General features: G+C 33.5%; 17 protein-coding genes and 1 pseudogene across 36 annotated transcripts in view; 10 read left to right on the forward strand and 8 right to left on the reverse strand.

Annotated features, from left to right (window-relative positions):
* Nucleotides 1–3,415: 3,415 nt before the first annotated feature.
* On the forward strand, nt 3,416–4,269 carry LOC118031591 (blue copper protein). The gene is made up of 2 exons (XM_035036051.2): nt 3,416–3,648; nt 3,735–4,269. Exons 1-2 carry the CDS (start codon nt 3,477–3,479, stop codon nt 4,130–4,132), a joined length of 570 nt encoding a protein of 189 aa, XP_034891942.1. The 5' UTR covers nt 3,416–3,476; the 3' UTR covers nt 4,133–4,269.
* An 8,835-nt stretch (nt 4,270–13,104) lies between these two features.
* LOC118031592 (blue copper protein) lies at nt 13,105–14,074 on the forward strand. Its single transcript, XM_035036053.2, has 2 exons — nt 13,105–13,400; nt 13,487–14,074. The coding sequence occupies exons 1-2, from the start codon at nt 13,229–13,231 to the stop codon at nt 13,882–13,884; spliced, it is 570 nt and encodes a 189-aa protein (XP_034891944.2). The 5' UTR covers nt 13,105–13,228; the 3' UTR covers nt 13,885–14,074.
* Nucleotides 14,075–16,644: 2,570 nt separating this feature from the next.
* LOC118031494 (28 kDa ribonucleoprotein, chloroplastic-like) lies at nt 16,645–17,557 on the forward strand (annotated as a pseudogene).
* Nucleotides 17,558–20,525: 2,968 nt separating this feature from the next.
* On the reverse strand, nt 20,526–21,239 carry LOC118031593 (uncharacterized). The gene has a single exon (XM_035036054.2). It carries the CDS (start codon nt 21,135–21,137, stop codon nt 20,778–20,780), a length of 360 nt encoding a protein of 119 aa, XP_034891945.1. The 5' UTR covers nt 21,138–21,239; the 3' UTR covers nt 20,526–20,777.
* A 3,429-nt stretch (nt 21,240–24,668) lies between these two features.
* On the reverse strand, nt 24,669–34,885 carry LOC118031594 (isoamylase 3, chloroplastic). Of its 2 annotated transcripts, XM_035036055.2 has the most exons (23): nt 34,596–34,864; nt 34,390–34,519; nt 34,153–34,298; nt 33,924–34,017; nt 33,548–33,784; nt 33,120–33,224; nt 32,492–32,596; nt 31,725–31,859; nt 31,465–31,551; nt 30,954–31,011; nt 29,899–29,962; nt 29,519–29,618; nt 28,782–28,882; nt 28,547–28,598; nt 27,859–27,921; nt 27,622–27,711; nt 27,476–27,548; nt 26,987–27,066; nt 26,520–26,624; nt 26,341–26,439; nt 26,159–26,220; nt 25,949–26,057; nt 24,669–25,245 (listed from the first exon to the last, which is right to left on the reverse strand). In XM_035036055.2, the coding sequence occupies exons 1-23, from the start codon at nt 34,721–34,723 to the stop codon at nt 25,132–25,134; spliced, it is 2,337 nt and encodes a 778-aa protein (XP_034891946.1). In that variant the 5' UTR covers nt 34,724–34,864; the 3' UTR covers nt 24,669–25,131. The 2 variants fall into 2 exon arrangements, 1 of the variants encoding a protein (XP_034891946.1); XR_012171245.1 differs by lacking the exons at nt 24,669–25,245; nt 25,949–26,057 and having other exon boundaries at nt 26,341–26,443; nt 34,596–34,885.
* Nucleotides 34,886–36,722: 1,837 nt separating this feature from the next.
* LOC118031595 (uncharacterized) lies at nt 36,723–46,285 on the reverse strand. Of its 6 annotated transcripts, none has more exons than XR_004684554.2 (12): nt 46,104–46,285; nt 45,570–45,722; nt 45,216–45,333; nt 44,895–44,991; nt 44,684–44,790; nt 44,422–44,544; nt 43,859–44,012; nt 42,683–42,743; nt 42,218–42,600; nt 39,399–41,016; nt 38,679–39,053; nt 36,723–37,208 (listed from the first exon to the last, which is right to left on the reverse strand). XR_004684554.2 is itself a non-coding variant. In XM_035036056.2 (11 exons), exons 2-11 carry the CDS (start codon nt 45,695–45,697, stop codon nt 38,807–38,809), a joined length of 3,036 nt encoding a protein of 1,011 aa, XP_034891947.1. In that variant the 5' UTR covers nt 45,698–45,722; nt 46,104–46,285; the 3' UTR covers nt 38,372–38,806. The 6 variants fall into 6 exon arrangements, 1 of the variants encoding a protein (XP_034891947.1); XR_004684553.2 differs by lacking the exon at nt 36,723–37,208 and adding an exon at nt 37,302–37,723; XR_004684555.2 differs by lacking the exon at nt 36,723–37,208 and adding an exon at nt 37,302–37,723 and having other exon boundaries at nt 46,065–46,285.
* A 1,460-nt stretch (nt 46,286–47,745) lies between these two features.
* Nucleotides 47,746–53,700, forward strand: LOC118031596 (uncharacterized). Of its 5 annotated transcripts, none has more exons than XR_004684559.2 (16): nt 47,746–47,978; nt 48,370–48,463; nt 48,553–48,731; nt 48,973–49,023; nt 49,546–49,602; nt 49,727–49,847; nt 50,327–50,393; nt 50,507–50,548; nt 51,119–51,224; nt 51,344–51,454; nt 52,100–52,171; nt 52,267–52,368; nt 52,449–52,495; nt 52,643–52,670; nt 52,898–53,037; nt 53,160–53,300. XR_004684559.2 is itself a non-coding variant. In XM_035036061.2 (15 exons), exons 1-15 carry the CDS (start codon nt 47,961–47,963, stop codon nt 52,970–52,972), a joined length of 1,170 nt encoding a protein of 389 aa, XP_034891952.1. In that variant the 5' UTR covers nt 47,746–47,960; the 3' UTR covers nt 52,973–53,303. The 5 variants fall into 5 exon arrangements, 3 of the variants coding, with proteins under 3 accessions (XP_034891952.1, XP_073268830.1, XP_034891948.1); XR_004684558.2 differs by having other exon boundaries at nt 52,898–53,055; nt 53,160–53,299; XM_035036061.2 differs by having other exon boundaries at nt 52,898–53,303.
* A 3,477-nt stretch (nt 53,701–57,177) lies between these two features.
* Nucleotides 57,178–58,998, forward strand: LOC118031597 (homeobox-leucine zipper protein ATHB-16). Its single transcript, XM_035036062.2, has 3 exons — nt 57,178–57,514; nt 57,713–58,086; nt 58,184–58,998. Exons 1-3 carry the CDS (start codon nt 57,454–57,456, stop codon nt 58,547–58,549), a joined length of 801 nt encoding a protein of 266 aa, XP_034891953.1. The 5' UTR covers nt 57,178–57,453; the 3' UTR covers nt 58,550–58,998.
* A 23,402-nt stretch (nt 58,999–82,400) lies between these two features.
* Nucleotides 82,401–86,640, forward strand: LOC118031598 (O-fucosyltransferase 7). Of its 5 annotated transcripts, none has more exons than XM_035036064.2 (12): nt 82,402–82,830; nt 83,085–83,189; nt 83,405–83,498; nt 83,590–83,657; nt 83,890–83,978; nt 84,072–84,252; nt 84,378–84,506; nt 84,574–84,707; nt 84,791–85,004; nt 85,556–85,740; nt 85,821–85,916; nt 86,198–86,640. In XM_035036064.2, exons 1-12 carry the CDS (start codon nt 82,678–82,680, stop codon nt 86,340–86,342), a joined length of 1,593 nt encoding a protein of 530 aa, XP_034891955.1. In that variant the 5' UTR covers nt 82,402–82,677; the 3' UTR covers nt 86,343–86,640. The 5 variants fall into 5 exon arrangements, with proteins under 5 accessions (XP_034891956.1, XP_034891955.1, XP_034891958.1 ...); XM_035036067.2 differs by having other exon boundaries at nt 82,690–82,830; nt 83,099–83,189; XM_035036068.2 differs by having other exon boundaries at nt 82,690–82,830; nt 83,099–83,189; nt 83,434–83,498.
* Nucleotides 86,641–86,994: 354 nt separating this feature from the next.
* Nucleotides 86,995–90,936, reverse strand: LOC118031600 (serine--tRNA ligase, chloroplastic/mitochondrial). Of its 2 annotated transcripts, XM_035036070.2 has the most exons (10): nt 90,576–90,936; nt 90,329–90,477; nt 90,044–90,137; nt 89,804–89,952; nt 89,435–89,527; nt 88,800–88,979; nt 88,288–88,454; nt 87,790–87,924; nt 87,603–87,696; nt 86,995–87,467 (listed from the first exon to the last, which is right to left on the reverse strand). In XM_035036070.2, the coding sequence occupies exons 1-10, from the start codon at nt 90,808–90,810 to the stop codon at nt 87,192–87,194; spliced, it is 1,572 nt and encodes a 523-aa protein (XP_034891961.1). In that variant the 5' UTR covers nt 90,811–90,936; the 3' UTR covers nt 86,995–87,191. The 2 variants fall into 2 exon arrangements, with proteins under 2 accessions (XP_034891961.1, XP_034891962.1); XM_035036071.2 differs by lacking the exon at nt 90,576–90,936 and having other exon boundaries at nt 90,044–90,144; nt 90,329–90,469.
* A 257-nt stretch (nt 90,937–91,193) lies between these two features.
* Nucleotides 91,194–92,032, forward strand: LOC118031602 (histone H3.3). Its single transcript, XM_035036074.2, has 2 exons — nt 91,194–91,350; nt 91,494–92,032. The coding sequence occupies exon 2, from the start codon at nt 91,494–91,496 to the stop codon at nt 91,902–91,904; it is 411 nt and encodes a 136-aa protein (XP_034891965.1). The 5' UTR covers nt 91,194–91,350; the 3' UTR covers nt 91,905–92,032.
* Nucleotides 92,033–93,268: 1,236 nt separating this feature from the next.
* Nucleotides 93,269–99,823, reverse strand: LOC118031601 (uncharacterized). Of its 5 annotated transcripts, none has more exons than XR_012171300.1 (7): nt 99,526–99,823; nt 98,310–98,612; nt 98,106–98,188; nt 97,895–97,976; nt 94,804–94,925; nt 94,188–94,303; nt 93,269–93,797 (listed from the first exon to the last, which is right to left on the reverse strand). XR_012171300.1 is itself a non-coding variant. In XM_035036073.2 (5 exons), the coding sequence occupies exons 1-5, from the start codon at nt 99,553–99,555 to the stop codon at nt 94,872–94,874; spliced, it is 552 nt and encodes a 183-aa protein (XP_034891964.1). In that variant the 5' UTR covers nt 99,556–99,823; the 3' UTR covers nt 94,523–94,871. The 5 variants fall into 5 exon arrangements, 1 of the variants encoding a protein (XP_034891964.1); XR_012171299.1 differs by having other exon boundaries at nt 94,188–94,315; XR_012171298.1 differs by having other exon boundaries at nt 93,269–94,303.
* Nucleotides 99,824–104,679: 4,856 nt separating this feature from the next.
* On the forward strand, nt 104,680–106,710 carry LOC118031603 (VQ motif-containing protein 9). Its single transcript, XM_035036075.2, has 2 exons — nt 104,680–105,850; nt 106,394–106,710. The coding sequence occupies exon 1, from the start codon at nt 104,842–104,844 to the stop codon at nt 105,820–105,822; it is 981 nt and encodes a 326-aa protein (XP_034891966.1). The 5' UTR covers nt 104,680–104,841; the 3' UTR covers nt 105,823–105,850; nt 106,394–106,710.
* Nucleotides 106,711–112,206: 5,496 nt separating this feature from the next.
* Nucleotides 112,207–113,517, reverse strand: LOC118031604 (14-3-3-like protein A). The gene is made up of 3 exons (XM_073412291.1): nt 112,846–113,517; nt 112,580–112,686; nt 112,207–112,497 (listed from the first exon to the last, which is right to left on the reverse strand). The coding sequence occupies exons 1-3, from the start codon at nt 113,369–113,371 to the stop codon at nt 112,438–112,440; spliced, it is 693 nt and encodes a 230-aa protein (XP_073268392.1). The 5' UTR covers nt 113,372–113,517; the 3' UTR covers nt 112,207–112,437.
* Nucleotides 113,518–119,625: 6,108 nt separating this feature from the next.
* Nucleotides 119,626–122,702, forward strand: LOC118031605 (serine/threonine-protein kinase SAPK2). The gene is made up of 9 exons (XM_073412606.1): nt 119,626–120,072; nt 120,235–120,309; nt 120,655–120,756; nt 120,920–120,973; nt 121,085–121,181; nt 121,271–121,359; nt 121,461–121,565; nt 121,700–121,798; nt 122,168–122,702. The coding sequence occupies exons 1-9, from the start codon at nt 119,953–119,955 to the stop codon at nt 122,441–122,443; spliced, it is 1,017 nt and encodes a 338-aa protein (XP_073268707.1). The 5' UTR covers nt 119,626–119,952; the 3' UTR covers nt 122,444–122,702.
* Nucleotides 122,703–127,817: 5,115 nt separating this feature from the next.
* LOC118031606 (purine permease 1) lies at nt 127,818–129,583 on the reverse strand. The gene is made up of 2 exons (XM_035036080.2): nt 128,527–129,583; nt 127,818–128,026 (listed from the first exon to the last, which is right to left on the reverse strand). The coding sequence occupies exons 1-2, from the start codon at nt 129,259–129,261 to the stop codon at nt 127,964–127,966; spliced, it is 798 nt and encodes a 265-aa protein (XP_034891971.1). The 5' UTR covers nt 129,262–129,583; the 3' UTR covers nt 127,818–127,963.
* Nucleotides 129,584–132,892: 3,309 nt separating this feature from the next.
* Nucleotides 132,893–135,304, forward strand: LOC118031609 (small ribosomal subunit protein eS6). Its single transcript, XM_035036082.2, has 6 exons — nt 132,893–133,035; nt 133,158–133,222; nt 134,080–134,137; nt 134,216–134,324; nt 134,468–134,740; nt 134,873–135,304. The coding sequence occupies exons 1-6, from the start codon at nt 133,030–133,032 to the stop codon at nt 135,109–135,111; spliced, it is 750 nt and encodes a 249-aa protein (XP_034891973.1). The 5' UTR covers nt 132,893–133,029; the 3' UTR covers nt 135,112–135,304.
* Nucleotides 135,305–135,510: 206 nt separating this feature from the next.
* LOC118031608 (lysine-specific demethylase JMJ21) overlaps nt 135,511–140,102 on the reverse strand; it is an 8,036-nt gene continuing 3,444 nt past the window's right edge. The window contains exons 8-16 of the mRNA XM_035036081.2: nt 140,043–140,102; nt 139,334–139,456; nt 138,561–138,641; nt 138,155–138,486; nt 137,779–138,033; nt 137,590–137,674; nt 137,227–137,452; nt 136,674–136,839; nt 135,511–135,981 (exon numbers count right to left, since the gene is read on the reverse strand). The exon at nt 140,043–140,102 is cut by the window's right edge and continues 516 nt beyond it. Of these exons, the coding sequence (XP_034891972.1) occupies nt 135,843–135,981; nt 136,674–136,839; nt 137,227–137,452; nt 137,590–137,674; nt 137,779–138,033; nt 138,155–138,486; nt 138,561–138,641; nt 139,334–139,456; nt 140,043–140,102 (1,467 nt within the window). The 3' untranslated portion in view covers nt 135,511–135,842. The remainder of the gene's footprint in view (nt 135,982–136,673; nt 136,840–137,226; nt 137,453–137,589; nt 137,675–137,778; nt 138,034–138,154; nt 138,487–138,560; nt 138,642–139,333; nt 139,457–140,042) is intronic.

Here is a 140,102-nt window from a genome sequence, read left to right on the forward strand (position 1 = left end):
AAATTTAATGTTTTTTTTTTTTTTAAAAAAATTTAATCTATCAGTTATTCCCTCTTAATTAAAGACTAAACATAATCTATTTAGCAATTGTGTTCATTTTCATAAAAAATTAGCTACACAAATTTTTCTTTCAACGTTTTCATTTTATCAATTTTCTAATAATATTTTAAGCGTTAATTCAAGTGATGAGTGGATTTGTTTCCAGTTGGCTTCCAAGTTTGAATCGAGAGAGGAGAAAAATTCATCTTCATGCGTGGTGGTTTTTTTTAAAGATATAATTCTTTTAAAGTATAAATTATACCTTTAAAAGCTAAAAATATATAATTTTTATATAAGTCTCACTAAAAAAAGCTAAAACCACCTTCAAACCAAACCAAATATCCTGATAGAACAAATAAATCGTGCAAAATAAAAAAAAGTGAATGAGAAAGAAAATGTACAAGTGGCCTTTGAGGAATGGTTAACGTGGAAACAACACACACACACACACACGCACAGACGAGGAGTTGGTGAGAGCTTGAAGGACCCGAACAGCCCAACCAAAACAAAAGTAACCCTTACCCAACCCCCCTAAAAGGACACCATGCCTCTTCCTTGAGCTTTGGATGCAGGGTGGGGTTGTTTCGTTTTGGATAATCATGCGACAGCTTTTGTGATAATCACATCAATCGGCGACTTTTAAGCACACGTTAGGTGCTCCGTTTTTATCTAAACAAGGACATTGCAACAAATGTTAATGATAAATTAACATACTTGTAAATGAAACATCGTTGTCTTCACATGTTTTTCTTACATTTTTTATTTCGTCTACCCGTGTTTTTTTTTTTTTTTTCGTTTTTAATTCTTTTTATTTTACACTTAATTTACTTATAATAATTTTTTTAATTTTTTTGTAATATTCTTTTAGTTTTTCTTCTTCTTCTTCTTTTTTTTTTTTTTTACATTTTGTTTTGAAAAAAAAATATTCTTTATACTTGGCCTATCTATTACTCTACAATCGATTTATTTATACTTTTTTTTTATTATTCTTATTTTATTTTTTTGTAATTTAATTTTTAATTTTTCTTTTAATTTTTTTTTAAAAAATATTATATAAAAAATTAAGAAAAATAATGTATCAATATAACAATTGCAACATTGTCTTAATTTTATAATACGTTAAACATAAGCTTGAGATTTTAGAAGTTTTTATTAATGTATATGATCTTTACTGTATTTTATTATATATAAAAATTAGCTTATTGATTCACAATTATATTTATTACTAGTTATAAAAAAAAAGTATTAATAAAACCTATATAATAATTCATTTGTGTTAGAAAAAAATTATTTGATGTACGGTTAGGTGAGTCGAATAGATATTTTATTATTATTTTTTTTTATATATTTATTGACACAAATGGTTCTTGATATACATAGGCTTTTTGATTCATAATTAAGATTTTTGTTGTAAAAAGAAATATTTTAAAAGATAATTTTTTTTTGTAAAATAATTATTCTAATAATAAATTATAAGTAAAATAACCAGTAAAAACTAAAATTGTAAATGGGTAGATTCCTTGATTTTATAAACTAAGCCAAATTTATTTACCTTAGCTATCCAAGACTAATAACGATATACCCTTTTAACAAAGAATCAAGCTTTTTTGAAACTTAATTTGATGGGAATATAAAAGTCAAAGCAAGGCGTTTAGTTAGAAAGTATTTGCCATCTATCAAGTCAAACTAAAATCAGGTAAAAGTCATGTCTGCATCATCATCGTGGGAAGTTTTGTTGCGAGGTAAGGAATGTCTTTTTAGTGGTTTATTTATTTATTAAATTCGTTTAGAAAGGTGTTTCATAAAATCCATTTTTGTAAAAACTACAATTTTTTATCCCTCCAACGATCGTAGATGTTTAGTTTCGTTCTATCCATCAAGATTTCAAAAGCATCTCATAATCATTTGCTTTTTAAATAAAATTCTTAAATTATACCTAATTTAATTTGCACATGTTTTAAACCATACGTATTGAGGGAATGAATAAAAACAAAAAATAATATAACTTTTTGATAGACTCAAATTTAATAAGTTTAAAAATCCTTTTATAAACTCCAAAAAGCTCTATAAAATAAAAAAGATCAAAACTATTGTCTAGGCAAAACTACTCTTGGGTTCAAACGTAAACCTTGAACCTAGTTATTGGCTCTTAAGTACAACCTTTCCATAGTAGAGGGCTCTCATACCCCATTTCATTGTTAGGGAGGTAACATGCTTTGGTCCACATCCCATAACAATGCTAAGAAGGTCACATACTTTCTTCACTTTATTATGATCTTTCTTTAATGGGGGGTTGTTGAGCCCCCATGTTGTCACTAAGAGAGGCTATATACCTTCTTATCTTTTTGGTGAGATCTTTCTCTAATGGTAAGTTTTCACGCCCTATATATCACTATGATTTCTCCCACTTTCCAGTATAATTCGAGGTTGGTACAGATTTTCAAACCTCATATTATTACATGGAATGACTCTCGAAGTGTTTTTTATCAAACTTTTAAAAGTCTTTCTAAATATAGACATTGTCATGGCTTTAAGTGTAGCACTTGAACCCAATTAACCAAGCATGTTCACTAAGCATGCTGCCAACACACTAGCTTTCTATATTATGTTATTAGACATCTTGATTAGAGAAAATAGAATTAAATTACTAATACTAAAATGATTAATATATTATACATATATATTTTTTATATCTAAAAACATTGGATTTTGGGACCTCATTACTAACCATTAGAGATTAGAGAATTTGCAACATCCTTTTTCCCCAGGGTGATCTAAACCTAATTTCCCTTAATTGTTTCTCAAATGCATGAATAGTTATGATTCAATGGTTCAATGTAAACCATGCAGAGACCAAGGGACTAATTGAAAATAGTACGTTAGTTGGAGGGTCTGAATGTATTATGTCCAAACATTCTCTTATTCCTGTATCATCTCTGAGAAATTCATCCGAAAATAATAAAACAAAATGGCTTTATTTATGTAAAAAGCTGATGCATAGGATACCAAAAGCGCCTTGTCCATTAGGAGCATCAGACTTTGAAAATAAGACCACTTTCCCTGTAAGTTATCATCTCATCTTTAATTTCTTTGAACTTGTAGACGTAGGCTTTAAGTGTTCTATGATGTTCAGTCACATGTTGAAGAACTCTGGTCATTCCTTAGTGACGAATCACATAAAAATGATGCATCTTTTCCTAACAATGTTCAAGAGAAGCAGAAGAAAATCGGACCCACTTTTCCCTTGCATTAGGTATGGAGTATGGATTAAGTCATCTTCATGAAATTAGTCCCTTTCACATTCTAATAGTTTTGTGGAATCATGTGGAGCTAATTCTACTCCCTCCATATCTACTCATTCCACTATATAACACCCCAACGACTATCCTAAAAGCAACCCAAATACCTTCTTCTCTTCTCTTCTTTTCTCCCGGAAAATGGCCGGTTTGATTTCAAGATCAGCTCCTTGTGCAATCCTGGTAGTCTTGTGCACGGTGGTGCCCATTTTGGCTAAAGATTACACTGTAGGAGATACTTCAGGCTGGGCAATTGGTATGGATTATAGCACCTGGACTAGTGGCAAGACCTTTTCAGTTGGCGACAGCCTTGGTGAGTCCCTTTCTCTCAGTACACGTTACTGATCAAGATTAGTACTTGATTTACTAATCAGGTTTCTGTTTAAATATATAATCTAGTGTTTAACTACGGAGGAGGCCACACGGTGGATGAAGTGAGAGCCAGTGACTACAGCACATGCACTACAGGCAATGCAATCACTTCAGATAGCAGTGGTGCTACCACAATAGCCCTCAAGACTGCCGGAACCCATTATTTCATTTGTGGTGTTCCTGGCCACTGTGGGAGTGGCATGAAGGTTTCAGTCACTGTTGCAGCAGCAGGATCGAGCACAAGTCCCTCCTCCTCAGGAACTCCATCTTCTAGCGGCACTACCACTTCTCCGGCCGGTAGTAACGTCACCAATTACAAGCCTTCATCCAACAGCGTACCCGATTCATCCTTAGGGATCAATATTTCCCCATTTGTGGCTATAGCCGGTACTTGTGTTGCCGTTTTTGTGATGGTTTTCTCATGAATTGCCAGGATAGAGGCAGTGCTCTGCTAGATCCCTCTTTTTTTTGGTTGTTGGTTTTCCTGAAGTTCTGCTTGTATTCATGATTATTACTGTTTATCTTTACGAACGAATAGTAATACGAGATTATAGATTAAGTATGTGATCTTGGTTCATAATTAAGTTTCTCTTTTTTTTCCTCATTTGTACCCCTCAAAATTCTATTTCGTTTCTGCCAGCAGAGGTTCAGTTTAATCCCTTTGCTTTCCCCCATCCCTCTCATTTGAATGCGGATGGTAATTCGATCATTAATCTCTTAGGATTAGGTAAAATTACTTCTTTTTCTAATAATTAAGTCGATTAATATAGAGAAGAGTGATATTTAATTGTAAAATACCAAAACTCATTAATGTTAAAAAAAAAAATGGTTAAAACTGAATAGTATGGTGACCCATTTTGATATATGATGTTCACCTCCGAGCTGGTAAAATTAGAAAGTGAGTCGGAATCCTTTACCATCGACGCCTGATTTTCCAAATTAACTGCAAACCTTTCCAATGTATTTTTCCTTTCTTTTTTTCTTTGTATAAAACGCGGCAAAGCCCGCGGGAACAAGCGACCAACGGAGAAGGACACCCTTTCATCCCTAAATAATAAAATTCTTACAATTTAACCCAAATTCTAATGGCTAACCCACCTCTGTGCTTGACTGAAAGGAAAGCACATAGGTTTTTTTTCTTGATCTCCCTTCCACCATTCTTTCGAACATTGATGCATGCAACTTTGAAGATCAGATTTTGTCTCTTTAATAATAAATGCTATAACTAAGTTAATGATTCTCTCTCTCTATAAAAAAAAAAATATTAAATTTAATAATCAACTAAACTAATTAGAAGAAATAGTAATAGTAATATAATTACTAAAATGATAGTTTTTTCCCATATAAAAAAATAAAATAAACCAAGCCACAGGAGAATAATGAATCAAATGTATTTAGGCCAAGAGATATGATGGTTTTTTTTTTAAAGACACAACATCCTTTAAGCACAGACCACATCTCCAAAAATTAAAAAAAAACATGTTTTTTTATTAAAAAAAAAAAAAGCACCAACTACCTCCAATCCAAACACACACTTAACATTGTTGTGTCCGTACCTAATTCTTCAAATTTGGAAACTTGGATTGTCTTTTTGGTCCTTCTAATTCCTTGAATGTTTGGATTTGGTCCCTAAATAATAAAATTCTTGTAATTTAACTCAGTTAATCATGGTCAATTGAAAGATATCTATTTTGATGTCAACACCAAGCTACGGCATAATTAAATTAGAGAGCCAGTTTGAGCTTCTGCTTTCTTTACGCCCAGTCGCAGAGAATAACCTGCCTCAGTCATAATTGGGTCTGCATTTAATGAAACTGAAAACTAATTTTACAAATTGAAGTGTTGTATAGTTTTTAAAGACGTGATGCTTCTACATCCTGTCCAAAAACTCTCCATGATCATAAGTTCTGGTTATATTGAATATGAAATTGGATAAAAATTGAAAATCTGACTCTCAATCTTCTCAAGCAAAATGTTCTCAAAGACAATAATAGGACACGCTGGGAGGATTCCTTTGCTCCACGAAGGCCAGCTCTTCGGAGGCACTCATAGGACTGGGGATGCTGTGGTATCATTCATGGAGACAGGTAATTTGTTCCACAGTTCCAGCCAAAACCAGATGTCGTTTGACTTTGAAGTTTGATTTCATGTACATGAAGAAATCGCTGTTGGATTCTAAAAAGCAAAGAACGACATGTAGTTTTCCTAAAAAAGGCAAACAAAGAAGAGAAGCCTAATAAATAACGGGCAGAGGGTGGACCGACCTGATTAACCATCAGTCTCCTTTTCTGAGCAACGAGAAGAGAACAAATTAAATACATTAAATCAAAGTAGGCTAGCTACTTAATGGGCCAAAAGGCTCAAGGTTAAATAAATAAAACTGAACAATGTTGTCCAATTAATCTATCTATTTGCCTTGTACTGAAATGTTGTGTGTTTACTGTTGAAACCATATGACCCAACCTTATATCTTTATCTCGGGCCAATCTCCAACCACAATTAAGGATAATAAAAAAGATGGATGTAAATTTTTTTTTTTTTTTTTTTACAATCATTTCTGCGTTACATGTCTCCTACAAAACAAAACAAAATCTAAAATCTAAAATTCATATTAATAATACAAATAAATATAATTTTAATTAAAATAATTATTAAAAAACTTACAACGAGTTATTTAGCTCGAAAAAATGTTTTCACTTCTTTTTTTCTATCCACTTTTCTTATATAATTTTCTTATATAACTTTATTGGAGTTGATTTATGCTCAAGCTATTTTTTGATACAAAATAAATATTATAAAAAAAATCTAAAAATAAAGACTAAATTAAAATAAATAAATATGCAACAACAAGCTCTTATCAAAACGCCTTGTATGGTTCACAAAGAGAAGTGCTCTCTCAGTGTGCTTACTCACCAAACTATGATTTTCTTCATTTATGTTTTGGAATCGGATCATAAACGCATTTTAAATTCATTTGATATCAATAAATTCTTGAAACTTTTCCCAATTATTCTCTATGATGTGTTTTAGTTGATAATTTTTCCACAACACTATGTCATTAAAGTCATCTTTGTTCATTGTAGATTTTTGGGGCATCATACCTCAAACCGCACAACTTAGTACAAAAACTATGTAATAGAATAAAAAATTATAAATTTACAATAATATAACATCTTTATTGCTTGATAATTACTAATTGCATTATGATTTTCCTGTATTTTTCTGACCACTAACTCATTTTTATGTCTTAGTAAAACTTTTTCTTAAAATTCAATTCAAACATTGAATAGTTTTCAAAATTGTGGGAAACCTATATAAAAAAATATAAATTATTTATCCAACCTTAAATTTTTCCTACCATACATCTACTACATTCATCCATTCAGGATGATCTTAAAGTTAACTTTATTGAAACAATTGTTCTTTGAACGATGATTTTATCATACTTGTTATTAAATGGAAAGCTTTAATATTGGTAAATCTTAAAATTGATTCATGAAAGTCATTTTTATTTAATGTAAAACTTAAAATAACCTAATACAAATAAATAAGTTTGTAAGTAAGAAAAGACATGACTTATGTAAAATGGTCAACCTTCCATTCTACCATAGATTTTCTTGTATATTATTCTATTTTCTAAGGGATTCTAGCTCTTCTGCCCATATTAAAAGAACTTTGATTGATAACATCTGCATAATGTTCCTTTTTAAGTGCCTTTCCATGATTGAAATCTAAATTAATGGCATATTTATGATCACCAACACTAATACTTGATGAAGTAGCAATGCTCTTATTAGACTTGGAACTTTTTTCTCCTTTGAAACATGGTATCTATAAGGAAATAATTAACAAAAATCAAAATATTCATCAATATACTAATTCTAATAATTTTACATTAAGTTGATAAATGATTTAACAAAATTTTGATAGAATTTCATGCACAAGAATCCTACCCAAGATTTTATCTTACATTAATACATACAAGCACAACAATAACCCAAACTACATTCATTCTACAAGCTCGAAACCCATAATCCATTAGGTTTAGATAAAAAATAATATACAATCCCCACATACTATAAACACCTATAAACCTATATTGCAAAGCCACATCACATTTTGGTCAAGCATTTACAAGTACAAGATAAAGTAACAGGGTCTTGTTTGCACCTATATTTCAATTTCTTTTCTCTTATTGGACTATTTGTCTTTATCTAGGTGTTTTTTTTCATAAGAAAAGGGTGATTGTAACCTTTTCATACACCCAACAAAAAATATTCAACAATGAAATGATACAATGTCAAATAATTAGAACTAGCTATATTCTTTTATTTCAAACCTTTAAACACAAAGATAAACCATTACATTTCTTGTTAAATATTTTTTAATTCTTTATTTTTTTATATTGATTTGGGTCTTACACCATCATCATATTATAAAAGATATGAATTAATTATATTATTGGTAAATTTATTGATGTTATAGTTAACAAGTTTACATATCTATTACCACATAAACAATTATTAAATGTATCTTTATGTAACTATGAAATTCATAAATTCATCAAATAAGGATATCCAATTCCAATTCTAAATATTTAGTAGAATTGGCTTGATAACACATTGCAAATCTACTAAAACAAATTAACTAACACATTCCTCCTAATCTAACTAATCTTATTTGGGGTTAAAATCCCTAACCATTAAAAAAAAGATAAAAAAAACCTTAATTAGCTAAAGCAAAATGCTCATATCTCAAATGCAATGCTATAACCAATGGGGAATGAAAGCCCAACGTACATGGATTGCCTAAGCTTGACAAATCCACAAGATCAAATAGAAGACCAATCCCTTAAAAGAATCAAGACTCATAACCAATCAATTTCATAACTATATCATCAAACGATAAAAAAAAAAACAAACATCAAATTACTATCTTTAATTTGACCTAAACCTAATTGTTTTTAAAACATACAATTACAAAAAAATCAATCCAAAAATATTATATTATTAAGACTAACCCTAACAATTTAGAGTAGTTTATGACTATTATTTGAATGTTAAGACTTAGAGAGAAAGAAAAGAGGAGGGAGGGCAGACTAGTTAAGAGGGAGGGAGAGAGAGAGAGAGAGAGGATGCACTGCTAGTTAACAAGAGAGATATGTTGGTCGGCTAGTGAGGAAAAAGAGAGCTAATGTTTGATGGCAAGAGAGAAGAGAGATGGCGAGAGAGAAGGTATTTGAAATTTGAAGAAGATAAAAAAAAAAAAAAGAGGGAAAATAGGAGTTGACATGTTTTAATTATTTAAACATCACTGATGGAAATTTTGTTAGTGATTTAGACATGATACCAATACCGGCAAACTTTTTTTATATAGTTTTTATTCTATCATCGATTCTTTCATAAATAAAAATTGATAATTTTTTAAAGACTATTCTATCATTAGTTTCATCTAAATATTTAGAACCTTCTGTAACTTTTTCGATGAAAATGACAAGTTCATCATTGATTCTATTAAAAATAAGAATCTTAATTTTTAATGAAATATTCCTTTCTTGATTCTTTTAGAACACCCAAAACCTTATGTAATTTTCCAATGAAAATGACAATTTCATATCCAATTCCATAAAAAATAACAATTTTTTGCTTAATTTTTATAGATCATATTCAATTCAATAATTGCTCACATTAAATCCACGACCATAACAAAAAAAATATAAAATACGATGCATTATAAAGTACCAACAAGCCTTGAACTACTAACAGATTTGATGTTGCCTTCGTTGTTGCTAGTATACATTTTACACTATTTAAAAAAAATGATATTATATTTATTGTTTAGTTGTTACAATTAATGAACACATCTTCAAAAATATACAACAAATATAAATATAATGTGTTATAAAGTATTAACAAATATCTTACACAATTTCAGTTTTATTACATGGTATAACACACACACACACACACACATATATATCAATTAAACACCTTTTATATCATAATCCTCCTTTCATCTAATGCATTATAAAGTACCAACATCATATCTTAATCATAAGTTTGTTGAATTCAAACTCATTCAACATAAATTAATACTTTTTAATTATTATCAATTTCCTCAAAAATTAATTTTCTCAAATTTTCAACTTGACAATAAAATTAATAAAATATAATTGACAAGTATTAAATAACCCATTATTTCTTCAATTATAATAATACACCTAAGTTACAAAATCAAACTCAATTTCATCAAATGAGAAATGAATTCAATTTTCCCCATATCTCAAACAACCTCTAACACATAAATCATACATTAATACAACAAAGTTTTCTTTGAAAAAAATAGAAGGTAAAACTCTTAAATATACAAAGCAAGCTACAAATAGTATTAAAAAATTCTAATAAATTAACCTAAAACATAAATAGGTTACAACAAAAATAGATGAGTTTGCTTACTTAATGTAGCAGAGCTTCACAATATATTGAACTAAAAAAGAAATGGTAATACTATTGATAGATTTAGATCGATGTTGGCAGTTTGCGGTAGCTAGGTTTTTTAGGTTGATGGCTGGATTTAATTATAAGAAAATAAGTGGAGGGGGCTGTTGTTTTATTAGGTAGGAAGAAGAAGAAGAGCAAAAGGAGGGAAAAGAGGATTGTCAAGTTTTATTTCTTCCATCGGCAATTTCATCAAAAAAATACTTACATGTTAAATTTCTGATAGAAGTGCAAACAATTTTTTTTTTTTATTTTCTCTATTTTGTCATAAATTATCGACAAGACAAATTTCATCATAATTTTGGTCCATAATTACCAACAAAAATTTTCCATTGCTATTTATATGAGAGAGTAACGATGAAATATTTTCCAATAGTGTTTTCGTTATTATTTGCTAATTTTCTAGTAATCTATTAAGTTTCTTTAATGTAACAAAAAAGAGTTTGTTTCTTTAGTGGAAAGGCAAGGGATATGACTAGAATTTAATGGCAATGCAAGGTTTGAAGATTAGACCTAATATTTAGGGTGTCATGGCACCTACAATCCATGTTGTAAACTTGTCTCTAAATACAAACATATGAAAATTAGTAATATAAGCCAAAACCATAAATATATGTAATCTCCACAAAAAATTTAGCTCAAACCGATATATGTAATCCGCTCGATTCTTAATAAACTGAATGGATTAGATTTACAATTTATAAATATCAAAAGTTAGATCGGATATAATTATACACTTGAACCAAATCCAAGTATATCATCACCTTGTTATGAATACCTTGTCACTGGGATTAGAAAAACATTGAATTGATTAATATGTGATAAATTGAATTGATTAGGAATTTCGAATTCTATCAACGTAATCGAAGTCTAACCTGATATGTGTTTGGTGTCGCGATTAAAAGGTGAGAATCCTCAGGTCCTTAGATCTTTATGCTTACCTTAGCTGTTCAGTCTGGATGTAAAATAGGGCATTTTGCGTTCCCATAAATGGGATCATTCATTGCAAAGGTAAAATGAAATCAATCAAGAAACAAAATGTTTGATGATGGAAAATGTGGGACTGGTGTTATAAAGAGGTGAGATTAACCTTTATGTGTTAGTTCAAGTAGTAAGTGGATTTGTTTCCTGTAGTCATCCAAGTTTGAATCGAGAGAAGAGAAAAAGTACGCGTCTTCGTGCACCAAGATGCAAAAGCTGGAATGAGAATGCGCTAAATGCGAAAAGACAGAGAGAGCGGATAAATCGTGCAAAAAAAGGAGTGGGGTGGGTAACGGGTTGAGCTAGAAGAAGAAAAGGGACAAGTGCACTTTAGGAGGGAGGGCAACCAGAGCGTAGATGGTAATGGCTCTCATGTGGAAACAACACACACATGAGCAGTTGGTGAGAACTTGAATGAACCCTAACAGCCCAACCAAACCCGGAGCCACCCTTACCGAACCACCACTTCTAAAAGTACACCATGCCTTTTTCTTGAGCTTGGTTGCACAGGGTGCCAGGTGGGGTTGTTTCGTTTTGGGTAATCATGCGATAGTCTAAATACCTTTGTGATAATCATATCAATGGTGACTTTTAAGCACATGTTAGGTGCTCGGTTCTTATCTAAACATGGACATGACAACAAGAGTTAATGCTAAAATAATATACGTACATTACCTGTGAATGAATCGTCGCTGTCTTCTGATCATGGCTTCAAATAATATGCAGATAAACAAGTGTCGATTTTTCAGTGAAGATTTTAAGAAAGTGCCCGTTCTCCTTAAGATTACCTGTGAAAGAATCATCGCTGTCAGGCTGATCCTGGGTGGTTTTTCCCCATGATATGTTCAGAAGATATAATTATATAAATGATGGAATTTACATGAAAAAAGTTTCAGTACATTCTTACCAGAAAAGCAATATCGACGAAGACAAATGATGCTGTTTAAGACAAACTGGGGTAATATCAATTTACTAGTAAGAGATTTGGCTGCTTTTCTTAATTCTCAAGAAACTTTCACTAAAATGCACAGCCATGTTAAACAATTTACATTCAACTTAAAAACTAAAATTGTAGGATGGGTAGCTATCCAAGAATGATTAATAAACGATTTTAACAAAGAATTACGCTTTTTGTAAACTTAATTTTGATGGGCATGTAGTTAACAAGTATTTTTCATCGATCAATTCAAGAGCCATGTCTGCATCATAATTGTGGGAATGGAGGGGGCTTTTGTTGCTAGGGAAGGAATGCCTTCTTAGTTCATGGCTTTGGACTTCGGACAAGGAGCGCATAGAAGGGGGTTACCATTTTTGGAAAAATTACAGTTGAACCCTCCAACTATTATCATATATGTTTAATCTACAATCCTCGTCCGCTAGAAGAAGTTTGGGTTCAAAGTAGGCCTTTTCATCGGCTCAATGTAAACAATGGAGGGACTAATTGAAAATAGTATGTTAGTTGGAGGGTCTGAATGTATTATGTCCGAACATTCTCTTATTATTCCTGTATCATCTCTGAGAAATTCATCCGAAAATAATAAAACAAAATGGCCTTTTTTTAAATAAGGATCTGATGCATAGGATACCAAAAGCGCCTTGTCCATTAGGAGCGTCAGACTTTGAAAATAAGACCATAATTCCCTGTAAGCTATCATCTCATCTTTTATTTTGTTTGAACTTGTAGACGTAGGCTTTAAGCGTTCCATGATGTTCAGTCACATGTTGCTGTCTACTTGATTATGGAATTTAATTCATTCGGCTCATAAGAAGATGAAAGGATTATGACGTTGAAGAACTCTGGTCACTCCTTAGTTACGGTCACATAAAAACGATGCATCTTTCCCCACCAACCATCTTCAAGTGAACCCACTTTCCCTTGCATTAGGTATGGAGTATGGGTTAAGTCATCTTCATGAAATTAGTCCCTTAGTGGAGCTAATTCTACTCACTCCATATTCACTCATTCCACTATATAACACCCCCAACGACTATCCTAAAAGCAACCCAAATACCTTCTTCTCTTCTCTTCTCTTCTCCCGGAAAATGGCCGGTTTGATTTCAAGATCAGTTCCATGTGCAATCCTGGTAGTCTTGTGCACGGTGGTGCCCATTTTGGCTAAAGATTACACTGTAGGAGATACTTCAGGCTGGGCAATTGGTATGGATTATAGCACCTGGACTAGTGGCAAGACCTTTTCAGTTGGCGACAGCCTTGGTGAGTCCCTTTCTCTCAGTACACGTTACTGATCAAGATTAGTACTTGATTTACTAATCAGGTTTCTGTTTAAATATATAATCTAGTGTTTAACTACGGAGGAGGCCACACGGTGGATGAAGTGAGAGCCAGTGACTACAGCACATGCACTACAGGCAATTCAATCACTTCAGATAGCAGTGGTGCTACCACAATAGCCCTCAAGACTGCCGGAACCCATTATTTCATTTGTGGTGTTCCTGGCCACTGTGGGAGTGGCATGAAGGTTTCAGTCACTGTTGCAGCAGCAGGATCGAGCACAAGTCCCTCCTCCTCAGGAACTCCATCTTCTGATGGCACTACCACTTCTCCGGCCGGTAGTAACGTCACCAATTACAAGCCTTCATCCAACAGCGTACCCGATTCATCCTTAGGGATCAATATTTCCCCATTTGTGGCTTTAGCCGGTACTTGTGTTGCCGTTTTTGTGATGGTTTTCTCATGAATTGCGCCAGGATAGAGGCAGTGCTCTGCTAGATCCCTCTTTGTTTTTTTTGGGTGTTGCTTTTCCTCAAGTTCTGCTTGTATTCATGATTATTACTGTTTATCGTTACGAATGAGTAGTAATTACTAATATGAGATTATAGATTAAGTATGTGATCATGGTTCATAATTAAGTACCACTTTTTCCCTCATGTGTACCCCTAAAAATTCTATTCCGGTGCTTTAATCCCTTCGCTTCCCCTCCATCCCTCTCCTTCGATTGCGGATGGTAGTAATTAGATCATTAGTCTCTTAGCAAATTAGGTAAAATTACTTTTTTATATATAATTAAGTTAATTAATTTAGAGAAGAGTAATACTTAATTAAGTTAATAAATATGCTCACATGAGCATGAATCAGTTATCAATCATATTCCCAAACCAACATTATTTATGTCAACTGTCAAGTGTTATTGTTAAACTCTAAAATCATTTCAAATAATAAACCATGAGGTCTAATTGAACAAATGGCTATAAAGACAGTAAAATGTAAGAAAAAAAAACATACATGAGAAAGCTTGAAAGAAGTTTGTACAAAGATTGAGATTATGTGTTGAGGTAGGTCAGAAATTACAATAATAATGTTTCTCGATTAAAAAAAATATTAAATTTAATAATCATGTAAACTTGAAAGTCAAACTAAACTAATTAGAAAAGACAGAAATAGAAAAATAATTACTAACGTAATAGTTTTTTCCTATATAGTAAAGGACAATAAAATACAAACAAAACAAACCAAGCCGCACGCGATTAACGAATAAACGTTGTTTTTTCCGTAGCTAATTCTTAAAATTTGGAAACTTGGGTTGTCTTTGTCTTTTTGTGGCCCTTCCCATTCCTTGAATGTTTGGATTTGGTCCCTAAATTATAAAATTCTGTTAACTCAATTAATCATGGTGAATTGAGAAGTTTGGGACAGTTGTAGATTGAGGTTCGTATATCTGTTTCTTGAATTCATTTCAATTTACCTATATGTTACTGGGTGTTTTAGTGATGTACGTTTTTTCTTTTTTCGTTTTCTTTGTATAGCTTTCAACTAGATTAGTGGTCTGATAAAAAAAAATTTCAACGTTAAAATACAATGATAAGGAAAAAAAAATTAAATCATAGACCTGATTATTGGTTCGAATGAAAATTTCAATAATATAATTAAAGAAAAGAAATAAAATAACAACAAATAAATTGAAAAAAAAAAAACACAACATGACCTCACTTAGATTATCAAGCAACCTAATATTAAAGGGTTACACCTAGTTAAACCGAGTTAACTTATAAATTTCATGACCATATGCATAAAATTGAAATAATTTTATAGAAAAAAAACAAATAAAAAAAGTTCAAAACTAATTCCTAATAAATCAAATGAGAATATACAACAAAAAACCGAGATAACTCAGGTTAACCTACAAACTTCATGATCATTGTCACAAGATCAAGATAACCAATAGAAAAGAAAGAAAGAAAAAATATGAAAGACCAATTTCAAATAAATTAAATATTAAATGATGAAATTAAAATGAATTAATTTAAAAAAAAAAAAAAAAAATTAACTTGCATTAACTATTGAAACTAGTGATTTTGACCATAAACTCAAGACTAACCCTATAGCAATGAGAAAAGTTTTTGAGTCAATATTGGTTAACCCACAAGATTGGGATAACTCAATAAAAAATAAAAGGAAAAAAAGTAGAAAGACCAGTTTTTCAATAAATCAAATGTCGAAGAATAAAATTAAAATAAATTAATTTTAAAAAGGACCAAAAAAATCAACTTGTATTAACCTTTAACACTAATGACTCTAATCATAAATTCGAGATTAATCACATATAAGAAAAATCATAAAAAATAATAAATCAAAACTCTTAAAAAAAGGGATAAAACAACAACTTTAAAAAAGAATAAGAAAAACCAAGCAAACTCAGAAAAAACTTTTAATCCTGATGTAATTTTTAAAACTCAAAACCTATAAAATCCTAGACTCGGATCCAATAAAAAAGCTTAATTCTCAATCATCAAAAAATATTAATTTAAAAAACTTGTTAAAGTAAAAAAATATAGCAATAAAAAGAATGAGGATCGATTTTGAAAGAAAAAATCCATGAAGTGTAAAATTATACAAAAAAAAAAATCTCAAACGAAATAAATAGCAATTAAAAGAAGAAGAATCAAATTTGAAATATTAAAAAATAAAAGGGGGTGAAATTAAAAAATATTTGTAATTTTTAACTTATTTAAAATAAAATAATAATAATAATAATAAAAACATGAGCTAAATGTAAAAGAAAAGGAAATTGAATGGGTGGTCCGAAATTTTAAAGGGGTTGATGTTGAGTTTAATGAGAAGAAGAAAACGAAGAAAGAAATGATTAAAAAAAAGTCATTGCAGGAGAGTTAATTTTGTCTTTACAGATATCAAATTAATTACATTATTTAAACAAAATTGAAAAGACCACAACACCCCTAAGTAAAAGGCATTATAATTTTTTTTCCAGGGTTAAATTAATAATTTTATTATGCAATAAAAAAAACTAGATGACTACTAATCTAATCTTTTATAAATTGTAAAAGATAATTTATGTCATTGTATAAAGATCACCTTATCTCTTTTCTGGTATTTATTTTAAAAGTTTTATTGCTGATGAGCAATTTTATCATTATATTATTACAATGAATAATATTATGAATATTGGTGAATAGTAATTTAAACCTACTTATTTTTGCTAATGCACAGCAAAACCAGAAACAGGGGCTTGGCGTTTGTCACAATGGGCTCCCCTGAAGAGGCAGATGCTGCTCTTAATAATCTCGAATCTTATGTAAGCACGTCATCTTCGATTCTTCCCTTCTTCGGAATACGGAATCCTTGTGGTAATGCATACCTTATTGGATAGAGAGGAGAGATAAATCAGACTGAGACTTATAATTATCAAGTATTAACCGATTTTAATATGGTTCTTGGATATGTACCCTAATCCACTTTAAGCTAGTCTTTTGCTCTTCGAAAACCTATTAAGAAGAATCATAAAATCTCTGGACTTAATTTGTTTTTCTTTTCTTTTTCGTTGATTTCGTTCATATCTTAACGTGCATTAGTGTTTGTGTTGCCCTTTTCTTTTACGAACTAAAAAACATTTAGTCTTCTTACAAATGCCTTTTAGGAATTTGAGGGCCGTGCTTTGAGGATGAATTATGCACAACAAAAAAGAAAAAACCTTCACCACCTCCGCCACTCATGCCAGGGCCAACATTCAACTTGTTCGTAGCGAATTTGCCATTTGAAGCAAAGTCAAAAGATCTTAAGGAGTTCTTTATTGCAGAAGGTGCTGATGTTGTTTCTGCTGAAGTTATATTTCAGGATAATCCTTGGAGGTCCACCGGCTACGGACTTGTTGCATTCAAAACTAGAAAAGAAGCTGAAGAGGCCCTTTCTACTTTCTCTGCAAAGGTAGGGCAGAATTATGATTATGTTACAGTGTTTCTGTCTCAAAGAATTCTGATAAATGTACTTCCTTCTGTATTTATTGCAGTAGACAGTTTGTGAAACATCGAAAAGAAGATGGTTCACAATCTGATGGTACTTCGGGTGAGTTGGAATCTGACAAGGTGCAAGCACATACAGCCAATGACTTCGGGTGAGTTGTTTAATGTGCTTCGCTTCATCTTTTTGGGTAAAACTTCTTAAATTTGGTCCTGAAGACCATAAAGCAATTATATGATTTCTTCGGCATGCTTTCTCTAATGGCGTGCTCTGTTCTATTGTCAAGTAATACTGCAGGTTGGATGCCTGCTCTTTCTTTTTTTTATGGAATAGATGTTGTGTATGCTACAACAGATCTCATCGCGTGAGCTTGGAGGTGGGGGAGTATATGATCGGGGATCTATCTTTTTGCAAAATAGCCACAAGGAGAACTCAAAGATTTTGCAGAATGACATAGGCTGCTTGGAGGTGAGATGTTACTAGTCTTGCCTCTTCTTAGGGCTATTAGCATATTTGGACAGCAGACGCTTCATGTCCCACATCTTATAGCATCCAACTGTCTCCTGGGTCTGCATGTAAGATTCCATTGCATGCAAATTCTGTGTGGAACAAAATGAATAACAGTCGCAGGGAAGTTTTTAATCTATCCTAGTGATTCTTTTGAGAAAGACTGCTCATACTTGCAAAGTGATTGGGCATTTAAAGCAGGGCTGTTAAAAAAACTTTCTCTTGTGGTATTTGTATTAATTGATCTTATTCAACCAATCAAATTAGGTAATATTAATATCATTGATGATAATGAGTTAAAAAACTTAAAAGATTGATATTACGGATTGAATTTTTTTAAATTTGATCAACATGGTCTAACTCATATATCATATATTTCTTTTGTTTTTTATATTTGATAGTCTGTGGATTCAATATTTATTTTTATTTTATTTAAAAATATTTCAACTTCAAAGATTTTGTTAATAGGCTTCGTATTAGATGTATTTAATGCAGGAAGAAAAAGCTTGTCTCTTTAGTGAAATGAAAGGGCAAGTGCCTAGAATTTATTAGTGGTGCTGATATTGGAGGTGTCATGACACCTATAGTTCATATTGCAAATCCATACCTAAATATAGACTAATTTTTTGAGGTGTCACGGTGTCTATAGTCGAATTTTTCTCCTAAAAACACTATAGAAACACCAAAAAAAAAAAAATCAATAAACTAGTTTGTGTTCTTAAAATAGCGAAAAATCAGTAAAAACTAAAAATCAAACCGAGACCATAAATCTTTCCAAGCCCCTCAGTAACATGAAAACCTAACCACCATCAAACACATCTCGTTCAATAGAATATTTTAACATTAAACTTGATCATTTTGGATGGTGAAATTAGAACAACCATATACTTTTTTTCTATTATCATTTTCCAGAGCCACTCTCAATTTTTGTTGTTTAGAGACTAAAATTTGATAAAATTAAATTTTAGAACCAAAACAAAAATTGTGCAAATTTAGAATCAAGCATTTATTAGGATTAATCTTATATTAGTTTATGATTAGGCATATATTAGGATTTTAGTATCATATATTGTGACAAAAAGAGTTGAAAAAAAAAGAAAAGCATTCAAGCTTTTAAAAAATGTTTGGGAATATGGTAGCGGTTGCTTTTTAAAATGTTTTTCATTTTAAAATGTATTAAAATAATTTTTTATTTTAAAAAATTATTTTTGATATTAATACATCAAAATAATTTAAAAATATCAAAAATATATTAATTTTAAATAAAATTTAAATTTTTATAAAAATATTTTCAGACAGCATTGCAAACACTACCTTGGTCATAACGAAATTCTTTTATGAGATAATAAAGTTGCTTTATTAATGCACCTAGCTGTTGAGTCTAGGTATTAAAACCAGGATCATATTTTATGAGGGTGTTTGGGAGTGTAGTAGCAGTTGCTTTTTAAATAGCTTTTCGTGTCGAAAAGCATGCCAATAATGTTTTTTTTTTTATTTTTTAAAAATTATTTTTGATATCAACACATCAAAACGATCCAAAAAATACAAATCACACTTAATTTTAAAAAAAAAATTAAAATTTTTTAAAAAACAGGTTGAATCTCATTAACAAACAGGCACATAGCCACTGAAAAGACTTGACTTGCGATGCGGTTCCACATGTCACCTGGCCTAAATCCACTTTTGAGAAAAGCTTACATGTCGTGGGGACACATTGTACTCGAATCTCCTCTCTTTGTGATAGAGAACTGTGCACAAACTTCCTTAAATTGACAACTGATCAGGGAAAGAAAGTAGCACAAGTTGCTGTTGAATTATACACACACATCATTTTTCACAAGTTGCTCGAAGTCCTCTGGGACCAAGAGTTTGCAATCTTCTTCTTGTGTTTTTTTTTTTTTCACATGACCACCCCAACCCTCAAATTTGGTCAGCATTGCTGGAAGAAAACCCATAAAAATATTTTTAAAAAAAATTAAAATTTTTTATTTTTTTAATTTAAAATTTAAAATTATTTTATTATGTTAATATTAAAAATAATTTTTAAAAATTAAAAAAATATCATTTTAATATATTTAAAATCAAACTCAAAATAAAATAACAGGTCAGTGCTGTTGCAGCTGGTCTCCCTCGCGTGTCAGGTGACAAACCACATGGGCTTATTTAAAAAACCCTAAGATTTCAATTTACAGCTGTTGCCACGTGCATGACAGGCCTAACGTGAAACCCTATTTTACTTTTTTCCAACTTTTCTGCTATCATCTAAGCATGAAAAATTAAACAATAAAAACACCATCACTCTCCCTCCCACACTCTCTCCCACCAAGAAAAATGCACTTAAGGTATTGACCAATAGCTGAAGGGATTTATTTTTTTTCTCTGTATTCTGGGATCAAACTTTACCGTGCATATCTATCATCTTCGTGATGTCTTATATGGTTTGCAAGATATTTAGTGAGCCGTGAAATTAGTCGTGGTCACAAACTGGCCCGAACATCCATGTAAATCAAAAATAAATAAATAAAAAGATATGAACGATCGATGGATCGGTCTCCTTTGAAATCCAGGTCAAGTTAATTGCAATCAATTACTACAAGTTAAGTAAAGAGCATCAAGATATTTGAGGAGATAAATAAGAAATTATTGAAGATAAACGATTGATTACATGATGACCAATCATTAATTAATCATAAAAAAGAACAATGATAACAACACCAATAATAATCAAATCTCGACCGTCAAGTAAACAAAAGAGTCACCATCACCGTCCATAAACAATATTACAAAACGACTCGAAATAATAACAATAATAATCCCCGACTAAAGTGAAACATGAATATAATTGTAACAATCAACATCCGATGATCAGATCTACAGCAACAAAGACCACACACCAGCGACTCCAATCAAAGCACCAGCCACGGTGGCTTTGTTCAAGCCGGCGGCGCTTGGAGATGGAGGGGAAGCGGCGCTTGGAGATGGAGGGGAAGCGGAGGAGCCTGGGGAACCGGCAGGAGGTGGTGAGCTGGCTGGAGATGAAGGAGGAGGAGTGGATGGAGCAGGGACTGGTGGAGAAGGGGTTGGAGCTTGGGTTGGAGAGGGGGTTGGAGTTGTAGGAACAGCGGGTGCAGGAGATGGTGATTTAGCTGGTGAAGGTCCTGGTGCCTGAGCCAAAGCTGAACCGGCTAAGAGAGCCAGAAGCATCAAAGGCGCCCAGATTTTGTAAGCCATTGTTGTTGTAAGTTGTGAAGGAAAGGATGGAGAGGAGAGAAGACAGGAAAATATACAGAGAGGAGATGATAAAGGGACTGATGAGAGAGAGAGAGAGATGGTGTAGTATTTATACAGAAAGGGAAGGTAAAGGTTTAAGGTTTTTAGTCGGTTTAAGGGACAAGGGCAGTTTCCTGTTTGTTTCCTTTGAATATGTGAAATTACAGCTTAGTACCTGTTTGGTTTATTATAATTAGATAGGCGGAAATTGTTTATTTGGAATTGGGAGAGGATCAAGGAGGTACGCGTGGCTATAATGGATAACGAGAGCCGTCGGATGTGGTTCCAATGTTTTGATCATGATTCAAAAACGCGTTGATTTCGAGCTTGGGGAGAGGAGATGGTGGAGAGTCTTACTTGCTCGGTCTGGGGAGTAGATAGAATGGGTTGTTGATTTGGTAAAAGGAAAGAAGAAGGAGGAGGAGAACAGGCCAACCAATGGTCGATGCACTTGTAATTAATTATGAACAAAAATTCTGCTAACCGTTATGATTAGCACGTTACTGGTTCATTTTTCTACTCTATTCCCAGCAGCTTCTTTTTAGTCGTTAGAGGGTCACAAGTCCAGTTGTCCGTAGAAAATAAATAAATAATCAATCTGCTCATGGATTATCGTGTGTGAGAGATTCTATGCGAAATTATTATCTTTTTTTTTTCTCTCTACATCCTTGGAGTATTTTAAGCTATTTATTTGAAGTATCCAAACTATAGGGTTAACTCGACTGGATTTAACTTGTAGAATCTTAGTTATATTTTGTATTAAACTACAAACTTTGTTAATCTAATTTAAACTTCATTAACTCTCTATAAGATATTCAAAAAATAAAATCTTGATCCTTTTAATCTTTTATTAAAAAATTAAAAAAAACACAATAAATTAATTAGTAGTTTATCTAATGATCTAAATTTTTTATCGCATCGGATTTCATAAGTACTATAATACTAAGTTAAGTATAAGGTTTAGATTGTGAAATTCTTGTGATTGCAATATCTTTTTGTTTGATAATTTCTGAGTATTTAGGGAGGTAGAGAACCAACAAGTATGGTAGCCATGATCGAAAGATATTGCTGGATTTAAAGAATGAGAGGTGAGGGATTGCTAAGAAAAAAACGCAAGCACTTCGAAAACAAGGACGGAAATTGAGTTCTCCGGGGAAAAACAACGAGAAAGAGAAAGAAAAATTGCCGCCTCTTATCCTAGAAAACGTGAATTAATGTCCAATTAGGGCATCCAATGCCCCGTATTTCATGTGAGAATTGACGAGTTCCAGCAGAAAAAATTTCAACTACTCTTGGAGGCTATATCAGGAAAGGAAAAAAAAAAAAACCCAGTTGATGGCTAGAAAAGTTCAATTCACGGCGTTAATTGGCCATCCCCACTGCAACTTGGATTATTGTTTCTTTCCAATTAATATGGGTTGGCCATGAGACAATTTGCTTGCCAATTATTAGTTTAGCTTGTCAATAGATATTATCTCGGACCCACCTTTCTTTTTGGCTGACAACCTAGATATTTTACCTGCCGGCGGTTCGTAATTTTATTTTATTTTTTAAATCCAGATAGATATGTTATTTTAATACAGTTTTTTATGTCAAAAATTAAAACTAAGTTTATCAAATATCTAATTAAATAAATCAATAACTATTAATGTAAATAAATAAATAAAATTATTAAAATAACTAAAAAATAAATAAATAAAAATGAGAGATAAATAAAAATTAAAATATTTAATTTTATAAAATGAGATATTTACCCGTTTGTGTTTATCAAATTTATTTATTAAAAATAATAAAAATAGAAATACATATGAAACTGAGTGAATAAAATAAAAGAAAAAAAATACTATGAAAGGCCAAACATATCTGATATATTATTTCAAAATAAATATTTTTTTATAAAATAAATCTTATATGTATAAAATAAAATAAAAAAACCTTCAAAAATTAAACACAAAACAAAATATTTTAAAAAAAGAAACCTCAATTTTAAAAAGGTCTAGGTAACTCATAGCTTGAACCCTGAGACCAGAGTAAATCAATAAAAAAAAAAATTAAAGATAACCACAAAATTAATCTTAAAAAAAATTATAAATTAATAAAACTATAAAAAAAATGAGAAAAAAAAATCTCTACCTATAGCAACTCTTAAGATTTATGTTATTGAATTAGAAGTACGATAAATAAAAAAACAACAAATCTTAATTTTTAACAAATTAAATACGAAGGGATGAAAATAAAAAAAAATCTATAACATAAAAAACTATAATTAAAAAATTAAGAGATAAAAATCAAAATAAAAAATAAATTAAAAGCTAAAAAAAACAATTACCAAGTGTTAACTTGGTCAACTGAGAAAAACTAATTACAGCTAAATGTTAGCGATGGAGTGCTTTTTTAAGACTTTCATAGTCAACGAGTAATAAATCTATTCGAGTTACATATTTGATATTTTCATATTTGTTTGTCTTGGTCGTATATTATAGCCGCGATTTAAAAGAGTGTTTGACCGTGAACTTTCTAAAATTAAAAAAAAAAAAAAAAAAAAGTTAGTGTTCGAGTTTTATCTCGAAGAGACATGCATGGATTCCGGTCATTTTTGCGTAACCAAACGGGTTTGGGTTGGTCTTTCGGTATAGACAACGAAAAAGTCAACCCCAGTCTAGGCTTAGATCTGATGCCTTCAACTCTTTTTAATCATGTGGTTTAGATAGATCCTCACTTTAAATCAAAACCAGTGGTTATTCGCAGAAAGAATCAAAGTCACTGACCAGATAAATCCTAAAATTGGCAGATTGTGGAAGAGAAACCATAGACACAGGGTGCCTGTACCATGATCATGATTGATGATTCGATTGGCCCAGACTTGTCCACCGATCAATGGGACATGGACCTTGTCAGAGCATGGCATCTCCCAACACTCAGACAGACAGCTTTTCGATTCACTGAGGATGTCAAGTTAATTCTAGTTCAGGACTATATTCTAAGGGGGCTTGAAAGGACGATATACAGCGACAGGTCGACCACCTACCAAACTGGACTTGAGGATACGAAGCGAGGTAACTGTTTTCCGGTGGTAATATCACCGCGTGCTGGCCAGGACGGAAGAATGGTTCTGTTTCTTCGAGGGTACAATAACAAAGAATTTTGCTCGAGGGAAGAGAGGACGCGTCATTGATAATTGGATTGTCCTGTCTGTCTGCCTGCCTGTCACAATTTGGAAGGGTCATTGCCAGATTGTACTTCTGGGGCTTCACGATTCATGCACCTGCTCATGACAAAATCTGTTCTTCACACAGACCCCATGATTAAGACCGCTGTGCACATGCTTCAAAATTATTAATCTGTCAGGCAGATTGTCATTTTTGGCATTCTACTGATAAAAAAAAGAGCATTAAAAAAATACAAGGTAGGTACTAGTGAACATCAGTTGCCAGCCAGCGTTTGCTGCTGCTGGTGGGCGTCTCATGGGCAGCAGCACGGAATCGATTGGGAGAAAGCCGAAAAAATAATTATAATTAACATTATCATCGTAATTATTACTATAAATTTATTATTTTTTTAGTAATCTTTCGACATTCTTTCCACTCTATTTAGGAATTGCCAACTGTAGGACCCCAGAGTTCATCAAAGCATTACACAGCTCATGCATTCCATCCACACAGCAGCAACTACATCGAATAGGGCATATTCTACTTGGTGTTCAAGTTTAAGTATTTTTTATTAGTTGATGCAACAACGGAATGAGCGGACATCAGTGACATTGTAGCAATGATAAACCTCCATGCTCTCTCAAATCTCTTTGATTGCGTTCATCCAGGGTAAAGTGACATCTACATCGAGTACTGTAACCATAACCTGATGCCAGGAATCTGAACATTTCCCAGGGAAGATTTTGCGATTCTCCAGATCAGGCAGGTCATTCAGAATATTCATCGGTGATCAGCTTCAGGTTCTGTCAGTTTTTAGCTTCAAGAAGAATTGAAGAGTATGGAGCCACATTATAGGTGCTTTCAATGCCTGGGAGACCTTGAGGAACAAAGTCATCCGGAGATTCAAAATTGGTGTCTACCTGCATTTGAACAACGAATTTGTACATATGATTCAGATGGAACTGATTGATATGCTGCAATTTTGAAAAATACAACTGCAAAGTATAATCAACAGTATGATGTGACTGATTTTCGCAGCCTTTTTTTCACCGTTAAATAACTTCATGTCTAACACCATCAAAATAAATTGAACAGGGGATATATCAGCTTTCAGAAAAGTGGAGCAATAATACATCTTTTGTAAGAAGCCATGGTTTAAAGCGTGGGAAAGAGTGCAGTATAGGAGTCATGCTCGTGTGTCGTACTTATTCTCACAATATGAATCTTTTATATGACTACCCAAAAAAAAGGCAGGAAAGTAAACTGGCTGCCTTGGGAAATTAATAGCAAAAGTTGAGGGATCTTTATATAAAATCCAATCTCAAGAACACTCCTACTGTTGGAAGCCAACAACATAATTATCAACTTTTTCGAGTTTTTTCCATGAGATTATCCAAACGTCAGATCTTAGACCAAAAATCAGTTGGGTTTCAGAAATCTAAGCCTATTATAAAATTGCTTTAGCACCATTGAAATGTGCAGTTTGAGTGCTCCAACAGACGAATAGCATGCACAGATACAGTTGCACCAAAAAGGCAAAAGCGTTGCAAAGGATGTAGTTAAGCGGCGACAAGTAGCAGAAAGAACATTGGCATATGTGTCATAAACAGAAGAGGCACTAACCACACGAAGCCAACGCCTCTTGGGTGGTGGTGGGGGTATTGAAACTTTAACAAAATAGTCATGAGCATTGAAAGCCAGATAGATATCTCCTCCATTTTTGTCATGAAGCCTGCGTAACAAGCATTTTGATGATGCAAAGCAGGGTACTACAACAAAAAACAGTAGATGCAAGATGAACAATTCAGTTGGAAGACAAGTATAATTTCTTACGTAAATGCAAGAAATTTGCTTTCGGGATTCTCCCAGTTGTTCTCATGCCATGTCACATCATTCTGCATAACATGCACAGAAAAGTGTGTTGAGAGCTCTTTCATAGGTGTTAATTTGTTAAAATATATCGTAATTTCAAAATAAATGCATGTCTATTAAGTCGCAGGTGAAAAGCAAATTACTTTGCTGAGAAAATTGTCATGAGTAAATACTTCATGCGCCTGTCGAAACTTTATGACCTCTGAGAAGAACCTGAAGTGACTACTCTTTTCTGCATCCAACTGCCTTAACAAAGGATTTTCACTTAGACATTTACTGGATTGAAGCTGTCAAAGGGCAAGAATTGTCTACAAAAACTTACGAGCCCCCACTGGAAATTGTTAATAGAGGTGTCATGCCCATAACTGTTGTTATTTCCATAGCGAGTGTGTCCATATTCGTCCCCCATAAGCATCATTGGTGTTCCCTGGTGCATAATCATTCTTTAAAACAAACTCCTGATATCTTAACTTCTTAAGTAGTGATGGATAAGCTACGAATGCTAAGAATTATTCATTGGGCAAAAGACAAAGAAGAGGAAATAAAAAGACATAAAAACCTTGCAGAAAAGCACAGAGGACATAAAAAGACATAAAAACCTTGCAGAAAAGCACAGAGGACATGAAAGATGCATAGAAACCTAGTAGAAAAGCAGGACACAAGAAATCACATGTGAATTGGAAACCATTTATCCAACTGAAAAAAAGTTTCCAAGGCATTTTTTGTATGCCTGTTCTCTACAGGGTAAATAATGAGGTGCCACCAGCGTGACACATGAACATACCGTACCTGAGATATCATTAATGCTAAATGGAAGTTTTTCATTTGCCGGAAGCGCAAAGCTTTAATATCATGATCATCAGTTTCCCCTGCCCAATATATAAAGATAAATTAACACTTAAAGAAAGGAAATAAATACATCTGAAATAGATTCTCTTCCAGCAAATGATCTAAAAAAAAGAAAGAATATATTGGACTCTTGAGATTTCACACAGTTAATCTCAAGACCAACGACACATCCAAATTGGAGGCTAAAATAAATGCATCGATTATATAGTGAAGCAACTTGACAAAGCCAAAAAAATCCAATAAGTTTCCATGAATAAAAACAGCATATTAGACCCTGCCCCCACTTTCCCTTTACTTTAGCATGCATACAAGGTAATGACTATGATTTACCACCTACAAAAACACTATTTGATTGCTACAAATTTTCACACTCCAAAGCTAGAAATGATTCAAGGAAAAATCCGGATAGAAGCTGATTATCAACTCTACCTTCAAATCCACAATTCCAGCTAAAATTGTCATTGCATCCATCATTTCCACCTTCTCCATTAGCATCATTGTGCTACGAAACCAATGAAAATGAGAAAAAACTGGACATTGAATGATTCATTTAATCAAATTGATGCTTCACTTACCTTGAAATTGTATGAAACAAGATCACGCAGCGTGAATCCATCATGTGCAATAATAAAATTAACACTATGACAAGGCTTGCGCTTATTAGTCTGCAGCATAAATAAAAATATGAGTTGCTGTTAACACGACGCAATCTTAAATATGCAATGACACACTATTCTAGGTAAAATAATATAAATGCATGAAAGTTGAAGATATTGCAATGATCATTATCTTTATGACATTAAAATGCTTACTCTGTAAAGGTCAGCAGATCCAGCAACCCGGGTAGCGAAACTTCCTTTCATACCAGAATCACCCTATAATATGCAACAATTATAAAGGAAAACGAACTGACAAACAGAAACGTTCACAAGTAAACTACAAGAACATTTTGCTTCTCCCATTAAGAAACATAGTCGTGTTGCATGGTAGACAGCACACTATATCGTCATCTAACAGAAGCATAAAGGAAGAGTAAACAACATGCATGCAGTGATAAAAGAACAGGAAGTTAAAAAGAAAAATGATGGCTAAAGAAGAGGTAAAAGTTTCATGAATTTGGATGCCAAGATAATTCTTTTTAAAGGATAAACAAAAAAAAAATGAAAAAATTCAGTAGAAGAGACAAAACTACAAGAATGTGATTGCAAGCATTGAAGTTTTAGAACATTGGTGTTATAAAATAGTTTCAAGCAATACCTAGTAATTCCTAAAATAGTTTCTAATAATACCTAGTAATTCCATCAAAATCATCTCAAATCCATTTTAAACCTTTTCAAGCATATCAAACCATTTCAGGATAAGACACATTCATTCATCACTTTCAGTTAAAGTTCGAGTTGCTATCTTGCTGGTTCCTATTATCCTGTGCTTGTTAAGCTATCCTTAATGTTAATAAGTCATGAAGAAATCAAAGTCAATTCGCTTTCCCTCTGGCATTACCTTAATAAATTTTCTTATGTCGTCACGGTACTTGCCATTCCATTCAGCCCATCTGAATAAAATAAAAAAAAGCATGGGTGAGGTAGAACCAGATTCCAAAAGCATTACAAAATGTAAAAATGATAAAAATAAGAGCAAAATATCACTGTGATTGTGTTTATCTATTTGATAATGCATCTTAAAGTAAATGCCTCTATTATCCAAAGATTCACAAAAAATAAAAAACAAAAGTTACCTGTCCCAATTTGGAAAATTTCCAACCAGATAAAGGCCTCCACAATCCCAAGGCTCTGCAATAATTTTACATCTTGACAGGATGGAATCTTTTGCAATTGCCTGGTTAATTAAAACAATAACAAGTCATTGCATAAAATTCACTATTGTGACTATATATGCCAAGGACCACATGAATTCATTCGCATATGGGGGCTCTATTTGTCCTGGAACAAAATAAGCATCCCATATGTAGTTCTAGGCAACTAAACAACACTTCAGCATTCTACAAGATTTAGAATATTTTTTTTAAATTCTAATACAACAGCATGAAATAGTTCTTCCAGGTAGAGAAGCCCAGACATCATTGTGAAGGTATGCTAGTAAAGGATACAGCAGAAAGTTACTACATATCACATGAAGGGGGTATAGCTTATTGATTGTGCGTGCCCATTTGCAGTATGATCACACACACAGAAAGAATTTATATAGATCCCAATTGGAGAAATAAAATTTTAGTTAAACTTCGAATGCATGTTAAGAACCTATCACATTCTTAAGGAAAGGTCTGGCCTTTTCCAATTAAAAAGCATTCTTCTTCTGCAATGTAACATTCCAATTTCTGGTCTTCCAAGTGAATTGACAGAATATCAATCCACTTCTGACTGAGTTCTCTGTTTCTTTTAATTGATAGACATCGGTAATGCATGTAACTGCACTATTTTGACAAATATAATACCAGATGTGAAAATATCTCACCCTAATAAGTGGGGGAGCGTTAAGTGGAGAACCATCTGCTCCTCGGCAAAGTACACTGGCAAGGTCAAATCTAAATCCATCCACATGATATTCAGTGACCCTGCATTCAGTAAAAGAGAAGGATGAGGAGTAAATTATACACATATGCACAGGCACAGATGTAACAAAACATACACAATCCTAAATCGCCGAAGTTAAGGATCACCAAAGAATATAGGATGACTTAAACCCAAGAGGCGATATCATTTGGCTATAAGATCAAGTTGACAAGTTTGGAGCAATACCCAAACAATAGAAAACTTCCAAATTACTATATGAAATTTTTTAATTCAAATGTCACAAAGACAAAAGGATTTTTTTCATTCTAATTTAGCACATACCAGTGTCTTAAGCTGTCTAGGATGAGCTCCATGACCACAGGATGATTACAGTTTAATGTGTTCCCTGGACAGAAACAAGAAACTGCAAGTGAAAGAGCCACGGATGCATGCAATAATTTCAAAATTATTCTTAGAGAAAACATAATGAAAAGGCATTTGCTTGCTTGTTACTTTGAGCTTAACAATCATGTGAACTTATTCCTGATTTCTTCCAAACCAGCAAGAGATACCAAAAGTCCTAATAACCCTGTACTTATCTTAACCATATCACCTTTCAGGAAAATGTCATGTCCGCATGCTGCATTATAAAACCAAACAGGATTTGGATCTGTAACTTCTACAAAAATAAGTTCAGATGATCTTGTCATTTCTTCTAGTACTAAAATAGTCATTGGTCCTAAATATGAGAATCTATAGGGCCTTCAAATACAAGGAAAATATTGCAGCATATGGGAGAAAAAAGAAAGTCTTCTCCCTGTTAACTCTGTTTCAAACAGCTTAGGGAAAAGTAAAAAAAAAATAAGAGCTTCAATTTTCAATATTGGAAGGAAGCAGAAGCAGAGGTGACTTTTAAGTCAACTTATGCTTTTCTCCAAATTTGTAAAAGATAAAGAGTTCTGAACCCTCTGCAAAACCCCATTTAGCCAACGAGAGAACTTCAAGAAGTTCACCCAGAATCAGTTAATAAATTCTCCACGAACTACAGCCAGCAGCTATCATCTTGGCAGCCTACTCACTATTCTGCCACTGCCACCATCACAAACAGCAACATTTTTCTTTCTCCCTGCTATGTTTCAAAAAGTTGATCATCATGGGATCTCCCAGAATTCTCATTGAACACGAAACAAATTATTAGCCTCTTAGTCTTAAACTGTCTTGTTTGAGTATCCACTATTCTTGTGATATATCATAAATGAAGAAATGTTGACCGGTAATGGAGGCATAAAAACTGGTTCTCTAAACAGTCCTCTTGCAATAAGAAGAGAGCCAAAATTCACCTAGGGATAAAAGGTGACAGAAAGGGAATAAAAAGTAATTGAGCACAAAGTTTATACCACATCCTGAGAAATTCAGCAACTGGCCATTATTGTTGAGGTCAACCATGTAATAAACCTGTAAATGGATAACAAGACATGTCATTGAGAAATGAAGAAATAGCTGAATGATAATGCATGAAATGCTATATAGAGAAAGATTTAGATGTGCATAGAATGAACTTTTCATGGTATAACCACCAATCAGATACTCCAGAGCATTCATTAAAGGCTCGTAATGAAATCATAGCTTGAGAAAAATATTACAAGGCTGACAAGTTTGAACACAAATCAGGCTGCATCCCACAAGCCTAAAAGAAAATTACACTAAAACCCAGAAAGACTCCACAAAAGTGAAGCTACTTGCAACATTGCAATTGTTAAAATATTCAAAACCAATTAACCAGTGACTAAATGTACTGAAATGGGTGTTTCTCAGGCCTGAACGATTCAAAAGCCTATAACGTTAGAAATTGTTGTTAGTCCATTACAGCCCTAACAGCAAGAAACTGCAAAACAAAGAGTAAATCACCTTATTATCGATTCCGCGAAATGAAGTTGTAAAAGGATTTTCGTCATCAGCCTCATTTGTATGGTTAAAGACTACATCCAAAATAACCTGTATACAGAAAAAAGCTTCAGAAAATTGCTTCAATAACTACTCAGGCTTCGTGTACATGTATGCTGGTGTGCATGCATCACAGACTTGCCATATCAGAACAAGAATGAAATCATTGCTCCCAACTTTGAAGAATGTGGTCTTAAATTGATGACCAGATGACAATTTATTACCTCAATTCCGGCACCATGCAAGGCTTTAACCATTTCCTTGAACTCCCGAGATGCATTACGAGGTCCACCACCTCTACTAGCATACCGATTCATAGGAGCAAAGAAATTTATTGTTGAATAGCCCCATGTATTGATCTTAGAGAAAAGGCAGGAAAGAGAAAAGAAATAATAGTTCACATTAAATTCAGTACATCAAATTAGAGCACAAAAAACACAAGAAATAGGGAAATTCAAGACTCATAAGTGCTCTGTCATAATATTGAATTTTGATTTAACATGTCTAAGGGCATGTTATCTTGAATCTGCTTAGTTCGGGGCCGTTTGGGATTGAGGTGTTGATTCAAACTTTTTTTTTTTTTTTTTTTTGCTAAAATTGAGTTCGGTTTGTACTTTCTGGATCGTTTTGATGTGCTGATATCAAAAATGATTTTTAAAAAATAAAAAAACATTATTGGCATGCTTTTCGGCACGAAAAGCTATTTGAAAAGCAACAGCTACCACACTCCCAAACACCCTAGTGGTACCAAAACAGGAAAATGTTGTGTATGGAACTGTCCAAACAATTCATAAATTCAACTATACAGAACTTTGCTTAAAATCAGAAAAATAACAATTCATTAATTCAAATATGAACTTTGTTTAGAGACCTAAAAATAACATAAATAATGGGAAAGAAGGAAAAACAAAAAGCAAAGCATTTCAAGGTTTCACAACAAAATGCAGAAATTGCAAAGAAAAGGCTCAAATTTTAAAAAGTTTTATTTTACCATGTGATTTCTGGGATTTGAGCGCCTCTGAAACTCAAATTCATCAAATTCAAACACAGGCAGCAGCTCCACTGCATTGACACCAAGCTCTAGAAGATGTGGGATCTTAATTGAATGAAAACTTATCGTCAGGAGAACAAGATAAGTGCACGCAATCAAATACCACTAATATAGACTACACATGAGCATCAAGACACGATTTTAAACCTAAGATTTATGCAGTTCTTGCTCCTAAGGGAGTGTTGCCACTCTTGGATATTGAACCTAAGATTCATCCTTACCTTTTAGAATAGCTCTTATGAGCATCACCAACAAAAGAAACTGAAAATGTAAAAAAGGATATCGGAGAGGCAAGAGACCTAGCGATATTGTAGCTGCAACATGATAACAGCTGACTATCTAAGTGATTACTGGAAACAATTATTAATAGAAAAGTCAAACATTGCATACAAAAGGATTTTCTAAATTTCCAGTTACTACACATCATCCAAATGCAACAAAAAGAAAAAAACTCGCGTGGAAAATTTATAGTTGCTTTCAACTTCAACGTGAAACATTATTGACTCTGGCAATGAATTGAGCTTGCAAATGTTATTCGTAGATTATTGCCTATTGAGTTCAACATTACCTTCTCAATTAAGCCAAGGTAACTTCCACGTATACTTGGATCCAAGCCACTGGATTTATCAACTGTAAACGCACGGACATTCATTTCATATATAACAAGATCTTTCTGCAAACACAGTAGAAAATATATGAAAAAGAAATTAAAAAAAAACAAGACAAATGCAACTCAAACACAGGTGTGCCAAATTATCAACTGAATGTCGCAATAAATGCATGGAAGGCGCATAGAAGAAATAGCAAAAATCAATTAGTAACAGACTTATTCAGCATAAGAGAACCAGAAAAATGAATTGGTAATTCACTCATTCAATATCAGTCAGAAAAAAGGGTTAGAAGAGCATGCAGTTGCCGAATTTCATTTTGTAACAAAAATATGCCATGGGAAACAAAAACATGATACATAACAGAAATGCAAGCAACATTTGGTACCTCTGGTATATTTGGAGGCTTGTAGTCATCACCCCAATCAAAAGGCAAGCTATCAAAATCATAAGTTCCATAAAATTTTGACAGCTTACGGCTGGCATCACCAAAAAATCGGCGACCTTCAACTAGCTTAGCATAAGGATCAATAAGCATGATGCTGCTATCAAATCGATGTCCTTGACGCCAATCTCGAGGACCATCTATCCTATAACCATAAAGCACGTCGTCCCGTGGCAAATCCTGCGCTTATAGAAATAATACAGATTTATGGAAGTGATAATTAATTGCAGGCATGGAAAAACACATGGATCAACTTGAAAATAACCGCTACTACTACCATTAAGTTAAAGTGTTATGAGAAATAGGACAATATCACTACCTCAATGCATATGTGCCAAATGTCTCCCGTTTTATTAACTTTGGGATCCAAAGCCACCTCAATCATTCCACCATCCGTCCTTTCAGACTTTCCCCTACCACAAAAAAGCATGAAAATTGTCAGAACGCAACTAGGAGAAAAAACAAAGATCAGACGAGTCAATCAATATGGATTCGCAAGCCTGTAACTTTTAAAGCAATCAGGAAGGAAGGATGGATGGAAATATTACCTGTGAGGGAGTGATAAGCAAAGTGTAACAGCAGTGGCGTGCTGCGAAAATATAGCAAAATTGATCCCATTTTCAACTTGTGAAACACCAAATGGAAATGCCTGACCTGGGAATGTTTTAAATCCCAACTTTTGAGGTGCTTCTTCCTAGAATCACAGAGATAAAGAACAAACACTGATCTTACACACCTCGATAATCCAGAATATTATGTGAAAAACGATGATTAGTTAATTATACCTGCTCAAGCACACTTTCTTGAGCACGACGACCGTAAACATTAGATGCTGTAGTGGTCTTGGCTCCAGCCTTGCTGGAGAATCCTCGCCCACTGCTGCCGCCGCCGGATGATTGTTTACTGAGTTTCAATCTAAAAGAACACATTGAAATGTTAATATATCTCTACTTGCACTAAAAATTAGCGGTAGAGGAGGGAGATTTCTGACCCCACATCGAGAACACGAGAAGAGCCGATACTGCTGTTGTTGATGTTGTTTGAGAAATGTGAGACAGAGAGAAGTATGTTATCAGCAATTTTGGAATCACAGAGGAGCTTAAGTGATGGATGAAGCATATCTGCGAGCTACCTCTTCCTTTTAGCAGCAGCAGCAGCAGTTATCTCACAGAATCAAAGGATTCGAATTTTATCTATTTATTTATATTGGTGGAGAATGGAAAAGGGGGGGACTTTCTACTATCACTCTTGTCGGTGGGGAGGCGGCTTTCTATTATCATTATATCTCGAGAGAAAGGAAGGGAGGGAGTCATGTCTGCCACGTGATTGGTATCGTTGGAGTGTAGACGCTTCATGTCTTTACACGTGGTGTCACCATTTCCAAGGCGTCATTAAGATTCATTGCTTTTATCCATGGATGGGATCCTTATAGCTTATTATATTTGTTGCATAAAATATCTTGTGGAGAAATCACAGGAACTTTTGGATCCATTTGCACGTCTAGTTCTTGCTTTCTTGGTAGGCTCTTTTGTGGCACCACGTCAACGTCAACGTTCGGTTAAAGTTAACTCTGTTTATTTCTTCTAGTCAATACCAGGTAGGATAGGATTACCAGCTACACTGCAGGCTAATTTATAACCTGAGAAAAGAAGATTCCAGTATTATGAACCCCGTCACGCTTGCGTTTTTTTTTTTTTTCCATAAAAAACAATATCTAAGTATAAAAAAACCCGTTTCGAACCAAAAAAAAAAACAAACTATTGAAGTTATAGCTCGCCATCTAATTTAATAAGTTTATTTTATTTTAATTCCATGATAAAAAAATTATAATAATAATTAAAAAAAAAAAATAAAAAAATATGGTAACCTTTGAAAAAAAATATTAGAATGATATAATTAAATAAAAAATAATAAAAATAATCTTACTTGAGTTAATTCGAAGTAACATTATATAAACTTGAGTAATAAAGATAAAACAGACTAATATTTTCTATCACCGGAAGATATCATACACGCTATTTAAAGTGCGCGGATACCTTCCTCGTGCTAATAAATTTAAATTTAAATAATATTTGATAAATGTAAAAGACCAGTAATACTTTTGATTACCCTAATAATTACAAAGAAACATCTTTGTAAAAAGATCATAAAAACCCTTAATCGTGTTGTAATGTTTTTTGTCCCTGGCATATTTGTTGATTTTTTTGTATATAGATAAAAGAAAAGATCTTTATAACTTTTACCGTCAATTTTTTTTTTTAATTAAGAAAGTGATTAAGTTAACTTTCACTATAAAAAAAATATATGAAAAATACAATTATATCTCCCCAAACAATTTTTTTAATAACTATTGCGTCTTGTGAAAAGATAACAATTTTTTATATATTTTTATATTTTTTATATCATAAAAATTTTTAATTAAAAATTCAAAAGATGATGATTGTATTTTATAAAAAAATTAAAAAATATATAAAATAATAAATCATATAAAAGTTGTTAAACCAATTAAAAAATTGATCTTCATAACAAGAAAAAACAAATAGATGCATATGCCAATATTTAAAAGGGAATTGAGTTTCATCACTCTTCCATATGATATTTTCAATCCAATATCTAATATCCCATATTACTAGTTTAAAAAGTTTACGTATGCGTCGATGTTCTCTTATATTTTTTACCTTACATTTTTTTTTTTATCGTTCAACATTATTTTTAAAAAAAAAAAATGATCATCTAGGTTTTTTAAAAAAACCTTTTGAAAAAACCAACATATTAAATTAGCTTTTACATATTTTATTGAAAATTTATGCTAAGATAAAGAATTTAAAGATTTATCTTTTTACCCGGATTTATAGCATTGCAAATAAAATCTCTCGTGTCTTCATGATTTTTTTTTTTTTTTTTTAAATATACCACAATCACGGTGTTTTCAATCTATAAAATGTAACTTATTTAAATATTAAAATGATAGTAAAATGTGGGAGTAAACATAAGCTTTGTAACTTAACTCATCAAAATCTAACACCAAGTTGGTCTAACACCAAGTTGGGTTTAGTATGAACAGAACCGTGGACAGTTAAGGCCTGATTTAGAACTTCTTAACCTAGCTTTGGATGGGAGGCTATCGAAAAGTCGTTTCGAAAGTGGTTCAGCAGACAATCCTTCAAGATCAATCTAGATATTATCCTAACTTTACACTCTTGGCTTAAATAAAAGAACAGATGGATAGAAATTGGAATGTGATAGCAAGACACGCTTGCAGAGAGGGGAATATACGTGCCTGATTGATTAGCAAGTATCGAAGGTAGTGGAGAGATAGGAGCTATTTCTTGTTCTCCTCCAGAGCTAATGGATTTGCTTTGTGAGGACTATTGTGGCTCAGCCTCTGTTAGAATGTGATCGGGTTTGGTTTTTTTTTATCTTTGTTTTCTTGGGCCCTTGAGCCCCTTTATGTACCAAAAGAAACAGAGAGAGAGATCAGTTTCCTAAAAGCAGCAGTCGGGCAACACTAACCAGTGTGTTCGTGTCAAAAGCAGACCGGCACCTGCATACTTTCAGTTGAAATCCTCCTGGAACGCTAAACAAATATCCTTCCCTTTTACCACTGCACAATCCTCAATATAACCAAACAGGCGCCAACTTTAGAATTTTGAAAAATAATGGCTGCATTTTTTTCACACACATGAGTTGGTGCAAGTGGTATCAACTTTAGTTTGGCTTATCATATGAAAAGTTACGTAATTACAATATTGCGTTCAGGGAAGTACATGTCCACTATAACATGATAATTCCTCACTACAGCTTCGAGACAAAAAAACATCAGACTCTGATGCATGCTGTCCCCTTTACATGTTAAAGAAACCTTAAATGCAGTAACCAAAAAAATGGAATCAAAATTATATGCAGTTCATGGGAGAAGGTTTTGTATTTTTGACATTCAGGAAACATCAATGTGCTGAATTTCCCCCCAATATCATGTGAAAAAATAAGCTTGTTTCTTGGTGGGGAATAAACATCAGGCATCAAATCGAGACACATCTGCTCTAAAAACCATCATTCTTCTCTTTTTACGGTACGGATTAACTGGGTGTAACCAGTTCAGCCTTAAACTAATACAACCTGCATTTACACCAGGAAATTTTGTAAGGAATGAATGGATCTTTAGTTGGGGAGGGGGGGTTTAGTGAATAGGATGAACATCTAGTGAAAGTTTAAAAATAATGAGACCAAAAGGCATAGAGATTGAAGGAGTTGAAAAATAAAAAAAAGTCTACGCGTTCCTTAGTCAGAGATGGAAGCTGGGAAGATATGAAAAACAAAATAAGTATCAGTGGCATTTAATATTTCAGCAAAAGGGCCTAAAAATATAAAGCCTCTATTAAGATTGTAAAAAAAAACCAACTAGGTGATGCTAAATCAGATGTCTTGACCTAATTTAAACATAATTATTAAGGTTTAAGCAGTATAAATCTTTCGCCGCCAGCAATTGTTTTTCTAGTTGCCTATTTCATTAAAACAATTTTGCTCTTAAGGCATCATAGCCAATGTCCCAAACACTGGTCGCTTTTCTGTTATATGGGATTTTTATTATATTAGCTTTAAAAAATTAGTCAAACAACCGCCCATCTCAAATTGCACTAAATGCAGTCAAGTCCAAGAAAAAAATGCAAGATGAAACAAACAGGTTTCTCACCCATAAGATTTCATTTACAAGTTTAAATAAAACCAGCACATCAAAAGAGAGAGAGATAGACATAAGCACTCAGATAGAGAATGAACTTCAAACCTCTTGTAACATTATTTTCAAAATATATATGGTGAATGCCTATATTCAGCATCCTTAGTCCAAAGTAAAATAAGCAAAAAAAAAAAAAAAAAACGAAATAATAGAACATCTCAAGTTTGTGATCTCTGACCTAAATTGCATCAGTTAAAGTGAAATTTTAGCCTGCCCCTGAGTTTTTCTTTTCACACGTTCTTACTCATAAAAAGAACATAAAGCACTTCCCAGGGAATAACTAACATTGTTGAAATCTAACCAATTACTATAGCAAAAGGAAAACTTTGCATTTACCTCACGCACAACAAGCAACCTCAAAGGTGAAACGGGCATCAGAATAAAGCTGGTGTGATGTTAGTCAACTGCCATTTGTTGATAGATAGACAGATACTTGTGTCTACCCCATCAAGCAAAATGAAGGCCTATTTAATTGGATTAGAAGCTGAGGCTGCCGCAGCTTCCGCTATTAAGGAAACCGGTTGACGAGCCTGCAGGCAAGCGCCTATGTCGAAGGGATGCAGTTCAGAACCATCAAAAATTAGATTCACACCAGGAAGAATTACTTCTCTACTATCAGCTTCATCAGGATCGGCTTTTGTAGGTTTCACCATTGGGGTTTCTTCAATGGGCCTTGTGGCAGCCTCATATACTGGAGTTAGAGCATATGATCTGCAATATTATTGGACAATTATAATCTTTAGGTTCTTAAATTGCACGAGGTTATGGCAAAGTACATTTGCAAATCATTCATCAAGATGAGCAAACTAGAGAAATACAGACAGCAAGTTTCTATATTATGACCTCTTTTTTCATAGGTAATCCCACTTGCCACCAATTTTATGCATATATAGACATAATCACGTGCTAAATTTAAAAAAAAAAATGACATCAATAAAAAATTAAGAGTTTATATCAGAGAGCTATATCAGCAAATGCTAATACAGAGAGCAATTCATATGGCATATTAGAGGAAGCAAACTAACACATACAAACAATAAGAGAGATCCAACAGACCTTAAAATGCTACCATCAAAACTTAGGACTTCGGTTCGGCATCGTTGTCGATTGGCAAGTTTTAGTCTCTGATGCTCACTCAAGGCTCCTGATATGGGAGAAGATGGATCCACTAGGGGATTCCATCTTCCACTGGCATAGTTCATGAGTTGCCGAGGTGACTCCTTTGATTGCTCTTTCTGGTACAGAAGTTTTGCAGCAGGACCTGTTGCCTGGTACTCTGCACAGACATCACGCAACCTTTTTCGTAAGCCTTGCATGGCCTCATAGTGTTCAGTAAGTGTATCTGATTGAAGCAATTCTGATGCAACAACCCTTTTACATATATTGTTGCTTAATTTTGGACTAAAAAGGGGGATTCCAAATTCCACACTTAGTGGGACCCATTCATATTTTTTATCACTAGGTGCAAAGTGGTCTGATTCTCTTTCACTGAAAAGCTTTAACAGGCGAATGTAACCAATAGTTGGTAATTCCATCGTGTGTGTTAGATTGGTTAACAAAGTCTTCAGTTTCAAACTTTCCTCTTCACAGAGACCCAGTTCATTCCCCACACAAACAATGGAACCATCTGAGTTGTTGAGGGGCAATGGTACATCCACAGTAATGACCCTTCCTGATTCATCAAGGTCATACTTACTGAGAGGCTGCACCAGGACAGCTGAGTATTTAAGAAGTGAATTTAGACAATGTAAAAGTATACTTCCCTTGACCAAATTTCCCTCGAACTTGCCTCCCAACCCTCCAATTGTTGAACCATCCCAGGACCATATAAGGGCTTTCTCACAGCCAGCCAATGGTGCAGGAAGCAAACGTAAAGATTGCCCTTTCATCAGAACAACTGACAAAGGCCCCCTACCCACAGTTGAATAAAGCACCAACTTCATCCATGGAGTCAAGGATGAATGTGAAGGAGGACCAAAGTGGATCGGACCTTTTGGTCCAGGAAGAACTGCTGAATGAGGGAGAGGAACTATAGACACAACAATATCATAGTCACGGAGAAATAATGAATCTAAAGTTGATGGTGCTAGAGCAGCCAAACTTTCACAGCGGAGAATATCCACACGATAATCCCTTCTCCTCTTTAAAGTTCCTTCTCCAACATCAGACCCTCCAAATGGAATAAGTTTATCATCATTCTGGACATCTTGATCTGATTTGGAGACCTCAGTTGATGAATTTATGTCTTCAGATAAAATAACAGAAGTGGTGTCATCATCAGTACTTCCAGAAACAAGGTTAGCCAAAACAGAACCAGCTTCAGGCATAATTGAATTCATGGAATCATCATTGTCTATTTTCACTTCATCAGCCCCAATATTTTCTGAATTTTCAGACACAGCGACATCAGCTATCAAAGACGTAGCCTCATCAATGCTTGAAGCTGCTGTGCCCATCTTATTGCAAGCTTCCTCCACTTTTACATCAGCAGCAACCCCACCTGAAAGGAGGCATTCCAGGACACAACGGAGGCTAAAGGCATGATTTGCAAATTCCTGCAATTCACCCTCGAACTTTGCTCCTTCTAAGGTACTCAGATCCTTGCAGAGATCTGCAATTCTAGCATGACCCAACTTCCCTGCTTCATATAAGGTTACAGCATGGGATTTTAAGCCTGCAAAACATAAGAAGAAATCTTCATGAATTGAAACAGCTAAAAAAGGAATATAGCAATGTTGGAAAGATGAAACAGATGAAATTCACACCAAGCTCTTTCACGTGTGATAAACTAGTTATATTTCCGCTTGGGGAATAAAATAATTATGATACGCCTCATGTTCATGTCTCCATTGGTATTTAGTACCATTAGGCTACAAAATTTTCTGACATACGACCAGCCAATAGAATAATTGGGCTGCATGATGGATCAATTATCTCCACGGTATTATGGAAAAGACAGCGAATGCAGTGTCTTGACTAGCAAAATCCCAGTATATGGATTACAAAGAATAATATACTCGTCAAGCTAATCTCTCAGTCCCAAGGTTCTTTAGACTCTGCCAGCGTCAAGTCAAGTTGTGCTTTCTCAAACATGTTCTACAGTGGCTAAGACATTTCAAGTTAAAACCCAACTATCAAACACATCTCAAAGGAAACTACAATAAAAAAGTACATGTCAGTGATCACTGTCTTTAAGCAATATTCTTTACACCATGGCATTAAAATCTCAGATGGAAAATAACAAATCTAGTCATACAAGGAGAAGCATCTAAATGCCAATTCAACAATCCAAGAAAGACCTTAATAGACCAACACCAGGAATCATCCATTGCAAAATGTTAAATAATATCTAAATCCAACAGAAAAATTGTTAGGGTGATAATTTTCAATGTGAATGCTTATATTTATAAACCAAACAGTTTCTAATATATTTTCCTGTATTTATAAAATCCAGCAATGAAAGACAAATCAGGGTGATTACTTAAGGAAGAATGATGAAAGAAAAATATGTTGAAAGATACAGGGTCACTCCTCGAAAGATCCAAGAAGAAATTGATGATGGCAATTGAGGAGGTTTGTCTGAATTTTTGTATTTTGCTAAATTTAGAATTAGTGCCCCTTCCCATGACATCTGATTCAATCACTTTCTCAATAAATGGTCAAGCCAATGTCTCACACAAAAAGGAATGGCTATGCTTCCGATCATTCAAGTGCAAAGTTCATAGCTTTAGAGGCTCCGCATTTCAGCTCCCGTGAAACATTAATAACAGTATTTATGATTCCTGACTACATGGTTGGTACATAATCTTATTCTCACTTATCTTCAACACAAAAAGAAAAGGGACAAGAGTATGGGCAAAGGTGAAGAAAAAAACCTGGTGAAACAGACCCCATCATGAGATAAGATGTTATATTAGCATCAACAATAAAAGCAACTTGAGTGTGGTTGGAACGTGGTCCGGAGTGTTCTGTCACTGTAAGATCTCCATGCTGACTAGAATCACTGTCGTTGAACATGTTTGCTGAGCGTATACTAGCATGAAAAGCATCTTCCTCATCACCAAGAGTGTTTTTAGGAGTCCCAGGTATGCTTGTTTCTTGAAGAATGGATCCTGGATCAATCAATTTCTCTGCCCATCCTAATCTACAAGCAAATGATGCAGCCGCCTGCAGCTGAGACAGGTCAGCCTGCAATGTTGATGCCAGTTCAGCAACAGTAGCATTCTCACTCGAAACAACAAAGACTGCATATAGTAACCTGGATAATTTAATTATAAGCATTAGGATCTTAGTTTGCCACTAGTACATTGCAAAAACTGAAAAACATCTAACTGCCTTACTCTTCAGTAGGATCTTCGTAGGACTGCTCCCTGTTGGAAACAAACCCTTCAAGCCTGGAAACTGAACCATAAAAAAAGTATCAAACTGACTCCAGAAATCAAACAGGATGAGTAATCTTATAAAAGACTTTCTCAATTCAAAATCAACATATCTTATTATTAAACCATCAGATATAAAAAATGTTTAAAAATTACAAAAAAGAAAGGAAGTCTGAAACAATTTCCAAAATTAGTTTCAGGCTCCAAACCAAACAAGAAAGGCATGGTCAAGTATGGATATATACCATTATTATGCATATTTTATGACAAAGATAGAGGGATCAATATAGGATACTGCTGGAATTGATATGTTGCAATGTGAAAAAAAAAAGGAATGAAAGAAAGAATTTGGCTGATATTCTAGGCAATTTAAACTAAGTCAACTTAGGATTTGAATTGTGGGGTCTTCGTGATAGAGTTGAGACAAAATGTTTTTGATTTTGGCAACTTATGGTTTTGTTTTGTGGAACACCTTTGCTATATTGATGCAGCGGAACATACTATGGTATTACAAGTTTTCTTCTTTTTCTTCGTCTTTGTCCTTGTTGACCGAGTTTCAGCAAGTTACTATATAACACAGCATCAGCCATCCATCACCGAACTATCATTTTCCTACCACATTCTACAAACCTATTTTTCTAATATATGAATCTAAAATTCCCAACTCGTTAAACACATTGCAGCCACACAGAAAATGATTCCTAACCACTGAAATAGCAACAACACAACCAGAAACTCAGGACGTCATTTAGTAAGATGTGATCTAGGAAATTATAGGCATTTTGATTTTATACAGTTAATTCTCCTGTCAAGTCATAGAAATTCAAATCATTGAGCTCATTTTTTTCCAAAGGATGAATGGGGCACATAACAGATAACTCTCAAGCATTCATCAGACAATGTCAGAATGGAAAGAAATTCCAGACTGATGCAGTGTTTCATAAAGAAATGTGCATAGGTGCAAGAAGTCATAATAAATGATATAGAGACACATTCATACAAAATGTAAATGAGCCAGCAACATACTCAAATACAGACTTTCTAGTAAGAAGGATAAATTAATGCTTTTAACAAACTGGAAAACATGGTTAAGCTTACTGACCTGACTTTGCAACAATTAAAAAACAAATAACTTACCTTTAAAACGATCATCGGGGTAGACAGGGACATCAAAGTAAATTAATCCTCGTTGGTACAGGCCTTTGACAACATCAGGATCAAAGAGGATAAATGCATTAGCCTCCTCCTTGCAAATTTTATCAATTGTAGCCGTCTCTTCTTCAGAAAGTTTCTGAAAAGGTCAGGAAAAGGATTTGTTGCCATCAGCAACACAAGGCTCGACTATTGAGCAGCCAAATGCAAACAGGGCTTCTAAAGGCAACCTAAATACATCTGGTTGTCTCATATGAAGCGTGTATTTGGTATTGTGGTGCAAAATGCTTTCCAAAAGTACTTTTCACTTAAAAATGCATTAAAATGATTTTTTTTTAGATTTGTTTTCATTTTTTATATCAACACATCAAAACCATCGGAAAACACTAAAAAAACATCAATTTGATGCTTTTTCAAGCCAAACACACTTTTGAAACGCGACCGAAGCAGTTTCAAAAGCAAAAATAAATAATGCTGAAATCATAGACAAAAAAAAAAGCGAAGGAGTGATTTTGTGCAAGCACCTTTCAGATTTAGAAGGATCTCACCTTAAATTCTTCCAAGGTAAAATTGACAAGACACACTCCCCACCATGGTTCAATTGCAAAATCCACAGGTTGTGTGGGTAGGAGTTCTTTTGCAATTGACTTGTTCAGCTTCCACATAATTTTCTGAATAGCTCCAGATGAGTAAATGATGGGTAAGAAAGCAGTTTGTTCCATTGACAATGATGATAACAATGAGCTCAACCTAAGGTCCAAACATACATCCATGTGAATATCTAAACATATGAGCAATCCAATCCAGTACCTTAGATCTGCATTTGTTCATGATATCAATAAATTCATTTCTTCCTATTCCTGTAAGACGCAAGGCATCTGCAGCACTAAAATTTGGGATGCTGTCATAAGGTTGCTCTGTAAACAAAGGGATTGATATGCAAAGTCTGATCAACAATAAGGTATAATGGCTACATAATTGAGCAACATATTCAGTTTTGATTGAAGAAATATCTTCTTACCATTTCTCATGACCTCAAATATCATATCACAGTAATATCTGAAAGGTGATAACCGCATTACACGGCAAACATATTCTGCAAGGTGATAGGGAAATAGCTGCAAGCAATGAAGTCAATTAGTAATATACAGAGAAACATAAAAGAAATGATACTTACTCTACAAGGTGAAAAGAAAGATGGTTATATTGGAAACCAAAACATGAAATTCAGTTTACAGCAACATTACACAAGTAGGATTCCAGAAGCACAAAAACTATTCTAAAAGGTGCGACCCATATTCATGTGGTGAAGATAGTTTAAAACTTTCTATACAACACGCACCGCCAGATTCTTTCGCAAGTAGCGCATCATGTCTTCATAGTATTCACCTTCTTTGCATACTTTGCGAGCAAAACATGTATTCCATTGGAGTCTTTTCTTAATACAATGTTCGATAACCCTGCATGTAGTCCTCAAACAAATTAGATTGTGAAGAAAGGAAAGAAGAAGAAAAGCAAATCGAAGGGGGCGAGAGAAGAGGAGTGAAAGTAAAAAACCAGAAGTCCACAATTTAAGAGCGCCAATATCAGTTCCAACTTCCAACCACCAAGGCAACTATTCAGTCCTCAAACCTCACTTATTTACATAATTCAAACCCTAAACCTCCATAGCAAATAAGAAGCAACTAAGTCTAACCTTCTATGCCATTCCTCTTTAGAATTAAGAGTGGCTTGAAGCCTTTTTGGGAGATTCTCCCATGGGCATTCCTCCTTTATCGCTTTCAAAATCAGCTGCTCCTCGATTGTCACCGGAGCACGCTGCATATTGCCAAATCACTCGATCTGGCCCCTGCATATAAGACAATCGAGCTTAACAAGCAGATTTGCGTCTAGAATACAAGAAGTGCCTCATAAATCACACTCGTCAACCATCAAAGGCAACATGAGCTGTATGCATACAGGCAAGCAAACAAATTTGACATGCACATTTCTTAGTTCAAGAAAGCTACGTTGATTAATTGCAGTAAAACGACGAGCAAACAAATTGGATTAAATTTAGATCAACACGAGTCAGTGTATGTAAAATTTATTAAATGTCAAGAGAAATCAAAGTATTATAAGTTGAGAGAGAGTTTGGAAGTCTAGAGAGGCAATGAGTGAATGAATAAATATGTGGATCTAATAACGAAACCTGGAGAGAAGAAGAAGAACGAAAGAGAATCTGCGGTACCTGAGATCGTAATTAGGATTATAACCGCGTAGGAGATCTAGGAAAAATAAGAAGTGGAAAGGTTCGAGTTGAAAATTGACAAGTTAGCATGGCTAGCTGTGGCTGCCTGTGTCCATCCGTCCATCATGAATGTCTTCTGCTAATAACAGACAGACGTGCCTGACCCGTTTCATTATTTTATGAAAGTGAGACCCGCTTTAATCCTATTTTACCTGGACTTGGGTGATATTTGGCATCCACTATATATTTCTTAAATTTAAATTTAGTTCATCATCTCTTAATTGCAATTTTTAAATTTTAAAAAAAATTATTATTTTTTTATTTTTTAAATTTAATTCTTATTCTTTTAATTATTTTTTATATATAATTTATAAAATTAATTTATTTTTACAATTTCATCCTCCTTTATTTTTTTATTTTTCAAGTTCAATTCTTGTTCTTTTAATTGTTATTTTTTTACTTTAACAAATTTTAATTTTTTTTATTTTAACTTTCAATGTTAAATTAGTATGTGATTGACCTTTTTTATTAGACCTGAATATAAGATTTCATGGGTTGCAATATTTTTTTATAATTTTGTCTTTTAATATTTAAACTAGGAATTAATTTTCTCAATTAAACTTAAATATGAGATTTCATGCATTTTAATTTTAAAATACTAATTCAATTCCAGGATATTCACTTGGGTTTTTTTTTTTCATGCTATTAAATTAGGGTTGCTTTACATATACACGCATGTGTGCGCACTATTAAATTAACTGAACTTGTCTTTTGCTTTATTTCATGTTATTTTGAAATATTATCCTAGTATCACCTTGATATTTTTTCTTCTTGTCTTTAGAAAAAAATTTCCTAGTTCGCGCCGTTGTGTTATATAGGTTTAATAAAATTATTTTTTATTTTATTTTTAAAATATTTTTATTCATATTCTGTCTTCAATATACAATTTATCATAATTGAAATTTATAATTAGTTTCAACATGAGTTCCATAAATTTTCAGGCCAATTTAATAGGTCAACATCTCATTAATTTTTTTAAAAAATATTTTTGTTCAATATGTCACTGATTAAGTATTTTAAAAATATTTTGACTAACATGAATATTTTTGCTTCCTAATTTTTTTATAATTTTTATAATATTAAAAAAAAAATCTAACTTATTATTTATCACGGGTCAAAAAACTAGTGCACACTACTAAAGCATTAGAGGGGAATGTCTTTCTCAAATTTGAATGATCCTATGATCAAAATACAGAACGAGAAAGCCATCCGAGGGGAAGATATTGGGTTCTCTTAGCATGGCTTTTTAGCAATAGGTTGGGCCTAATTCAAAAACATTTCCAAGACCCCAGCCTGCAAGACATCCGAATTCGATGGGCTAAACCTGGGTCCATCCTTTTCTAGGTCACAACATTTTCTTCACCTAAAATGTTTTTGACCCACTAGTCTCATATTCTGTGGCTGTTAAGAAACGTGTTTAAAATTGTTTTTTATTTTAAAATATATTATAATAATATTATTTTATTTTTAAATTTTATTTTTTGTCTTCACACATTAAAATAATTAAAAATATATAAAAAATAACTGTTTCAAAATTAATAATTTGTTTTTCAAAAATAAAAAATGATGGTTGAATACAAACAGTACTATCGGAGACGAAACATAACAGAAATATAACAAAAGAAAGACAGCTTACGGGCACAGCCGCCGAGGCAGAGGAGGGTTTTGCTCTTTGGGGCACAACATTCATACACCACACTTTCACTTCCTCTCCTCCTCCATCAAGCTGCCGCTGCTTCTTTCAATCATTGTTTTCGCACTCTCCCCCTGTGAAACCTGCAGACGAACAATCTTTCAATGGCGCTTCGTTTCGAGGTTTGACCCTAATTTTCATGTGCCGCCTTTTCCTTTAATTTATTCTTATTCATCACACGCCATCACAATGTGAATGAACTAGTGTTCTCCCAAGCTTGAAGGAACGAGTCTCCCCAGTACTTATCTGTTGTTTTTAATATATAGAAGGGTACATCATGCTTTTTTACTTGACTTAAAAATTGATCAAGAATGAAAACCAGTTTTAAAGAGAGAATGTTTAACCTGGAAAGATTTTTGTTTTTTTCTCTGCATATTTCACGTGCCTTTTTTCCTTTCCTTTTTTGGATATCAAGTTAGAATAAAATGTTTATTATTTTACTCTCAGGGTGGGATTTAAATGCTAGATTTGATGTTTATTTTGTATCACTGTCTCTCTCTACCCCTCTTTTAGGTTCTTGGGAGGTTTAATCGTGCTCGCGCTGCTCGTCTGACGCTTCCTCACTTTGTATGCCAGACTCCTCTGTTTATGCCTGTGGGCACACAAGGTTAGACTTCCTTTATCTATCCTTAATGTTCTGATCGTGTTTTAAATTTCATGGCATTTAGAACACAGTGGTGATCTACCTGGTTGCAGGGACAATTAAAGGTTTGACCACTAACCAGCTTGAAGATATTGGCTGTCAAATAATTCTGGGAAATACATACCATTTGGCGCTTCGTCCTACGTCCGAGCTTATTGATGAATTAGGGGGTCTTCATAAATTTATGAACTGGCCTAGAGCTATGCTTACAGACTCCGGTGGCTTCCAAATGGTTTGTTTATTGATTATAAGATCATGTTGAGTGGACACTATGATTTTTTTGTTGTGGTATCTGCCATACCGTAGACCATACATGAGCTTAGGATTCTTGCATCTGAAAATATTTACCACAGAGTTTGAATCAAAGTGTATCTGTTTCATGTTATTGAGTTGTAGCTTTTTGGTGCTCGCTTCTTTCCCAGTTGGTTTGGTGCAACAGTTTTATGGGTTAACTAACATGTATGAATTTTCAGGTATCCTTATTGCATTTAGCAGATATCACAGAAAAGGGTGTTACGTTTCAGGTTTGAACTTGTTCTTTGATAAAAAAGTGAAATTTGGTTAATCTGGTTTGTTCTTAACTATGAAGATTTGCTTGATGAAATACTGGTAATGATATTCACTCACCACTGCTTGTGTTTAAGGATCGAACTCAATGACTTTCCCTCTCTGCAGATAATACGCTTGATTGATTAAATTTATAGTTTAAACCTACAAATGTGACCGTGCCATTTTATATAAGAATTGTTAGATTACGTGGTCAAATGTTTGGTATGATAATTTCTAAAATACGAAACACACTCTTGGGACACATCGAGAGTTGATCTTCTGCATCCAATACTCCTCCCTGTTCTCATGTCTGTCCCGTCTTGTTTTACCCACTCATGTTCAATTTATAAATGTGCATGCATAATCAATTTGATAAACAGTTATGTTTTCTTTTTTAATCTTCCATTTTTTCTTATTGTTGCTCTTATTCTACACAATAACTGGAGTACACTGCTGTTTTGGTGTTGTTTAACCAAGGCTTCATTTTCTTAGTTCAGTCACCAGTTGATGGAAAGCCTATGCTTCTAACACCTGAGGAATCAATTCAAATACAAGTAAGAACTCTTCTTTTTATATTTTTCCTCATGTTCCCTTTTGTTTAATATCATTCAATCCATTTCTAAGTTTTTCAATACTCCATCTTATGCTTCTTTTACTCTTTTTTTTTTTTTTTGGTAGAATAGAATTGGAGCAGATATTATTATGGCTCTTGACGATGTAGTAAAAACCACCATTACTGGTCCACGGATTGAGGAGGCCATGTATCGCACTCTTCGATGGATAGACAGATGTATAGCAGGTAATTTCATTTAATGCTAAATGCCACTAAAGAAATTTGGATGCAAACTAAAATGAACCATATGTCTAATTTGGCATCTCATTAACTCAAGCTTAAACCAAACATTCTCTGCAATACAAGTATGACCAACCTATGGTTATTTTGTTGGAAGAGAGTCAGCCTTATTTTAACTTCCAGGTTAGTTTAACCAGTCAAAGATGTTCTTTTTGAAGGGTTAGTTTAACAATCTTGAATTTATTAGATTATAGTACCAGGTCCTTTGATTGGTAAAAGTGAAAATGAGACTTGAACAGCCCTATCCTCCCCCCTTACAATTTTATTAAAGCCCTTAGGCCAACAGATCAGCTTCCTGTTTTCCTGTATGCTTGGTCTTCCAATTGTAACTTCCAGATGATCTCCATCGACCACCCCTTCTCTTTTCTATCTCACTATTAATGGTTTTGATTGATTTTCTGTTCTGCATTGGTTTCTCCAAACAGCTCACAAGAAGCCAAATGAGCAAAATTTATTTGGTATTGTTCAAGGTGGTTTAGATCCTGTACTAAGGTGAATTTACTTAAACTGCACTCTTCTTGTATTACCTTATTGCTTGATGCATATTTAATTTTTTTGTTGTTGCTGGTATCACTTACTAATTGTCTGTCTAACCAAATAATCAGGGATATATGTGTTAGAGGCTTGGTGGAGCGGAATTTACCTGGGTATGTTCTTTTATTCTTTTGTAGGAATTTATTCTGCGATTAAAGATTATGCAGACAGAATTTACTGATTTAATATCTCCATCCATTCTGGGTCTTCCTTTCTATTGCCACAGCCCACAAGCTTGATCATTGTTTTATAGCACATGGCAACAAAGTTCAAGTGATTGCAGAAAAGATAAAGCTAGGCAATTAGATGAAATGTTGTTTTCTAACGTACTGCCACATAGCTTTAAATGTCAAGTTTTATCCGTTATTACTTACTACATTAAGTAGCACCATTTTACAGACTCAGCTCTTAGGTTCTTAAATGTGGTTGCTTGCCATTGTCAAATTCATCTAATTCTCTAATCATAGAATAAAAAGATATGCTCTTCTAAGCCTAAATTTCTGTGAGATAGAGCAAGATATTGTTTGTTCAGTTTCAGGCCTCCTGTTACTTCATGCTTATCATTATGTTGTCACTTGTAGATGAACTTTCCTTTTCTCGTTTTTATTTAACTTCAATTTATGTTCTGATATTATTGTATAGTGATCAAACAACCTTTTTGACTGAGTTTACTTCTGTGACAGCTATGCTATTGGTGGTCTTGCAGGCGGTGAGGATAAAGATTCATTTTGGCGAGTTGTTGCTCAGTGCACTGCTTTGTTGCCTGAAGATAAACCACGATATGTGATGGTAAAACCAACTTTTTTCATTTTATCTTACATTATTTAAACTTGGTTGGTCAATGAATTGTTAGCTGCTTTGCTTTTCTAGTTTGTCTATCATTAATACTTACCTGCATTATATTTCAGGGTGTTGGTTATCCACTGGACATTGTAGTTTGCAGTGCTTTAGGTGCTGACTTGTATGACTGTGTTTATCCCACTCGCACTGCTCGTTTTGGCACAGCTCTCATACCAGAGGTGATGTTTTCTTGTTTTATCTTCTTAAAATATGTGAAGTGAACTTCAAAAAAACTTTGGAGACTAAATCTTCATATTGTTCAAGTTGTTGCTGCTTTCATGTACTTTAAACCATATATTTTTATAGACTTGTTTTGTTATGGTTTCTTGCTTCAACCAAATAGTTTTTTCTATTTTCTTTTGGAACTAGATTTTCCTGTCTTTCAGTTATATACAGGTGATTCTGGATTATTGGGTTTAAGCAGCATTTGAGTAGTGTTAATCTTTGCCCTTTCTTCATCTATCCATGCATGCTTGTAGCTGCACCACATGAAATTTGTTTGAGCGTTTTGATCATCTAGATTCTTCCAAATTCTCTTGTTTTGGTTAGACCATTGTGGTGGATTTTGTTCAGCCTAGTTTTTTGAAACAAATGTAAATTGCATCCGTGTACTCTTCATGCTTTGGAGTAATATGTATCTTGCAGCTTTTTATGCAAAATTTGTTTGACTAGGGAAATGACTTTGTGTTACCACATTATGAACTTTAAATGAGCATTTACTATGGACTTACTTTAATGAAGCTTTTGCAGTAAATGTTGGATCTTATAAATTTAAAATTAATCCCATTTTATTGAAGCTTCTGACTTCAAAGTACTTCATGCAGGGAGTGCTAAAACTTAAACACAAAGCAATGGCCGAGGATACTCGTCCCATTGATCCAACATGTTCTTGCATGGTATTCGAGTCATGGAACACTCATTGTCTTGAGCTGCTAGTTTAATAAATTGCTGTTACAGTATAATCTTCATTGATCTCTGTCTTCCCCTGCAGGTTTGTAAGAATTATACAAGGGCATACATCCATTGTCTTGTTACAAAAGATGCTATGGGATCGCAGCTTCTATCATATCACAATTTGCATTACATGTTGCAGGTGCAAACAAAAATAATAGCTTCTTTCTTTGAGTTTTGCTCTATCTTGTAATTGATAGCAAGATTTCTTTAAAATTGCAGCTTAGCAGAGATCTACACTCTTCAATCATTGAAGAAAGATTTCCAGAGTATGTGTGCCCTGTGCCAACAGAGTGCTTTAAAAATTATCATTTCATTATTTAATTTGCGGAAGCACTTCATGCTATGGATTTGACCTTCTATTCTATATGTTTGATACAAACTGATTTTTTATGCTCTGCCTTCTCTCTTTGCAGTTTTGTCCGTGGATTCCTGCAGAAAATGGTAAATGCTGTGTGAATGTTCTAGAAAAGAGTGAGAGGGATTAGTTGATAACTTTTAGCTGCACATTAATGATCAAAGGTTCTCTCTATGGTGTCAATGGTGAATTTGATTCATATAAAATCCATAAATATTGGATACGTGATTTTTGCTTTTGACAATTTCTGGTCGAGTTAAGCTGGTTTCTGTTTTTGTCACTATTTTACTTTGGTTTCTTATTTTTGGCAAAGGCAAATGCGCAAAAGCCATTATTGGGGTGCCCAATTATTTGTTTCCTTTTTCACTTGATATCATCTACTGCTTGACACGCCATGCAAGTTTCTTACATATGCAAGTGTCAAAGCTACCATTTTGGGCTCTGGTTCTGCCGGTAAAGTAGTGGAGGCAGGTCATAAGTTTGTATCTTATGTAACATGAGGAAAGTGATTGAAGACGCAGCATGAAATTTATTACCGTATGATCTTTACTCCCTCTATGGTTGTTGTCTTGTAGTTTCCTAAAGGTGATGTCCCTGAATGGGTCTGCAATGCCATGGAGGTCGCTGGAATCAAAATATCGTCCTGCTGTGCTCCATTCTTGTTCTCCCATGATTCAGAACTAGAAAAGGATGCACCAACCAAGAAATTTGATGACAATGAGACAGCATTTGATGACAAGTATACACCAATCAATAAATTTGATGAGGTAGCATTTGACAATAAGTACAGCGGCAAGAACTTTGATGATAAGTATACATCAACCAAGTATTTTGATGAGGTAGCATTTAGCAATAAGAATAACACGAAGCAAGAACTTTGATGCAGGACTTGGAAAATTTTGTTTCCTAATGAGAGATCAACATTATAAACTTTAATTTATAGGTAAAAACACATGGCAATGTGAATTTTTGTATCTCATACACCGGATCGTTTAGGAGATTTGTTCATTTTGCCATTTATGTTTTGTCAATCGGTTGATTTTTATGCACATCGCAAATTTGCAACACATTTTGTTTTCATTTTATTTCTTTTAAATATGCTTATACAGTTTGATAGGGATGGATTTGCAGATCTGTCTTTTACCATTTGTCACAGATTTAATTTCATGAAATTGAGATTGTTTTGCTGTGTGAATTTGAGGAAGCTGTAATCAGTAGATTGATCCTGAGTTATCAGCTGTTTGCGGAATTTGCTTTGGAAAAAGAATCTGATAGCTCAAACGTCAGAGACATAGCTTGCTTTTATTGTTTTCCTTGTTAAACAGATATAATTGTGATGAAGGATATAATGAAGCGTGGATGTGAATCTGAGGAGTCTGGGAGGCAGTATCAATGCAATCATGCCAGGAGAGGCTTCTACGAAAGGGGCAAGAAGAGTTAAATGGAGGGAGTAACAGCAGAGCTGTTTTGGTTAGTGAATAGTTCAGGAATCGTCGTTGGTCTTGTTTTATGGCATCGAAAAGCTTATACAATGAAAGACAGGCAATCCGAGATAAACGTTGTCGGGTCAATTATATTTTGGCATAGATAGATGCATTTTTTCCTGTATGACTAACTGCTCAATCTTGTATTGGAAGCTGGCATCAATTAGCCATCAGTCGTACCAACCTTTTGAACAGTGACTTCCAACCAATCTTCAGCACGAAAAAATTCGAGGAAATATTCCATTTTCAAACTCTCGTTGTATAAGAATAATAAATAATTATCCATAAAATAATTAATAGAATGATCGTAATTTAAAAATAATACCCAAGAAACAGTGTAATATACTAAGATCACGTACACTGAACTTAGAACCCAAAGAATGCAATAAAGCAGTGAAAGATGGAGAATCATTACCAGTAACAAGGACTTGGTACCGTTGCGTTGTAACCCTCTCCAATCTCTTCACACACGGCTGCTCGCCACTGAGGAGACTTCTTGGCTTCTGTATAATAGCGAGCTCTATAGGTTTCGCTGTGCATGGCATGGCAACCATGGCTGTGGATTTAAATGTGGTTTGTTAGGTCGAGGTCTGATCGAAACCATGGGGTGTGTCTTGTCTAGATTTTGTGGTGGTTGTAAAGGTTTACCAGAATCAATATCGTACTTAGAAAAAATCAACAAACAATTGTAAACCTTCAGTGTTAGCTACAAGAGAGCAAAATCTCCCGGTGAGAGTTTTTGAAGCTCGGAGAATTGGAGTGGACTGGTTGGATAATAGGCTAGAACTGGTAGATATTACTTGGGCTGGAGGGCTGGGAGTTATATTGTGATGCTGGGTTTGTTAAAGATTCCACTGAGAGTTGTGATTGGGTATCGGGCTGGTTTGGGGCTGGAGAAGGTGACAAAACTGGACTAGAAGTTGGGCTGCAAGTTTCTAAATTTGAAACTACTGCAGAAGAATGCGTGCTTTTTTGCCATCAAAGTTAAACAAACCTGTATCAACAATGTCAATGTACCTATGATGATGCTAAATGATAGGGACATTAGCACCTTTTAATTCATTCACGCTTAAAGGTTTCCATTCCTGCAGTGTGGCCCTATTGCTCTTCCACTGCAGCATACCCAGTGATTCCTGTTATATATGCTGCCGTGATATCACCTCTAATGGAGTATTATTGCTCGGCCCTAGGATCACAGGACATGTTTCTGTGATCAAATAATGATCATTTCAGCATTATCATAAGCCGGAACCACTTATAAATTATGAACAGCCATAGAAAGAATAAAAAGAGAGAAGAAAAACTAGTTATGAACATACGAGTGATTTATGTACCATGGGGAAATGAGCTATGTTTGGTTTGGTTTCAACTAAAGATTCTAGCAGCTACCCGATGTAAGAAGAAGAATATTAATATTACAGTATTATCAAGAAATTCCACTCTCTTCACCATCTCGTTAAAGAATTGAACCTCTAGTTTGACGTTGCTTATGACAATTGATAGATTTGATTGTAATAGCTGAAGTTCCATCAAGATCATCAAATCTAGTAATTATAATTAAAATTTCTCAAAAAGTTAGTTTGAGTCATTGATGATCTCACGTTTATGCTTTATAGAGCTAGGCTTGATTGAACATGCCTTAATAAAATATTCAAGTTATATTATTTCTATCATAGTTTTTAAATTTTGACCCAGTTCAAGATCTGAGTTTTAAATTTTGATTGAGTTACCAGATTGCTTGAATAAAAAAAATTAAAATGATGTCATTTTAGTAAAAAAAAAAAAAACAAAAGTCAACAGATTGCAACCGAGTTTTGCCGGGTCACTAGGTCACACCAGGTTTTTTCTTCTTATTTTTTCTTCAACTCGACCCGGTTATAGTTCCGGATTGGCTGGGTCTACCCACCAAATTGATCCGGGATTCAAAACTATGGTTTTCATTTTCAACATATTTTGGCATAAACTTTAACAATTGCGATAATATTTTGGCAAACTATAATAGTTATTCCTATTTGGTGGAGTTATCATATCCTAGTTTATCTTATCAAGCATTCTAGGAGGAGATCAAAGAAGAAGAAAAAAGATATCATATTTTCAAGCTAAAATGGGAGATGACTTTCATAAAATAATATTCTTAGAAACAATTTTGGATACCATGGTGGAACATCAAATATGAGTTAGAGCACACCTGTTGCTCTATAGAATCCACCACATATTGCCTCTCTGATATCGCAATATCTGGCTCCACAGATAATGGCATTCACACATCTCCACCAATATATTAACATAAATCTTGATCACTATATCAAATTTCATCTTATGTCTATCCAAAATATTCTAGTTTGTTCCATCACAAGAACCAGGATTATATCTTTTTGTTGTATCGTGATTTATTTGCACGAATATAAGTTTAACTTAGTTTTAAATTGTATTTTGGATTTTAAATTTTAAGGTACTTTTAAATATTAATGTATGTTGTTTATACATGTTCTAATGCTTTTAAAATATCCATGAATAATTAATAAAAAAATTAACAAATCAATAAAAAACTGATAAATTAATTTTTTAAAAAATACAAAATTCATATAACCAGCAACCATAAATTTGTATATGATGTTTTTTATTGGTGATTTCACTGTTAATGTTTTTTGAGCAATGGATCTTAGTTTTATTTGCAACAGATTAGATTGTTGCTAGTAGTTCTATTCTTTTGACAGTGAGAGATTTGCTGTGTTTACTTTTTAATGTGTTTATCTTTCTTTTTCTCATAATAATTACTGAAAAACACCGAAAACAAAATTACTGGCACATGGCGTGGAGATTTTTGCGTAGTGATGTGTTAATTAAGAAATGAAGTCAAGGGGACAGAGGTGGTGATGACGACTAAACCTATTTTTAGAGTCCATATTAGCTGCAAATTTATTTATATGATTACATAAATAATACCACTACTTTATCGTATAATTTGCAGCAATTACAGGGATGTGACAGCACTAGAAAAACATAAATAAAGATTAGGAGGAAAAAAAAAAAAAAACATGATTTCGAGTCAATTTCAAATCACATTCACATGTCAAGATAAACTGTATATAACAGCGTGAGAGGCGAAGCAGGTTCACTGCCTCTCGGAGTTACATCTCCTTTTCTTTAACATGATTAGACAATGATTAGCTAGAGATATGCTTTTGATTACTATGCTTCTTTCCACAGTTCTGTCTACTTGATCAAAAGCTTCTATTTTCTTCGGTTAGGCTACGGAGTTCTCCTTTCCATCTTATTCCTTTAATTGAGAGCTCGGAGATTGAGCAAAACTAGAGAGATTCGAGGAGGGGCGCCCCTTCACCGTAAGCTAATTACCTGCTCTGTCTCTTTCTTGCTTTCAGCTATGAAGCGGTTCGATTCCTCAGATCCCCTGGCTGCTTTCATCTCCATTTCTTCTTCAAAAGGTAAACAAAACTCCACGTTGAGTCAATTTACCTGTGTTTATTCACGCTTGCCCACATGTTCAAGTTTGTTTTTAATGGTTTTCGCTCTATGGGCTACCAAATGATGCCTTGGTTCTGTACAACTTTTGAGTTTTTTTTTTTTTTTCTTTGTCCTGTTAATATCACTAACATCTGCTGTTAGTGACCTCGATAATTCAGAAGAGAGGACTCAAAAGACCAATCAAGGCTACAGTAGAGATTTTCAATCAATGCTGGATAGTCTTGAAGAAGAAGACTACTCTGAAGCAGCCAGCCATGTAGGTGAGAAGAAACGAAGGTTGAACTTGCATCAAGTAAAGGCCCTGGAGAAGAATTTTGAGGTAGAAAACAAGCTTGAGCCAGAGAGAAAGCTGAAACTAGCTGGAGAATTAGGCCTGCAGCCACGACAAATTGCTATTTGGTTCCAAAACCGTCGTGCCCGTTGGAAGACCAAGCAATTGGAGAGAGATTATGGCACTCTTAAGGCCAATTATGAAGCTTTAAAGCTTGATTACAGTAATCTTGAACAGAAGAATGAAGTCTTGGCACAAGAGGTATTGCCTCTAGATTTGCTAATAAGCTGAGCTGGTTGGTTTTTATTTACTGGATAATTTAGTTACTAGTTTACGTTCTTTGTTGCTTGAAATTCAGGTAAAAGAATTGAAAGCAAAGCTGAGCGAAGAAAACGTTGATAGCAGCCACTCTGTTAAAGAAGAGCACCGCGTTTCAGAGTCAGACAACAACGCCTCAGTGCACAGTAAGAACCATGATTTCAGTGAGAACAACAATCCAAGTGCAATCACCAGAGACCACAGCAATATTTCCTCTTCGCATCATGAACTGATGAACTTGTTTCAGCTATCTGATTCAAGAGTTATTCTGGGGAATATATATCAAGTATATCAACCCCACCTTATGAAACCGGAAGAGCAGAGTTTGTTTAGCACCGAGGAATCATGCAATTTCTTTTCAGTTGATCAAGCCCCCACTCTTCATTGCTATTTTCCCGAGCACTAAAGCTGGTGTAGTTTTGAAAAGGTTCAAGTCTGCTTTTGCAAATTCTCGTTGTTTTCCAGGACTTCACTTTATGTTCTCTTAATGCGAAAAAGCACAAGTTAAACACCCGCAATCTTGGCGGGAACAGTAAAGTTCTACCGGTGGATTTGGTGTGAAAAAACATATCACAGCAACCAATGCTATTGAAGTTGCCAGGTCTTCATCTGTCAGAATCAGCCAAAGCAATTTAAATCGCTAATAAGTAAACTCTTGATTTAGCTGTTACATGCTGCATGCCCCCACACAATAATTGGGTGCAGAAGATCTGCCATCAACCGTTGTTGCGTCATTCGCTCTTGCATTTACCATCTTTTTTTATTACAAGACTGGCTAGCGGGTCAGTTGGGAAGTTTAGCAGCATCACAGAGTTAGACATCTATGAAGCTTTTTATCTAGACATGATTTCTGTCGTTGGTATTTGCTCTTAAAATTGAAGGCCCTCTTATTGCGATATGGTGTGCGGTATTTTTTAAAGATATTTTTTATTAAAATAATTATATTTTAAATAAAAACAAAATTTTAAAATGAATACAAAAATAAAAATTACTGCACTCCCAAAAATACTCAATTCCAAACAATCAAGTTATCCTATCTTTAGGATATTATAGGTTTTGACTGTTTATAAGCTGCTTTTGTGGCTGAAAACTTAAGTTTCATATTGCATAAAAGATCTTGAAAATAAAAGTAAAAGCATACAGTGAAACGCATTAAAAACGCAACATTTACTCAATTTTATTATTCACAAGCGTGATAAAAAAAATTATTCGACTTTGAAAATCACGACAAGTCATGAAAAAAAATTTCGAAGGAAACGAGTCTTCATCATTACTGATTGTGTACCTTAAAAAAAAAAAAAAAAAAAACAGAATAAGTTGGTTGTAGGTGCTATAAGACCTTTTCTCCTTACCGTTAGTCTATTACGTGTTTAAATGGTATGCATTCACTTGTTTTGGTAGTGTATCTATAATTATTTTTTAAATAATATTTTATATTAAAATATATATTAATGATGTTTTTTTATTTTTTTAAAAATGAATCTTAACATTAACATATTAAAATAATTTAATACTAAAAATATATTAATTTAAAATTAATAAAAAAATTAATTTTTAATTTTTAATTTTTAATTTTTTTAAAATATTTTTAAAACACATAGAAAAGCTGAAATTAATTAGTTCTATATTTTTTTTTTATTTACATGGGTGTCCGGGTCAACTTGCACGTACCACGACTAATCTCACGGCTTACTAAACATCCTGCAAACTCAGTGAGCATGTAAGGCACCGCGGGAATGACAGGCATGTATAATGAGATTTAAACTTAAAATACAGAGAAAAAAAAAAAAATCCCTTCATCCAGAACCAAAACATGAGGCGCTAATTAGTTCTCTACTCTTACCTGCGAAAGTAGAAAGAAGATTAATTTGTTATTGAAAATAAAGAATCTCGAGAGAGAAAAGATGGGTGGTTTAAAGCTTTCCGCGTTTTGAAAAGGCTGAAAATATGTTGAGAAAAGATTGATTTGTTGCTGAAAATATGAAAAGCTGCCATTTGAGAGAGAGAGAAAAGCTTTGGAATTGAAAATTAGCAAGTCTTCAAGGAAAGTGATTGAAGAGAGAAGCTGTAGAAGGTTGTGATGATAAAACTTGGAGGGCAGCCATAAGTACAAGCCAGGAAAACGTGATTCAAACAAACAATAATTCACCACCGTCTCTCTCTCTCTCTCTCTCTCTCTCTCTCTCTCGTCTGTATGCCTGGTTTGCTTATTTGAAAGGACATATTTGGGATTTAATTGATTTCACCGTTGATAACCATGACATTAATTATTTATTATAATTTAGAAACACAGTAACAATTATATATTGTATCTCTGAATATAATATTTAAAAACATACTATTTTATCGAAACATTTTATTGTTATATTAATTCCCCCCCTCCCCCTTTTTTTTTAATTTCTATACTAAAAATTGTATTGGGAGTTCCGAATGATCACTTATCAAACCCTCTGGTTAGTAAAAAGTAGATCCTGACCCTTAGATTAGCTAATTATTACTCTACACTCAGTGCCAAGATTGTGCCAAGGGCTCATCTAGTGGTACCATTCCCCAGGGCCCAGATGACGACTTATAGCTCTGCCACAAAATTTGTAGACTACGCCCGCATTCTTGAAAGGAGCTTCCAGTAATCATCACTCGAAAAGCCATAGCTTTATCATTAGGCTGTATTTGAAAATGCGATAGACTTCGTGTTTTTAAAAATTTTAAAAAAAAATTTTGGTTAAAATAAATATATATATATATATATTAAATTTTTTTGATATGTTGATGTTAAAATTATTTTTTAAAAAAATAAAAATATATATATATATATTATTTTAATATATATTTAAACAAAAAATATTTTAAATCACAATTACTATCATAATTTCAAATAAACCCTACATATCTGACCTCTCATTATTAAGAATAACTTATCTCTCATTGCTTTAAGCAACAACATACATGGTGTAGTTATGTGACCTGTGTTATATATTTTTATTTTTTAATTGAAAAGTAATTTAAAAAATTTAAATTGAAATAAAAAAAGTTTATACATACAAGTAATTAAAAAAAATCAAAAATTATATATGCAAATAAATAAATAAAAAGTCATTAATAATGTCTAAAAATAAAACTTGAAAATCAAGAGACATATATAGATCAAGATATTTAATATATAAATACTAGATATTTACGCAGTTTTATTTGCTAATTTATTTATTAAAATAATTTTTTTTAAGCAGACTACAATAAAAATAGAGACACGGATTAAATTGATCGAATAAAATAAAACAGAAAAAAAACCATGTAAGGCTGCACATGTTGGATATATTATATGAGAATAATTTTTCTTTTTTTTAAAAATAAAGTTCATAGAATACAAAAGATTGAAAAAAATATAAATGAATTAGAAAAACCCTTCAAATGCATAAGCAATAAAATAATTGTAACTCTTCAAACAAAATAAAAGATAGGAGTACTAATTTAAATATAAATGGAAAGGGATTTAGCGAAAAAATCATAAAAAATAAAAATTAATTTAAAAAATAGGAAAAAAAAGGAGTAAAGGCCAGGTGATTGAGCCTTTAATTTTGAAAAAAAAATATATAGATGACGTGTCATCTAATTTGCCCAGATTTCAGCCATCATAGTAGCTGAAAAATCAAGGCTTGAGTTTTTTTTTATATAAAAAATACTTATAAAAACACATTAAAAAGCTATGATAAACCTATTTATGACCTCAGGAAAACCAAAATTAACCCGAATCTAAAAATGAACCCGAGCTCGTATATGTTTTTCCAAGGACTTTAAAGGCACAAAACACATATAATATGAACTTCATTTATTAAATGGAACTACTTGACACAAATATAATCTATTTTGGTGGCCTAAATTGGTGTTAATGATACTTTTATCTCTTTATCACTGAAATCTTGCAACCTCTCTCTCTCATTTCTCAATCATAGACTAAAAATAAAAATAAATAAACTTTTATGCCCATATTTAATTAGAAAAATGTCGAGGAACTAAAATTATATAATTTATATAATTTTTAAAGTTCAAATATCAAATTGCATCTTTTCCGAAAAACATGGCATGCCTTCCATGCTTGGTGTCTTTTTCATTTTAATTTTTTTCCCTTTAATCCCATCATTTTATAATAAACCAAAATTAATTGGACTTCAATTATCAAATTAAAAAAATATAAAATTTTTTATATAGTTTATACAGAATAATGTATGAAAAGATTAACAATGTAGTTAAAAAATCCACTCGTTTTAAAGTGACATACACATACCTCTCTATGACCCAATAAAGACTAGTAATGTCACCTCTAATTTCTGATCAGCTGACTAGCATTCTCTTCTAGTGAAAGAACAACCCTAACCTATCGAAGTAGATTTTTTCCACTGACAGTGATGCTAGAACTAAAAGCATATATTATGGTAAATATGTTTTTGATAGACGTTGATGATTAAGCAAATAGAAAATTGATTAAGAACAGGTATGAGTAAACAATCAATCAATCGTTTCCATGAAATTTTTTAAAAGAGTTTAGAGAGATATTCATGAACATGACAGGGGGTTTTTTTTGAAATAGTTTTTATTTAAAGTTATATCAGAATATTTTTTATTTTTTATTTTTAAAGTTATTTTTAATATAGCATACCGAACAATTTAAAAATACCAAATAAATTAATTTAAATAAAATAATAATAAAATATTTCAAAAACAAGGATGGTAGCCAATTAATAAGTTGTTAAACAAGTGGGCCGGAGAGGACATGAGTCTCTTTCCATTTTTCTTTGAAATTTCGAGTAGGAAAGAGACCGACTAAAAAGCTGCTGCGACTCCTACTAGCTCCGACAAGTCACTTTCATGCCAGAAACCGGGACCCACAATGACACCCATGTTTGACTGTTGTGCCCTGATGGAATCGTGATGGTAGATTGCCATGACGTCAGCGCGGGAATCCCTAGAAAATACACCAACTCCTACACCCTCCATTCCTTGCACGGCTCGAGTGAGGCGCGTCATACAAGACTCACGAGCCCGTTTTCCTTTCAATATTGGTGACTTTCATTCAGCCCAAATTTTAATGTGTCGAATCCTGATACGATATATAAGTGGTCTGTTGCCTTCTGTCAGCTCAATACGTTCGATAAGAGCCGCAAACTAATAGATTTATCGAATTGAAATGATCTCAATTTATTAAAATCATAATAAATCATATTCTTTGAATTTAAAGTATTGATTTAAAAATTAAAAATTTATTATTATTATTATTATTATTATTATTTTTTTTTATTTACATGGGTGTCCGGGTCAGCTTGCGCGCACCATAACTAATCTCACGACTCATTGAACACCCTGCAAACTCAGTGAGCATATAAGACACCACGGGGATGACAGGCATGCACGGTGAGGTTTGAACCCAAGATGTAGAGGAAGGGAACAAGTCCTTTCAACCGCTGTTTTCTTAGAACGGGATGTAACCTAAAATTACAGCTAGCAAATTGAAAGGAAAACCTATAATTTGCTTAGAGGTATATTCAATATTTTTCTTCTATCATTTTGATCTAATTTATATCAATACATGTTAATTTAATTTTAAAAATATTAGGGTTTAGAATTAGAGATTTTTTTTTTGAAAAAAATCAGGGTTTGTTTTTTATAATTAAGTTAATTAAGAATTTAAGTTGATAATTATGTTATTTTATAAAATAATCATTGATTTCATGTTGTTCTTGACTGTCAATTGATGTTAGAGTTAGGGTTTATTTAGGTTAAATTAGATAATTTATAGAATTAGATATAAAATAAAATAATTAGCTATAAAATACATGGATTGAGTTTATAATTTTGTTTTGATAGTGAAATTGATGAATTTAAATGTTTATTGATTAACCTGATGAATTTAGATTTTTAGGGGATTTATGGGACGAATAATGGTGTGAATTGAATCTTGCTTTCTGTTCATGAGATTTTGCAGGCTTGAGTTCCAGCTCCTGTTACTGTCCAGAAGGTTGAGAGATTGATTTTTCGGCGGCCTATTAAAGAGGGACGGTTTCGGTTAATACTGACGGGTCATGCAATGAATAGCTGCGGCTGGTGGGCCTCATTCGTGACAACGGAGGACGATGGATTCATGGGCTTTGTGCCCGTTTGGGTATTTGTTCATCATTACGTGCAGAAGGCTTGGGCTGCTTATCATGGATGGCCTAATGTTAGATGGTAAAATGGGCTCAAAGCCCATGAATCCATCGTCCTTAGAGTACCATTTCCATTGGCAGCAGTGACTAAAAAGCTCCCAGTTCTTTCCATTGGCCAGAATCGTTGACAAACTGTTCGCGTTGTGGACGTTGGCAAAGAAGTGAGGACTGATTGACACAGCGTAATTCTCTCCGCTGGGTATAGTTCATCTGCCTTGGTTTTGACAGCATTAACCCGCTGACCAGATGGATGAGCCGAATTTGCTAAAGCGTACCTTCACAAAAAACAACATTTCATCTGCAAAACAAAGATGAGAAATTTTAGGACAAGAACGTCTCATTCTAAAAGGCAACATTTTATCTGTAGTGTGTCTGCCCTGGACAAATTCTGCATGCTCTCATTGGGACCAGCTAGAAGAGGCATAATATGCTTCATTCTATTCATCAGAATTTTTGCAACTAACTTGTACCTGACTTCGCAAAGGCCAGTAAGCCCAAAAAGTGAGAAACAACATCCAACTTTTGAACTTTAGGCCCAAAAGTTGGGAAAGTATCATCGGCAACAGAAAAATTTTACTCGCCCAGAAAATACCCTGCACAAACTGATACACGCCATCGCCCTATCGAGATTGAAGAAAGTGAGCCTGAAACCCATCCAGACCAGGAGCTTTATGAGCACCCATATCAAAAGGAGCTGACGTAATTTCTTTAAGAAGAACAGTTTTCTCTGAATCATGCAAAAGAGGAAAAAGGCGTTTGATAGGGAACGAGTCTCTATTGAAATTCTCTTCTGCAAATAGATCAGTGAAGAAGGAATCCACCAGATAACGCAAATTAGCTGGATCCCATATCCAAGAACCTTGATCATCCAGAAGTGCTTCAAATTTATTTCGCCACCTTCAGATCACCGTGGAAGCATGATTTGTTTTAGTTTACCAAAAGAAATCCAGTTGACCCGAGACTTCTGATACCAACGCAATTCCTCCTGCCTCAAGATTCTCTTTATTCCTCTTGAAGCTTCTCCTAAAATCACAATAAATATCTATTCTAATTTGTCATCAGTGCGTTTGAATCCCCCCAATACGAGCTGGAACCTTCTCTTCCTTTGAAAGATATTATCAAAAACCTGGTGATTCCAAAGACGTAAGGCTTTTTCTGCCAAGGCTGAAGCATACGAGGAAGAAAGTTACTCTTATCCCAATTAGACTTCAAAACATCTTCTAACCCTGCATGAGTTGTCCACACCAATTAATTATCATTATAACAAAAACACGAAATGGTGTGCCATATTATTGTGGGTGGTACTGTTTACCTACCTACTCACATGCTATTGTGGACTTTAATAGTAAAGCAAGTTTGGCCCTTTCATTTTGACTCTTTATCATTTTGATTCCTAGAGGGATGGGAAAGTTTTAGCCATGTTTTTTTGTGCTCTTTTTGTTTCTTTCTTTGTCATTTCTTTTTTTTTTTTTGTTTGAAGAAAAAAACAGAGCAAAAGACGAGATCAATAGAAGTTACGAGCTCATTGTCATTTTTTTTATGTGAAGAAGAAAACAAAGAAGGAGAGGAGATCAGGGGAAGCTATGGACATTGGTTTCTCCATTGACAAATATCAGGGAAGTTTTAACCCCTAAAAATAAGTGAACTTCACTTTTTAATTTGACCTCAAAGGTGTCAATTAACCATGTTCTCAAAACAAACTTCTAAGGGTTTCACAGCAATGAAAACCATGGAAAGTGGAATCTTTGATGATCCAACTTTGTTGTCAAATTACGATTCAATTATTTGTATGATATCTTGATATTTTCAAGGTTCTTCCCTCTCTAGGAAGCAAAAGATGAGGGGCAGAGCATTGCATGATACAATGTCATTGTAAGCACAAGGGTCTGTTCATTGTGATAGCTCTATGGTTGGCATTTACACCAGGAAAAAAACGAGGTCATATGCCATAATAATACATACCCCATGGTAAGATTTTGATTGCTCAAGTTAGTGATTGAAGTATTTTCTGGAGATAAGGTTCTGCGTATATTGCTGACTGGAATTACTTTTTTTTTTCACTTTCAGCTCAAACCGGCGGAGGTTAGAACAACTAAAGCATCCAAACCTGCTAAGTAGAGCGAAAGTAAACATCTGATCTGTTACAATGTTGTTTAGCTGCCAATTTGCTGATCTCAGCTCTAGCTAGGTGTAGAATTATGGTGCCATTGTCAGAAGCACTTGAAAGGGGCGTGGACTAGCTGTCGATCCGGTGTTTTTTTCTCATTCATGTTGAACCAATGATTTCTAACTTAGTCAAGTCTATTGCTTGAAATCCTGTCATGCATGGTAGCAGTAATGTATTCTTGTTTGAACCCTTAGAGATCCAGTGTCGAGATATATATTCATACTAGAATGAGCAAGCAATTACGAAACAAATAACCTTAGGACAAATGATGATAGTTAAAGGAGCAACTTTCCAGGCATCCGAATCGATCCCCAGCTTTGGCCACAAAACCAGACCCCCAAACATGCTGAACTACAAAAACAAAGGATACGGGTATTAAGTGATGGAGAAGTTCACTAAATTCATCACTTGCAGACCAGAAACCAAATTCATTTTCTTTACAGCGGTTCTAGGTGGTCATCGACAACAAGAATCATAATTATATTGTTGTTGCCGAACATGTGCCTCTTGACGTAGGGACGATGTATGGTTACAGAAAGAGACCATAGCGTTTAACCTAGACACAAGCACTTCCAATATAAAGCACGAGTGTCTGGGTTGCCATTTGCCAAGATAAGAAATTTCAATTAGTTGGGTTAAATAAGGCCCATAAGCATAAATATTCCTGCATTTCAGATGGGGCACCGTTGTAAGCATCGTTGCTCCACTGTCAAGTACTGAGCTTTCCGCGTGATCTGCTAATAAATCCCAGTCGAAAATGGGCAGACAAAAGAGTGGTTGTTTCCACCAAACTTAGGACATGGTTTTGAGTTTTCTTTCCTCGACATTGAACCTTACTCGACCAGCCCTGTCTTTTAAATCTTTTTTATGGGGTGCTATTTTCGCTTTTCTAGCAGCAAGTGTCCAAGAGGAGCGAGACGCGGGAGCCGCATGCATCTCCACAAGGAGGGGGGAAAACAAAGCTTTAAATGCCATGCTATGTATGGGAGTGCTCTCAACATGGGATATATTTCTTTTATTCGTTAAAAGCTGACTTCCATGAACTCCCTCCCTCTCAACCAGCTGTCTGATTCATCATTAACCACTGTTTGGGGATTATTAAATGTTAAAAAAGAAGGGAAAGGAGCACCAGCTGACATGCGAAATGAAAATCCTCGTTTTTGTAGACTATTTACAATGCTTCTCTCCATTCTTTTAAGAAGCGGGGTTTCGATCGACGGACTCTTGCTTAGCTAAAAAGAGCTTTTCATTTTAGATTATTTTTCCTTTTTTCTGTAACGTGAGATTAACCATGAACTGCAGCTACTCGATATGATACTTGTATCGTCCCAAAAATGAACGAGCAAGTCCAAACCTAAATATATGTTTTACCAACAATCTAGTATTTCAAACCAGTTAGTTTATGAATGATAAATTAAAAAAATAAAAAACTAATATGTGTCAGGGTTTGAATATCGTAACCCTAGATTATTGCACAATAAATTGAAATAATATAATAATCAATTTGTTCTTCTCAAACAAAATCATTTCATTGTCTATTGGGGTAAAATAGACAATAAGTAGAAGATGCCCATGTGTATTTAAACAGCACGCGCAGCATATGGAAGCTAAATACTACCTTCCATGATAACATTAATTTTTTTTTTTATATATATCTTTAGATAACAAGTATGATTTATTATTATGTTATTGATTTTTTTTTTAATTTTATTATTTATTATTTAATTTGTTAATAATTAATCTTTATGATTTTTTTATATTCGATGATCCCTACTGAATAACCTGAGCACGAGTTTTATAAGCTAATAAGGGTTGGTATAATTTTTTTTTGGAATTATTTCTTTTTTTCCTCATCTCATAATTAGACATTGGTTTTTTTTTTTTTTTAAATTGAGTTTCATGATCTTCTTTATTTTTTTTATTATCCCAATCTTATAATTTAACTAGTAGATTTGGTGGGTTAACCCGAGTATGCTCAGGTTTTTTGAGGGCTTATAATTGCTATTTTTCTTTATTCTTTTGTATGTTAATTTTTTTGTTAATTTCATCTTTCAACATTTAGTTTGTTAAGAATTGGATTTCAAGATTTTTTTAAATTTGTTGTTTTTAGTCCAATGACTCGGGTCATGGCTTAATGGGTGAACATAAGTTGGGATTTTTTTTTTGTTTTATTTTTATAATTTGATATTATTTTTTTTCTAATTTAAAAAATAAAAATAAAATTATTCAACCTTTAATAAAACATGAGCTACATAACTAGCGAATGTGTATGTGTGTATGGGTGTGGGTGTGGGTGTGGGTGTTGTATATTGAGAGAGAGAGAGAGAGAGAGAGAGATGACCAAGAAAAAGAAAAACACCATTCTTCTTTTATGTTGACACGGCAAGCGTGAGATTGTCGTGCTCTCGTAGCAAAATCTTATTGGTAGAATAAAATCCTCGTTTGTGTAGTAAGTAAGGCGCGCCGTTTCGACTCATTTTTATCTAATTCTTATTTCTATTTTAAAAAAAATGTAAAAGGTAATTAATTAATAAAAACTAAAAAGAGCAAAAGGAGGACTAGCAATGCAAACTTGTGTTAATTTCCACGCCGCCCCTACAGAAATTCTCCTTTTCCAACCCGCAACTCTTCTTACTCCATCCAACACATCACAGCCACCGACTCAGTAGACCCCACAAATCTTCCTCCCCATCACAGCCGTACAATTAAGTCCTCACAGCCAGGTTGTCAACTTCTCTCACAAACCGTCAAAAAAGCAATTTTAAAGAGGGAAATTCCAAAGAAACCTCCTGCCATGAACTATCGTGGAAACAGACACTCCATTATCTTCTATAAGTATACGAAGGCGGTCACTCCGTCGTCCCAAAACCAAAACCAAAAAAAAAAATAATGGCTAGCTTGTGGAGATCAAAGGAAGTAATGGGTCGATCCAAGCCCGACGGTAAGTGCAAGAAACACCCGAAACACAAGCAGTCCCCAGGTGTTTGCTCGGTTTGTTTAAGTGAAAAGCTCTCTCAACTTTCAACCAGCGCTTCTACTTCACGTAGTAGCTCCACCAATACAATGGATTGCTCCTCCTCTTCTTCACTGTCATCCTATTATTCTTCCTCTTCTTCATGTTCTTATTCATCACCAATGCATCGTTTTCAATACCCTTCTCAAGGGAAAGGATATTCTTTGCCCTCGTTCTTCAATGGCAAGAGTATTTCTCTCACCAAGAGTAGATCAGTGGCTCTGGTTTCAATAAGAGGGAATAAAGATTGTCATGAGATCAAGAAGAAAGGTGGGTTGTGGTCCAAGTTGCTGCGTCGTCCGAAAGATAAGAAGGTTGAGGAAGGATTGGTACACTCGAGGACCATGAGGGAAAGGATTGTCATCACTAGCTAGGGTTGATTGGTATCTTGTTTCTTGATTATTCTTTTTCCTTGTTTTTTTTTTTTTTTATTTGTTCTCTTCTGTTAGATTGGATCGATTAGCCAGCTAGGTGTTATTACTGTACAACAAAATTAAAACAAATGAATGAAAGGAGAGAATAAGTGAAGAAAGATGGGAACGCCAAGTTTCTCATGTACATTCATAATTAATTCATGTATTGATCATCTGTTGATAATAGTTTTACGTGAAGAACTATTTGTTTATAGTTGGATCTTGGGAATATACTGCTGTTGTCTTTGATATGTATTAATTCCGAGGGGAGTTCAATTTTGTTTGCGTTAATGATAAGACAAAATCCATCTTTGATAGCGAAGAAACATGCTGGCATTGGCAGTCAATTTGGGGCTAAAGTAATCCTGACCATGTCCAAGAAATTTCTTGAGGTCACAAGTTTTGAAATTTCAACGAGTCTACTTTTGATTTTGTTTGTAGACTATCCTATTAATTGTTGGAAAAGCATGTCTTTGGAACAGGTAAACGTGGGGCACGGGTTCGAGGCACCTTCCTGTGGGATTAATGAAGTTCAAGACTGCTAAAGCTGACAAATTAATTATCGACAACTGGCAAAATCCCTGAAAGCAAAAAGGAAGAGACGTAATTGCGATTCTACTAGAAAATTATATATTATTGTGTGGTTATACCCTTCCTGAGTACCTAGTATACATGTCAAATATCTTGTCAAATTTTTTAAAGTAAAAATAATCTCCATGTTACAAGGAGTTTAAATATATATATATAAATTCAATCCAACAAGTTAATTTTAAAATCTTCCAATCCAACTTTTTACATAGCTTAGGTTTTAAATTAAACTAAACGGAAGTTTGTTTCGACATGATCTAATTAGCTTGATGGATTAAAATATAACATTGATAATTGATAAAAATATAATTTGATTTTAAAAAAAATTCAAGATAATATGTTTTTTTTTTTAATATCAAGACAATAATATATTGGATTAGCACGAGTTTCATGATTTAATTATCAAACTCGCGACCTAAGTCATGGACTCCTGGTTTTAATAACTATGTTTTTTTAAAACTATTTTTTCAACTTGACATGTCTAAAAACTGTCTTGGATGACCGATAAAAAATGCGGATTGGCTTAAAAAAAACACTCAACATGATATCTTTTTTTTTAATATTAAAATGATGACATATTAGATCAATTCAGGTTTCACGACTTAATCCATCAAATTCATAACCCAGGTCATAGACTCTATTGAGTGTAATAAATATGTTTTTAAAACTATTTTTTACTTAATTATATAATAACAAAACGCTCATAAAATAAAGTACCAGCCAAAAACAAGGATGTTTGTTTGAGATTGTGATTACATTGTGGAAATTACATTGAAACAAGATATCTAGATGACTTGTAAAAACATGGATTGACTTTGCATTTTTTGTTAAGATGATATTCTTTTTTAATATTGAGATAGTGACATAATGGATTGACCAAGACTTTGTGGCCTAACCTGTCAAACTCACGATCAAAATCATGGATGCTACGAGGTTTAATAACTTTGATTTTTCAAACTATTTTTTACTTGATTTTATGATATATAAAAAATTAAACACTCATAAAATCAAGCACAAATCAAATAACATGATGTTTGTTTGAAGTTGCGATAACTTAATAAAAAACAAACTAAAATAAATTATGAAGACCAATTTCAAGCTAATCAATTGTTGAATGATAAAATTAAAAAACAAAACAAAAGTTAAAAAGAATTAGAGGGAAAAAAAAAGGTGCATGAATTTCGTCAATTCTTTTATTGTAGTTAGTAACTAAACATGGGACGACGCTACATTACATATCCACATTTTTTCCATAAAACAATGATGTCTAGGTTCCACAAGAGCATTTTAAAGAAAAAAATACAGCTTGGATTATAGCCTGGACCGAGTTTAATAATTTTGTATTTTTTAGTTGGATGATAATAAAATAGGCAATGATAGTAAATTGATAAAATTTATTTTTAAAAAAGACCCATGATAATACAAAGAAAAACATTTAGAATTATGAAACTAGATAAAATTGGGACATGGAGCAAATCAAATGTTGAAGGATGAAATCAGGAAAATAATCAATAAAAGGACCTAAAATAAAAAAAATTGCAATTAAAATAATTAGGGTGAAAATCAATATAAAAAATAAATTAGAGGAAACTATAAATTTTTTATTGAAGGGTTAAATTGTGAAGAAAAATAATTTCAATAAAAAAAGGAAAAAAATTTTAAAGCATGATGACCAAATTGAAAACAATTAGTATACTATAAACTTAAATTGAAGAATGAAATTGAAAACTAATAAACTTTTTTATAAAAAAACCAAGAAAAAAATATATAAATCAAATTAATAAGGATCAAACTAAAATTAGAATTTCTTGTACCTTGCATCTGCTAGCAACTTTTTTCAATTTAATTAATATTTAATCTTTGTTATAACACCAAAATATCCTTGATGTACCACCTTATAATAATTAAAAAAAAAAAGTGAAGTGAAAAAACCAAAAGGCTGTATGTGTGATTTAGTTTTTTTTTTTAAAAAAAATTAAATATAAACCTATTATTTTATTGTATTTTTAAAAAGTAAAAAGATAAAAATATAACTCTTGGCTAGTTCTAAAAATTCTGATTTGAAGGATAATTAGGTTATTTTATTATGCTACTTTCAACCTAGTTGATTATTTAATAACTAAAATGTCACTTAAAAGGCTGAAATACCCCTGACACCAAACACCAAGCCCCTCTTTTTTTTTTTCTTTTTTTTTTTTCGAGTGAATCAGGGTAATAGCTCTCTAATCCCTAGATCCTTTTTTCGCAGTTTGAACCTGTGTAAGAATTCCTATCTAGCAAACATCTGAGATCTTAACTACTACCAAGTATTCCCAACTAGGAGACAAAACACTTGCTTTGAATGAATATATTAGTCTAATAATAGTCTTAGCAAATTCTGTAAGATGAAGCTTATTCTAGAGATGTAGATTTTATTCTGTTCTGCTTGTATTCCAACATTAAATTAACATCAGTTTTATATCAATTATCAATTTATCATGAAGTTGGCAGCGGAATGTTTTGAAATATAATTGTTTAGAGATCGTCATCCTCTCGCGTTCCTCCTACTTCTCGTTGATCATTGCCTCCATTATGAACTGCCATAATCCTCCGTATCATACCTGGATTTGGAGGGAATGAGTAGAAACAAAGGCAATTATTGGTGCTCCATTCCACGTCACTGGGCCGCAAGAACACACCAGGGCCAGCCATTCGGTAAAGCTTCCGAAAGAAGAAACAAACGGGCTGAAAAAATGAGCCATGCAGCTCACGTGCTGATGGCGAGCTTGAGATAGCTTCTATGTTAGCGAGGGCTCGTTGCAAGGAGATGGTTAAGAGTTGGGAGTTGATAGAAGTTTTTGCTCTCATCTTTTCACGTTGAGTAATTTTCTAGATTTCATTTATTTTCTTATTTTCAATTTAGATGAATTATATCACTTGTGAATGTTTAAGCTGATGTAAGAGATTATGTAATTCAATAGCTTGAAAAGCAATGAGACAACACTGGCCCATTATAAAGAATCTGAAACTATCCTTGAAAAATAAAAAAATAACCTTTTATTTAATTAAAACTCAAAATAAATCTTGAGAAGTGAGGCCCAGTAAAAAGCCCAACTGAAATAAATTCAGTTTGAACCCGTTTAGTTGCATTGGAGGCAATGAAATATGTTTCAGGTGTTTATTATTGAAAGGAAATGATGGTACGATAACTACTGCTGCCCAATTTAATCATGTAGTAATAAATTAGCTGGTAACTCGCTGTCGGCTTTGTTAACGGGCAAATTTTATCAGACCTAAAAAAAGGAAAAATAATTCAACAAATTGTTCTGGTCCCGGGTCCGATGGTCGCCTGTAATCAGCTATTACGAAGTCAAGCAAGTTTCAACCCCAGGCACGGATAGCCACTATTAAAAATTGTAGCAGATATGCTCACCTTTTTAATTTCTGAAAACGAAATTAGCCCAAATCCATTTTTATTCCAAAAACAATAAAGCTCCACTTACTGAGTTGTGACAAATAATGTGGTTTTCGTTGGCTTGTTTATTTGAGTGCATCAAGTTAGGTGAGTTATGGACACGAGGGCGGCATCCTTTAAAACCTCCCTCTTATATTTGATCCCACAAGTACGATAGCCCGGTAATTGATAGTTTGTATTTGATATTTAATAAATTAAGATGGTTTGTGATTAATATTTATAAAAGATTTTTTTTTTTTTATAGAGGGAGAGACTTTTTGATATTTAAATAAATATATTTTTAGAAAGAGAAAATATAATTGTATTTTAGAGATGGATGTTTTGAAAATATATATAGAGTAAATAATGAAGATTGTGAACTTTTATTTGAAGGGTTCATGATATATTTATAACTCATGAATCTTATCTTTTTATGAAGATAAATGAACTGAAATTGTATTCTATTTAAAATAATATTTATTAGATCAATATAAAATAACGATGGAACTCCCGTAGAGTCTTGAAAAATTCTTTAATAACGGTTGTGCTTAAAACACATTATAAATAAAAAATGGGTATAGGTGTGCTGTTTAGACACAAACATGTTAGGATGCACACCCACCACTAAAGATGCTGGAAATATCACGTCCACGCTAAGCTTGGAGCCCAAGCCTATGCCCTACAGGGAGATGGGCTATAGCTACCATGATTGGGTCCACTCTCCTTGAGCCCTTTACTGTACTTTGAGCTTGGGATAAAAAAGCCCAAGCTCAATGGGTGTTCTTGTTGGTATATTTGGAGGGAATTCTTTGGGTTAATTATATTTTTAGAAGAGGTTTGGGTTTATTTTATTTGAATCTATTATAAAAATATTTAAGGAGTCAATTAAACCAACTAAAATTAAGAGAAAAAATTATTTTTTAGCTGTATTTAATTTAGTTAATTCCTCTTACTCATTAAACACTGAGTTAAAAAAATTCCCTCTTGTATTTGTTTTCACCGCTTCCAAATTCCAATGACTCGCAACTTGACTAATTAGCTTTGATGGATGTAAAAATGTTTAACGAGTTAGATAATCCTCGAGATTTTCTTTTTTAGATGATGCCCAGTTCTTATTCATGTTAATTGATTTATTGGTTGATTTTAAAGTGTTTATATATATATATTGAAATAATATTTTTTATTTTTAATATTAAAACATCCAAACAATCTGAAAAACAAAATTAAAATAATAAAAATTATTTTAAAAAAATTAAAATATAAAAATAAATAGGGCTCCATGTATCATGAAAGCTGTAATATATGAAATTTTATTTTTAAGAAGAAAAGTAGAAAAAAAAACATTAGAACCTGTAAAAATGATAATACTCTATGGCCGGGTATTTCTTACCTCGGTGTCAGGCATTTCAGATCCAGATCGATCAAATTATTAAGCAGGTGAACGACACAAAACTGCTGGGCTCCACGCATTATCTCGTTCGAGAAAAATCGAATTCATCGTATGCCCATGCCTTCACTTTTTGGCAATAAAGATGCCCACGTGTCTTGGAGAAGATGGGCAGTTTCAATCAAATGGGAGGATACTTGAAAACAAAGCACTATATAGTGCATGACCAAACACCTCACCGACAATTAATTAATAGGCTAATAAATCAACGGATTTTGAGTTATAGAGCAAGGAGTAGTGCTCACTTAATTCGTAATTCAGTCAAAATCTATAAACAAATTCTAATTTTAAATTGATGGAATGTCGCCTTGTAATAAATTTTATTTTTAACACTTTATTTTTAACACCGTGTATTATGTTTTAAGGCTACTAATCCCATGTAGAAATATATTAGTTTACTAGCATGTAGTTATGTGGTGGGTCGGATATAAAAATTTAATGTTAAAAATAAATTTAGGCTACAAAAAATTAATTGGTATTATTATTAAACTTAACTTATTAAGTTAATTTTAAAATCTCATATCTTGACTTTTCATCTAGTATTGGTTTAAAATTATCTCGCATGAGATTTTGCTTTTACATGATCCCATTGACTTAGTAAATCAAAAAATAATCTGGATAGCTGATAAAAAGCATGATTTCATTAAAAAAAAAATTAAAATGATTTTTTTTAAATATTAAAATTATGACATATTAAATTAACTCGGACTTTACGGCTTGATCTACTAAACCCACGAAACGACAATAGCCTTTATTGGATTTAACAATTTTTTTTTAGAAAAAACTAATTTTCACTTAACAATATGATAGTAAAAATAGATACTTGTAAAATTAAGCATTAAATATTGAGATATTTGTTTGAGATTGTGATAACTTTATAAAAAATAATTTAGAATAAATTATGAAAATCAATCAAATATTGATTAATGAGATTGAAAAGAAAAATGAAAGAAAAAAATTAAAAGATAGATTTTTTTTTTAGAAAAAAGAAAAAAGAAAAAAAAAAGCTCAACCAAAATTAAAAAGGAAAAAAAAAGAGAGAGCTCGACCAAAAAAAAAAGAGCTCAACCAAAATTCTTACATAAAATAAATAAAAAATTAATTATAAAAATTAATTTAAAATCAACTTGCTAGAATAAAATTGAAAAGGAAAAAAATTTGGGATTCCTTCACTGATTATATAAACAGTGAATTAGCTGAGCCCCAATTTTATTTTTAGTAAAGTAGGGGTAATATATAGTATAATGACAACGACAGTGATGATATGATGATGCCACGAGTGTTACTGTAGCTGTCTCTCAACTTGGAGTTATCGTGGCCACCAGGGGAGTAAAGTGCGGATTTAAATTTCCAAGTCTTGTTGATCTTCAATTAGCAAGTTGAATACAACTGTAAACAAAAATTTAATCTATTAGCTTCGTTGACGCTTTAAATCAACATTCATAACGGCAATTCCACCAGGGAAATAAACTATAAGACAAAGACTCTCGTACAGTCCACCCAATATTGAGAGTGTTGTTTTTTTGTAGCGATTGCGATTTCCATAGAAAATTAGGAGTCCATAACATATAAGTTTCTTCATGTTGCCTACGGAGCTTATAAAAACTAACGGAGTGCACGATGGACCTTTTCTTTTTTATATCATGGATATCCTATAGACGAGAGTCCTCCCTTTTTTTCATGAAATGTATATATATATATTATTTTTATTAATTTTTAATTTTATCATTCAATTCATATTTATAATTTTTTTTTTCTAAATTAGCTCTCATTCCTTTTTTTTTTGTTGGAATTATTTTTCTTTTTAATTTAACCCTCTAATTGAGAATTTTGTAACTGTACTCTAATTTATTTTTTTTATTTAAATTTTCATTTTCAGTCTTTTAATTATTATTTTAGATCCTCTTGTGCAATTTATTTTTTTTATCAAATTTTATCTTTCAGCATTTGATTTATTGGGGAAATTTAGTTTCACGATTTTTTCATGTATATTGTTTTTAGTCTAATAACTCAGGTCTAATAAAGTGTTAATGTTGGTCGACATTCTCTCTCTTTTTTTTTTTTCTAATTTTATCATTTGTTATTAGTGTTTTTTTCAAATAAAAATTTTAATAAATCTTCATTCAACATTAGTTTTTTCCATGCATCTATTTTTCTGTCTTTTATTTTATTTAGTTAATTTTATGTGTGTGTTAATTTTTTTATAATCATCTTTTAATTTTTTTAATTTTATTTTTAGTTATCATTGATGATTATTTATTTATTTATTTACATAAATACTTTTTAATTTATTGAATTAGACACATGCAAAATCTTTTCGATTTGCATTTAGGATTTGTATCTAAAAAGTGATTGGTGTTTTATTTCCACGGATGATTTTTCATTTACATTTTTTAAAAAAAATATATGTATATTTAATATTTTTTTATGAAAAAAAAATCCAAACCGCGATGCAAGTGAGTGACAAATAGCTAGTTAAGTATCAAAATTCGTGCATATTGTATACTGTGGAGATGTGCATGGATTGGCCTTTATCATCTGTAAGCTTGATTGATTGTCCTGCACATGCTGACCATGATTCATCTTGATATATCTCCAAGGATAAAGGTCTATCTCTTGGCTCTGCTTGCAATCCGCACGTGACTCGTTCTTCTCTTACAGACGAATAGATTACTAGCTCGCGATATGCTATGGGTTAGGTTAAATATTTCCTAACACAAGAAAAATATTGAAGCGACCCCAACATTCTAAAAGAATCATGAAAAATAAAAGACTTGGTCATTAATTGATTGAATAAACTTGATTTATTTAATAATATAATTAAAAAATAACAATGATTAATTACAAAAAAATAAATGTTTGTAAGTATTATAGAGAGATATCCTTCAATATTCTTCAAAAGTTTTTGTTATCTTATTTAATAACAAAACAAAAACTAAATGTGAATAAATAATCTTTTAGAAAATAAAAATAAAAAGACAAATCACTTTGTGTATCTCATGATTTGAATAATTTTTCACTTCACAGTTTAAGTTTTTAAACATTACATTTTATAACTTTGATCCATTTTTTAGAATTTCACCTTCAGTAAAAAAAAATAAAAAATAAATGGTTTACTTACTTTCCTGAAGTAAGTTACATGGAAGGGAAACAGAAACGTACAATAATTAAAGAAAACTTTTGAAAATAAAGAGTTGCTTCTACATTGTCCATAATGGCAGGGAGGATTATCCTTTCTGCCAAAAAAAAAACGAAGAAGAAAAAGGAAGGTTGTACTTGTAATTTTATGCTAAACGACACAACAAACTCTTGTGAGGGCGTTGTTATTGGTCAATGGAGCGAGAGGAGGAAATTGTCTTGTTATGTAACTTTTGATTAATTTTCTCTTTCGTTCCTTATTTTCATATCGATTTGACTCTTTACTGTCTTCACCGATGACGTTACACGTACTAAACCTCATTGTGTCCGGTTTCTAGCTGTCACGTGCGAGCAGTCATTTCAGTCACTGGGCTTCCAAGAATGCCATCATGGGAGCCGTCCAGTACGTGCCAAAACACTTGCCCACTTGCACAACACTTTCATTCTCGTAGCCTGATTGTAATTGTAATTTGGAATTATTTTTTTAAATATTTTTTATTTAAAAATATATTAAAATAATATTTGTTTATTTTTAAAAATTATTTTTAATATTATCATATAAAAAAAAATTAAAAAATGAAAAAAAATTATTAATTTAAAATAAAAAAAATTATTTTTTTTTCAAAAACATTTTTAAAATATAAAAACAAAAACATCTTATTGTTTTTATAGGTTATTTTAATTTCATTTCTCAATTGGGTTACCTTAAGGCCATGTTTGTTTCCCGGAAAGTAGTTTCCAGGAAATCATTTTCCAAACTTTCCTGTGTTTGTTTGTCATTAGAAAAGTTGGTCAATGGAAAACACTTTCCAGTCAATTTCAGTCAAAGAAAAATTTGACTTGGTTTTCAGGAAAGTGTTTTCCCTTTAGCTGTGTTTGTTTTCCGGAAAGTGGTTTCCGGGAAATCACTTTCCAAACTTTCTTGTGTTTGTTTGCCAATAGGAAAGTTAGTCAATGAAAAACACTTTCCAGTAAAAGGAAAATTTGGCTTGATTTTCAGGAAAGTGTTTTCCTGAAAAATTTAGGGGGGAAACACTTTCCGGAAGTTGTGAAAAATTTAGAAATGTCATTATTTGCTGATTATATTAAATTTAATCCTCAAACTTTTGATTGATATATATTTTTGTTTTGAATATTTATTTTTCAATTTCATCTCTTAAAATTTTATTTTTATATTAACTTTGGTCCTTATTTTTATAATTGCTATTTGCTTTTTCCTTATCATATTTTTATTAAAAAATTTTATCTATCAAATTTGGTCTTCATTCTTTTGATTATTACTTATTTTATTTGAAATAATTTATGAAATGTTGATTATTATTATTTTAATTTCTTCATCTTTTATTATTTTTTTTAATTTTTTAGATTTGATCTCTATTATTTTGATTATTATTTATTTTATTTGAGATAATTTATGAAATTATATATTTTTTTTCAATTTCATTCTCATTCAACTTTTTAATTTGTAAGATTTGTTCCTCATTATTTTAATAAGCTATGTATGAATATAGGATATAATAAAAAAAATTCATCATTATAAATACTCTTTAGATTTCATTTTTTTTTATTATAAGTGATTAAATATTTTATATATATATAGATAAACTTGAAAAAAAATTAATTCATTAATAAATTATTTTCCAGTTCATTTTCCATAACACAACCAAACACGGGAGAGTGTTTTTCAGTTCATTTTCCATAACAAACGGAGCCTTAGTCTTGGTCTTGGATGGTCACTTGTGACCGATAAAATTGTGAAAAAACTTTATATAAAAATTAGGTTGTACACGGTTGAGTTGAATGACTTAGCTAGTGCCTTTGTGACATGCTTAAAAAAATAATTTTTCTTATAAACAGAAACTTTTATATGCTTATATCAACACATAGACAACATAAATGTTAAATTTAGGGATCGCATATCTAGCTAGCTTATAAATTGCCTGGTCGAACCTGGTTTGACATTGCTTTCAATGATATAGCTTTCGTTGGATTTGACTTGCTTCCATTATTATTATTTTTTATTAATATAAATGTCTATATTAGCTTTTTTTTCTATGATTTTTGGCTAGCTTTTTCATGGTTTTTAGCCAACTTTCATGGTTGTACCAATTCTAGGTTGTAGGGCCGAGTTGCTTTGTAACCAAGTGTAGACCTTGAGAATTTTTATTTTATTTTATTTTATTTTATGGAGAAGAGATTGTGTAATTGGGGGAGCAATTGGGGATCAAGCTAGTTCTTCACTAGAGAAAAACATTGTGCCTGTCGGTGCTATCCATGTTTTCTGTGTATAGATATAAATCATTGGATTGCCATGTTGCTTACTGGTGGATATATCATGTTATCTGTTATGCGTGCTATTGATGATAATTTATCATTAATTTTTATTTTTGTATATAAAAAAATTATATATACATGAAAAAATTGGATGAACAGCCCATGGAACCCATCTCAACATGGGTGTAGGTGGATTTTATCATGAAAAAATTGGATGAACAGCCCATGGAACCCATCTCAACATGGGTGTAGGTGGATTTTATCATGAAAAAATATATATTTTTCTTAGAAAATGTTCTTTTCATATTTTATTTTTTCTCGCATCATCAGTTAATTACCATCGGCAGCGAGTGAAACTTTAACCACTCAATTAATTGAGAAATACTATTAGTTGGTTCAAAATGGAAAGATTTTTTTTTCCCCGACCATACATCACCTTCGCAAAAAATGATAACTAAAAAAAGAGAAGAAGAAGAAGAAGACGAAGAAGAAGAAGAAACCAATAGCCAACAAGCTTTTCTATAACTACAAACCTATGTATCTAATTCAGAAGCATAGCAATATGAGTTCAGATTAATCATTAAAATCAGAGAAAAAAGAGCTGGAAATGAAGATTGGAACATGAAAGCAACGTGAGATATCCCGACCTTTTCATAAATTGCATGTTCTCTTTCTAGTTTGCAGTTCCGCCTTTCCTTCATCTCCTCCACGCACTGATCTGGTGACGTGAAGAGAGGATCCTGGTAGCGGTGCCACAAGCAATTAGCTCATTGTACATCAGAAAGTGGAAATAAGAAAAGAGGAGGCCGGATGTCACGAGAACCGCAGGGCATTTGCTCAAGCACAGACTGTTTACTCAAAGAACTACCCAGGATTGTTACTATATTGTTTTATTCTTGGATTTTCCACAGCGTATAATCGCTTAGATCTTTCCCGGATGACGGCGACGACGTAGCTTACATTTGTTCTCGCGACATCAACACTCATCCATTATAATTCAAGCATAACAATCCAGCCACTGTGTTGGGATCACCTGACATTCCAGAGCCCTTTTCACGTGCCATTGACATATTCCATTCTTGTCAATCAGTTAAGGGTGGTGATTTCCCAGTAAAGCCTCTACTCCGCCGTGTTGCTTAATCTTAAATTAGGCACCAGCTAGCTGATTAATTTACAGATCAACGTGATTTCAAAGGGAAATCTCATTATTTAAACTTTGGTTCTTATAATCTGAAAGAAAAAGCATTTGGTTTATATTTTCTTTTTGGCAGGAGATAATATATATTGCTCGCAAAGTTTTTACAAAAAGGTGATTTTCTTTTAGAGGAGTAGAAGTGTTAAAGCTAAGTAATTAAAATACGAAAATCGTCTATAATCTTTTGGATTTATTCTCTCTTTTTTCTCTTCAATTTATCTAAAAAAAATTCAACTTCAATCCATATCAGGGTACGAGTAAAAAAAGCAAAAAGGGACCCGCAACGTAAAATCAAAATGATAAGTGTTTACTCCACCAGGAGAAGGAGAAGATACAACCAGTCTCTATCCCCTCCTTAGTCTGTGCTTCTTTAATTTAATTTTTCTTATTATCATGTTTTTTTAAAAAAAATTGGTTGAGAGATGAGCTCAAGTGCTTAAACCTCTTTTGAGAACCGTAAACAAAGCGAATTAACGACAACTAAAAAAAATAAATACTACGACTCCTTGCTACCATAGCCGATCTCTCTCTCCCAGAAAACACTTTTCATCTTCCTTTAAATGGCCACATTGCTCCTTCATTAATCACTTCTTCTTTTAAATATTTAGAGAGAGAGGGGGGGGGGTAATGATATAAAAAAAGGAAGAAAAAGTAGCGAAGAAGACGAAGATGCAGATGCGGAGATGGAAGGCGGTGGGGTTGATGAGGAGGATACTATCATGCGCCATATGTACAATAGCAATGATGTCACTCCTCTCCGTACACTTGCACATATTCCCTCGTCACTCTAAACTCCCTGATCCTTACAAGCTTCCTAATCCCGTAAGTAATGTTAAAAAAAAAATACCTCTCTCTGTTTTTTCCTTCTTTTTTTTTTTTTTTTTTTCTAGCGTAGAGAATTAGGGTTTATTATGTTTACCTGTGCCTAGTGTGTTTGATAGGTATCTCAGTCTTTGCTTATTTTAGTAGGAAGTGCCAAATGTGATTGATTTTTTGGGTTTGGAATGGCAACTAATTGCCTTAGTTTTTAGTCCTTTCGGAAATAATAATAATAATAATAATAATAATATATGTAGCAAATTGAAATCAGAGACAAGATACTGGGCAATGAGCAAGAACAGAGGTGGACAAGTGAGTTCACTCCTCCCAATGTGTTCCTAGGCCCCCTCTCATCCCAACAGGTAGGTCTTATTATATGCCCTTCATTCCAGTACGTTCGTTTGCCAGTTCAAACGAAATTATTGTGTACTTTTTTTTCTTTCTTGAATACTGATTCATTAGAGAGAAAAAATGGTGCAAAAACAATATGGGATTTATCAGTGGATAGAGTGTCATAAGAGTTTTATGTTCCTTTAAGCATGCATCTTTCATGTCTTCACCACTTAAGACTTGACAGTTTCCGGTTTGGCGTACGAATTGTCCCAGACTATGGAAGCCTGTGCCAAATCGTGATTATATGCCTTGCACTCAACCTACTCCTAACTATACCGGTAAGTTTTAGTTTTTATTTTTATTCTTATTTGCATATTTTCAAGAAAATTTGCTTGTTCCCTTATTCCCGCTTTGCCTATTGTTTCTCAGCTCCTCCAGAGTCGCGAGGTTATCTCTTAGCGCATACAAATGGTGGGCTCAACCAGATGCGAGCTGGGGTACTTCTCTACTGTCTATCTCTGTGTGAAATACACTGTGTTTGAAATTACTGAAATTGTTTTAGTTACTATCTTCCCAAATTCTTTACTATTTCTATCTTATTCTGGAAATGCGCATGTGATTGTGCTGTGCTCTCATATTGGCAACAATAATCCGTATTTTTTTCTTAATTGATTCTTTGTTTTTTGTTTTTAACTGGGATTGACAATAGTTGTCTTTCTTGAATTGCAGATATGTGATATGGTAGCTATTGCGCGTATCATAAATGCTACTCTTGTTGTTCCAGAACTAGATAAAAAGTCGTATTGGCAAGATTCCAGGTCATTTTAGTTCTGTGAAATTCTTACGTTGTTGGCCCCTCTCATGTCGTGATGCCATAGTTTCTTTTCTTCTCTTTTTTTATTGTCTTGCAGCAACTTTTCAGATGTCTTCAATGAAGATCATTTCATCAACGCTCTAGCTAATGATGTAAAAGTCATAAAAAGGCTCCCCATGGAAATGGATGGTGCTACAAAAGCAGATAAATATTTTAAAAGCTGGTCTGGTATGGACTATTACCAGGGGGAGATAGCAAGCATGTGGGCTGATTATAAGGTATATCAATTAGAATGCTCAGTTTCACCTGGTTATGAGATATTTATGATTGCCATCTGTTGGTTTTACTCTCATTTATTGTTGAAATTCTAACACAGTTTCCCAACGTAAATTTGTTTTCGCAGGTTATTCTGGCTGCCAAGACTGACTCTCGTCTAGCAAATAACAATCTCCCTGCTGATATTCAGAAGCTGCGTTGCCGTGCCTGTTATGAAGCCCTCTGTTTCGCACCTCCAATTGAAGCAACGGGAAAGGTGAAAAATTGATTCTTGTATGTGCAATGACTGTTTAATATGATTTTAACTTACATGGTCGCTGTAGTTGTTGGTGGACCGCATGAGGTCATACGGTACTTACATTGCTCTGCACTTACGATACGAGAAGGACATTCTTGCCTTCACTGGATGCACACATGGTTTATCTCCTGCTGAAGCAGATGAACTAAAAAAGATCAGGTAATTTTGCTGCAGTTATGTGATAGCGAATTCAATTAAGAGCTCAGGTTTTCTGCTTAAGTAATTTTATCTGTGACTTGCAGAGACGCAAATGATGAGTGGAAAGTGAAGGATATTGATCCCAGGGAGCAAAGATCTAAAGGTTTTTGCCCCTTAACTCCAAAGGAGGCTGCAATATTTCTATCTGCTCTTGGTTATCCATCAAATACCCCTATATACATTGCTGCGGGAGAGATATATGGAGGTGATTCATATATGGATGATCTACGATCCCGGTATCCTATGTTAATGAGCAAGGTGTGTTTCAAATGCCTTGCTTTGAGTACAATGCTAAACTTGACACTTCAGTAAAAAACCCTAAGGTTGAAAAAAGAAAAAAATTTAACACCCACATCTGAGTATTCAACCTAATCCATGTTCACAACTAATGATGAGTACAATTGCTTTCACTGATGTTGCCTTATGCATTTTGTATGCTGTTTTTGTGTTCATCGTTTTTTGTGGATAATCAAAATTGTAGTTTATTTTAAAAAGATTGAGGATCCCACGTAAATACTTAAACCATTCATCATATATAGACTATAATTTTTGGAATTTAGTGTTTGTAATCAATTGCTTGCATTGATTTAGCCTTGTGCATTTTGTATGCTGTTTTCATGTTCATCTTTTGTGTGTGTGTGAATAATCAAAACAGTAGTTTATTTTAGAAAGATTATGAGAGGATCCCGGTTGTATACTTAAAACCGTAATTTCTTGGAATTTAGTGTTTGTAATCAAGCTCTCTATGAGTCTGCTAAATTTTCAAGCAAGTTGCTCTATGGCTAGCATCTCCTTCAAACATCTTGCAGGAAAAATTGGCATCTATTGAGGAGCTTGAACCATTTGCCAATCATTCGACTCAGCTGGCTGCGCTTGATTATATATTATCTGTTGAAAGTGATGTATTCATGCCGACGTACTCAGGAAATATGGCGAGGGCTGTAGAAGGCCATCGTCGTTTTCTTGGACACAGAAGAACAATTTCCCCAGACAAGTATAAGATATTCTTGTCTATTTTTTTAGCTTTATTTCGATCAATTTACTTGCACTAAGCATCTTCTTTTTGTCCATTAGGAAAGCCCTTGTTCGTCTGTTTGATAAAATAGAGGACGGAACAAAGAAAGAAGGCAAACTTTTATCAGACAAGGTCATTGAAAGGCACAAAAAACGGTATGTATTCTTAAGCACCCTGTAATCATATTTAGTACCCATAAACCTCTCCACTAGTTGAGTTGCCCACGGGCACTGCACGCCTAGGAGAAGAGGGGAGGTCCTCTTAACACTGCGCAGCTGCAAGTTACAGTGGCACTGCAGGAAACTAATGCTCGTTTGGTGAGATTTTGAGGGTATCGTCTATGGCCATATATCGGTCAAGTCAGCGTTCTATTGAGATTTTAGAATAGAATCCACCAATTTAAATTTAAACTTCGTTTCTCATAATGGTCGCACAGGCAAGGCTCCCCAAGGAAGAGGAAAGGGCCCATTCCAGGAACAAAGGGCATGGATAGATTTCGTTCAGAAGAAGCTTTTTATGTAAATCCTTTACCAGATTGTTTGTGTGCGCAATCCCGGAATCTGAACACCTCTGTGTCATAATCAGGTAGTTTAGATGCTGAAGAACAATTGTCACTGTCCACTGATAGATACTTCAAGCTGGTTATGCCCAGCATCATAGTTAGGTAAGTGTATATCTAGGGTTTAGGTAAGTGGGCGTACATGAAGCTACAGATCATATGAACGGCAAGCGAGGCAAATTTAAAATACTGAGATTAGAAGTTAATTAGAGGATACCATCCATCATCACTCAATCTCTAGAGCAACAACGTTTTCTCTAATGTATGTATCGTCATTAAATGGAATAAAAATGAAAAATTACTTAATTTCTTCTCTTTTATCGTGATTGTCAGCAAATGGTAGACCAAGACTGTGTTCTCAATGTGTACAATGGTTTCTCTAGGAGTCCAAGATTATATTCGTTTTTCTGTGTAATGTGCAGAGATTACATTATTGCAAAAGCCAGGCGAGATAATGGCTCCTTGCTCTGCCAGTTCAGCCCAGTGCTGCTTCTTGTAAATTAATGGCTCTATTGGCTATAATCTCCGAATTCAGCATAAACCAATTTCTTCCAGAGAGAAAAATACAGTTTCTTCCTGAGGACGAATGTTGTCATAAAGAACGATTACATCCAACGCACCTCTTTTTCATATTTCACGTGCTTCTATTAAGGGGCAAGAAAATTCAATTTCAATAAAGTAGAAACTATCAAGGCCTTGATTAAATTTCGGCACCCTGACAACTCACCAAGACAGCGTATCTTTTATTTCCTTTCACCCTTTCCATTCTTTTCCTTTGAATGCCAAATGCAGAAACATTAAAAAGTGTCATCAAAATTGATCCCAGACATTTCCGCCATAAAAATCAAATATTGCAAAACAGATAGATTTCCTAAGTGGATTTGGGAGTTATCAGCTCCAGCCCTCCCATGAATGCCCTCAATGGCCCAGGGATAATAACAGAGCCATCTTCTTGCTGGTAGTTTTCCAGCAGACACACGATCATCCTAGGAACTGCACAGGCCGTTGCATTTAATGTGTGCACAAACTGTGTTGGAGCAAGGCTGCCTTTGTCCTTTCTAGGAGAGGCTGGTGTAGGTTCTGATGGACGGTACCGGATCCCTAGTCGGCGACTTTGATAGTCGATGCAATTTGAGGCACTAGATATCTGCTCAAGAATGAAATCATGTGGGAGAATGTTCGTTATTGCAAGGTCAATGACTATGCAAAAGCAAAAACTATGGTCCACGGGAAATCACTAATGGAAGAGAAAAGAGTGCAATTGTCAAATAAGTTTCAATACCTCACCATACCGTCCTAGACCAGGCATCCATGCCTCCACATCAAATTTGCGGTAAGCAGGTGCACCTAAATCCCCAGAGGCCATATCCAAAGTTCTGCCAGAAAAAAAGGAAAACCAAAAGGTCATCATAAATACAAAGAAGGAAAACTGTAAAACAAATCATCAAAAGGTTGGTAAGAGGACCAACTTATAATGTAACCCTAGGGCAGAAAAGAGATCTTCTTCAATTTTGATAAGCTCCTCATGGTAAGACTCACTCTCCTCTGGTCGGCACAAAACAAACATCTCCACCTTGCTGAACTGGTGAACTCGGTAAAGACCCCTGTGCAAGTTTTGCAAACATTATCAGTTTGTGCATTGAAGCAGCAAATATTCCGATTTCCAAGCATAAGACCTCTAGGATCTACAAGGAGAGAAATCATGTTTGAAAAAGCACGGCAACAACACACTGCAGGTGGAAATCATAAAGAGAAAGCATGATCATTGGACTTTGCCAATTGTAGGGAAACTAAACAGTTCTTAATACTGGACTGCAGTGATATGGACATGAGAGTTGAATAAACACTGATGATCCTGGATATAGGAATTCCACCATGAAAAATGGAGTATTGATATAAGACAACTTGTATCTATTCAGGGTATCAGACCAACTGTCATGCAAATGAATAAAGCCCAAATAACATACCTTGTTGCCGTGCCTGCAGCACCAGCCTCTGTACGGAAGCAATGGGAAAATGCCACATACTTTAATGGCAACTGTGTCTCAGCAAGGATAGCATCCATGTGAATTCCTCCCACAGGAATCTCTGCAGTGCCAATGAGGCATTGATCACTACCCTCGATTGAGTAAACCTGTTAATTGTCTGGCATAAGTTCGACGGATCATTATAACTAATTGTGATGCTCTGAAATAACACCAGCTCCAAGAAAACTCAGGACAAAGAAACTGAATTTCTTCCACGCCAAACCAATGTCCTTAAGCTCGTGGTACAGAAAATTAGAAAGGGAGATGCCCTCAGTAATTTAGTGGTCCATCAGGGATATTGTCATGAAGTTACCACTTCATGGCCAAAATGTTTTAAATGAGAGCATTGTTACAGCTTCATATATGACTATCTGTGTTAAGTTGAATTTTTTTTATAAATAGACTTTTAACACAATTTGGAAGAGGCAGTAAAAAGAAAATCAACTACAAACCTGAGTATTATCACCACGAGGTTGGAATCCACATTTCTCAACAACAGAGGATCTAACAAGTTCTGGAGTTGTTAGAGGTGTAAATCCCTTTTTCATAACTTCTGATAGAGTCCAGTTGACAAGGGCCATCTCCAGCATAACTGCTTCATTCTTCAGATAGTAGAATTTTGAACCACTTACCTGCAGGGCCAAGCAAAATACAAAATGCATGTGACAAAAGTAGCCAAATCACCTTTCCTTGTCAGCAGGAAGCCCTAGCTATTGAAATCTTTACTTGGGGATTGCATTAAGGTCTGATATAAGAGCAAGTGATGATCTTATGATCTAGGGACAAGCCATTACAGTAACTTGCAAGTAGGGACTCAATAACAATTAAAAGTTCTAATTTAATTAAATGCTAGTGAATGTCTAACAGTTCATGTCTTTATTCTTTAGTCTTCTTCTTTTTTTGTTAGTGAAATATAGTGCCACTGCACTTAATCAAGATGACCTTTGCTTTCAAAAAACATAGTTCGATTAAATTGTCCATTAAAAGACAATTCATTCCTGGTGGCATTTAAACTAGCAAAACTCCCATGAAAGCATGCAACAATGGGAGGAAAAACTACAGTGATCTAAATTAAGCAGAGGATTACCTCTGCTGCTGCATCAAAATCAAAGAGATCTAGTTCTTTCCCAAGTTGAAGGTGGTCCTTGACAAGGAAGCCAAAGTCACGTGGAGTACCTGCCTATAAGAGCACAAGAAAATAACTTAAACTTGTAACATGTCCAGCATCATCCCCTCCCTCAAACATACTCCCATACACACGCTTTGCTAACAACATAATTGTGAACGGATTATGCTATGATCTCATGAAACATCACAGGTACAAAAAATGGCGTACTTGTAACTGGATTCAACTTCTTAGTCTTTAGGTTACTAAGAGCAATTCATGTCTTCGTGTTTTGTTTTATGCATCATTTCCCTTATGAAATAAAAGGAGGCAGCTGAAAAAATTACATACCATCTTTCTCACAGTTGAACTATCTTCTCCTCCAATCGGAACAAGTGGGTGAGTCAAGTTAGGTATACACTGTGCTTCCAGCTGAAGCTCATCTGTAAGTTTAACCAGGTCTTCTTCCAAAGTTGCAAGCCCTTCTTTTAGATTCTTTCCTAAAGAAAAAAAAAAGGATATTCATTACAGTCACAAGCAATCAAAAACCAAAAGAATGACAAAAAGCATGACAAATTGTTCAAACCATACCTTCCTCAATCAGTTTTTGACGCTCTGATATCTCTAGCTTTCCCTTCATCTTGTTTGCTACTGCATTCCTTTCCGCACGAAGCCGTTCAACTTCCTGTCATCTGGAATGACAATTAGCTTTTATTTTCTTCTTAAATATTTTGTACGCACACAAACTACACACTAGTCATGGACATCATCTCTCATCTTTGTTTCGATGCATATAGAAATTAAAGAAAAAACAATTTTTATTATTATCAATGTTTAAAAGAAAGAAAGAAATTGATAAAATAAAATAAATCTGACCTTTTGAACAGCCAACATTTTCTCATAGAGCTCAAGGACAAGCTCCAAATTAGCATTTGAGTTCCTGTTCTTTATATTCAAAGCCACCGCGTCTTTGTTATCCCTTATCCACTTGAAATCTATCGCCGCTTTCCATTGCGGCTTCACCACTAGAATCGTTCAAATAATAAGTAAAATTAACAAAATCACCTTCCTGCTTGGTTCCTGAGAAAAACTGAAGCAAAATGAAGTCAAAAGAATTGAGCACCTTCATTATCCAAGCGTTCCGTTATAGGCGCTGTCTGGACAGCCGTTGCAGAGAGAGCTCTAACCAGAAGCTTAAACGGATTTCTTTGTGGACAATTAACATAGTTATGGCGGGAAAACGAATTTAGGACTAGGGTTTTGGAGATTGGCTTTAAAATGAAACGTGAAGAAGCAGGAATCGCGGCTAACTTTAGGGTTTGTATAGTTGTCCCTCCAAAATAACACTGTAAACCCATGCTGTCCTCTCTCTCTCTCTTTTCGGTCTCTCTCTTTCTCTCTCTCTGTTATCTAGCACCTATAAGTACATTGCTGATGAAGAAGAAGCTTAGGAAACTAGGCTAACAATTTTTTTGGGACAATTTATCTTTTAGTTTTTTTATTCTTTTTTTAATTAAACTAATTGGGCCTCCAATTTTAAAGCCGGTGTCGAATTAAACCCAAAACTAGAACGGCGTCGTTTAAATTTGTGCAAAAAATTGTATTTGCTTTAAAGAGGGATCAGTAATTCAGTATGGACCAGTAGGAAGTAGGTATTATAGTATCAGGATCCGAGAGGGTAATGAAAATTCGCATCCTGACCGTTCATAAACCCATAAAAAACACAAAATAACTGACCCATTACCGTCAGATGCCGCCATTTGAAAGCATAGCAATACCCAATCTTGACCGTCCCTCACCCACGTTGCTTTCATGATGAGCGTCTATAAATAGTCGACAATCCGTAAATCCAACCATGATTCCTTTCCTCTTCTCGGAGTTTTGGCAAGTCTCTCGAGGTACGATTTTCTACCTCTCCTCCCCCTTGTTTCATTGGAAATTGTTTTTGTTTTTTTGGGTTAAATCCCATTTCTTTATAGTTCTTGCTGTTTCTACGAGTTCAATTTGGGTCTTTTAATTCACTGATTTTATTTGGTAATAGATGGCTCGTACAAAGCAAACAGCGCGTAAATCTACCGGTGGCAAGGCTCCAAGGAAGCAGCTCGCCACCAAGGCTGCACGCAAGTCAGCCCCAACAACAGGAGGCGTGAAGAAGCCACACAGATACAGACCTGGAACAGTTGCTCTTCGTGAAATCCGCAAATACCAGAAGAGTACTGAACTGCTCATCAGGAAACTCCCATTCCAGAGGCTTGTTCGTGAAATTGCTCAGGATTTCAAGACTGATTTGAGATTCCAGAGCCATGCTGTTTTGGCTTTGCAAGAGGCAGCTGAAGCTTACCTTGTTGGATTGTTTGAGGACACTAATCTTTGCGCTATCCATGCCAAGCGTGTTACCATCATGCCTAAGGATATCCAGCTCGCCAGGAGGATTCGTGGTGAGAGGGCTTAGGAGTTGAAACCAAGCTGTAATTTCTTATTTTATATGTGGGTGATCAATAATGACTTATAGGCAGTTCTAAAAAGTTTGAAGGTCTGCTGTTAAATTCTCTTTAATCTAATAGCATTGACGTTGTTAAACATTCTTGCCTTTCTTTTTTTCTTACGAGTTCTTGTACAGAAGAGTGTTTATGACATTTTTATTGTAAATTTTACCTGTCATGGGGTTGCTGTGAAATTTTAAAATATTTGTACAATTAATATTTTTTAGTTTTTAAAATTTATTTTTAATATCACTTTAAAAGTTAACATATATATATATAAATAAATATATATATATATATAAAATAAAGATTAGAAGGACCAATGTTGGTTAGGAATCAACACACATACATGATATGCATCCGTGCTTTCTTAAAGGAATGCAAAACCGCCTAGTAGTTTGTCGGTATGAATTTCCTATGGAACTCACTGGTTTAAGTAAGGGATTCCTTGAGAACATGCTTGTCAGCAAAGATATGCCGAGCAACTTATAGGCAGCTGTCACCCCCCCCCCCCCCCCTGCTCGTGATTCTAAGCGATGAGCCACCCAATCACAAACCAAGATTTGGCTCTCAAAGTGGCATTTACTAACGAAGTCAGGTCACCGGGAACAGAACTCTGGTGTAAATTTTGACTTGAAAGAACTAGTAGTAAAAGTATAAGTTGCAGCAATGATTCATGACAGGGAATGCTTGAATGTTCCGATTTATAAGCCAGCAATGCATTTAGTGTTGGATGTACAAAAGCATTTTAAATAATAAAGTAACCCGCAATCAGATTCCTCATATGTGAATAACAAAGCAGAAACAGAGTAATACTACCTGCAGGTCCGGATAACAAGTCAAAAATTGCGCTGTGGCACTCGTGATGTGTTTATCGCTGCCTAAATTAAAAAATATGATCTGTAGGTGCAAAAAAGGTGCTGGGCATCCATGTTTGTATCTGACATCCAAAACAAGGCCAATTCAAAGCCTCCTGAGGACTACATTCACGTTAGAGCAAGGAGGGATCAAGCAACTGATAGCCATAGCCTTGTGGAAACAGTGAGAATTACAAGTCAATTGCATACCATACAATTTCATTCAATCAATTGGAGTAATTTCCAAATTAGCATTTGCACTGGTTAATCAACATGTTGTCAGGTTCGAAGAGAAAAAAATTGGTGAACGAATGAAGCTTCTCCAAGATCTTGTGCCTGGTTGCAATAAGGTGTGTTGAAACTTTCAGAATTCGAATACATTAGCTTCAAGAACATGAATTTTTAATTGCTAAAATAAGGTTTGTGTGTCCATGTTAAGTCACAGGAAAAGCCCGTATGCTTGATGAAATCATAAATTACGTGCAGTCATTGCAACGGCAAGTTGAGGTAAATTAATATATATTTGTGGAAATGAACAATCCTCGTCTTGTTTGAAAATTGAAGCTCCATGCCTAATCATTGTCCAAGGAAACAGCCAGCCAGCATTGTATAATCTTTTCGTTTCTTCAATTCGGGGTTTTCTATTTACAAACAAATCTTATTTGTTTTCCTAGGTTGCGCGCAAGGCAGCCCCAACAACAGGAGGGGTGAAGAAGCCCCTCAGATACAGACCTGGAACTGTTACTCTTCATGAAATTCACAAGTACCGGAAGAGTACTGAGCTGCTCATCAGAACACTCCCATTCCAGAGACTTTCACAGAATCTCAAGGCTGATTTGCGGCTTCAGAGCCAGGCTGTTTTGGCCTTGCCGGAGGCAGCTGGAGCATGCCTTGTTGGGTTGTTTGAGGATACTAATCTCTGTGCAATCCATGCCATGCGTGTTACTATCATGTCCAGGGATGTTCAGCTTACCAGGTGAACCCGTGGTAAAAAAGCATAAAAACCTGTGGGTTTTCACTTTAGGATTTTTCTCTTGTTTTTGACCTTTTCTTTCAGTTTTTTGTCATTTTTATCAGTAGAACAGACAAATCTTTGATAAGACTGATGCGTCAGGACGTGTTTATGGCATGGTATGGGTGTACCGTGTAGGTATTAAATTCTCTATAATCTAATAATGATGGTTGTTATTTGTCAATGCTTTCTTTTGCTGATTGTAGTGAACTTTTACATGATATTTTTTAAAAAATATATTAAAATATTATTCTTTTCAGATTTTTTTTATCAAAACATTAAATCACAAAACAAATACTAAAAAATTATCAATTTGATTTTTTTTCACATTCTAGAAAACATCTCAAACAAATATTACTGCTCTCGCAGTCGTACCTAATTACCTGTAATCGGGCTCTCTTCCGTCACAGAACAAGCTCATAGCACAAATAATCAGTAGAGAGCGACGGCTTCAGTCAAGTAATCAGAACTCAAACTTCTCTGGCCTGGACAAGGGTCCCTGCGAGATGAGCTGATGCATAATTATCAGGTGCCAATTCCATCAGCAGAAAAATGAAGTGACATTTTAAACCACTTAGCAACAGATCTATATATGAGAATCCGATTCGACTTTGCAATTTTTTTGTTCGATGGATGTACATAAAACTTTTAAGCAGAATAAAGCAGCTGCACAGCACCAAACTATAAACTTGATAGGAGAAATCCCGCAGGCAATGTCTTTCTTGAGCAATCGAAGGGAAGTATATGTTATTAATATCTAATTCAAGATTCTTTTTGGTTTTAAACTGTAATGAGTATCTGTTACATAACAGTTGAAGCAGAAAAGAAATGATGGGAAAGAGTAAGCTCCAACTTAAGATGGCAATAAGTCTCGCAAGCAACAAATTCTTCGTGTTCAGACTTGAGAGCTTATTTCTAATAAACAAGCAAAATTTCTTATTAACTTAGACTCGAAAAGGACATTCCCTGAGAAAAACACCTCTCATTAAAGGTACTAACTTGGTGGTGGAAACTTCGATTTAGCAGCAGAAAACAAACTGCATGGCAGTCTTCAAACACGCAGCCACCTACAGAGGACCCGGAAATGTGCCATTCGCCCTTTGCTCATTCCATCTCTCTACCTGCCACACGATAACAAACCAAAATTAGGCTTACATAGCATTCATATAGCAGGTCAGGTGACAGACAAGAACGTAGATGCCATTTCAACCATAAAAGAGTAATATTATGATCTGCAGCAGTGATTCATGGTTAGGGAATACTCGGCTCCATAACCATCTAAAAAGCCAGCATCGGTACGCAACCCCAAGCATAAAACAGAAGCTTAAGTATAGTAGACAAAAATAAGATGCCTCGTGAGCAAAGCACTGCTACCAGAATGGTCAAGGACAGAATTTGCCAGTGGCACTTGTAGAAGCGCTTACTGCCTAAAACAAAATAAAACATGGATTTGTAGATGGTGTTGACTGACAGGGATGGAGTTGGCTGTTGTTTGATAGGGACTTTTATGGAATATAAGCCTGTTTAAGAATATGATACAAGATAAAGTGGTGCGGGCTCATATGGCTCATATAATTTTTTTCCAGAGTAAATAAGATACCAAGACAATGTAAACGTTACTAAAAAACCAAAAACAAATCTGTGAATTAGGGAACTGACCTAATTAGGTTTAATAAGCTTTAATTAATTTATTTTAAAAAAAAATTATGGCGGTAAATAAAATGGAAAAAAAATAATAAACAAAAAGGTCAAAAAAGTTAACCTAAACCCATCCGAATTAGAATGCCAAATATGCAACTTAGTCGTGACACTAGGATAACCCATCAAAAGTAAATTGAATAAAATAATGAAACTCATATATCTATATGTGTGTGTGTAAATCAATGTTGAAGATGAAATTAAAAAAAAAATATTTAAAAAAAAACAACTAATAATAAAAATATGAGTCAAATCAGGTTAATTCACTAACCTCGCAATCATAAGCATAAAATTAAGATAATCCTATAGAAAAAAAAGAAAAAATAAAAGGTAAGAAAACCAATACTTAATCAATTAAATATTGAATAATAAAATTAAATTTTTTTAAAAAAAATCAAATGTTGAAGGATCTCATCTAATAACGAAGACCAATTAAATAAGAACATAATAACCTTATAAAAAGTAAAATGAAAAAATTTGAAGCTCAATTTATAGCAAACAAAATATTGAATGACTAAATTAAAGATAAAAATATAATCCAAAAAAAAAACTCAATCTGAGACTACTCAAGTTTACATACAAAATCTACAACCTAGTTGTGATATTAGAGTAACCTCATCAAAAACAAATTCAATAAAACTATAAAGCTTGTTTATCAAACATCCCAATATTGAAAGGTGAGATAACGCAACTCATTTTCAAAATCACCGAAAAATTCAATAAAAAACAAATAAAAAAATGACATAGCCAATTTCTAATTCAATAAATGTTGAAAGATGAAAATGAACAAATATAAGGTTAAAAACAAGCAAATGCAAACAAATCTCCTAAACTTGAGTTAATCTCTCAAATTCACAACCTGTAAAATCCTAAACTTGTGCTTAATCAAAAAGTTCAATTCTCAACCAATTTAATGTTAAAATATGAAACTATAAAAAAAAAAATCAATTTAAAAAAGTTGCCGAAGTAAAAAAAATCAATCAAAAGAATAAAAATCAAATTTGATATAAAAAAACATAGAGGGACAAAATCGCAAAAAAAATTATATTTAAAAAATTATCTCAAATAACAATAAAAAAAAATAATAACCAAATATAACATATAAAAAAATTAGAAGAAGATGAAATTTAAAAAAAATTCAATTTTATAAATTATTTAATATAAAATAAACAGTAATAAAAAAAAATTAGAATCAAATCTGAAGAAAAAAATAAAATGAAGAGGGTCAAACATGCAAATTGATGAGAGACGAGGGGAAAAGCCATTTGTGCAAAACCAGGGGTCCATTGACCATACACGCCACTGCATCATGGAGGAGTCGCTGTGAAGGCAACATTTGGTTAGTTAAAGACGCCACACAAGGGTTGCCCATGTGTAGACGGGTGCAACATGCCCATCAAACAAATTTTTTTAACAATATTTATATTTATTAAATTACCAAATAAACCCCATGAAACTAATTATAACAATAGAAGGACAAAGAATGGTCTTCGATAACAACTTAAGATTTTTTTTATTTTAAAGGTAATTAAATCACTTCACTATACATAAAAAAATTAAAAAGACAAAAAAATCCTCTAAGTAAGTTTAATATTTTTCTTTTAAGTATAATTAAGTCCTTTTAGTGTAAAAAAAAAATGATCAGACCGATTTGTTCGAATACATTTATAAATGACCAAGACATATTACCCCCCCTGATACAAAGGTTGTTGGTTTTTTTAGAATGACAAAATAGCCATATCTATAGTGAACTTGCGACTTGGTGCATCTGGATGGCTGATGACTTTTAGTTTTTTTTTATTTATTTAATTTGATGCGCCTGTTTATGATGAGGGAAATGCGATTGTCTTTTCCATGACAGCAAGTCATGTTGACATCAAAAAGATAGAAAGCCTGACTAAAAGTGTAAAGATGGACCTTATAGAGTCCCTAAAGGTAAAACCCTGAATGCCAGGTGCCGGAGGTTTAATATGTGATGAGAGCAATGATTTTCAGGACGCTTTGCACACAAATTGGGACACCAATTGACATGGAATTTGGAGTTCAAAAATTTCATCCTGAATAGCAGGTTCGAAGATAATGCTCAATCAGATCAACAAAGGAGTCAACAGTGTGGATTTCAATGCACCTTTGGACAAATAAATCTAGAGTTGAGCAGAGGACTTGGTTGTGAGAGCATAGTATATTAATCTTAAAGGTGATGCTTACGCTCTTCCAGTTGAAAACTAAGATTATGTCAAGACTTCAAGATTCTTTACTTACAAGACTTTTATGCTAGGTATACATTATTAGACATGTAAGAGCATTAAACAGCTTTTGAACAGCCTGTGTTGTTGAAAGTAAAAACTAATATCATACTCCTTAGTTTATTGAAGATCTCAGATATACGTACCCATTCACTAGGGCAGAGAGAACGATAATATTTGGCAAACTTATCACACTCTGAAGCACCTTCACCCTTGGCAGCTACGCACCTGGAGAAAATCATAAGAATCAATGTTTTATCTTGGAAGAAAGAGCCAATGTCAAGTCGGAAAAACAATGACAAAAAAAAAAAGATAACGTGATAAAAACAAATGAAGCATCGGCATGGTTTCACTCACCGATGATATTCAATGTATCTGGTAAAGCAGTGCCTTGTTTGATTTGTGGTTGGGAAGCGGTAATCAGCTGGTGCTGTCTCAAGCTACAGATCAACAAGGCAATCCCAACACGGAAATAAAAATATGGGAAGCACAGATATGAAAGTAGAATGAATATGACAAAATTATGCCATCATCAAGCAGAATATCTTGATACATGGTTACCTTAATCTCCTTCTTCTCTTCCGCAGCTTCTTCTCCTGAGTTCTCTTCTGTACCTTCATTGGTTTCTTCAGCAGCGGCAGGAGCATCTTCACTGCTGCTTTCATCAGTAGTGGGAGCTTCAGTGCTTTCTTCAGCGGCAGAAGGTGTATCTTCAGTTTTTTCTTCAGCAGCAAGTGGTGGTGCTTCCTCAGCTTTCTCCACGGCCTCCTCAGAAACAGCAGTCACTGGCGTCTCCTCTTCTTTTACTTCTACAGGATTTGAAACCACATCTGTCTTCTCTTCTTTTCCCTTCAGTTCGTATCGCTGCATGTCAAAGCATGAGATGAAAGAGGTTATTTATTCAGTATTAATAGCATGCCGATGCAGAAAGAATTTGTTGAGCATGCTAAATGGCCAAAGGGCTGGAGGTTTAAACATCTGATCACACTTCAAACGATGCACTTGTATAGGTTACTGGAAAAAGGACGTTTACATGTCAAGTTCTAAAACGTAGAGACGTTGCAAGTAATTTTTCTAAAAGAATCAATGTTTTTTACAAATCAGCTTGCAACGGATAAGCTCAGAACGTATGAACTGGTCAAGCTGCAGGTGATTTTAAACTTAAGTAGGAGCCTATATTGAGATCAACCAGACTGCCTCTCTCAACTGTTAAACTTGTGTTGATCTCTTGATGAAGCTCAAGCTTAATGGGCATCACAAAACACAACAACAAGGCTGAGACATCAATCCATTGGGTCACAATCCTACACTAACTTATTCTTTGCTACTTCAATTCGGCAATTGAAACATACTCACAGGTCCAGTAGAAAAGGCATTCACTTTTGACAAAACAGACAGAACTTGGTACCGAAAAATAAAAATGCAAGTTTCAGTGACATTATTAACATAAAGAAGAACACTATTGAGAAAATGTTTCACAGCAAAACCTCGCCAATTGCACATCCCTTGTGCAAAACACATATTTTTGCATAACCTATAACAACTACAAATTGAAATCATCACTCTTCCACAGACCAAAAGAATTAATCAGAATCAACCATCGAATTTCACCTTTATGATTTAGAACAAAACCAAAAATATAAAAATATTTTTTAAAAAAAATCCAGATAATGAATCAAGCGCAAAACCATCCTCAAAGAAGTCTCATTTTCTCTAACAAATTTCTATGTTAAATGAAAATGAATAAGGATCCGAACTAAATCCAAGCTAGAGAGACCTCAGATAGTGTCGGGGTTTCGGTGGCCATTTTTGTGGAAGAAGAAGCGACAGCTTTGCAGTTGAGTTGGTTCAACAAGAGCGAGCGGCCAATCAATGATGTCGAGAAGAGAAACAAAGTCAGCTTTTGGGTTAGGTTATGAACTGCCTGGCCTCACCACTCACCAGCAGCTTCTTTTACCTCGTTGCTGTGCTAGTAAACTTGGTGCAAGCTGAGTTGTAAACTTGCAATACGAGTCCACTCATTGCAGGCCACGTTTCCATTTCACGGTAGTGAAAGATAGCTTTTGGAAGCTACTGGCTGGCTGGCTCGGATTGATTTTATTTTTCTTGGACCGATGAATGGGGGGGATTGAGATGAGAACTGGGCCGAGCTTAGAGAGATTAGTCTCGACTCAAAGAAATGTAAAAGAAAAGGCTCATGGAAATGTTTCTAGTTCAATAAGATTCCCTCTTTTTCAAGATAACTTCTTTTCTGCTTTTAGACCCTGATTATTTTTTTATTTTTAAAATAATTTAAAAATAAATTATTTATTTTTTTTTTAAATTAATATTTTTTAAGTATTTTTTAAATTATTTTAATATATTGATGTCAAAATAATTTATAAAAAATAAAATAAAATATTTTAATATATTTACGAGTGAAAAATAATTTAAAAAATAAAAACTTTTAGTCACCGGTGTGACTTGAGAGAAAAAAGGGAGAGTGGGGATTTTTTAAATGATCTGCGGGAAAAGAAATTTGAAGAACGCAATAAAAACAAACGAATTTACAAAAGTTTTTGATATATTCTGATATAACAGTGTCTTAGCAATGCGATAAAAACAAACAAACAAGAGCTTCGATATACTTCGATGTACAGCTTTTTTTCACGTTTGGCTGGTTATTTTAATGTTCATGGTTTTACAGCCCGCCCATTTTCATCCATCCAATCGTCAGCTGAATAAAGCTCAATTATAATCTGTTCGTTTGCTTGTCAATTATTATTCGAGAAGGGCTTCGAGAGTATTTATAAAAGGAATAAACGCAGCTCAAAGCGACAAACTGGTGGATGCGTTTCGTGCTGTGTTTGGGTAGCAGCAAATTATTATCTGGATGTGATCATGCACGAAAAAACTAGGCAAACATGTAAATATGCGCACTCGCGGTTGATGTTTTGCTTGTCCCCGCCATTACGAGACATAACTTTCCAATTTCCATCATGAATTTGATTGGCCTCGAATGCAAAGAGAAAAATGCTTCTGCTGCTGTCGATGAAGCCTTGTTGGTGCTTTTGATGGAAGACTGTGGATGCGTCCTAAAAGAACTCCGGGACTTGCAGCGCTTGCTTCTTTTAACCACCAAAAAATTATGTACCCCGTGAAACAGGAAAAAAAGGAAAAAGAAAAGGAGTCATGGAATTATCAGCGTCTAAAAGAATATATTTCGTTTGCTTGATTGAGTGACTGTATAAGTTAACGGGCAAGAAACACCTGATTAGGTTAAAAGTTTTAACGTCTTTGTTGACTAAAACAGTGACTCAGTACACGCTTGACTGCTCAATAATCAGTTGCTCGTAATTTAATATCTTACCATGTCATTTTAAGAGGTGATAATAGGTGATAACAGTCATTTTTTAAAATGTTTTTAATTTAAAATATATTAAAATAATTTATTTTATTTTAAAAAAATTATTTTTGATATCAAAATAATTTAAAAATATCAAAAATATATTAATTTAAAATAAAAAATAAAAAAATTTATTTTTTTTCAAAAAACGTTTCCTAAATGTAATGTTAAGCATTGCTTAAACTATACACACGCGGGATTTCTGGCCTGCACTTTGCAAAATTTATAAAACTTGTTTAATTTTAAAAAGTTGTAATTCATGAAATTTTGAATTTGAGTTGAATAAAAAAAATTAATTTTTAGTCAATTTAATTATAATGGATAAAATCATAAAAAAAAGATATTGACGAAAAGAATGGACTCATGGCACAAAAACGATCAAGGAAAAAAGGTTGATATATGGAAAAACAAGAAAACTCATACGAATTTTCTTAATTTATACAAATGTCTCAAGCACATGACCCATTAAATTCCAGACCAAGATTTAGTCAATAAGTTCAATTCATAACCAATTTAATATCGATTAGATAAAGTAAATTCAACAAAGAGAAGCAATTAAAAAGATCCAACAAAACCCAAATTATTTTATAAATAAATGGAAAATCCTATAGAAAACAAACAAACAAGAATATTTTTTAAAACTTATCTAAAATAAAACAAATAGCAATCAAAACAATAAGAACTAGATTTAAAAGAAACAAAAAATAAAGGGTTTTGAAATATAAAAACAATTCTAACCATGTAAATTGTTTAAAAAATTATTTTGAACACTAGAGAAAGGGTTCGGGAAAAAAAATATAAATCTAACGAATTAATCAATAAAACACAAAAAATAATGATAAATAAAATGACTTGAGATAACCGGGTCTTTTTTAAAACCAACAAAAAAGCCCGCACAATTTTTTTTTAAAAAAGAACTTTGTCTTCAATTGAATAAATAGTAAGGGATGAAACATGAAAAAAAAAAAAAAAACTTAGACAAAGGAAAACAAAAACCAAGTAAAACCAGACAAATATCCTAAATCTGATCACATTTTAAAACTCGCAACCCTTAAAACGCTAGATTCGAGTCCAGTCATAAAGTTCATCATAAACCAATTTTTAAAACTTGGTAAGGCAAAAATATTGGTGTTCAAATGAACATGGATTAAATTTGATATGAAAAAATATTGAAAGAATGTGAAATCATAAAACAAAAACAGTTTTTAAAAAGAATATAAAAATAACAATAAAAAGAACGAGGATTAAATTTGACAGATAAAAATATGTAAGAGGGATGAAATTGAAAGGGCATGCCAATTTTATAAATTATTTAAGATAAAAATAATCATAATAAAAATAAAATGAATCAAATATGAAAGAATCAACAAATTATAATATGATACAGTTATAGATAGCACTGAGAAAAAAAATGTTTTGCAGTGAAAAAAAATGTTTCATCATACAACATAGCACTGAGAATCAAGCTATATTTATATACTTGACACTTTTTTATGGCTCGTTTGATATTATAATATGATACAGTTATAGATATTTTTAGATTGGTCACAACTTCTTTACTATTTAAATCTACTTGAGTTTGATTAACGTTATAACCACACACACACATATATTAATCTAATGTAAAAAAAATAAAAAAGATACGGAGGGCTGGAAAAAGTTTGGGAAACAGGGGTGTTGGTTGGCGATGAAAGATGATATGCCAACCCCCTTTTGCAGCCTTGATCTCTAAAGTCACGGTGATGCCATCTCTGTTACTGAAATTTGTTGTACGATTCACATCCTACTGTAACGCCAGTTTGACCGGCAATAGAAAATTCCAAGAGATATAATAATGATTTGTTTCGTTCGATAAAACAAACAGCATTAACTATACTCATCAAAAACGTGTGGTAACGTGCTTAGTTGCGCATTTTCAAAGATCTTGATTTATTTATTTTTATTTTTTTGTCTTTTCAATTACTTTTTTACACCGATAACAAATTTATATTTTAAAAAATAAAAAATAATATTTATTTATTTTTCTAAAAGTAACTGCTATTGGTCTGAAATGGAGACCTACAGAGTGTTTTGTCACTGTGGTTATAAAATATTTTTTTAAAAAATTATTTATTATTTATTTATTTTTTTTTAAATTAATATATTTTTAGATCATTTTAATATGTTGATATAAAAAAATAATTTTTTTAAAAAAATTTATGTGTTTTGAAATAAAAAAGAATTGCTATCACATTCTCAAACCCCTTCTTAATATGTTTTTAGTCAAAATTTAATTTTAATGTGTTAATGTTAAAAATAAATTTTAAAAAATAAAAAAAATATTATTTAAAAATAAAAGTTACTTTAAAAAATAATTTTTAAAAGGCTTTCTCACACCCATTAGTAATTGAGTTGGGAAAGATAAAACCCTTAAACTCGGTCCTCCCGGTTCAATTTCTTTTCTTCATTTTTAAAAGAAGAAATTACATCGTAATCACTTTACTCATAGTTTGAAATTGTGACTCCATCAACAATGGAGGAAAAGAAAAGGAAAGGCAAATCACGTGGAGCCACTGGATCAGTCAAAGGACCTGCAACAAGCAAGGAAATAATAATTTGATTTAATTTTGGGTGGCAGTGGAAAGTCCAGAGACAGCCCTGTTCCGAGTATCGATGGGGCCTACTTCGGAAAGAGAAAACAAAGGGAGAGAGAAAACAACAAGCATCGTGGGCACACTTTAAAACAAAAATAAGATTAGATACAGAATTGGTATTTAGTAGTGCAAAATAATAATAATAATAATAATTTATTCTCCTGATAGAGAGATGCGTGCCTTCTTTTACGGGTCGTGTCCTTTCTCTTCTTTTAAGCCTACAAAACCAATCAGTAAAAAGCAAAAGGAAAAACCACATCATAAACAAACTCCCATACACACTCCCTTTACCGCTTTCCTCCCTCCCACTTGCAACTGCCTGTCATCTGTTAATACGAGGGGTGTTTTTGATATCCCACCATAGTTTTTAAAATCTCTTCACAAACCTACCCCGGTCAATATTCTTTTTGGAAAATAAGATGGTTCGATGAAAATCACATGCGGCGTTGTAATTTCAAGGGAGATGAGATAAAAGAGGGAAAAAAAGAAGAAAGAGATTTTGTAATCACATTAAATTTTTAATTATTAAAAAATACTCGATGAAATAAATATATAAAATATCAAGATAGGCTATCAACTATATTTCTTTTGCAATGTTCGTGCATTCTTCTCGTCAAATGTTTTCTAATAATACCGTTATACTAGGATTGCATGTATCTGTTAATCTTTGGGGTGTTTTTTCCTTTTTAATATAGTTGAAAAAAACTTTCGGCTGTCTAAATTTTCTTTTGGAAAATAAGATAAAAATCGTAGTCTAATTTTAAAATATCGTACTTGGTAACTGCAGTTGTTACCAGATTGTGTTCTTCTTTTTTTTTAAAAAAAAATTGATTAATGCTAATTTCACAATTCTTGGGGTTAATTTTCAAAAAAATATAATATAATCTGTGTGACCCTACAGCTACCCAACCTAAACACCTCTTTTGAAGTCTGCCACAGAGAAGAAGATAAGAGCTTCCCCACAGAAACACAAGCAGCAGCAGGAGCTTCCCCTTGCACGCGCATATACATGATATTTATTACCAGATCATTAGAATAGATCTAGAAAGAAAGAGAGTGTGTTTTTGTTTCTCCAATGGATAAAAGCTGTCAATCATCTGGCGATTCTACAATCACCAGTGGTAATAGCAGCACCCACAACACCGCCATCGACAACAACAGAGATCACTATCTCAAACACCTCAACAAACTCTCTCACAAGATCTCCAAACCCCCAATCACAACCACCACCGCAAATATAAAAAAGGGCCCCTTTGATCAACCCTGTCAGCAGCAATCACAAACGCAACTGATATCTCAGCCATCATCACAACAGCAACAAAATCAAAATCTGCAGGGGCAGCAGCATCAGCATCAACCGCCTGTTTACAATATAAACAAGAATGATTTCCGTGACGTGGTACAAAAACTAACAGGATCTCCAGCTCATGAGAGATTCTCTACACCTCCACCCATACACCCACCCAAAGCTCAAAGCTCTCGCTTACAACGTATTCGTCCTCCGCCCTTGGCTCACGTTAGCAACCGCCCTCCTCCTTCGTTGAACAGCACCATCCCACCTCCTCAACAACCACCCCTGACCACCGTGCAGAACCCTAACCCCTCCGCCTCTGCCACAAACAGTTTCATCCAACGGTCAACGGCACCTCTCTCCCCGTTACCGCCATTCCCGGCTGTTCACGCGGCGGCGGAATCGCCTGTTTCTGCTTACATGCGGTACCTCCAGAACACGATCTCTGCCGTTGATTCTAACAAGCAGTTCTCGGGATTCTCGCCGCTGGCCCCGTTGGTTTCACCTCGATGGAACAATCTGATGGCTCCACAACAGCAATTTGCCATGCCACCCCCGCAACAAGTAATGAACCTCTCGCAGTCAGCAGGCATGGTCGCACCACAGCCGCAGTTTCAATTGCCAACGTCACCGCTGCCATTTGGATGCATGAACTCACCGCGGTCTCCATATCCTCTGCTTTCTCCGAGTTTGTTGCTTTCGCCATCTTCATTTCCTCTCTCACCAACAGTGCCCGTTACTAGCCCTAGATGGAGAGGTCTTTGAAAGTTCAATTAATTTTATTCTTCTCCAGGTAAGCGTTATTATTATTATTATTAATAGTACGAACAGACCTTGTCTTTTTAGTTTGAGGGTTAGGGATTTTAGATTTATTTACCTTTTTATTATTATTATTATTATTATTATTAGCTGTTGTAAATAGCTGGGGGTTTAAATTTTCTGGATTAGAGAAGTGTTCAGCGCTGGTTAATTAGATATTATATCAAAAGATATTTGAAATACGAAAAGTTATTTTGGTGGATAATCAAGATGCAGGTGGTTAAACCATTAGAATTTACTGAATTATACTTGGCATATGTTGCTGCTGGAATAACCATGTACTTGATTTCCTTTCATGTATATGTCGCCGTTTGCTCCAAGTTTATTTTTGTTTGATTTTGGATGACACTGAATTTCCATTTCCAGTAATTTATGAGTTTAAACCTGTTATTATAGATAGCCCTCTTGGATTTAGGACACTCTTCTGCTTACCTTAACCTGCACTCGCAGTATTGCTAGCGTGCTATCTAAGTCTCACTTATGTTTTTGCTAAATTTTAAGCGTGTGGTCTTACCAGGAGTAGAAAAAAATGCTTGAGGTGGCAAGATTTGCTGAAGGAATAGTTTTGACAGGTTAATATTCTATGGTACCGCCAACCAGTCGTTTAGGAGTTTGGATTTTATATGGAAATGTAAAATGATCACACTAGGCAACACATCTTGGAATTCTTATCGAGATTAATCCTGCAGGGGGCGGGGTGTTTCATCTTGTACCACCCTTTTGGATTAACTTTTGTGAATGTGATTTAAGGAACATCAAGGGGACCTGCAGGATTCTGATGTGTGCTGGGTTCATTGATGGCAAGAATTTATTTTTTTTAGACTTTTCCTCCCACCCAATTGTTCCTTGTTTTACTTGGATGCTTGTGGAATCTGAATCACCTATAGACTAGAAGTTTCAGTTGTGAATAAGTATTTATGATCTTCTTTAGGCTTTATTGATCCCCTACTGGGTGTAGAATGAAGGGGGGAAATTACAGTAGGAGAAGGGTTATGGGTGATACAAATTGACAAGGGGGAACCCCCCTATTTATGGATTTGACTCGTGCCAAAATCTGATAGACCAGCATGCTTCTCCTGCTCTTGCTTTTTTTGGCAGAGCAATTGACTTCCAGGAGGCATTGAACCCTTTGTCCACACTCCACAGCTTAGCAATTGAACCAATAGTGAGTCAAATGATTCCATGCTCATCTTCTAACAAATCCATATGTGCCTTTCTTTTCCCATTTCTATAACTTCATCAGAGTAATTGTGGTGATCGGTGCACCATCTTTTTGTGATTTGGTAGAGAAGGTTTACACGAATGCTCTTGGACTTGAAAAAATTTGATTGTTGTTTTAAATTATCCTCCCTATCCAACTGCCCTCAAACTTTCTTCATCTTTAAACCATGTCGCTTTCCCTTCTGCGTTACAATTCTTTTTGGGATCATGATTTCTTAATTTATGCATCACAAGTGAATCTAGAAACACTCTGAATTAAACGGATGTTGATGATATTAGTTGAATGGCTGTTTTCTCGTTATTTGTGAAGTTAGCGAGAGATATTCCAAGTGCATGTCAATGACTCAAATCAAATGAAACGTGGAAAGATAGCAGTATGAACGCTGAAATGAATACAATGTGGAGAGATACTTCCAAGTTAAAGAGGGGTTTTTTTTTTCCCCGTCCTGGAGGCTTGCTGGATCTTACGCTGCACAAGAAGGGCCCTTGAACTTCCACAGTCTCTCCAGTGTGTGTTGTGAGCAAAGATTAGACTTTTAGATGATTGATACCACACAAAGTAACTCTTCACTTGTTAGCTTGCTCGCTCCCACTACTAGAATTCACGAACTTCGAATGCCCTGCTAACATTTGCACGTGTTGGGTGTAAGAATATCGTAATAAAATGGTAAAACTCTTTCTGGATCTTGAAAAGTGTCTCCCCAAAACTTTTATCGTAGCTCTAGAACTATTTCGAAAGTTCTTAATTTCTGTTGTTTGTTTGTCTTATGAATTATATACCCAATGGTTAAGGGATATCTTTCACTTTGAACTACACAGAAATTCAGCTACCTTCCTTGGATTGGCCACTCCATTTTTCGCTAGTTTATTTAGTTAGGCATCACGAACATACTTGGCGTGGGACGTCTTTCTAGTCCAACCTATCTCTCATGTTGTCAACAGCAATTTATAGTCTCCTTCGGCAACAATGTCCATGTATATTCCAATTTGATAGGGTCTGGTGACCTAGGAAAGAAGAAAATTACTTTTTTGACTATTATTTATAAACTTTCCGCCACAGTTAAATGATGAGTGCCGTTTGAACGCAAGACGACCTGGGAATCCTTTAGAACGCGAAAATCCAAATCTCCAAAGCTAGAGAGTTAGGCGCCGTCCACCTATGCTGCTGACAAATTAAAAATTGATAAGGAATCTAGTGGAAGAGCTGATAAGATTTCCAAGTCATAAATGTGTTAGAAGTGATGGATAAAAGATTACCTGATGGCACCATGCCAACAAGAAGACTCCACGTCTCCTTTCCACCACTGGACCTCGTGAAGAGGCGCCCACTTGACTCTTTACGCTCGTGGTTTTAAAGAATGTTTACTGAATGAGTGGAAGTTAAATTTTATCAGCATTTCAGTCCCCGTTAAATTTCTTGGAGCTCTCCATATTTAAATTCCTAATCATTTAAGAATAAATTTTAATTTTTCTTTAAGAAATTTAGATCGAGATTTGTTTGTATAATTGGGAAGAAAAAAGGAGGGGAAAGTTGTGACCTGGGTACAATATCAGAGATCTGACGGCATCTTATTTAGTAGTCAAGTCCCTAATTAATCATGTTTCGTGGAAGGAAAGAAAAATCAAATGATGTAAAAAAATCCAATTTAGTATTTGCTCAAAAACTCTAAAGGTTAATCCAAGAGAGGGGCCTGATTTGTTCAGCCAGGGTGACCGCTGCTGTCGGTGACAAGCAGAGGCTAGCCATGGCTCTGATGTGAAAGGGACAGAGCTCGATCAGAGTATTGGTGCGAGGAGTAGGGTGGACTTTTGATATCAGTTGAGGGAGAAAGAAGGAAGAGCATCTACGAGGGAGAAGAACTTCACAGAACCCTCTTAATCCAAGTGCGGTGTCTTTTCACCTAAGGAATTTTACCAGTAATGCGCGATAAGGTTGAAAAGAAAAGGAATACAATAAAACAGAACAATTAATCATATTTAAACGCCAGAAGTACCTTAATCCCTTCCTCAAACCAATGGAGTGGCTGCTTTTAACAGCGAATCAAATCGAATAGAAGAACAAATTGAAATGAATAGGAGGTTTGACAGTGTGTCAGTTGACTTTTAAAGTATGTTTTTACTTGAAAAAACATCAAATAATAAATTTATTTTTTTAAAAAAATTATTTTTAAAAAAAAATTATTTTTTTTACCCGCACATCAAAAACATTAAAAATATAACTTAAAATAATAATAAAAAAAACAAATAAAAAAACAAGTTAAAACTCACCCTCAACCCCCAAAGTACAAAAGCAAAAGGAGAGGAATCTGCCTGTTTGTCTCCTTTTAGCTTTATCCTTACTTTTCTAATTTTTATTTCTGAAATAAAAAGGATTGATATGTTATGGAAAGAGTGGGGTGAAATTTCAGAAGAGAGAGAACTGGTCCATAAGCCCAATGCCTATTAGGCCTCGTGAGCCCATAAAAGATAACCATCTATTATTTGTTCTTTTTATCAATATAGATTTTTTCTTTTTTTGGTATGAGATATCAATGCTCTATGTTTTTTTTTTAAAAAAAAAAAAAAACATTGTTCGCACAAGTTAAAATTTTTAATAGCTGATAAATTTTAACTTAAATCAAATTTTCAGAACTTGATTTTATAGAATTTGTTTTTCGCGCACGAGTTAATTTTTTGATAACCGGTAAATGTAACTTATTTAACTTCTAAAAACTTGATTATTTTAGTTTGTACTAGTTTGTTGGCCAGTGTAATTAGATAAAAAAAAATTAATTAAAAAAGAAATTTTTAGACCGTATAGAGAATTATTTAGCATTGTTATTAAACTTAACTTAACGTGGGTCAACTTTAAACACTCTCAACTTGATTTTTTCTTTTGCTTCGGTCTTAAATTAAAAAATATCATATTTGAATTGACGTGACCCAGTTGACTTGATGAATTCAAGAACAATTTGATCAACCGGTAAAAAAACGTGGTTTAGCTTTAACAAAAAAATCAAGATGATATTTTTTTTTAATATTGAATTGACAATATATTTAACGACCTGAGTCTCACGGTTTAACCCATCAAACCTGCAATCCGAATTATGAACTTCACTTGATTTAATAACTTTGTTTTTTAAAATTGTTTTTTATTTAATAATATGATAAGAAAAATAGATGTTTACAAAATTAAACATTAACAAAATGCAAGGACATTTGTTTGAGTTTGCGATAACCACATATAAAGCAAACTGAAATAAATTATAAATACCAGTTCAAAATTAACCAAATATTGAAAGATAAAATTAATTAAAAAAACAAAAAAGGATTCAATCGAAAGAAAAAAAAAAAATAGAAGATGATTTTTTTTTTAAAAAGAAAAGGAATATTGTTTGGCATTGCTACTAAACTTGTCCCGATGAGTCAACCTTGAAACTTTTCGTCCAAATTCCTTATTTATCTTGGATTTAAAATTAATCTTCATACAAGTTCACTCTATATGATTTAATTGACTTGGCGAGTCAAAAGCAATCTAAATGACCAGAAAATGTGACTTGGCTTTAAATATTTTTTCAAGATGATATATATTTTTTATATATATTAAGTAGAAGGCATATTAGATCAACCCAGGTTTCGTAACTTAATTCACAAAACTTGTGACCAAGATCATGGACTCCATCGAGTTTAAAAACTTTATTTTTTAAAAATATTTTTTATTTAACTATACAGTAACAAAAGGAAGCTTGCAAAAATCAAACACCAAATAAATATCAGGATATTTGTTAAAACAATGATAATATTATAGAAAATAAATCAAAATAAATTACAATGGATAATTTAAAATCAATAAAATATTAAATGATAAAATTATGATTTAGAATAAATAAAATGTTGAGAAATAACTTTTTAAAAAAAAGAAGATTTAGACAGTATAATTTTATTTTTTAAAAAAGAAACTAAGGTGCTTCACTATGTATACACGAGCAGTAAAGAACCATATCCGTTTTCAATTATTTTAGTAGAGTAGTAGTAATACATAAATGGTCTCCACAAAAAATAAAAATAAAAATAAAAATAATGAAACAATATATATAATTATGTACGTAATTTTAGTTGACGTGTATGTTGATCAAGGATATCTTTTAGTGGAATAATTATAATAATATTTTATAGAGTAAAATCGAATATCACGTCAGAATCCCACTATTCATGAACCATTTATAAATTTTAGAATTCAAATATAAATTGCAGCTTTGTAAAATGAGCCCATGAATTCCCTCTGGGCCAATCTGCTTACAACATCTTTGTAACTTAAACACACGGGCATTGCCAATCTGCCAACCCAAGTTCAGCAAGAACTCCAAGGAGAAGTTCAGCAGTGTGGCCGAAACACTGGTCTATTTTAATCAACACATGTATTCTTATTCTAAGGATGAAATGATCTAATTTTACAAATTTATCAAGTTGAGAGCAAATTATCGATTTAAGATCATTTTATCAAGCTAGACAAAGGGAGGAGAAAATCGCAAAAAAGATCAAATTACAAGAAGAGAGACGATTCTTTTTGCAAAAAAAGGTTCTTGAGCTTATGCGTACAGAGAAGGAAATTTTCATAATTTCATTGAATTTTCAAATACATAAAGTTCACTTGTGTCCGCCAACCAATAATGTTTCCCATCCAAACACTGCCTAAAAGAAGCGTGTAGACATTACACCATCGAACAAAAGAACCAAGCAACCATTTTTTCATTAGAATTCTCCCCAACATAGAAATAACGAAGTACAATAGATATAGACAACCAAGCAAGCCGCATCTCCTGTCATTTCCTCAAAGATCGAATATGCGAGAAACTATAATCTAATTGAATTTAGGCAACTGGCAAGGGGTGGAGCATCTAAACCTAGTAGTGATAGATGGAACCTCAAACAAATAATATATCTATATGCCCGTGGACTTTTAATAAATTCGTGTCTTCGCAAGCAGAATCCAGAGAGAAAAGGGAGATGAGATTGCCTAGGGTATCCAAAACATGGTCCAACATAAAATGCTTTCGCAGAACACGGCAATCAAGGGCAAAAACCAAAGCTGTTAAAACAAAGAAGGCTATCGATCTTACGAGGAAAGAATTTCTTAATGGCAAAACCAGATATCATTACGAAAACAAGGGCCATCCAGAAACACAAATTGATATGACAAACTAAAAGAAAATAAGAAAGAAAAGCTTGGCGCGTTCATGATTCATAACCAAGACAAGAATGCCTAAAAGATCAGAATAACAAGCAAATTAGCAACAAGCACCTTCTCCTATTAAAAACATATAGAGGAGAAGTTCAACCCTAATTTGCAGTAGAGCACCTTCACTGCTGTTCATCACCAGGTTTGGGTGCTGCTTCTTTAATCTCATCAGCACCGTCGTCCTGAATCAGAACAGATATTTCCCATTGTCAATACGAGTGCAAAAAACAAATGGATAGGGATAGTTTGGAATAAGTCCATTACCTGCATGTCAGAGGTCCAAAGAGTAAGATTGTCACGAAGGAGTTGCATGATCAAAGTGCTGTCCTTGTATGACTCCTCACCCAACGTATCATGATACAAAGCAGAATTACATTTGTGAAAAATCCATCATGATAAAGTAAGAAGATTTCTAATCCATGCAGAAAAGGAAGAAATTACATATGTAATCAAGATAAAAGGGCGGGCAATCAAAGCTCTCAGCAGTATATAAACAGAACAAATCTAAAACCAAAAACCATAAAATCAAAAAATCCCAGGCGTAAGATCTGAGAAAGAAAAATAAAAAACCTGAGCGGCTTTGTAAGCAGTGAGAGTGCTCTCAGCAGCCTCTTTCCTTTCAGCACCAGTTTTAAACTCGGCCAAGTACCTGTGATAATCTCCCTTCATCTTCAAATAGAACACCTTCGAATCACCAGCCGAGGCCGTTGGAATCAACCTCGAATCGAGCAACTTCAAGATCCCGTCACAGATCGAAGACAGTTCGGTCTCAATCTTGGCCCTGTAGTCACGGATCACAGACACATGATCTTCGTTACCACGACTCTCTTCTTTCTGCTCGATAGAGGAAATAATCCTCCACGAAGCACGTCTAGCTCCGATCACGTTTTTGTAAGCCACGGAGAGGAGGTTTCGCTCTTCCACGGTGAGTTCCTCGTTCTCGAGGGAGGCAGAGACTTTCTCCATGTACTCCACCATTTCTTCGTAACGTTCGGCTTGCTCGGCGAGTTTTGCCATGTAAACACTTTCCTCGCGAGCTGATGGTGTGGCCGCCATTGTTTTAGAAAGAGAGAAGATGAAAATCGAGAGAGACAGAGAGAAGAGGATTTAGATCTGGTTTTCTTGAGAGGGTTATGTTATACTAATTTTGGTGGGTAGTGGGGTGGCGATGATTGCGTAAGTGAAGATGGAGGGATTTTTGGAGGATGGGATGCGAACCGTTGGATTAAAAAGAGTGACAAAGCAGAGCTCGTTCAGCTGGGCTGGCAGGTTAAAGGCAGCTGGCACACACGAGGATATGAATAAAAGTTAGTTTTAAAGTGTTTTCTTTTCTTTTTTTATAAATAGGGGTGGTTTTGATTTTGAACTTAGAAAGGTAGTGATAGAAGGTGCATTTATTAAGTCCTTTATAAAAAAAAATGTTTTTTTATTTTTTTTATTTTTTTTTATTTACTTTAAATTAATATTTTTTAAATATTTTTAAATCATTTTAATATGTTAATGTCAAAATTAATTTTTTAAAAATAAAAAATTTTATTTTAATATATTTTTAAATAAAAAACACTTTGAAAAAATAATTAATTATTACACTTTCAAACACTTTTAAATTAGATCCGAGGTTAATCTAAAAAGATGAAGTTTTGAATCACATAGCTGAAAATGTAAAAAAATTATTTGAAATTTTAATATTTTATATGAAAAAATTTTAAAATAATATATAGAGATGTAGATTATAAAAAAAAATGAAGCTCAGAATATAATATAGTTATTTTATATTAAAAAGTTAATAAACAATTCATGTGAATATAAATTACAAAGAACAAATGAAATATAATAGATTTATATCGCATATAAAATTTAAGAAACAATATATATAGTGTAGATTGTATATAATTTTTTCATATTAAATAATTAAAAAACAATTTATATGAATGTAAATTATAAAAAACAAGTATGAAATGTTGCATGGAATAGATATTTTATATTAAAAAGTTAAAAAGCAATATATATGGATATAAGATAATTATCTCACATTAAAATATATATATATATATATATATATTAATTCACTGTGAATGCAGCTATAAAAAAATATATGAGACTAAATATTCATAAATTTATTTTATTTTTTTAGGATTTATTAAAAAAAATGTTTTTTTTTTTTAAAGTTGGGCAATTGCATAACCAAGTTTTTATGATTTGAATCCAATTATGATTTAAAGATAAATTTTTAGTTGCTTGAATATCAAGTTGATATTTGATATAAAAAATAAAAAATAAAAAATAAAAAAAAAACCTATTGAGGCATCAGAGTCTTTGTTGGGCTTTGACTAGCATTTCGAGCCGATAAATTTCGGGGAGCTATAAAATTGGGCCCCAAAGCATTTGAAGCTCAACAAGAAAATTCAAGGTTCGTGATTCTTGTTGATCACCCCACCTCTATAAAAAACAGAATTTACTTTTTAGGATAAAAAGTATATTTGGAAACGCGACGAGTAAATAATATTTTTTAAAAGTTTTAAAAAATATATTTAAAATTATTTTTTATACATATATTTATATTATTTTAACGTGTTGGTGATAAAAATGATTTTTAAAAAATAAAAAATATATATTATTTTAATATATTTTTAAATAAAAAATATCTTAAATCATCACTATTATATTTTCAAAACACCTTAGCCGTCCATTGCAGAAGTATACTCTGGTTTCAACTCTTTCCTATCTAGATATTCGAACTTATTCAACTTGGAGGTATTTAATGTGTTGATCAGGGAAGCAAAGTATACAAAGAGGAGCCGTTATGTTGACTCTCGCAAACAACCTGGCTAGTGTTCCAACACGTGCAGCGAATAATTAAAAAAAAAGCCCTCTTCTCGTAGTGAATGGCATTTTCACCGAATTAGGACTTAATCAAATTGATGAATATTCGCCGGCTGTTACTAGTTTTATGTACTACAGAATTGTGCCTCCCCCAAATACCTGTTGCGTTTTCCAAAAGCCATTTCTAAATTTTAATTTCAATCTCCATGCATCTTAGATGTCTGTTCATGCTGTGAAAAAGTGTTTTTACAGCAAATTATTTTTTTCTTTAAATTAATATTAAAAAATAAAAACTAAAAAAATAAAAAATTAGGTTATTAAATGATGAAAAAAAATATTGGTTCATAGTATCGTGTGAGTATTGTTGTGGTGATTTAGCAACACCTTTTACTATTTTGTTGAAATATAAAATTAAAAATAAAATTAACTAGAAAAAATGACAAACAAAAAACCCAAGTCGATTTTGATTAACCTATTAAACATGCAACATAGGTTATAAAATCGCTATAATTCATAAAAAACAAAATTATAAAACTTTACTTCCAACAAATCTAATGTTTAAGGTTGAAATTAATAAAAACAAAACTAAATCCATAATACTGATATATTACATAACTAAGAGAAAATAATAAAAAATATTATAAAGCATAATTCCATATACAACCTAATATTAAAGAATAAAATTAAATAAAAAACATTGTATATAAAAAAGGACTGGGTTGTTAAAGGAAATCACCTTACAACAAGATACAAAACAATATTTGCTGTAACCATTCCTTTTAACTTTTTTCTCCTATTGAATTTAATTTTTATTTTTTTTGCTTTGTAAAAGTTTTTAAATTGTTATTGTTTTTCTTGTTTTATCTTTCAATATTAAATTGATTAGGAATTGATCTTGTCTATTGAGCTCGGATATATGATTTCAAATATTACGAGTTTTAGAGATTAACCCAAGTTTACAAGGTTCACCTGGGTTTAGTTGGGGGTTTTTTTTCTTTCTATAAGCTCTTTTTTTTTTTTAGTTCTGTCATTCGATATTTATTTAATTGGATACTAGACTTTGTTATTTTTATTTATTTGCTCTCATTTGATTTTTTCATTGGTTTTAAAATATAACCCTGGTTATCCCAAATCTTTTTATTTGTCATTCTTTATTAAATTTTCTTTGGTTGGTCTTGTAAATTAATATTTTTTTTATTTTATCATTCAATATTAATTTCATTATGAATTGAACTTCTTTATTCAACTAGGATCAAAGATTTCATAGGTTATAAGTTTGAAACATTAGCCTAGATTTTGGAGGTTTGCTAGGGTTTTTCTAGTTTTTTTCTCCCTTTTTCTAAGTTAATATTTTTTTTTTAGTTTTATTATTCAACATTTTATATTGTTAGCGATTGTGCTATATTTTTTTCATTTACTTTCTATAGGATTTTAATGTTTCCTAATTTTTCTTCTATTTAGATTATCTCATTCATATGCAGGGTGTGACATTAGGTTGCATTAAGAGAGTGTTTGGCATTGCGTTTGTAACTGCGTTTCGTCAAATTTTGAATTTTTTTTTTTTTTTTTTTTTGCTAAAATTGAGTTCGGTTTGTATTTTTTGGATCGTTTTGATGTGCTGATGTCAAAAATGATTTTTAAAAAATAAAAAAACATCATTGGCATGCTTTTCGGCACGAAAAGCTATTTGAAAAGCAACCGCTACCACACTACCAAACACGCTCTAAAATTGAGCTTGGTAATGTTTCCTGATTTTTCTTCTATTTGGGTTATCATATAATTTGATTGCCTTGCTGTGTATTTTTTTTTTTTTTTTTATTGACATGTTTTAAAATTGCATCACTCTATATTGTATCTGTTTAGAATTAAACTTTTGTTTTTATGTTTACTTTTTATTAGTTTATTTTAGTTTCATGACATGACCTTCATATTTGGCATGCTCATTCAAGTTAACTTATGATATATTTTTTTGTTCTTTCATATTTGAATAGTTAGAATCTTAGCTTCATTGTTATTTTTTTCATAATCATTTTTTTTAGATTACCATAATTTTTTTTATCTGGGGTTGTTCATTTACTATTATTATTTGTTTTTTTCATTATCTAATTAACTATACCAATATTTTTTTGTAAGTCAATTCTATATCCCAAGTTATTATTATTATTATTATTATTTTTAACAAGCTTGCGTCATTCCAATATTTTTTTTCAATAAGAAAAATATACTAGCACGCCGGGGGTAGTGGGTGTGTACAAATCTAAGTAAACTAACTAAGTTGAATGATGTCATGTTAAATTCTCATTTTCAAAATTAGGGCATGTAATATAAACAATTTGCAGTGTTGTCAGTCCTAATTAGAAACCCAACTTCAACGCACATGTAATGTTCGGAAGGGGCAGCTTGACATGGCCTCCTAACAGTACCAGGGGTCATGATTTTTTTTATAAAAAAAAAACAAAAAAGAGAGGTCGATGATAATAGTTGATAATTTAAAACCAAGGACCGAATCACATCCACCAATAATCAAGACTATATCTGTCGTGATTCCAGTTTTTGTTTTCTCTGCAAAAACAGCATGCGAGGAATGTTCCTGCTACTTGTAGACTAAAATACATTAACAGTGCCTGTCCTCGCAAGGGATCAACGAGAAAGCCATGGGGGAAGCAGATCAGCGTAGAACTGTTGGCTTTCTGTCTTCACCTTCTGATGCCAACGTGATATGTTTTTTATGAAGGAATGAATCCTACCCGATCCCTCCTTGACTAGCCTTTCATCTCAAGCACCAATTAACTATCGACATTTGACAACGCTGTGAAAATTACTCTCTCTGTATAAATTGACATTTTCCGCAGACAAATCCATGCCGTGATATTCAATTTGACTAATTGCCCACGTGCCCCGCGATTAGTACCATGTGCTTTTATTTTGCACGATCCAATAGCATAAATTTATTTTTTTTTCCGGTGAAGAGAGTGGTTAATTAAAATTATATTAAAATAATATTTTTTTATTATTTAGAATTTATTTTGCACGATTTAAAAATATAATTTTTAAAAAATATTTAAAAGGTTTCAAAATCATTTTTTAACAAAAAAAATAATAAACACACTAGAAATCCATTGATTGTGAACTCTTGGAGGGTGTATCTTTGACAAACACGTATGTTTTAAAATTTTCTGAATAAGATTTAATTTTTTTGATTTAACAGTAAGCATATTTTTATCTATTGCAATTATTTATTTTCCCGGTTAGGTCTTAGATGGAGCCTTCGCATGGCGGATGGTACATTTATAAGGAAATATTTATTTTTTACTGTTTATTTTAGTATCTGAGCTTTAAAATGACAAGTGAAACCGTAGAAAGTTTAATATTAGCTTGCTAGGTTTTAAGTACATGTTTTTGTAGGCAACCGGGCAAGAGGCATATTTTGTTTTCTTTAGAGAGAATTTTTTTTTGGAGTTGTATTACCGATATATTATTAAGCTGCTAAATTTAATTATATGATTATCACTCACGATATTTTCTTATTATTACTATTCTGGAGGATCGGGTTACACAATATCTAAAGTGTTTGGAAATATAATTTTTCATTTTTTTTTTAAAATTAAATATTCTCGATAACTGTTTTGATGCGTTAATTTTAAAAATAAAAAATATATCATTTGAATGTATTTTAACATAAAAAATACTTTAAAAAACAACCGCAACCATACTCCAAACAAATCCTTTATGCATGAATACAAAATATATATCTATGATTTATTATAGATTTTATGCAGATAAGTCAATTCTTGAAAACCTAGGATACAATTAATAAAAAATTACGGTTTAAATCTTGAGTAAACTTAATTTTTAAATTTAGACAAAAGGATGAATCTACCACAACATAATCTAACATAAGGAACTAAAATTTACCATTCACTGTAAAACCCAATAAATCAAAATCCAATCCATTTCTTCAATCCAACTTCACTCTCAATCTTCTTCTCCAACCATTTTCTTTACAGACGGTAACTGACTTCACCACTGTTCCAAACGGGCCTATTAATTGGTCTGAGCTTGAGCTTCCCACCTGAACTTAACATAAGAGATCGGACCATTCGTTGCGACAAGCCACTCTAAATCTTGAACCAAAACAAAAAAATACGTGGGCCTCTTGGTTTTTGTTTGAAACCGATTCTTACCGCCGAAGCTTTTGGCGAGTAGCTCTCCAAACAAAGCAGTCCATTTTTCAGGTGTTCATTAATTGTTGTTTAAAATATTTTTTATTTAAATATTTATTAAAATAATATTTTTTAATTTTAAAATTGATTTTTTATATCAGAAAATAATTTAAAATAATATTTGCCATAGTTCGTGGCAATCCTTTTCTCCTCGAGAAACAGAATTTCAGCAGCTTCCACGCGGACCACATCCGCACCGCCTGCCATTTTCACTAACTTTTGTTTTGTTTTTTTCTCACAATGTAAAAAAAGAAAGAAAGAAAGAAAAGCTAAATCCATTCGTCACCATTGTTTCCACGTGCTACTCTATCGCTGTACTTTTTTACAACCGCAGTGAACACGGTGGCTTTAGCTACTCGGACTTCGGTGGCAATAACTTGCAAGGCACGTACAGGGCTACCTAAACCTCCACAAACTTTTCCATTTCAAACGTTTTAGGCATTTGTTTATGTCCTGATTTTCCGAGTCGTTGAGAAGAAAAGAACAGAAAGGTTTATAGACAGATCGACAGAGGAGTGGAGAAGTGAGACTTGAATATAACTATATAAAAATTGCAGTATTTTTGCTGTTGCTATACTTCTTTTGGTAGCTATGGAGCGTTATGAGATTATCAAGGATATTGGGTCTGGAAATTTTGGGGTGGCTAAGCTGGTCAGAGATAAATGGACTAAAGAACTCTTTGCTGTTAAGTTTATCGAGAGAGGCCAAAAGGTCTGCTTCCTCTGTTTTGCTATCTGTTTGGCTATTTCAATTTCAAAATTTTCCATATTTATCATTATATTTTGTTGATAATCTCTTGAAATTCAATAATTTCTGTTTCTATCACGTGTGCCCGTCATCTTTAATCACCAGGGTGCTTGCTTTGTGTTGCAGATTGATGAGCATGTGCAAAGGGAAATTATGAATCATAGGTCATTGAAGCATCCCAACATAGTTAAATTTAAAGAGGTTTGTTATTGAACTTTCTCTGTCCTGTAATTTCGATTGCCAATTGTTGTCTTATCATTGTTGTATGCTGCGCAGTAAGTTAGCAAGGACTCTAATTTGCTCCATAAGGTTAAATTTCTCTCTCTCTTTATTCTGTTGGAGAAACCGAAAAAAGTATTGACATACATATTTCTCCACGGTATAGTGGAGTATCCATAGCTTGATAGCCAGTTTACGAAGAACTAATTGGAATATATTCTTTCTTTTTAGCGTGACTTCCTAGAATAAATTAATTCGTTTGATAGGGGAGAATCTTTAGTTTGAGGGATTCCTTGAAGCTTTTAATTTGAGATGTTATCCTTTCAGGTACTGTTAACTCCCACCCATTTAGCTATTGTGATGGAATACGCTGCAGGAGGAGAACTTTTTGAGAGGATATGTAATGCTGGTAGATTTAGTGAGGACGAGGTAAAGTAGAGCAAACAAAAATTTCATGGAAAATACTGTTATTATTATCTGCTAGAAGTTGAATGAAAAGAAAAATGAGAAGCATATAGAGGTAATGAATGTTGCTTATTGCTTATCAACATACACTTCCATTAATGTTGTGCTTCCGAGTTTTTTGCATCAGGCAAGGTTTTTCTTCCAACAACTGATATCGGGAGTAAGTTACTGTCACTCAATGGTAAGAACTTAAACCTTTCTTTTGTCAATTTTTCCCAACCTTTCTAAAATGCGCTGCAATAGTTTCAAGAATAGTATTTGATTTTGATACAAGGAGATTTCTATGCTGCAGCAAATTTGTCACAGAGATCTTAAGCTTGAAAATACACTCCTAGATGGCAGCACAGCTCCGCGTGTCAAGATCTGCGACTTCGGGTATTCAAAGGTAAGCATTTTTACTAATGCTAAAGGATGACCATTAGGCATGGAGTTTCACCATCCTTTGGTTACTAATTATCCTGGCTTATTGTGCCGTCAGCTGTGTTGCATTCTCAGCCAAAATCTACCGTAGGCACCCCAGCTTACATTGCCCCGGAAGTTCTATTAAAAAAGGAATATGATGGGAAGGTAACAATCTTTTTAACCTTCTCTTCCCTTTTGATTTACTTGCTTCTCATTTTAGTTGTTTGAAAGCCATTAGTACTATGCCTAATCTTCAAGAGTTACAGATCGCAGATGTATGGTCCTGCGGGGTTACCCTATATGTAATGCTAGTTGGGGCATACCCATTTGAAGATCCTGATGATCCAAAAAACTTCAGAAAGACAATCGGGGTGAGAGTCTATACAAATTAATAAGCACTAGATAGAACCAAGTCTTAGTGCAATTAGTGAAGGTCTGCATATTTATTAAGGAGTTCTAGTTGAAATATTGCTGATCCCATCTAATGACTGCTTGTTCATTGCAGAGGATCCTCAGTGTCCACTATTCAATTCCGGATTATATTCGTGTTTCTGTAGAGTGCAATCATCTTTTATCGCGAATATTTGTGGCTAACCCTGAAAAGGTAAATGAACTTTAGCTTGCACTAAGATATATTAACTGCTTCTCCTTTCATGATCGTAGTGAAAATAAAAGGGGAGAAGATTTCAATTATGTTATGATGCTTTCGTACTGGATGATAGAATAACTTATTTTTGGTAGGAAGCGTCAAGGATCAATTAAAATAAACCTTTGTTATTTGATAACTGATTGAAAGTTTTCAGCTTTTAATTTAGGAGACATGATGACATGGAAGCAACTTTAAGCTGAATGATGGTGGGAGCAATCAGCAAAGCTCCTTTTCCATTAATTCCTTAAAGCATCGCCACCGTTTTCTTTGTCCTGTTGAACTCCTTTTATTATTCTCATCAGCTAATGCTTGGTCACCGTGTAGAGAATTACCATTCCAGAAATAAAAAATCATCCATGGTTCTTAAAGAACTTGCCTATAGAGCTGATGGAAGGAGAAAGCTGGCAGAGCAATGACGTCAACAACCTGTCCCAAAGCATTGAAGAAGTACTGTCTACAATACAGGAGGCAAGCAAACCTGTCTTCCAGTCAAAGGCTGTAGAGCATTTGCTTGGAGGCAGCATGGATCTTGATTGCTTGGATGCTGACGCAGACCTTGAAGATATCGAGACAAGTGGTGATTTCGTGTGCCCATTATGATTAAAACCATGTAAATAGATTGTCTACTTTCCTGAGGTATTGTCTCAATGATTGTGAGCACCAGATCTCCACTAAGGAACTCTTTACACAGTATAATCCATGTTTGGCCATGTGGCATATGGATGCCCCATCTGTAGATCCCTTGTGTTTCTCTGTTCAATCGATCACATGCAGCAACATTTTGTAAGGTCTTGACGTGCATGGCATGGTTAATTCAGATACCTCTAGAACCCGATCGCTGGTTCTTCTCTTTATTAAATGGCGTTGTCACCCCTCCAATATTAAGAAAAAGAAAACAAATATAATAAAGATAGCTAGCATAGCTAAAAGCTGGTTGTCAGGGTGATATAAAGGATTTAGTTTTATTATTTTCCTATTTAATTTATAGTTTTTAGCTTTAATTTTGGAATTTTCTTTTTAAAGGATAGGTGTCAGACTGATACAAAGGATGGTAATTGTTTTATGGAGAGTCATATAATTAAGGAATAAATCATTTAGTAATGAAGCAATATGGTTAAAGTTCCTGTTTTAGATCCTTTTTTTTTAATATGTTTTTTGTTCTTTAAATACTAATCAAATTAAATTCGGTCGCGTCTATTATATAAAAGCTAATGCAGTTCTAACTCTTTTATCAAGTGTTTTGCCAAAATAAGTGTATGCTCTTTGATTTTTTAATAGAACTGGTGAAATACACAGGAGGCCCAGAGTCGCAAGCTGAAATATTTTTTGTATAACGTATTGCTTACGTGTTCTTCATGTTCGGGATTCAAAAGTAGCCATATTTATTTCTGGCAAAAAAAAAAAAATTGATGATTCTTCTACACTATATATATGGTCAAAGTGCATGTAATCCTTTTATGACCTTGATTCGTGAACAAAATAAGGTTTGAAATTGAATATTTTTCTAATAAACACACACAAATTTGGAAAATTATACCACGCTAATTGCTTGATGATCCCTTGCATTCCCGTGCTTGTTTTCAACCTGTCATCGAGCCATTTTATTGAGGAGGTTCTGAGGAACTTGGACCCCGCAAAACCAAGGTGAATTCTGCCCAGAAACTTTATACTAAACTCTCGCTGTAGTAGCACCCAGAGCTCATCGCAGGTAATCTAGACATCAGAAGCACTCCCGAAACCGTTGTTGGGTTTATGAATGGTACTGGTTAATTAGATTGAAAATTAGGGTATTTCTCATCGCTGTACGTAGTAGCTCCCAGAGCTCATCGCTGTAGTATCTCCCTTGGTATTTCTTAGCTTTGGGTTCCCAGTCTAACTTGACCAGATCCGGTAATGTGTGGCAAGGCCTGTTTTCACAGATATGGGATCTTATTAATCCAGTGGCTTGTTTCAACTCTTTAGGGCACTTTGACTCTATTGGATCTTATTGACATGAAAACAACCACGGTCAATCCAGATGTTAAAACATTTGGTCGTCGTTGCCATTTGCTTATTTTAAAGCCGATGTTAAGCCCAAGGATCAATCCAGATGTGTTTCAGCATCTTTTTTTTTTTTTTTTGAGTGAATGACACGTTTATAGCATGGGGTCTGGCTTGGCATTAGTTGATTTTTCTTTTTATTTATTTTTTAATTATATGCTGGCCGTACAAAAAATTATACTAGCCATTTAAAATTTTTTTTTCTTTTAATTCAATCATTTTTCTCTCAATTGTAATCATTTTATTTATATTGATTGTTTATAATTAGATTTTATTTTTGATTTCATTCATGGTTGTTTGATTTTGTTAATTTTTTAATCAAATTTTATTTTTATTTTTTTAATTGTTATTTTTTTATTTTCTTGATTTATTTGTCTTTCTTCAATTTTATCATTGAGCATTTATTTTCATTTAATTTTTATGTCAAGTCTAGTGCCAATTCTTTTAATTGTTATTTTTTTAATTGATTTGTTTTTTTTTCAATTCAATCCCTAAACATTTAATTTCATTTAAATTTTCCTTTACCATTTAATTTTAGCTAGTTTTTATGTTGAATTTAGTCTTTAATTCCTTTAACTACTATTTTTTTTTGTTGTTTTGCATTGCTTTTTTATTGACTTTTTTTTTTTTAATTTTGCCCTCGATACTTGTTTGGTTAATAATCTTACTTGTTTTTTTTTTTTTTTCTAGATTTGTCTTTAATGGAGTGGTCTCATGACTAGGGTTATAAATCTGAAAGATTAGCCTGGGTCGATTTTGATCTTTTTAAAAGTATTTTTTTTTTTTTTACTAGTATTTTTTTCACTTTTCTATTTACAGGGTCATCCTAATTTCATGTTCTATGTCATGTGTCTGATTTGTTCACCCGAATTGGTAGCCAGGTTTACTGGAGGATTTTTTAAATATGTTTTCATTATATTAGCAAGTGTCAATTTCTTATATTTTTCTATGTTTTTGGTCTTTCATATTAGTTTTTTATGGTGTGAATTTATTAAGACATTTTTGTTTGTATTTATTGTTTAATTCATAATTTTTTGAATTTATCTTTTGTGTATTTAAATAAAAAAAGTTTAGTAAACATAATTGGGTAATATATCTTATCTTTACGGTTTTTTTCTTTCTTATTGTTAACGATTTTGTTTTATTTACATAAATAATTATCAATTTATTTAATTCGATGTTTGCATAGGTTTTTCAAATGAAACTTTTATTTTTCAGTGTTGTAAAAAAAATACTTTGGAGCAATCCTGCATGCCAATTATTTTTTTTTAAAAAAATTATAACTTGCATGCCAGATTGGTGATTTTTTTTTTAGTTTTTTCTTTATGTTTTTTTTAAATATATTATTTTTTATCCCTTACACTTGACCTATTTATACAATTTTTCTTTTTCTTTTTTTTAAATTTATTTTTAACATTTTTTTATTTACACTTTTTTGTTAGAAATTTATTTTACACAGATTAAGGAAATGATATTTCAGTATAGCAATTGCAATATTGTTTTATTTTTCAATTACATTAAAAATTAGCTTGAAATTTCACATATTTTTACTAATATATATGATCTTTATTATATTATATTACATATAAGTGTTAATTTTCTAATTCATAGTTATATTTTTTATTTAATGTAATTTTTTTTAACAACAACTACATATTAATTATGCTTTGAAAAAAAAAAAATCCAACCTACAGCTAGATAAATTAAATAAACGTGTTAATACTTTGTTTTTTATATTTATTGACACAAATAATTCTCATAAGCCTTTTAATTTATAATTATTTAAAAAAAAATTTACAAATTTGCATATTTATTTTGTTTTTTTAAAAATTATCCAACCCAGCGTGTATCACATGCTGTATTTTACTCTGAAATGTCAGGCTCGAGTCTTGTACATATTCAATCAAACGAACAATAAGGGAGCCCCTGAGCTGACAGGCGTCACAGGCCAGGACAAACCTCCTGGTCCTACAGGGCAAGTTGCATGGAGCACGGAGGAGCCTAAAGGGGCTTATATCAATACAAACCTCATGGTCCCAGAGGGCACGTTGCATGGACCACGGAGGAGCGAAAGGGGCTTTTTTACACACACATATATTCTCGATAAAAGGGGGTTTGGATTTTTTTGAATTCATAAACACTTGTATTACAATATAATCCACAATATTTGGTATTTGCTTTTGCCTTTTTGTCCCTTTGATTAATAATATTTTCCCTTCTAATTTAGTTTTAGTTTTATGTTCTGCTCTATGTTTATTAAAATTTAAAGTTAATAATTTATTTTAAGTTGAAAATATATCGCAGCGTTATCACTTCCAAGGTGTCAAATTTTAATCCTAGCCGTAGTTAATCCAAACACAAAACCACCATTCATATTTAATTAATTATTCGAAGAGTATGAATTTTAGATGGAAAGATCTAATCTAGTTTTAGATATTCATTCATGTACTTACTATCTAAATACACAAAAGTATCAATTCCAACGCCTATTTTCACTGGACGCCAGTTTATCAAGCATCACATATTTAACCACCATATATATATTTTTTAAAAATTGAAATCAATTTATTTTTAATTTCTTATTTGGGAAGCGACAAGTGTGAAATTGCGGGCATCGGGACCAGTAGTGGTGGCGCCTCCTTTACGCAAACCAATCAACCTCAAAGAATTAGGGGAATCCCTGGACATGTCGTGGGTGTCAACAACCGGAACGACGAGGATTGATTTTTTAAGATCAGTATTGAAAGAAAAAAAGAATTATAAAATACAAAAACAACCAATCGATTTCGCAATAAAGATGATCAAGCGGATGGCCGAGAAGTAATAGAAAGACGAGCATGTACTATCCAACAATAAATTCTTAGATAAATCATAGAGCAGTAAGATATCAGAGTCATTTGTGTTGAGGGGGGTGAAAGTAGAAAAAGGAGGGAGACAACCTCAATGAGAGGCGATGATGTAATGAATTATACTGTTCTGAGCTCCATCTTTTTAGTATTTGAGGTGAGAAGCTGATGCTCTTGTTCTTATCTACTTGAGTTTCGTAAATAGATGATGTTTTGCTATTGCCATTAAATCTATCACGTTCACTTCAAATTGTCCGCAAAGAAACTGATTTCATCCAAAACACAGTGATCACATGATTCCGCCGAGTCTTACGATCCTCGAGGATGAATGAGACAAGCAGTGTGGTCGCCACCGATTGCCATGAACTTGGACAAAACACTACATCAGCTTAGACCAGCCGACCCAGCTTGCTTGCATCATTGAACTTGAAAGACTAGTAAAGTACATGAAGCTGCTACCAAAGAAAGGAAATTAGGAAGTTAGCCCACTAGCTAGATCAAGCTATTGAAAGAATTCCAGTTGAGCCTCTTGTTATTCGTCAAAGGATATAAATTGTATCCCACTACAACATATTTCGAATCTACTCAGGTAAATACGGCTATTATCATATCCTGTCCTGCTCTGCAACAATCAGTCCCAACAGAATCACCAACCTGTCCTAAAAATAAAAAAAATAAAAAGCTTGTTCCGAGGAGAAGATAATGTAATAAACCAAATCAAATGTTCCTCTAAAAACTATGTGCATTGGATGATTCATCTACTTGAAGGGGAAAGAAGTAATTCCTTCTACATCAAGAAACATGCTGATGCTCTGAGGACGAGTCCTTCACGAAATCAAGTCAGCAATCTTTATTTTAGATATGCGAGATCATACTCTTCACAACAGGAGATACAGCTGAATAAAGAGAAGCGCATAGCTTCACAAGGATGCAGTTGATTCAAAATTATGCATACAAAAACAAATGTAGTGTTTCCTGATTAACTAACGGGTCGATTCTTCTTTGTTGGCTTCTGGCTTCTGGTATTCTCCATACAAGTAAGAAGCAAAACCCCATAGACACATGGCCAGGGCCATGCCCTTTTCTGCATTAAAGACCTCTTTCAAGATTATCACAGCAAATGCCTGTTGGACTGGAACCAGAAGAGATGACACAAGCCCCCCTAGAAGTGATGAGGAGTTAAATATCACCCCCAGACTTCCTATTACTAATAACTGCAATACTATGGCTGCTATTAATAGTATGGTGTAGTACTTTGTTTCACCAAGACCAAACTCTGCTGCCTCTTTGGATTAGCCTGAGCAAAACACAAGCTCATTAGAATTATTTTGAACGATGCAACATTAATGATTCAAATAAACCTCAAAAGTTCACATAGATGATGAAGTTTCCTATGCGATTTGCTAAGAGATAGCAATTTGGGTGAGCAATCAATAGGTATAACCCATCCTGAAACCAGTGCAAAGACACGCACACACACATGTTTATGTATGTATGTATGTAATATTTAAGCAGAAATTCCCCAAGGCAGATTATTTAGACTAATATATTTGGCTTGATGAAAGTAAAGTGATAGGGAAACCAATATTTGATCGTGGTAGATTTTAAATCTATGAAACCTTGAAGATTTCAAGCTTCACTGAAGAACTGGTTTGTAAGAGAAGCTTGTGCCAGCTTTTCAGTCGGAAATCTTTGTTTCAGAGTTTGTTACATGGAAATTAGGAAGCACTTCAATTTTCTTTCAGAGTTAATAAGTTCTGGAGAATGAGAAAATTATCAAGACTATTTATCACTTACCTTAAAGTCCTTGTTGATAATCATGGGGATAGAGCAAAATAGAGTAGCAAACATTGATATAAGGAACTGAACTTGCAGGACAAGGTCAAAGGTGATGGCCTTGCCAGCCTTCAAGTAAGTAAACTCCAAAGCAGGCATTAGAAACCCGTGAAGAGCTGCACCACCAATAGTCATGAAGAAACCCAGAATATATTTTCCTTTAGACTCGCCACGGGGTCTATCTCCATTCATATGAAAACCAAGAATAACAGACCCGAAAGTCATCAAAACCACCGCATTTATCGAGTAATGCGTGAACTTATGCTTGACAACTATATATGCAAAAATTGCAGTGAAGGCCAATTGACTAGAACCAAGAATGGAAGAAACAGAAACAGGGAGATATGACATGCCAAAGGAGTAAAGATAGCTATCAAGGCCAAGAAGGAGTCCCAAGATTACACTAGCAGAAAAAAGCCATGGTGTGACCAATAATCTACCGGCCTGTGCTCTAGCTCTAGCTCTCATGTAAGATATGGCTATTGGGATGATCAAGATAGGGAAACCAGCTGTAAGTAGCCAGGCACCGAGCCAATTACTCTTTCCTCCATGCAAATAGTAAATCCTCACAAGCAATGGACCTGCGACTTGACCAACTGCCATTAACATGCAGTTTAAAAATACCAGAAATGCCTTCGTCCGCTTCTTGTTCTGATGCTGGTCTGGTTCATTCTTGTTTCCTAGCTCTGTGTCCATGAATCCTTCTTGATTCAGTAGGCTTGCCTGCGTTAGCGATGAAGGGGAAGTGGATATGCGCAATTTAGTGCGTTAGGCTATTTAATCTTGTTTATTATGTTAGGTAGTGCTAGATACTTGTCAAGATATATTCATCTAGTAGTACTCCCTAATGTTGGCGAACAACAAAGATCACTAGCTAGCAGTAGCAATACTAAAAAATCACAAAAGCAGAGTGACTGTGAAGCCACTGAACTAAAAAAAAAAGTAATATAAGAAAATCCCACCCCAGATTATCATCAATGTAAGGAGTTCCTGCTTCTTTTTTAGTATTTGTGATTAGATTGGTTTTCTGCTTTGTTTCTCAAGTTGATATTTGGCCTTTTGCATGAGGATGGGGTAGACATCATACTTGTTATTGTCATCAAACTTTTGCCTTTCACCTTCGCTTGTCTGGTAAAGGAATTTGATTTCATCCAAAACACAGCCTAATAATTTTGTAGAGTCTGGGGATGAATAAGATGAGCACGTCGCAAGCTCAATGGCCACATCAGCTTTGACCAGCAGCACCAGCTTTTACTTGCGTTGGACTTGAAACATTAGTGCCCTAAATCAAGCAACCACAAAAAAAAAAAAAAAAAAAAAAAAAGCATGACAAGAACGAAGGAGCCTAAGTATGGGCCTATGACCTGTAAACAACCGATTGGTACTGGCCATTTTCATGTGGAAAAAGCTCACCGGCTTACTTAAGCTGTCGAAAGAATTCCAGTTCGGTCTCTTCTCAACGAATATAAATTGTATCGCAGTATAACATTACTAAAATCTCTTAGTTAGAAACTTGGCTATAATTGTTTCTTTAGAAATGTCATAACAATTTAATTTTAGTATGTCGAACAATATGACAGAAGAAAGCCAACAAGTTTTTAATAAATTTAAAGGAGTTAATTTGCTTTTTAATTAGGTAATGTCTAGAACTATTGCTCATTTCTAAAAAACTTGTCTCAAGTGAAAAAAAATAATATATCTTCACTTAAATAACATTTTTGGGAGTATTTAACAATTAAATTAAAAGAAGAAGAAAAGATGTTTTGAGTAGCTCACTCACTTGTTGTGTAGAGTTGGAGTAAAGTCAAGTGATGAATAGTCGAGCTATTGTATCTCCGAGGGGACAAGTGAATGAGAATGTGATGCAGGAAGTTCTGGTAAATTGTACATGGATTTATCAACTAAAATATTAAACTTGGCGGATTTTTCATAGTAGCTCATCTATATTGAAATGTGTCTTGTGTTATTTTCTTACTTTTTACTTTTTAATTTTTTAAAACTTTATTCAGAGATAAGATAATCTTTACATTCAGCCAATTTATTATTCTTAATTTATTTGGAGTAACACTATTTTTTTTTTTTAATAACAATGCAATTTTTGTATTGTCTTTAGAGAATAAACAATCAGAACCTTTGGTCCATAAATCATATAATAATTTTAATTTTTATCATGAGTGATTAAACTACACATGTATCCTTATTATGCAAATTTATTAGTCTTAACTTTAGGGGTTTGATTATCATTTTCTAATAATTTTTTTTTGTTAGAGTTATGATAATGGATAGATTATGCATGAAAAAAGGTGATATTACCTTAGTCATTTGAAAGAGTCTACTAAATTTCAAATGGTTTGGGTGATGATTACATATTCCATTAGATGTGGACAAAAAAAAGATAAGGTATGCAGTCTAATTATTTATTATGATAGTTATAACAAAGTTATGTTGTAGATAAATAATGTCTTGTTTTATTTTTTATTAGAAGAAAAATTATGATAATGCATGGTGTAATGTAGTTTATATGGATGCATGTCATATATTGTTAATAAAACATTGAAAATATAATAAAAATATTGTGCATGATATGCGACACAAAACATATATCCTTAGTTTTAAAGGAAGTGTGTAATGTTGACACCTAGAAGAATAAAAGTAATTATTAAGGTTGAACCAAATAATAACAAGAGTTAAATATATTTGAATGGGGAGCATATTAATATTTTCTACCTTTTATTGTACAATATAATGACTTAAATATCCTTAAAAATAAAAATTAAATAACTTTTATGTAGGGGTATTCTTTAATTTTTAATTTCAAAAGCACAGTAGAAAGTCTAAATTACCTTTCAAAACATAAATTTTATAGTTGTTGTCTAGTGGCTTTTAAGTATTTTCCTCTTAGTTTTTTCTTTATTGTCAAGTTAGGTATGGTTCAATTTGGTATTTTAATAAATACAAATATAAAGAATAAAAAGTCATTGATGCGTGTGACGTATATGCTTGCAAGTGAAAGGAGCCTGCATCTTTATGGCGGAGTGTGCAGGCTCCTCCAGTGGCCAAACACTACCTTCCACGATAGTGTTTGGAGCGACATAACATGATCTTAACGATGGATAGACACATGGCAATCACAAACAACTCATGTAGCTCCGATGACTCTTATTATTTTGATTGTTATTTTTTTATTATTATGTTTTCATGATTTATTTATATTTTTTAATTTTGTCCCTCAACATTTTATTTGATTTAATTTTCATATTCAATTTTGATCCTTGTTCTTTTGATTGATATATATATATATATATATATATATATATATATATATATATATATATATATTATATATAATTTATTTTATTTTTTTAATTTAATCCCTAATTATTTTATTTTATTTTATTTTTATACTAGATTGATCTTTATTATTTGATTTCTATTTGTTTTGTTTTTCTATTATTTTTTTATGATTAGAAATTTCGCTTCATTATTTTTATACCAGATTTAATTCTCAAATCCCTGATCATGGGGTAGCCTAGTTAACATGAGATGAATTATTTTTTTTTGTGTTTTGATTTTTGAAATTATTTTTTTATTTTTTAATTTCATCTTCTAACATTAAGTTATTGGGCCTTTAACTTTATGTTTTTTTTTTTCGCTTTTCTTTTAATTTGGTTATCTTGGGTCATGGGTGAGTAAAAGTAACCTGAGTTGACTTGAGATTTTTATCAACTTTTTTTTATTGATTTACTCGTCTTTTTTTAATTTAATTTTTTTATTCTAATCTTGTATTATGTATCACGATTTAGTTAATATAACCTAGATTGACTTGGTTTTTCATGTTTTTTTTAAATAGTTTTTTTCTTTCAATTTCATCATTTGATATTAATTTATTGGGCCCAAACTTTGTGATTTTTTTCTGTCTCTTTTTTTATAGGGTTATCCTAAATCGCGGGCTACTCAAGTTAAATTAGGTTTACTTGTGTTTTTTTTTTTCCATTGATCTTACCTTAGTCTTACAAAAAAAAAAAAAATATTTTTTATCTTAATTTCATATTGTGGGTTGCCCGTGAATTAGTTAAGTTAATTTATGCTTTCTAAAATATTTTTAAATTTAATTTTTTAAATTTTAAATTATTTAATATTAAGTTATTGAGCTTGAACTTTGTGATTTTTTTTTTGTTTTTTTTGTCTCGTGGGTTATCTCAGGTCTCAAATTAATCAGATTAATCAAGTTAACTTAATTTTTTTTTAATGTATTTTTTATTGATTAAATTTTTTTTTTCTAAAGTATTTTTTTTTTATATAAGATACTTAAATTATATAACCTATACATTATTTTTTTATATTAGGAAAAAATTAATCCGATAAAATCATAAAACCCTAAGCAGAAGGCAAGGTGCAGTCTCTCTTAGTCTCTTCTCATCTCATTTCGGGCACAGCCGCCGCCTCCGCTCCGCTCTCCCAAACATGAAGGTTACTTCCTTCCGTTGATCTGCCTTTGAATCAAAAAACAAAGTTTCGTTGTTGATGAAATCCTAACGACTCCGATTTCATGATTCTCTCGGTCTCATTCTCTGTTGCTTTGTGTCTTGCAGTTCAACATCGCATATCCCACTACGGGATGCCAGAAAAAGCTCGAAATCGATGATGACCAGAAGCTGTAAGCTCCCCTTTTCTCTGTCAAACTGCATTTGCTTTTGTTGGCAAATCATCCCTTTTTTCTTGTCAAAGTTTATTTGATTTTGTCGATTAAAGAGATAGGTGTTCGCGTACTTAGACAAAGATGCTTTGTTTGTGTTGTTAATTTAGTTTATGTGGATAAAGATAACAAATTATAATTTTTTGTCTGGATTTTGCGAACTTTTTACACATTTTCAGCATTCATTTAGTAATAGAAGAGTTTTTCTTTAGAATTTTTTTTGTATCTTTTATGTACTCTGAGTTGGCATCTACAATTCTACATGTGTTTGTTTGGGTCCTGAATATCTACTGCATCCGTTATTTCGAATAGATTTTTTTTATCTTTTAATGCATGCTGTAGCTAGTTTCGACATTCAAAATGTAATGCATTGCAATCCAAGACCTTTAATAAGAAAATAGAACGAAAAGATATTATAATCTGATATAAAAAAAGCTTTCTCCATTTCTTTATAGCATACATAAATTCCACCAAAACCTTAAAGAACCTGATGTTGATAAATGCCCATTTGCATGGGTTTTCTGTTTGTTGCTGTAAATGTGGAACTTACGAAGTGAAGCTTCCATATTGTTAGACCTTTTCTTGTTGGATGGAAAGTCTTCCTTTAAGTAAGGAACCTTAGCTACTTGTCTAGTGCGATATTCTGTATCAACCAACTTGTCTGACTCAATTGTGGTAAATCTTTTCAGTATTAACCATTCTTTGATTGTAGATTCAGCAGCAAGATCTGATTGGCTTCTTTTTTTCCCTGTGTTTTTGGTTATCAGCTGCAATTCTAATTCTGAGATTTATCTCCTTTTACCTCTTTGAATCTGCAGTCGGGCATTTTTTGATAAGAGGATCTCACAGGAGGTCAGTGGCGATGCTCTTGGAGAGGTATGCAAATTCTGGTTTTCTAAATACTGTGTTTATGTTTTACATGTATGCTGACCAATTATCATTTGGGCTTGATAGGAATTCAAGGGCTATGTTTTCGTGATAAAGGGAGGTTGTGACAAGCAAGGATTTCCCATGAAGCAGGGGGTGCTAACTCCTGGCCGTGTTCGTCTTTTGCTCCATAGAGGTTGGTGACTACTTAAATGTTAGACCGTGTTATATTCTCTAAATTTGTTAAACATTCTTGGTAAATATTGGTCATTAAAACCTTATTGCCTATTCTTGTTTGCCTGACTAACATTAAAATGCATTTCTATTTTGCCTCTACAGGAACCCCCTGCTTCCGTGGATATGGAAGACGCAATGGAGAACGCAGGAGAAAATCTGTGCGCGGGTGCATTGTCAGTCAAGACCTTTCTGTTTTGAACCTGGTAATTGTGAAGAAGGGTGAGAATGATCTTCCTGGACTCACTGACACAGAGAAACCAAGAATGAGAGGTCCCAAGAGAGCATCGAAGATCCGCAAGCTCTTTAATCTCTCAAAGGAGGATGATGTTCGCAAGTATGTCAACACTTACAGGAGATCATTCACAACAAAATCTGGTATGACTTCCATTCTTATAATATACTTGTTTATTATAGTTTTTGCAGAAGTCCAGGAGGGATGCAAACAGTTTCTTGGGATTTGTTTGTCTTTAGCTTAATATAATGTCTTGTGGTTCTTGTTTGTTGCAGGAAAGAAGGTCAGCAAGGCTCCCAAAATTCAGAGGTTGGTGACTCCACTAACTTTGCAAAGGAAGCGAGCAAGGATTTCAGATAAAAAGAAGAGAATCACCAAGGCCAAGTCCGAGGCTGCTGAGTACCAGAAACTTCTCGCCACAAGATTGAAGGAGCAGAGAGAACGTCGCAGTGAGAGCTTAGCCAAGAAAAGGTCCAGGCTCTCTGTTGCCTCTAAGCCTTCCATTGCTGCTTAGAATTACAAATCTCTCTAGTTGTTGAGTTTTGGTAGCAAGAGAAATGTTGTCTGAGGTTTCTTTAAATTATAATTGTCATATTTTGAGGTGTTACTTGAATAGTTTTGGAAGTGCTTTGACACTTGGTTCTTTGGATTCTCCATGATATTATGACTGTTTGCTACAATCAAATGGAATCCTTTTAAAACTTGAACCTCCGCTCCAGTCCTTGTTTAATTTTGTTGGCAAAGGTGAATGTTAGGTGGTTCCTGTGATTTCCGGTCGATTTGAATATTAGGGTTCAGGCACTGTCAAATTAATATTGTATGCTAACTGTTACCAAAACTATGATAACGGTATCCATGATCGATTCCAAAACTGTTAAATATGAGGTTCATTCACTGTCACCGAGGTAAACTGTAAAAAAGGAAAATACATCTAACTATTTACCATCATATTTGATTAAAACCTTCCGGCATTCAAACAATTAAAGGTACGGATGCAGACTACAAACTTGTAATTTGTCATTTTCCAAAGGAATATACAAGCAAATTTATTGCACTGGCTAAAATAAATGATATTTCAACAAGCTAAAACTTGAATTGTTAAGTTATTATTGGAAATCCTTTGGACTTGATCCCGAGGAATGGAACGTGTCCGAGTTAAATGAATTAATAGAGAAGGTATGAGACCAGTGCCGGCCTCAATACGCACAGCTGCGACTCCGAAATAGATGAGGAATGCAGAGGCCTTCAAGAGACGCTCTTGTAATTATTTAGTTCACCCCACACAGTCAACTCAACTTCTTCCCATGACTTCGCCACTCTAAGTTCCTTCCAGATACTGAAAATAGCTCCCAAGATGTTCTCTTCATTCAAAATACAGTAGCACCTGCAGACATGCAATGAACAATCCCTTCTTAAACCGTTCTCCGTTTATACCATACAGTGAATGAAGAATAAAACGATAAGGAACGTGACAGAAACTGGTAGTTACAAATACATATCAATCTTTTCATACGTCCACAGCTGACAGGACTGCTCTCCTAGGCTAAAGTTCAAAAAGTTTCTTTGAGAGTTATTTGGTAGCAAGCTCATGTACATTAGAGGATTCTATATTAGTTTATCTATAAATTAGAAAATAGATTTGGTATTAATCAACTTTTATAAATCAGGGGTCACTCCTAATTAGAATATATGATTTGATTTGGTTACTGATTTCTTGACTTGTATTTTCCTTTAAATAGGAAACTTGTAAAGACTATATTGAATCAAGTCAATAAACTGATTTCATACTCAGTCTTCACAAACTTCTTTTGCTGCTGACAAGACATAATACGGGACTTTCTTCCATCAATTCAAAATAATTCTCTCTTGACATGTCATAGTATGCTTACGCATGTATATCTTGCTTCTAGACATTTCTCTACACCTAGTAATCACTCATCCAAATGGTATATAAGGGAACAGATGAGGTTAACATCTCAAAATGATATTCTAACATCAACTTACGATTTTTTATAACAAGTTGCGGGACATGCAGTGTGTGAAAGAGGTAAGAATAAATAGAAATCATTTACTTACATGGCATGGTATGACAGTCTTTCAAATTTATCACCGCCATCAATTACTTCCTCCTGGTTTCTTGTCAAAAAAGGTAGTCCATAGCTCTCTAAGAATTGCTTAAAGAGACTGGAATCACCTCTAAAGATATCCAAGTATATCGGTATCACATCATAAATGCGGTCACCTGTAAAAGAAACAATCATTTTGATGAGAAAATGTCCTATTTTTTAAGTGAAGTCAACGTTTTGGTTCTTTTAATCAGTAAAGATAACCTTTAACACATGGAGTGCAAAAGTACACTAGGCCTAAGTACTCTCGATATTTAATGCTTTGAAGTGCAAATCTTCAGAGTCTGATTGGCATGTGGCATTTATTACTGAAAAGAAAAGGATGAATGCAAAATGGTTTGGGACGACTTCCATTGTTAATATTTCAGTTCCAATTTTTGAGACACAAAGTTCAGTGTGAAACTATTAAATTTGGCATTGTGCTTTATATATAAAACAGAAACTGTACTAGTGTTAATAACATTGAACAATGAAAGAACCTACATATATGAAAAGGCACTAACCAATAGAAAGATTACTGAAATCAAGAATGTGGCTAGGACACCATGGTTTATCAACATCACCATGATCATTGCCAGCAGCACAATCATTGTCTGCCAGACAAGTATCTGAAGCATTGCCCCTAGAGCATGAGCTAATCGAATATGGTTCCATGTGAACATTGTCATCCATAATATCAGAGTGTATCCAGGAGCAAGGCTTACAGATTTTGTTCGTGCCATTTTCAGCCTAAAATCAAATAGTAAGATCACATAAATCATCAGACTAGTTATGCATAAGATGAAAGAGGATTACCATTGAATATAAGCAACATGGATAGCAGTAACATGAGCCAAAAAGAAATATATAGCAGGATCAGGAGGAACCTGGAAAGCATTCAACAGCTTTGTAAGATCATCTGGGATGTAATCATCGACTTTTTCTATCAGTGTTCTAGGAATGGGATCCCCCCTATAAAATGAAAATGTCTGTCTCAGAAGGGTATCAAGGAAAATCTGTCACGTAGTTACATATGTTCATGATTCAACTGTAATAACTAGAAATTTGAGGTCTACCAATTTTCCAAACGGTTTGTGACATTCATCTTCCTCCTGCGTAGAGTTCTGATGAAGACATTCCATTCTTCAGGAATTTCTGGTGTGGGAATAGCCTCCATATAACCATCAGCAAAGGGCAACTTCACTTTTAGTTTGATATCTGAGAAAGTTGACTTCTTTAAAGATGGACAGGGTAAGAGATGAAGGTTTCGCAGCTGCTCCCCCAAAAAGGAAGTCAAGTTTAGCACCTCTTCCCATGACAACATATCTCTTCTGCCATTAGGACAGATATACATTGATAGCAATGAGAACACATCGAAGACGATTCTGAAATTCTGTAAGTTGTGTGACATTAGGACCAAAAGAGGAAACTACTAAAGTTAAGATAACTTACAATTGAGCAAATATCTTTCCTTTGCATCTCCTTGTTATGATAAATGGCCATATGCTTGTGCATCCAGATGAATTTATTGGCTCATTCATTGGCATCCCAGCTTTTCTACATTCAAATTGTTTTTTTCCCCAAACACCAAAAAGGAAATCATCTTCTTTCCAATTTTCTGGAACCAGATTGCAGTTACCAATCACAATAGGCACACCTTTGCCATCCCAAGGCACGATTTTGAGAGCTCCATTGTCAAGATAAAGAATTCCACTTGCCAAAACATCAGGAACATGATTTTTAAGAGGGGAGTTGACTTTGGACAGCAGACTATAGAACTCAAGCTGCAAAGATGCAATGCAAATTAGAAAATGGATCCACAGAGGGTAGTAGACAAGGAGTAAAAATTGAATTATACCTCAGTGCCTAAAGCATACATTGTAGCTTCCAGCCCTCCTTCAACTAAGATTTTAATCGCACAGTCAGCTAGGAGATAAACCTGATATGGTATAACAGTTACTGACAGCTAGATTATAAAAACAACTTTCAATTTACTACATATGATAATGATTCTGTACGTCCATCACAATTTAATAATACCAAAGCACTTAGTACAAGCACAGAGAGCATTAGCTAATGATGTTCATTCAGAAGCTGTATTTTCTTAACCCTTTCCCCAGGGTTATCTCAGCTCTTCTAAGCATTATAATCATAGAATCTGCTTTTGAGCACATATACAGTAGATTTTCAGTTCTGAGATGACTTGTACAAACAAATTTCAACCAATTCATCACATAAGCAATAAGAAATTAATTCTGTCAGTTGAGTGAAAAAAATATAATGCAATAATCTTAATGGTGTGTGACACCATCCCTAGCTAGGTCTATTTTGTCTAGTGGATGCACAAGATTGAAAGTGTCCTAATCTTTGTCACTCCATTAAATGATATAACAATCCCTGCTGCTGCTGCAGCTATACTGATTCATTAGAGGATCCATGATCATCTGGATTTTATATTAAATAACACATCAAGAGCCCCTTGCATTTACTTCTCAAATGTCACTTTCAGCATTTCAACAAAAACACAAGAAAAACAAGGTTGTAAGCTTGACTTGAAAAAAAAAAACAAATGTGCAGGGGAAGAAAAGATAAAAGAAATATTATTTCAGAAATACAAGCCTTGTCACTTACAGGATTGCTACCCGTGCCAACAGGAAGCTTCTCATCAGCAGTTGGAGAAGGCAAATTGTGGAAGGCACAAATTTCTTGAAGACAATCTAACCATTTATCCGCTTGTAGCGCAAGACATGCTCCCTAGGACAATATAGAGCAGAAAAGAAATAGTAAAGCAATGGAAACAAAGTGGCTCCTCAACAAAAGCCATGAAGCAAGGACCACAGAAGAATCTAGCTAAACAACTACACTAGATTGTCAAGAAAAAGAATAAATAATGAGTGTCAAACAAATTACTATTTTTCTATGATTTAATCCATTAATTATTGATTGGAGCAACCAATTATACATTTGACTTGAGATTTGATCTTTTTTGAACTATTTATTGACTTCACACGTCTTAAGTTTGCCCCCAGCATTCATTAGTGCCTGGGATCCTCAGTTTGCATATGATTGCTCAATATGATGGAATAGATTATGCGGGCAAGACTTCATGTTCACCCTTTCGAATGCAATTGTTAAATTCCCAGGGAGAAATGGAACACATGAAAGATACCACTACTGTTTTTACGATCATGTGGCCAATAAAATGGAAATTTCGATTTTATTTTAATTACCATTTCAGTCCTTGCCTATAGAAAATTACTTCTTCATGTCATAGATAAAACTATTTGTCTGGAGAAGAAAAGAAAAGGAAAGAAGACAACAGCTAAAAGAATGGTAGTACCTTCCATACAAGCTCTCTCAGTCCTGGCCTGCCAACCCAAAGCTTTGACAGCCACTCTCT

The sequence above is a fragment of the Populus alba genome, chromosome 11, assembly GCF_005239225.2.
Source record: "Populus alba chromosome 11, ASM523922v2, whole genome shotgun sequence".
In the NCBI taxonomy this organism is placed as follows: domain Eukaryota; kingdom Viridiplantae; phylum Streptophyta; class Magnoliopsida; order Malpighiales; family Salicaceae; genus Populus; species Populus alba.

Coding starts and splice junctions, on each gene's coding strand:
- LOC118031598 (XM_035036064.2), top strand. CDS start 82,678: ATGCAGATGCGGAGATGGAAGGCGGTGGGGTTGATGAGGAGGATACTA. Junction 83,499..83,589: donor ACCTACTCCTAACTATACCG/GTAAGTTTTAGT, acceptor ATTGTTTCTCAG/CTCCTCCAGAGTCGCGAGGT. Junction 84,253..84,377: donor GCATGTGGGCTGATTATAAG/GTATATCAATTA, acceptor TTGTTTTCGCAG/GTTATTCTGGCTGCCAAGAC.
- LOC118031595 (XM_035036056.2), bottom strand. CDS start 45,697: ATGCAGCGTGCTCCGGTGACAATCGAGGAGCAGCTGATTTTGAAAGCG. Junction 44,791..44,894: donor ATTTGAGGTCATGAGAAATG/GTAAGAAGATAT, acceptor CTTTGTTTACAG/AGCAACCTTATGACAGCATC. Junction 39,054..39,398: donor TTTGATGGTAGCATTTTAAG/GTCTGTTGGATC, acceptor ATAATATTGCAG/ATCATATGCTCTAACTCCAG.
- LOC118031600 (XM_035036070.2), bottom strand. CDS start 90,810: ATGGGTTTACAGTGTTATTTTGGAGGGACAACTATACAAACCCTAAAG. Junction 87,697..87,789: donor GCCCTAGGGTTACATTATAA/GTTGGTCCTCTT, acceptor TTTTTCTGGCAG/AACTTTGGATATGGCCTCTG. Junction 87,468..87,602: donor GTCTAGGACGGTATGGTGAG/GTATTGAAACTT, acceptor ATTCTTGAGCAG/ATATCTAGTGCCTCAAATTG.
- LOC118031596 (XM_035036057.2), top strand. Junction 49,024..49,545: donor AAAAGGGTGTTACGTTTCAG/GTTTGAACTTGT, acceptor TTCTTAGTTCAG/TCACCAGTTGATGGAAAGCC. Junction 52,172..52,266: donor ATCCAACATGTTCTTGCATG/GTATTCGAGTCA, acceptor CTTCCCCTGCAG/GTTTGTAAGAATTATACAAG.
- LOC118031609 (XM_035036082.2), top strand. Junction 134,138..134,215: donor GTGGCGATGCTCTTGGAGAG/GTATGCAAATTC, acceptor TGGGCTTGATAG/GAATTCAAGGGCTATGTTTT. Junction 134,325..134,467: donor TCGTCTTTTGCTCCATAGAG/GTTGGTGACTAC, acceptor TTGCCTCTACAG/GAACCCCCTGCTTCCGTGGA.
- LOC118031606 (XM_035036080.2), bottom strand. CDS start 129,261: ATGGACACAGAGCTAGGAAACAAGAATGAACCAGACCAGCATCAGAAC. Junction 128,027..128,526: donor TTATCAACAAGGACTTTAAG/GTAAGTGATAAA, acceptor TGTTTTGCTCAG/GCTAATCCAAAGAGGCAGCA.
- LOC118031594 (XM_035036055.2), bottom strand. CDS start 34,723: ATGCTTCATCCATCACTTAAGCTCCTCTGTGATTCCAAAATTGCTGAT. Junction 34,520..34,595: donor TCTCGTGTTCTCGATGTGGG/GTCAGAAATCTC, acceptor GTGTTCTTTTAG/ATTGAAACTCAGTAAACAAT. Junction 33,785..33,923: donor TTTGGCACATATGCATTGAG/GTAGTGATATTG, acceptor CTATAAGCGCAG/GATTTGCCACGGGACGACGT.
- LOC118031593 (XM_035036054.2), bottom strand. CDS start 21,137: ATGGCTTACAAAATCTGGGCGCCTTTGATGCTTCTGGCTCTCTTAGCC.
- LOC118031591 (XM_035036051.2), top strand. CDS start 3,477: ATGGCCGGTTTGATTTCAAGATCAGCTCCTTGTGCAATCCTGGTAGTC. Junction 3,649..3,734: donor TTCAGTTGGCGACAGCCTTG/GTGAGTCCCTTT, acceptor TATATAATCTAG/TGTTTAACTACGGAGGAGGC.
- LOC118031603 (XM_035036075.2), top strand. CDS start 104,842: ATGGATAAAAGCTGTCAATCATCTGGCGATTCTACAATCACCAGTGGT.
- LOC118031597 (XM_035036062.2), top strand. CDS start 57,454: ATGAAGCGGTTCGATTCCTCAGATCCCCTGGCTGCTTTCATCTCCATT. Junction 57,515..57,712: donor CTCCATTTCTTCTTCAAAAG/GTAAACAAAACT, acceptor TCGATAATTCAG/AAGAGAGGACTCAAAAGACC. Junction 58,087..58,183: donor ATGAAGTCTTGGCACAAGAG/GTATTGCCTCTA, acceptor CTTGAAATTCAG/GTAAAAGAATTGAAAGCAAA.
- LOC118031605 (XM_073412606.1), top strand. CDS start 119,953: ATGGAGCGTTATGAGATTATCAAGGATATTGGGTCTGGAAATTTTGGG. Junction 120,073..120,234: donor TTATCGAGAGAGGCCAAAAG/GTCTGCTTCCTC, acceptor TTTGTGTTGCAG/ATTGATGAGCATGTGCAAAG. Junction 120,310..120,654: donor ACATAGTTAAATTTAAAGAG/GTTTGTTATTGA, acceptor TTATCCTTTCAG/GTACTGTTAACTCCCACCCA.
- LOC118031604 (XM_073412291.1), bottom strand. CDS start 113,371: ATGGCGGCCACACCATCAGCTCGCGAGGAAAGTGTTTACATGGCAAAA. Junction 112,687..112,845: donor AGATCTTACGCCTGGGATTT/TTTGATTTTATG, acceptor TTCACAAATGTA/ATTCTGCTTTGTATCATGAT. Junction 112,498..112,579: donor TTTGGACCTCTGACATGCAG/GTAATGGACTTA, acceptor GTTCTGATTCAG/GACGACGGTGCTGATGAGAT.
- LOC118031602 (XM_035036074.2), top strand. CDS start 91,494: ATGGCTCGTACAAAGCAAACAGCGCGTAAATCTACCGGTGGCAAGGCT.
- LOC118031601 (XM_035036073.2), bottom strand. CDS start 99,555: ATGGCCACCGAAACCCCGACACTATCTGAG. Junction 98,613..99,525: donor AAACCCCGACACTATCTGAG/GTCTCTCTAGCT, acceptor TTTGACATGCAG/CGATACGAACTGAAGGGAAA. Junction 94,926..97,894: donor CTCTCTGCCCTAGTGAATGG/GTACGTATATCT, acceptor ATCGTGTGGCAG/GTAGAGAGATGGAATGAGCA.
- LOC118031592 (XM_035036053.2), top strand. CDS start 13,229: ATGGCCGGTTTGATTTCAAGATCAGTTCCATGTGCAATCCTGGTAGTC. Junction 13,401..13,486: donor TTCAGTTGGCGACAGCCTTG/GTGAGTCCCTTT, acceptor TATATAATCTAG/TGTTTAACTACGGAGGAGGC.